This window comes from Antennarius striatus, chromosome 11, assembly GCF_040054535.1.
Source record: "Antennarius striatus isolate MH-2024 chromosome 11, ASM4005453v1, whole genome shotgun sequence".
Classification (NCBI taxonomy): domain Eukaryota; kingdom Metazoa; phylum Chordata; class Actinopteri; order Lophiiformes; family Antennariidae; genus Antennarius; species Antennarius striatus.
Genome location: NC_090786.1, coordinates 17,085,462 through 17,229,640, shown reverse-complemented (window position 1 = coordinate 17,229,640; position 144,179 = coordinate 17,085,462). Strand labels below are relative to the sequence as shown.

The window sequence follows — 144,179 nt, the reverse complement described above, 5'->3', positions numbered from 1 at the left end:
TTTCACTCAGCTCCTGATGGAGGAGGTTTTTCAGTTTAACTCTGTCACACTAGAGTCATCTACAGCTGAACCAACTGGGACCAATAGCTTCCAAGATTTCTCTGTCATATAGTGTCATTACTTTCAAGACTAAACTGATGACATCACTTTACATACATTTTTAGAAAGCAGAAACATTTTCAATGTTTTTGTACAAATGCTTCACTTATGAGACTGAATTTGCGCTAGAAATCAAAATATTAAAATAAAGGGTTGAAAGACTGAAGGGAGGTTAGATTGAAGAATAAAAGAATGAAGCTATTACAGCGTCACGGCAACAGTAACAAACAACCTTGTAACACGATAAATGTAAAACATATTGCACCATTTTGATAACATTTGTTTGATACTAAGTTTTTAAACAGCTTGTTGTTGGTTTCAGGTTGGTTTGCATTTAATTATACCAGCGTGCGGTTCAGAGCTCAGGCGGACTTCTAAACCGGTCATTCTAAGGTCATGAGTCATTAACAATACTAACTGAAAAGGCAAGATGCTATTCTGCTAGAATCTACACATACTGCTCATAAACATTTTGGAATAATTGGATTTTGGGTACAATTTAAGGAAAACAACAAGTTCACACTACAATGAAAGCAGGACATTTAAGTAGAAGTGAGTGAGTTCCTCTTCTCAAACAAGTTATTGGATCAAAAGCCAACAGTGGATGGCATACTGCAACAAAAACTTCACAAGTCAATCTATTATCTGCTGAGGGATGCATCCCACTCTTCTTGAAGGGTGGCCCTCAGGTCGTTGAATTATGGTGACTTAGCTGATCCCGTAAGTTTTCTATGGGATTCTGGTCTGGAGAAAGTTCAGGTGGAGCATAGTTGTTCATGAAGACGAAATTAGGCCTGTGTTGTTCCTGCAGAGGACTGATGACTGGATTAATGATGTCATAACTAGTATGTGTTAACTAGACACACCTGCCCACACTGTAACACCACCACCACTGGTGGCAACAGTAGTTGATGTGTATAGTTGATGTGCAGTGCAAGACATGTCTGGTGGTCCAGCACACAGACCATGTATAATCCATTTTAAATGGCGCCTGGAGTTCTTCAGTACACTGCTAACAAGGAAGAGCAGTCATTAGTGTGGGATGTGGCCAAAGGACATCACTTCTATGCCTTTCTGTGACTTTTAGTCAGGCTTTAGAAAGGCATAAACCAATCAGGTCGATTATCATAAACCTGATGTATTTCTGCATTTGTCGAGGAACTACAAATTAAAATAAGCTCTAAGCTATCTCTGGTCTGTGTAACACATTTGTTGTGCAAGGTCCCAGTTAAACAAACAAACAAACAAATAAATACATAAATATTCCAAAGTTTGGAGAAGGTCACATTAAGTTCACCTGTAAAGGTTAGAGTGCATTTTAGGTTCATTCTGAAATTTCACTTTAAAGCCGATTATCCCTAATATTTTGTGAATTGTGTACCTTTAATGTATATCTCTGTGGAGCATGTCTCTTCATTTATTTTTATTTGATTATTTATTTTTATTTGATATACTTTACTAATCCCTGTAGGGAAATTGTTAGTGCACTCTACACACACTGTGTTGATCGCATGCATATATATACATGTATAGAATGTACATGGCTTGCGTGACTATTATTTCTGAAGGATTTGTCCTTCTGTACATAAATATTTGTCACCAGCTCTACAGAGTGCAGTTTGAATCCAGAAATTTATTCCTGCGGAGGAGTGATCTTATCTTAAATCAGTTTTCTTTCTGCTTTACAGTTTCCCAACTTCCTGGTGTTGTGGCCGTGACGGTTCCACTAGCAACTTGCTTTCCAGTAACTATGTGTTACTGGACTTCCCCTGTGTATATCTCCACAACGACATGCTGCCTGACTCAACCACCATGGACTTTGGTAGTTTTTGATGATTGTCTTAACTGTTGTGCTCTGTATTTCTAACATCTATTGCACATTTGCCCATCTTTTGCCCCAACTAACTAGTTAACCAAATACAAGCTGACCTCATCAGACTCAAAGAAAACTGGTAATTGGTTATAGGTTCTTGACAAAAAAAACTTTTGCATTGAGCCTCATTGCTGAAGCAAGCAAGTGAAGTGGTTGTAAACACAAACAAACTTGCAGGCAATGTAGCGGGCATCTTTGCATTAAAATGAAATATAACCAGGGTCTCTACTCCTTTGGCTGGGACACAAAATAAGCAGTTTGTACAACCAACAGCTGAGCAACTCGCAAGCTCTGAGCGACAACATTGACACACTGCTACCTTACCGCTGGACACACCGAACTTCACGTCAGAGATGAATAAATTCTTATCTGGAGAGAGGGGATTGTTGTCATGCAGATGGGGCTATGTCAATCACTCCTGTCAATCACTCCTCTCGTTACATCGCGACAGGAGCTTGATTATAATCAGCTCACTTCTGGCCCTTCTCACGAGTTTGTGCGCTGTAAAGTCGATACAGGACCCGTTTGTTTGCCAGATTCTAGGGGTTGAGAGGATTAGGGAGAACAACAATATGTAGAGACTGCCATATTTAGAGAACAAAACAAAAAAAGTGTTTTCCATAATATGATCCCTGTAAGTTCTCCCTTTCAAGACCCTATCCCGGTCTTGAACACTTGAAAGAATACTGAGCTGAAAGCAAGTTTTAACATTTGAAAGACACATTTTAACCCAGTAATCCTTTCCAAATGTTTGAACAATATTTTGGAATCGTAAAACACATATTTCACATATTCAGAACCTTTTCTTCATCTTGTGAATCTTAGTTTTAATGTTTTAATCCGTGACAGTAATGTTCTGTAAAGCAAAGTCTCACTTTCAGCAGCTAAATACGTCTTGATGGACGAAGGTTGACTGATCTTGAGAAATCATCAGACAGGAATGAGCGTGGACTTGGGTAGATGCATTTGATAAATTATGCTTAAGCAGTGCTCTCCGAGTCATTCAGACATTCAATACAGCTCTTCACAACCTCAAGAAGATTTGGAGGATTAGAGGTTGTAAGCCTTGCAAGCTCGATATATTGATCTCCTCTTCACTGAGAGCTGCATTCAATTTCCTCACAATTAGATGCACCTGAAGGTTAATATGGTGCTTTGTTAATCTGTTGCTTTTGTGTTGTCTGAAACGGACTCTCCTCTTGTCTCTGTCCTGTTCCCCACTAAACAAAGCACGATGGTGACTTAAGTCCTGTTCATTCAGTTGCCTCAAGATAGAATTGTTTCACTCTTATTGCACCTAACTGTCCTCTATTTAATGCCAAAAAGGCATAATGGGTTTGCTGTTCTTCACAATGCTGAATTGACATCGATATAAAAGTGGTGAGCCAGTGAAATTGGAGGACAGGCCGGGGGTGTGATGTTTGACCATGTGTTATGTAAAGACCCCCAGCCAGGAAGCTAAAAACAGATAGCAGCTGGGAAAAAAATCAACCACACTTCATCAAACTGGGAAATCCACCATGCAACCAGGACTGTATAGAAGTGTTTTTGCCATGCCCTTTTGTTAAAGCCTAGAAACTGACATTAGTGTGTTTTATACCAGCGGTCCCCGACCTTTTTTGCGCCACGGACCGGTTTGATCTAAGACAATATTTTTCACGAACCGGTTTTCATTTGCTTGATAATCATTAATGACGCCAGGACAGCTGTAGTCTAATAATAAATCATCTGCAGTGGTTTCATGTAAAATGCAGACATCAACAGACAATAAAAAAAACTCTTTTTCATAAATTGATAATCAATATCTCTGTAAACAAAATAATAGTAAGAAATAATTGGATCAAAAACTCGATTGAAGTGACTGCACTGATCAGGTTTATTTTTAAATATAGCGACTTACAATCAGCTCATTCAATGTAGGAAAAATACTGATCATTTTCAATAAAAGGGTGAACAACTCAATCAAATAATAATAATTATTATTAACGGTAACGGGAGACAATGACACCTGAAGTGTGTTCTGGACGTCCGGTCTACTCCGCAGTTTATTTGTTTTACGGTCACTGCAGAAAATCCCGCTTCACAATGACAGGAGGTTGGAAATGGAAGCAGGGTTTTTGATACTTTTTGGACGATCTCAAGATAATCTACCTTGACTTTAATCCAGAACACTGGCGCAGTTGTGGGCGCTTAATAGTGTGTGCTGGTAACCTGTCATGTGACCGAGACCTGTCAAGCGGGACAGACTCATGCAGACTGAAATAAATAAAACTGAAGTAATGTAAATTATTTTTTCTTTCTGTGCTGCCCAGTACCAAATGATCCACGGATTGGTACCAGTCTGCGGCCCGAGGATTTGGGCACCACTGCTTTATACCATACAATTGTGCATGCTGACCTAAAACTACATTGTTTCTCTGAAGGTTTAGTAATTTAGAAATTTGGGGTTCAGTATCCTGCCCAAGGATGCTTCAGCATGTGCACTGCACGGCTGGGGATTGAACCACCAACCCCCAATAAGCAGACAACCGGTCTACCACTAAGCCACAGCCTCCCCTAATAAGCAGTGACATTATATTAGTGCAAAAGAGCCCAGCTTTTCTATCACTGCTAGTTAAGTGCTTGAGTCCGTTCTAAACAACGCTTCTAGTCCGGGTAAATTGGTTTGGTCCCCTCGACGACCTTGTCACCGCACTCACTCCTCCATGACCACAGTTTAATTTTCAATAGGCCTGCGTATTATACACGGTGGTGGTTTTGTTCCCATCCATGCTCGCACTCATCATATATACTCATTCATATTCTGAGAATGTTGCAGGACTTATGACTTAGTGAGAATGAAATTTCTCTTGTGGGATGTGGAGGATATTTCTCTGGTGTAGCATACATTTGGCTCCAAGTAGAAATGACGACATTACATGGTTGAAATGAAGCCACCATAATGTTATCCATTTTTATTCATAAGAAGCCACAGCATGCCTCTCATTGGTTTGTGTATGAATACAGAGCAGTGGAGGGTTTTTTTTGTCCCCATACACATTTACAGTATAAATCAGTGACATCTGAGAATTATGGGGTTAACAGAAACATAATGCAGCGATATATCCATCTACGTGTTGTGCACATAGTTCCATTTAAGACTCGTGTTCATTTAGACAACAACAGCTGCAGTCAGTCAGATGAATTCATAATGTCTAATCTCTGCCGAAAGTGAGCTGCAGAGCAAAGAAAGCGCTGGCACTGACCAGCAAGGATGGAGATTAGCTCCAGAGGTTTTTGCCACTGTCAGCTATTTTACGGGAGGAATAATGACCGCTGAAAAAGGAAACAATGAAGTATAAAGTAAAAGTAGCTGAAGCAAACATAGAGGAAAAATGTTGTTTAATCCATAGCTTTTCAGGTTAAAATGTAAGATAATGATTGTAGTTCCTGCCACAAATGATCTTCTCAGAATGCTGTGCTTCTTTCTGCGGATGTCTAATAACCACTAGGCCAAGGGCACCTAGCTTTTACATCAAAAACTCTTTTCATCAAAGCTAATATTTTAAGCAGTCAGAACAAAAAGAGTGGAATAATTGGCTGCTTTAAAACATTTAATCTCTGTTCAGGCACAGTGAAACGGTTTCACATAGCAGCTGAGCAGAGCCGACAGTCATCTAGAACTTTCTGCTCGTTGTATTGAGCTGCAAAAAAATGAAGAAATTGACACTAATTTAAAAAGTATGTGTTTTAATATCTTTTAGTTTGGCTGTGGTGTGGTATTCTCCAAATGCATGTCCTTTGGTCAACCACTGTGGATCGCTTACCCCTTGCAGAAATGACAGTACTGCTTAGCTGAGCTAGTATTCATTGTGTTTGTCCACCAGAACAACATTAACCTCCACTCTAATCAGCACGAATGGATGACAGGAAATCCGAGTCACTGCTCCACTCCCCCTGCCAAGTTTAAGTCATTTTCACCTTCACCATCCTCTCTCCTCCACCCCTGCAAACTGTCGCCTCATTACAGCTGATTCTGCAAAACTGAGAAATAAGATTGAGTGCAGGGGTGGTTTTATACCCTGGTGTGTGGCGAGGGCTGCGTGTGGCAATAATCTATAATGTGTGTGTTGCAATGAATGTCCAAATTTAAATGTGTCTAATCAGTCAACATTTTAATAAGATTGATAATACTCCTTTGCCATACAAAACCGGTGTCCTCTGTGATGAGTGATAATCCATAGGTAGTCAATGACTCGTACAGCAAAAGGGTGAGTCCTCCATGAATATGACATCCAAACGCTTCCCCAGGGTTACTGATTCAGAACATATCCTGCTTTAGTTGACATCACACAGTCACTTTTTTTGCAGAGCACAGCGTATGTTAGGAGTCCCCTGTGGGGAAATATGTAGTGTGGCATATGCTTGTCCATATGCATCAAGCCAGTAGTAAGAACACAGTTAAGGAAAAGTCACTGTGCAGTGTATACAGGAGAAAATTCATTGCAGCAATCCTCAATTTTTACATTATCCGATAAACTGTAAACCTTTAATTCAAACCAGCACTGATGTCAGAATCCTTCCATTTTCTCATCTCCTCACACAGCATCCTCCCCCTGTCTATTGGCAGAGAGAGAAGTAGTTGGGGGTACTGCCTCAGTAATTGGAGAAATCTTCAGAAAGATGCAGATGAAGCAGGGTGAGATGGCAAGGAGTGAAATGGAAAAGGAAAATGGACAACATTTTTAATTATCCACCCTTTTTCTCCCATTCCTTCCTCCTTGTTCTGACAGGGCTGGAGTCATACAGCGGAGACTCCATCTGTTTCTCATGTTGGCCTCGGCATAATTAGGCACAGTGTACAAGGATGAACAGGGATTGATGATTGCTCTAAGGCACACATGTCAAAGTCACGGCCCGCGGGACAGATCTGGCCCGTGATTAATTATTTATGGCCCGCCAGATGATTTTTAATTACTATTAGAACTGGTCCGCAAGCCACATCCGCCCGCTGATGTTTTGCACGCACCAACGCTACATTCCCCACAATGCAATGGTAGCAGAAGTAAATGCTATGCAGCGAGCATGCTTGGGTTTCATTGTTTATCAGCAGTGCGGCTCGGTGGCGCAGAGGGTCGCCGCACAGCAAGGCGGTTCTGAATTCGCCTCCCGCTCAGTGCGGAGATTGCATATTCTCCCTTGTGTCTGCGTGGGTTCTCTCCGGGTTCTCCAGCTTCCTCCCACCTCCAAAAAGCACACGCTTCAGGTTAATTGGCCGTTCCAAATTGCCCATGTGCGACCCGCCACAGCGGATAAAGCGGTGATTAGCAGATGGATGTTTATCAGCAGCCAGAGCGGAGGTTGAATTTAGCTGTTCCCCTCTTCTCAAAAATGGCTAAAAGAAAGGTGAATGCTGAGAGCAGGGGGTTTCTAGCCAAGTGGGAGTCAGAGTGTGTTCAGAGAGGTAAAAGGTAAACCTGCGTGCCTTCTGCTGAGTTTGCATGTTTCATCCCCGACGCAATGGCCCAGCTGCCCATCCAAGCTACTTGGGCGGTCTCTTTGTTTAGCCACACATTCATGTGTTGAACAATTGTTCTCTCTGATGAAGCTGAACAAAACATCACACAGGAGCCGTCTGACTGATGAACACCTTCACTCAATCCTGTGGATTCACGCATTAAAACTAGCGACTCCCCCTCAATGCAGATTTTTGGTAGGCAGTCACGTGATACCGTATGCGTATTCTATTGGCTGACGGCATCCGGAAGTGCGCTCCGTTGTGTCAGACACAAAAGTTATTTAAAAAGTCGATAACAGTATGGGACAGTGGACTCAGGGAAAATTGCAGTTAACAGTCATTAGAAAGAATGCGACTGATTTACATGTATTTATTTTTATTTTTTCATTTTACTATTTGAAAGGAGTGATTGGTAGGATCATAGAGCAGCACAGTAATGCCTTTTTTTAAGTTTAAACTTCATGCAATTTAATTGAAGCGTTTATCTTGATATTAATGTTTCTCCTTGAAGTTACTAACAGAGCCATAACACAATATTGCTTTATTCATTTTATCATTAAATAATATACACTGTTAGCTCTTGGTTCAATAGGCTATGTTCATTTCAATATGGTTTAATAAACATTGAACCAGTCCGGCCCTCGGCTTGTAGCAAACTTTGTTTTTTTGGCCCTCCCCTCTGTGTATTTGACTTTGACACCCCTATTCTAAGGTTTATTTGAGGAGGGGGTTCAGAGCAAAGCCGGGGCTTTGATGGGAGGGTTAGCAGCACCTTTAACACTTTCTTACACATGTAACAATGAAACACCTTCTCTCCTGACATACTACCTTAACCAGGACAAACAAATGCAATATGGTCTTTTTTTAAAAAGCATTTTTGTATCATGTAATTGAAGCAAGAATTAGTGCAGTTGTGATTTTTTAAAAGTTGGGGGTATAAAAGGCAGCCACAGAAAGTATGAAAACATAATATGACTGCTTTGCACTGAAACAAACCAATTTCAATGAGGTAACATTAATTTCCTTTCAGGTAGTGGGAGGAGGATGAGAGAGGCTGTCTGCTTTTTCATATACATATTACAGTGTCAGAGCCCCCGGTGGTACGCAGCAGAGCTAAGAACATGGAGATGCAGTTGTCGACTACATATTTCAAAGCACTGCACAGAAATGGTTGCTATTTGCATTAAACATACAGTACAAAGTGAATAAATATCACATTACTTGTGTGGTGACTGAGTCTCTGATTGTGTTTTTGTGGTTTAGGTACTTCTTTCAGTTATATACCAAGTGTGCTGATGTGTTTGCAAGTAAATGTTGCAAACACATCAGCATTTGTATAGGCTAGTTGTTTATATGCATTGCATATAAACAACTAGCCTATACAAATTGTTATGGCAGTATTCATATGACATGTTCAGCATTCAGCAAAGATATACCACATAATAATAACATGAAACCTCTGACTGGGAACTGTTATTGAATATGTTTTAATCCAAACCTTCATTTTTCAGTATGATATTGCATTTTTGAGGGAAAAAATGCTTTCAATTCTGTTTCATATTATGACTATATCCAGTATTTCATTATCTTAAAATTAAAATTTTTGTGAGGATGTTTGTTTTCTTCAGGAATTATGATTTAAATAAATATTGAGTTACATTTGTGAAGCCAATTCCCCACTGGAATGAGTTCTTTTGAGCTTTGCTCCTGTGTTTAAGCCACCTACCGCAGCTAAAGGAGACTCAGCGTCACACCTCTCTCACAGGGTGCTGGACTACTCTTATCGCCCACCGAGGCCGTAGAGGGCTAATAGGATTGTGGCTAACAGAGAAAGTGCCATGCTCACCAATCAGGGGAGGGCTGAGGCACAAGTGCAAAGAGCCTCAGCGGCTGCCCAGCATCATGAAAGCAGAGACTGGCAGGCAGGAAGGATGTGTTCTCCTCACTCCATAAATAACCCTTTAAATTGCAGGCTTTGGAGGGTCAGTGGGACACTGGTATTCCAGGGTATGTCTGGAGGACTGGATATAACCTGTAATCCCGCAGCCCGGAAAATGAACAGCACAGCAGTTACGGCAAAATGTATTTCCTGCAAAATGGTAACCGGGTTATTTATGAGCTTAGAGAGAGTGAAACCGAAAAAGAAAGGAGAGAGTGAGAGCGAGTCAAGGCAAGGTGTGGGTAATTTTATAGTTTGTAGTAGGTATTTGAGGGGTAGATGCCATCCTTGGCTGGCTTGGTGCAAGCAGCAGCACAGCATGCACTTTGTACTCAGAGCAGGAAGATGAAAGCAGTACTGAATCAAATAGGGATGGGAAGATGCAAAAGGGCTTTATTTGATAGACAGTCAGATAACTTTGGTTTTGGATGCTGGAAGGATTTGACTATGACCATTCAACAAGAAGTCTCACGGTTTAAACAACAGTCAATTATTAAATACTGACTTCAAATGTTGCACCGGTTCTGTGTTATGATTTGAAATCAGAAATAGGAGCACAACAAACATTCATTTTCCCATCCACCCCACAGAGTATGTTCTGGACTGCAGAAAAAACCATTCCACCTGATGGCAGTGAGATGACTAGGCATGTATTTCAGTAACATCAGGAAAGAACAGTATAGGCAACTGCAGGTGGCAAAAGGCCAAGATTACATTTCCTGCTGTTCTGAGTGGTCTGAGGTGTTGAGAAGCAGAGTGAAATCTATTGTTAATATTTAGGATTATGATTGACTGACAGGCACAATGTCCAAGATGAGATAGAAACTTTATATATAATATTGGTGAGATACAAGCAATCCCCTCCAGGACTGACTATTTTATCTGGAAGAACCACAAAACATATGAAACACATATGAGTATGGCAAGAACTATAGCCTCCGCTAACATTACAGAATCAATGCATCAAATGTTAGAGCATGCTGACAAGCATGTTGAGGTTGGAATTGGAATCGATTGGAAATGATGGCAAGAATGCAAATGTTGACATGCTGCTGCACATGCTTGGGCAAACATGCAAAGACAAAAACCCTTCAAATGTACATACTGTAAGTAGTTGCATTGTCTGCCTTATTTAGTTTGAGTGATTATGCCGTTCACAGCTTACGCTCATCAGGACAGTTTTATTTGTTCCACACATGCTGGATGATAACAGACAACCAGTTGAAGTAAAGTATATGTGTGCATATTCAGCTTTTTATTGATTAATTGTTTTTTTTTTGTTTGTTTGTTTGTTGGTTGGGGGGTAGTTCTGCAGAGCTGGAAACACAGCTGGAAGATGCACCATTGAAAGAGCATCAATAAACCTCTCATTTTCTTACTGAAGTCTGAAGGCTTACGCTACATGTACCACCTACAGGCTCTAAATCCATGTAAACAAGCAGAACGATCACCCTGACTCATAGATGTCAGTTTATTCCTTCATCGAAGAACGCCCAGGCCGAAGATCTATTTGAAATATAAAAACTGCAATAAATATCTGTTGTTCCACTGTCAAGTAATATCATACATACAATTTGATTTTCTGAATCTGCCATATTCAATGCAAATGCAACAATCAAAAGGAATGCAACCTAAACTTTGGTTTGGAGTTCCACCCTCATCCATTAAGCAATTTATCATGTCTGCTGACTTGCTAGCTCACTTCCTATATTGTAAACTGATTTCTTCCTTATATTGCTAAATGTCAGCCTTATCTGGAAAATAACATCTTCTAACCAAAACCTGTGAACTACTGTTAAATATGTTACTCATGGCCTCAGTTTCTAGACAATTAATGCTGTTTGAAATACTGTTGTGATTGTATGGAGATATATTCTACTTGAAATATTTTAAGTGATGCTGACACCGATTACACAGTGAAATGGTCTAATTCAGTTGTTGAGGCAGAGCTTCCACTCAATGATGAAGGGGATATAAAGTGTGGGTGTGATAAACTGAATTACATGGTAGTGGACATCTCATGTAGAGTGATAAAAAATATAAATGTTTGAGTAAGAAAACACAAAAGCTATTTTGTGATGACATATTCTTATAACCTTTCTTCCTCTTCGGTAAATGTCAATATCCTCACTATTGCCTGAGGCAGGGGTCTCCAAACTTTTTCCTGCAAGGTCCACATAACTTTTGCCTTCTCTGTTGGGGGGCCGGGGTCAGTGGGTAACAGAAACTGACGATTGCAAGGATGCCTAAATAAACACATTTATTGTCTTCCAGAAAGCCACACATAACCAAATATTAATGACCCTTTCTTAAGATGATCGTAACAGAAAAAAGGTCATGAAATAAATAACAATACTATTAATGAAATAACATTTTCTATGAAATTGATAACCAGAGTGCTTCTCTGATACTGTTCAGAGGGCCGTGCCAAATGTGGAGGCGGGCCGCATTTGGCCCACGGGCCATAGTTTGGGGACCACTGGCCTGATTTTCCTCAGGAGCTCAGTGAATTCCAGCATGGTACCTTGGTAGGATGCCAGCTGTGCAATACGTCCAGCTGGGAAATTTCCTTGCTTCTAAATATTCCAAAATTAATTGTTAGTAGCATATAACAATGTGAAAGTGATTGAAACAACATGTTCAAGCATGTTTAAGCATGCAAGGACATTTTGAAAGATTTTATGCTCCCAACTTTGTGGAAAGAGTCTGGAGGTAGCCCCTTCCTGTTCCATACACAAGTGAAAAAGTTCGCAAAGCAAAATCCTTTAAATATATGAGTCTGGTGTTGAAAAACTTGATTGGCCTGCGCAGGATCCTGACCTCAACCCAACAAAACAATTTGGGACCTCACCTTCTCACCCAACATCAGTGTCTCACTTCTCACATGCCCGTCTGGAAGAATGGTCAAAAATTCCCATAAACTTAAATCTTGTGAGTTGAAGCTCTAGAAGAGTTGAAGGAGTTATTGCTGCATATGGTGGATCGATATCATATTAAATCCTATGGTTTAGGAACGAGGTGCCATTCAAGTTTATATGCATGTGGTGGCAAGCTGAGAATAACTTTTGGCAAAATAGTGTATGATGAAGGTTACATAAAATTTTATTTATCCAAATAATACAATGGATGGAAACAATCTATCAATCAATTAATCAAGTTCATTTATAAAGCACTTAAAGTATAAATCACATCAACAGACATTCTAAAGCGCTTTAACAGGCAGAGAAACCCAACAGGACACTCCAGAGCAAGCATAAGCGACAGTGGCAGGGAAAAACTCTCTCTTTGAGGAATAAACTCTTTTGGGTGGCCATCCACCTTGACCGGAGCCATGAAGGCCGTGTTTATTATGTTAAATATCAGAATCCAAAGAATTTAAATACGTTTCCCACACAAAGTAATATCACAAACTACATCTTAGGACATGCAATATGTAGCGTAATACTCTTCCAACAAAGCCCATACCACACCTTCCTACCATTACTGCAATGGTCATAAACTGGAGCTGACCTCTCTCTATTCATGAACCTCTGATCTGACAGTTTCTTGTAGAATGGTTTGCCCCTGGTGTGTTTGTATAGTCTGATTTATGAAACATCAGTGTTTCAAGTAGGCTATACTATACAGTAAGCTTTACTGCTGCAGCACATTTCATAAAGCGTTTAGGTCGGCGATGAGCAAACTGTGACTGGTAGGCCACACAGGGTTTTAAAATTTGACAGGCGGGCCAGCTGAGCAGATGGTTGGAGGGTTGATTTGTACTAATTCAAATGGCATGTCATGGTTTGGCTTTACATATGCATGCTCACAAGTATATGTATCCAAGGCTTGTAAAAATTATTCTACAACTGCATTTATTTAAAAAAAGAAATTATATCAACAAGTTAAAAAAGTTTGGCGGGCTATAGTTTGCCTGTGCCTAATCTGAGCGATGCTTAAAGTATATTCATTCTGTAACTTTCATTAGATCATGTTTTGTGTTTTCTTTTGCCGCTTACCCATCTTCTCTTTTCAGACATCCGGATCTCTGCACTCTCTCCAGCAGTGATTGTCAGTCCCACCCTGATTGCTGTTACTTGTGTGTTGTTGTTCCTCCTTCACAGATGAGTCAGTGCTCTTTCCTCATCTGTGTGTGTGTGTGTGTGTGTGTGTGTGTGTGTGTGTGTGTGTGTGTGTGTGTGTGTGTGTGTGTGTGTGTGTGTGTGTGTGTGTGTGTGTGTGTGTGTGTGTTGCTCTGTCTTAGGACTCATGTTCCAGCCTTTGTCTTTATGTTAGACTTCTTAGGTATTTTTCTACCTCTCAAACCTCTAATGTGTTTGTTGCCTGATCCCTGTGATTACCAGTGTAATAAACCTGTTGTTTTATTAAAGACTATGTTTTTTTAGTTAAGCCTTGACATTTTTTAGTCTGTTTTCCTGTGTGGCTCCAGTCTTTATATGCTGCAATATGTTGCATCTGTTTGTTTTTGTATTTCTTAAGAGTAAAATCAATAGTTCAAGAATTTAAGGATAAATACTCTTTGGTATCACTGTTATAAAGAACTCCATCATTTTCCTTTTGATTAGAATCTTCTCTGTTGCAAATACAATTTGCAATTAAGCAAAAGTCATTATATTTAAAATATGTACTACAATCATAGATAGATAGATAGATAGATAGATAGATAGATAGATAGATAGATAGATAGATAGATAGATAGATAGATAGATAGATAGATAGATAGATAGATAGATAGATAGATAGATAGATAGATAGATAGATTGATAGGTAGATAGATAGATAGATAGATAGATAGATAGATAGATAGATAGATAGATAGATAGATAGATAGATAGATAGATAGATAGATAGATAGATAGATAGATAGATAGATAGATAGATCTAGATCATATAATGGAGTTTCATTTTGTAGTACTTACAAAAGCTCCTGCATTTTCTATGAATCCACAGCTGTGTGTCAAACTGGAGTCAATCTTAAATTGCACATGTATGAAATTATAGAGACGCTCATGGCTAAAAGTGTCAGCCAATGATCTGTCACACCAGATGCTCCTTCAGTTTTTTCTACATTTGCTGTATTCTAATTTATTTCTTGACAGTCTTGATGAGATAAAAGGATGAGCACTTGGGGAGAGCTGACAGAACCAGACATGGTCTTCTGTTATGGCTGATTTCTAGGGGCTATCAAGGCTCCTGATCTGGATGACAGCATGCCCAACACACCGAGGGTCAATAGCCATTGAACGGCAAAAAATAAGAAGATTGTTTTGTTCTGTGACTGCCGCTGATTCACCCCACATATCCTTCAGTTAAATATCTCAACTAGTAAAAAGCTTTCTGTCTGCCATTTAAAAAAAAAAAAAAAAGGTAAATAACAGGGGAGATATTATTTAGGTTTGGCTTCTGATAGTAGTGGAGGAGATAATATTTTTTTTAAAAAGCACTGAATATTTCAATGCAAATCCAGATGCAGCCCAACAGTCTATGTCCATGAGCACAGAAAACAGGAAATCTGATGCATTGCAAGCAGATAAAGAAACCCTATGTGTCACTGACAAATCTGCAATGCTTCTAGTGAAAGACTAAGATTCATGAAATTACAAGTAAATGTACAAAACTGTATATGATGTGTCAGTATGTTTACATGCATATATTTGGATAATAAATACATATGTCCTGTGAAAGTTACTATCAAATCATATCGTGATTACTAGACGACCTAAATGTTTTTGTCATTAAAGGATTCCACATTCTTTTTGCAATGGTTCTGTCTTCTCTGTTGTTATTCATAGATACATTTTTTATTTCATTTAAATTTTACGTTGTCTCAAAACTGTCACATAAAAGACTGTTATATCTTTCTCTTCTTCTAAGGTTTCTATCATCTAATATCTGGATGATCCACTGGTCTGATCCATGAAGTCACACCATGACTTTGATCGAGTTTGAACAGTGGCATTTCTGATTAGGATGTTTTCTTGATGTTTAGCATTTTATTTGCATTTCCCTCTTCTAATTATTTTTTTCTTATGTCTGGTACTCTTTTCTCTCTTGTGTGTGATTCATTGACACACTCTACTTTGTCACTGGTGAGTTTATGCTTCAGGACACACAATCCTGTTAGGAATTGGCACAGCTATGACCATTTGATGCCAGTGAGAATATTACAGTCTGTTCCCTGATATAATGAGCAGTATGCATATTGCAGCCCTTAATGAGGCTTATTTATACATCTACCAGGTGTAGTATGTATTAGATCAATGCTGCTGCATCGGAAAAGGAGCCATATCTGTTTACCTTGTTAGACAATTTTGAGTTATTGTGTGTGTGTGTGTGTGTGTGTGTGTGTGTGTGTGTGTGTGTGTGTGTGTGTGTGTGTGTGTGTGTGTGTGTGTGTGTGTGTGTGTGTGTGTGTGTGTGTGTGTGTGTGTGTGTGCATGACTGTCACTGTTTGAACCTCTACCGCAAGATGTGGATACTATCATGTCTAACTGACGGGCTTCACTAATGCGTGCCAACAGTCTGATCAGGATTCAGCAGGTGTTCTGCGTAGGGGAGAGTGACGTCTGCTTTGGACCATCCATCAGAGCTAAACGGCAGATGGTCTTCTCTGTAGCCAGGCAGGAAGTGCACTAACACAATCGCTGGAGAAAAGCAGGGTGCACTCTACCTGCTGATAATCCACTTACGCACAGACAAAGCTGCTTTAATCTGCCTGCTTCTTCCCTGTGCGCGCGCGCGCACGCGCACACACACACACACACACCACAGAACAAGACCAAGCTCCTTGCCGGACAATCCTCATTGATCCCTTCCATACAGGTGTGGTGCATAGACAGACAACGCTATACTGGATCTTTAATCACTCTGATGTATAGCAGGTGGATCTCAGACATATAAATACCTTAACCGATCAGTTTAATCCAACTTTAGGGTTTCTTACAAGTCAATATTTTTGTGAATATTCTCCATGAGCATCTTGTTAAAGTGACCCAGAGACAGGATGATGAAAAAGTAATTAAGGTTAGAGTAAATGATAGAATAAGGTTCATGGTATATTGAAAATACGATGCTCCGACATAAACAATTTATCCAGTGTTTTCATTTGACCTTTAAAAGTTTGTTTTTTTTCAATTGATTCAATAAAGATGCTTTCTTTTAATGCCCTTGGGGGAGTTTTTTATAATATGGCACTCATTCCAAGGAACTGGACTCCTATTGTCACACAATGAGTTCTTAGATAAGAGGATGAAATACAAGGGATCTTCCGACCTGTTGTCCCCACTGATGGCGATTTGTCGAACAACAAAGCCTTACTGAGGCTGAGCAGGAGAATGTTGTGCTTTTTGTTTTGGCATCACAGACATACGGTACGGTGCGTCTGCCATGCTGAAACTCTGCCCAGATCAATATCCCAGGGCACAAAGCTGTTACTGCTTATGAACTCATCTGTTTAACAGTTTGAATAATGAGTTGTCATCCTGTCTGAAGGATGCAGGGAGGAGGTGTCAGAGTGGAGTACGAGGGCGAGGAAGAATGAACAATAAGAGTGGAGTCGTGGTACAATTCCACAACGAGGCAGAGGTGGGGAGGGAGCTCTGAAAGAGGCCAGGTGCAGTATCGCATCCTTCCTGTCAGACGGCTTAAAAGGAGAACACAGGAAGAGCGTTTAGCTCCAAGGGACACCCGTGGAATGCTGACCACAGTTTGGAAGAATCGACTATTCAAAGTGCATCTCTTCCATGCGCCCTGTTGGGTCGGGGAGGTTTGTGCCAAGTAGAAATTGTTGCCAACATCATCTGAGGTGCTTGGAATACTGACAAGGAAAGTCAGGTCTGGAGAATGACAACTGACCTTGATCACAATTGTAAGACTTGCTGAGAGAAAATACTGCACAAAATCAGGACAAAACACCACCAGGGATACTTTCTGTAACTGGAAGGGGGAATAGCACACAAAAAGACATTGATATTCAAATCATGCAATTCTGTTATATTGATCTCTATGCAACAGTTTTTTTACCCTGATACTTTATCTGTACAGCATTTCATAAAATCAATACAAATTACATTTCTAGCATGTCAGCATACACTCTAAATGTTTTTTGATGTCACTCACTAGATGAGAAATGCAAGCGCTGTATGCCTGCCGCTACGTTCTGCCAAGTTTTACATCCAGCTCAGTCTTCCACTGCCAGACCTATTTCTGCACATTTGTATCCCTAAGGGAAGCTAAACCTTTGTGTTTCTTGTGCATTATATAACACATATATTGAATAGTTGTATAAGTTATTGTAGGAAAAATACTAAAAGTATTGCCTGACAATAACACAACCAACAGATACTGATACGTGAAAAACAGGATGATGAGAAGAGAGGATGTAGGGTAACGGACTACAACAGGCATGGATAAAGAGCTTTTCACAGCTGTCCAGCTGAGACGTGTCCTCATTCAGCTATTTGACTGCCTTCTGTTTGGTGGAAGAGTGTCTCTATTCATGAGGTTGTATAAAATTGTCCCTCCAAACCTGTTTGCTTTCATGCATCAACACTTTGTGATATGTGACAAATTATTTAAATGGAACAAAAAAACAAACAAACAAACAGAAAATATTGTCGTATAAATTGACCTGTCACGGCTCAAACAAGACTGGCAGAGAGAGCCCAAAAGCACGACAAAGTAGCAGGCAGGTCTAGAGTCTCAAAAAGTTTTAATACAACAGACAGGAATCAACTGCTGAATAACAGAGTTCCCAGGGCAGACGAATCCGATGAGACAGACGAGTAGACAGGATCCAGGAGTCAGGCAGGGTTATACACAACGGCAATCAAACCAGGCAGACAGATCTGACGAGGGGTTGGTGACAAGCAGGGTCCGGAGCACAGGCGGAATGAAACGGGATCAGAACGTCAGGCAGGATACTAAGGCTGGAGAGTCAGGATGAACACTAAACAGCCTGACAGGGGACAGATGGCTGAGCTGGGTAAATGAAGAGTTGAGGCTGATTGGGGAGTGACAACAGGTGGATAAGGAGCAGGCAGGCGAAGGGAATGAACTGATTACAAGTGGTGGATCAGGGTAGGGCAAGATCTGAAATTACATGTTAGATATGTTAGATAGTGATGTCTGAATGGTGCCCCATGGGGCTCCGAACTGTTTGCGACAATTGTGCCGAAAACTGTTTCATTATTCAGCGCCCCATTCATTGGGAACGTGGTTGCCCTCTTGGGCAGGGTGACTGTGCTGCACAAAGGTCGATAACACCAGGAAACAGCGCTTTGACGTTTCCTGTATTGCACATATTTTCTGAATAAAACCAATTATAATCTAATTTAATGTGTTAATCCTTGCTTGCTATATTGTAGCCATATAACATAGGAAATTGTTTTATGATCATTGGTCTTGCAGGGTTCGATAAAGCAATAAGAGATATAGATTACATGTCCATGCTTGTATATTTAATATAAGTATATACTTATGTGTTTGTGTGCATGACTTACATATTAGTGTCACTGGAAACAAACAAGGTCTATGTTGTGAGATAAAAGTCGGGATTCCGAGACTTCACCACAGCAGCACCGGCTTCATTCTCATGTCTGACTCGGTAATGCCTCATCATTGATGATGTGTTGTTATTGTATATCAGGTGCTGGGAACAAAGCAGACACTTTACCTGCAAATTAAAAATGGCGTTTGCGGTTTATTCTTTTCTACTGCATGAGCAACAGAGCCTGAAAATAAGTTTCTTAGAAAATAAAATCTGCTTTGTCTGGCGGCACCAGTTCTAAATGTTCCCAGACTGGAGATGTCTTTCTGGGTGATTCCACTGGACAGCAATCACGACGCAAACTGTCTGTCAGCAATCGATGCGCTAATCTGATCAATCCAAGGATATTGATACAGCAGGCAGCGCACCACTAAACTGTGCCACCTGGTGAATGGAGCGCCAGCGTGTCACCTGGGGAATGGAGTGCTTAGTGTTTCGGAGCACTTGAGTGTGCCAAACGTCATCAGTCACGTGGTTTTTCCATGTTTGAAGCAGGCTCCGGAGCAGTGGTTCACATGGGAACACCCACCTAGTCCGGGGCGTGTATCGGAGCGCCGGAACAAAGCGAACATCACTAATGTTAGAACAGACGTGTCAAACTGAAGGCCAGGGGGCCAAATAGATAGATACTTTATTAATCCCGGAGGAAAGTGTATAAATATGGCCCGCAACATCATTTTATGTGGCCCGCGAGACCATAAGTGGTCAGAATGTCTAAAAATAAATGTCAAAAATGTGCTTTAACCAAAAATTACACTTCCCACCATGCAGTAATTAAGCCCATTTTAACATTGACAAAAAAGTTATAAAAAGATTTTTAAAAAGATTTATGTTATAACAGAGTAATAAGCAAACTATAATGTTTGTAACTTGAATAAGTAATACATTTACAGTCATTTAAAAATTAAGGAGTAGTTACATTTATGTTACATTACATCGTGTTACATTTAGTTACATTTAAAAGTTACATCCGGCTCTTTGAGGACAGTCATTATGCTGACGTGGCCCTCTGTGAAAATGATTTGTCACCCTTCTTACAATAAACAGCTAAATTAAACGGGATACTTAATTGTCCGGGGACATGATGTCACCGATAAGTGGCTGAAAAACGAATGAACGGACGAATTAGAAAAGCAGTGACTACCCACCAGTAAACCTGACTTCAGCAGCCATTGCATTTTCAAGTAAAATCAACTAAATGTTCCAAACGTGGTAAATTTCTCCACTTTGCAAAGTCTATTTCTGTTCAATGTAATGGAGTTTTAATTTCTAACAGTCTTTCTCTTTCTACATAGCTTGTTCAAGGTGGAAATGTTGCTGTTTAATTGAGCCTCACTAATCAAAAGGTGTAATAGGAGTCACTGTTCTTATGTCTCTGAGCCCCCTGTAATTGCACCCAATCTAGGTTTGTAACATGGGAGTTGGTGAGGTGGTACAGCAGGATGGATGATGTGTGTTGTGTGTGATCCGTAACTGAAGTTTAAAAAGTAGTAAGCAGTAGCAGCAGCGAGATGAAGAAAATAAGTCAAAAACATCTTCTAACAACGCAGTCAGAGACTGCAACATCCCGTGACACCCCGAATTCGCACTTTTATCCTGACCTACTTTCATAGGTCAGGGTCATTTAATAAAACACCCATGATCCAACATGTAACTGGTACATTTCATTTGTCATGAGGTTTCAGAGATGTGTACCTAAAAAGGTATACAAGTGTGAACCTTGACCTAGTTTTTCAAGGTCAAGGTTGTGATCTAATTTTCCTCCCCTTGCCTCCCTTTTGTTTCGTCTTTCTAACTTATCCAGTTCCTGAGATATGTGCAAATATATCTCAGGATACAAAATATCTCGAACCATAGATCAAAGCTACTAGTTTGATCTACGGTCTTACTCACACTGGCCTTCTCCCTCTTCTTTCTACCTTATCCGGTTCCTGAGTGTACAAAAGTTGAAATTTGACCTTGACCTAGTTTTTTTCAAGGTCAAGGTCATCACCTCATTTTCATCCCCTTTGCGGCACGAGTAATGTGCTTTTTGTTTCATCTTTCTATCTGCAATGGCTGTGAAGATATTTGGTGGACTAACGGATGGACGGACAAACACATGAACACTGATAATTAGAGTACATTACCGTTTTGAAGCAGGATGTAACTAGAGAAACGTGAGTGCTGGGAGGATTTTGCCCTGTGAGCAGAGGACAACATCAGCTGCCATGTAACAGGAAGGTAAATGATGTTTATGCCACGTTATTTGTTTTTTTTATAAACCTCTAGACAACTGATGGGGATGCTACAATGCTATACGTCACTCATTTTGTGTTCGCAGAATGTTGGATTGCTATATAAAATCATTGTCTAGTTCAGTGTAAATAAATAGATACCACAGGGAAGGATCTAAATTGTGGTACTATTGCAACAGCGTTATGTATAAAAAAAACTTAGCCTTAAATGCTCCCCAGTCTTTTTTCCTTGGTGATTACCATGGAAACTTGTTGGGCTGGTTAAGTGGGTGTGTTAAATGTTTTCTTGAAAAGTCCTTCTGTTTCTCCCAAGGGCAGCAGGTGTCAAAAGCACCATGCTGCAACATCTTGATGCCAGGAGGACCACTTTAAGGTGCAATCATGCAGGCAATTTAAATATAAGGACACTTACATAATTTAGTGCTAGACAAGAACTCACAAAAGTCTGAGATGAGTTTAAAAAGGAAAGTCAAACTTATTTCCACTGATGTGTTTTATTGGTCTTAAGCTGGAAAAGGTTTTTCTGTTGAGTGACAACTGAGAATATTAGCCTTTCTCTCATTAGTGTGCCATAAAATGTCAGATATTTCTTTTCAGAGAAAAATACCAGGCTGTCCATGCTTAGTCCTTTTTGTGAAGCAAAGGAAAGTCCCTGCTGAGAATTATTCGAGTTTGACCATCATTGATTAGGTGGTCTTTTCAGATCTGGTAAGATCTGAACCTCCCAGTGTCCTTTTGCTTGTCAGAAGTGTTTCAAGCTCTGTCTTTCAATCTGTGCTGACATTTAAATCAATATCAATCAATTATTCACCCAGAGCAGACGGGTTAATAAGCAAGGACATTCTTTAAGACAGGCACCTCTTGTCAGTTACTAAATTAAAGACAAAAAAATTATGAACAAAAATTGGTGAAAATCCTTGTTCTTTCTACATAATGTCACAACAAAAAGCATAATGAGACATTTGTGGTGCCAAGTGAGAAATTGTTCTGACTCGCATAGCTGCCTATCCTCTTTCACACTCGGCTGTTCTATTGATCAGTTTGGACACCCTAACCAGTTCACCAATAGGGACTGACAAGTCAGAGGACATGTTCTCCTTTCAGTTAGTGAAGGACACTTGACTCTGAGCTCAATGTGTCTCATTAGTCGATTGTTTCGGTCACAAATGTGCTGTTTGTGACCGTTTGTGGCCAACCCTGTCTGTCAAGGACATTGTCTTCACATCGCTTCAAAAACTCACCACATTAAAAATGTTCAGATGAGATGGAATAGCTGTGGGCTAGTAAATCTCTGAGCAGGCCACACAGACTAATGGCCACACTGACTAAATGTGTCCTGATCTGGACTCTTGACAATTGCCCTCTAAACCTTGAAGAGTTCTTTGTCCAGGGAAGCAGAACATGGTCTGGACATAATGAGTAAAAGAGCAGGTATGTCGAGTCCAATTATGCAGTTGTAGTGAGTGAGTACAAAGATAATCCATGCTGGGTCTTCTATAGGTGGGACAAATGACTCAGTGAATTAACTGTTGCTCTGAAGCATGCCTCAACGACAGGCATTAAGTATTAAGGACTTTAGAATCACTGATGTATAAACTTCATCCTGCTAGAAGATCAAAAAACTGTACTGTCCATCAGAAACAGCTTGTGTGCAACAGATATGTTCTGTTCCACTTGGACCTTGATAACACGAGAAGCAAAACATAAGAGGCATTTTTTCAGCAACAATTGAGTTGTCCACAGATGTTCTTTTGGGTTGTCTAATAAATAAATGGCCAGGCAAATGCTCCGTGACACTAATACCTGCTGCCCAAAGTGAGATTAATCAATGCTGCTGAGGGGGATGATATTCTTTGTTTTGTTAATTCACAGTCTCTTTATGACCAAATCCCAAACCACAATATGCCTAACGTGCACATACACACACACACACACACACACACACACACACACACACACACACACACACACACACACACACACACACACACACACACACACAAATATATATTGAGGCTGATACAACATTGCATCAGAAAGTAAACCAAAACTGTTCATTTATTTACTCCTTATGTACACAGTAAAATTTGAATAATATTCATCTGTGTTAATGTCGTACAACATGCAGTAAACTGCAGTGCAAACTGGGAGTGATAATAGGTGGTCACCTGTTAACAGCAATGCAGTAGGTGACAAGTATAGTAATGAAAATAAGTACTGATAAAGACATCGTTAAGAAAGCCTCCATTGAGTAATTGGGGTAATAGTAACATTTTACTGTTAATCCAAACTTCACCAAAGTAGGTGTTTGTGGTTTTCTCTGTATACTGTACCTCACATCTTTTAATTACATCCCACTACAAAGCAGTGATGTTCGTCGTCCGTTTGTTCGTCCGTTTGTTCGTCCGTTTGTTTGTTGTCCACCAAATATCTTCGCAACTGTTGCAGATAGAAAGATGAAACAAAAAGCACATTACTTGGGCGGTAAAGGGGATGAAAAGGGGATGATGACCTTGACCTTGACCTAGAAAGACAAGGGAGAAGGCGAGTGTGGGTAAGACTGTAGATCAAAGCTAGTGCTTTTATCTATGACAGTAGGTCAGAGCACTAGCTTTGATCTTTGACCTATACAGTAGATCAGGGTAAAATTTTGAATTCAGAGGTGTCGCGGGATGTTACAGTCTGTGACTGCCTTGTTAGCATATTGTGAATATAATGAATGTTTAGATATACCTGTCTATTTTGTTCTTATATAACAAATAACCGCATCTGCTTTTCAAGAAACAATCTGTGAGTGGAAGAAGCTGTAAAAAACACAAGACTTTACATCAGATCGTTGCACAGAGTATCCCTTTAGATTGATAAATAACATACTGCAGAAAATACCGTTGAACTGAGATGGAAAGAGGCTGACATAATATGACAGAATAGAGATCGTATATGTGAAACACATGAATATAAGGAGAGACAGATTTGGTTAGGAGGCTAAGCAGAGGATCAAAGTGAAGAGCGACTTGTCTGAATCTGATCAGAGAACAGGACGGTCAAGCACAGCTCTCCCTGTAAGTCTGATGGAATAGCAAATAGTTCAAGGCAGATGGGACATATTTGGTATTTGTGGCCACAGGGCAACCAAGATTGACAGAAGAAAGTGTGTACTGAAATGTGTTGGTGCAGGCCAGGCATCCATATAGTATTTATAGCAAACAGTATGCACCATATATCAACTTACATATCCATAGCATATAAAACAGTTGCATTTATCTATGATGATAGTACAGAAAAGTGCTTTCTTGGCATTATAAGGCACCTGGGACGTTATGCAGTACTTTACCTAGTATACAAAGATTCCCTGTAGGCCCATTAAAGAGCTTCTGTTGAAAACACCCTTCCTCCTCTTGAAGGCAGATGATCCAGCACAATGTAACACAAAGCTATGTCATATCTGTCTGATTGGTTATGTATAATTTCATTGTCGCCCACACATTGCCAATTTTGTTTAACACAGAGCTTACATAATTCCACTGTGTTGTGCCAGACCATTAAATGCATTGTTTGTCTTCCAATAGTTTTAAAGGGCAGCATTCAGCACTGACGGCTGTGTGACCGGCTCTCTGAGGGGTCAAAACATGTAGTCTTAATATAGAGGAGACAAATCAAGAGTACCAAAACCCTCCCCTCCAGCCCTACTTTTTCAAGGTTATTATCAAAGATAGCACAAGTCTTGGTACAGTATGTGGGTTGGATTAGAAGTAAACCGTCACTAGAGACAAGATAGAGCCATGTGAAGTAGAAAGGAGAGGGCTGCAGAGGGGCTAGAAACAGGGGTCTAACTAATTTAATCCACCGGGAGGCCTGCAGGACCCTGGTGTTAGCCCTGGTGGAATAAACTTCTTTTTGTGTGGGGTGTCACACATTTAAAGCCAATGAGATTTAGACTGTCTGCATCATTGAGAAGCTATTGAGACAGTGGTACCGTGCTCTGCCAATGTGGACAAAACAAACTCATAATAATATCGCAATTACCACATTCCACAGCAAAGGATGATTGTGGGCTCCACAGAGACCTGATTGTTCATTTAGCCACAGATGTTGTAGTCATCCCTTTCTGCATTATATAGTATTTAAAGCTGGGGTCTTCTGCTTGTGGGATGAGTACCACTTTCAAAGCTTGGTGAATCCAAAGAGATTAATCAGTAGTGGTTGCATTACCACTCTGATGAGGAGGGTTTTATGTACTGTTCAGAATTTTTCAGACATATTTCTTAATAAAAGCTGGCCGATTCTTTTCCATCTGTTTTACACTCTCTACATGAAAACATTCAGACCCCTACTGTGTCCATTTTAGTGAGGAATCAGGCATTACAATATTAATGTCTAACCTATTTTTAGATTTACTGGGTCCGACCTGCTCACTTTTACCATGTCAAAAGTGCAGCAGTCTAACCAGCTGATGCTTCATTGCCAAATCCATTTGGCTTGTTAATGAAGAGAAGGCCCAAATCAATGGAAGTCCATACCACATTAGTAAACCAATTAACAAATCCTCTCATAGCATGGACACGTGAGCTCGTCACAATATCCAGATTCCAGCAGGTTTAACATCCAAAAAATAATTGTTGGTGATTAAAAGCATGTTAATTTCAGTTCTATTTATTGGTTTGGAGTTCAGTTGCCATGGTGCTGGCTTATGGTTTGTAGCTTCTGCTTTACAGGTTGTATGGATACTTCGAGTCTGACACCTCCATGGACTACAGCACAGTGCTACACCTGTACCAAAGTTATATAGTGGCGGGATGTAAACTATCATGATTAATTGTCTCTGCCTCCACGGCAGCACCTTGTCTTATTCTCAACAGTGAGACAGCAAACAAGATATACTTAAAATATAATTTGCGTCAAATGCAAAGACTAAAATCTATATTTTTAGATGAATGTCTGCAGATTGCTGAGACTAGAAGCCAGTTTGCCTCCATTAAGCCCATGGCAATGATTCTATGATGTGAATATACAGTATGAATGATTCATTCATAATGAATAATACATCTTTATACAGGATTGCTCCTATAAAGGTCTTCTAAAATACATTTTTCTTTACTAAAATAAGTCTGTTGCTTGTTTTGACTCTATCCCTTGAACTGGAATCAAGAAACAGTAACTATTGAAATACAAAGCAGAATTGGAACTGGAATCAGAATTGTTAAAATCCAAAAATGCCCAACTCTAGTCACGTGCGTTTCAATGCAGTCAATGGGTTGAGTGTGAAGTAATGTCTTCATTGAACTGTAGGTAGATATAAACATTTGGCGAATAGGAAACACATAGCTAGTTCTTATAGCTTCAAACTATGCCACTGGTGAATGGCACAGTTTGTAATGAAAGCTGACAGACAGTTGTTATAGCAATGCCTTGTCTCACAAAATAAACACATTCTATAATGTATTTACACTTAATAACTGTATGTAATACTTTTTAAGCAGTGCTGTGTCACTAAGACTCTGAGAGAACAGGCTGACAAAATGAAACAATCTATTCCAATATCAATCTAGTCTCAGTGATTTCAGTGTGGAAGTGAGTGAAAGATGACTGTAAATACATGGGGGGCTTTTGACAGTTGTGCTCTCTCACATATTCCCACCCACATTTTCAATGCTTTCTGCACCCATTTCTGCACCCATTCTAATATTGATTGATTTCATAGCACAGCATAATGAACTACATTTGGTGAAGACCTGTCACCCTGCATTACTATCTGACCACTCTGAATGAAAGTTATGATTTTTAAAGGCACTTTTAAATCCATCAGAGAGATGACTGTACGGCTGGACAGCAGACACTGTTTGCAAATGGACTGTATTCTTTCCTCTTTGCTTGATTCTCTTATATGATCAAGATCTAACATTTATCCTGCTCTATTCATTCCATTCATTCATGTACAGTACAAGGAGCTTTTTTGAGAGGTAAACAGAGACAAAGGAAATCACCTTAGGGTAAGACGCATAGCAATGTCCTGATGGACTATCCCTCATTTGAACACATGGTATTGCACTGCTGCTGTATTGTTGAATCTTGATTTATTTTTAAGTTATCACTGTTTTTTTTATTTTTATTTAATTTGTCTGCAAGAAAATGGATGGATGGATCTTTTAAGCATGGGCATCTTCTGCTTGTAACACAAGCATACATTTCAGAGGCACGATTAAGAATAGGCGTTTTACCAAAAAGATGTGAAAGTATCAAAACAGATGGTTCAATATTATGTGTGTCTGTGTGTGTGTCTGTGTGTGTATGTGGGGGGGGGGTGCATCTTCAGTTAAGCTGTTACATAACTCATGTATAAATAACAGAAGCAAACTACACAACACCAAGATTACAGCAGGGCAGCCTTCACAACTTCCCTGAGGTTGAGTTAAGAAATCACACAGATGGCCATTCTTGCTCTTTTTTCTCTCTCCCTCTCCTCCTCTTTTTCTCTTTTTACACTTCCTTGCTTGCTTCATCAAATTATGTTATAATGCATTGTGAATGGCAATGTAAGTTAAAATATTTGTGATGTGCAATAGGATAACGAATAGCACAAACCTTTTCTTTCACCACAAGGGCACTCAGAAAATGGATACCTCCATGGATGCTGCTGTTCCTGACACAAAATCGTTGTTAAGCTCTGTCCAAAAAAAGAAAGATTTAACGATGCTTGTCCTCTAATAAAATGTGACAGTAAGTCGTCTTTTTTTTTATTTTATCTTGGCATCCACAGCATAGTGCTCACTTTTGTAATGTAAATAAGCCCATATCTGTCTTTTGCCACAAAAAGTATGACAACCTAATTCCTTGATGTTGTAAGACTACTACAGATATTTTTTTTATAAATATTTTTATACAGTGGATCTGCCTCTATATTACATTCCCTTAAAGAGAATGTGAATCTGAATCTGGTTTATACAGGGAACAGTTGCAAATCCCCTCAGAATGTACGTTTTAATGTACCAGATTTAAATTTTGATCCAGATGTTAAAACTTAAAGAAGTTAAAAACTGATCCAAATCCTGTACCTTTAACTGGATTTGCATCAAAGTGTAGACTCCTCCAACAGTACTCTTTTCCTGAGAGCACCTATTAATCTTTGCCCATTAAAATACATATTCTTAAAAAACCTCCTCAGGAGTCGTTTCTTTGAGACCACCAGTTTAATTTCTGAAGTTGTTCCAAAACAAATTGGTCAGCTCTGACACTGGGAGCCAAGATCCATCAGCATGAGACACAGCTGAGTTTTATCAGCTGTGGCATGAAGGACTTCATAGAGCGTCAGGAGGGGTTTCAACCTTCTGTCACCTTTCAAATAAACCACCTGTGAGGGCAACTATACCAAGTACTGACTCAGCTGGGAACTACACCTCTGGTGGTGCCACCTGGTGATCTTCAAGAACACCTTGTTTCTTGCATCAGCAGAACTGGGAATACATTGCCATGAAGACCACATGAAGCGGAGGAGTTAAGGAGAGATGATGCTGTTTGGAGGACGGGTATTACTCCCACTGTGGACAACCGAGAGGCCTGTTCAGGTAGTTCATCAGCTATGAGGAGGGAACTGGTGAACTGGGCATGCAACACGCCTGTATGAACCTTTTGACAAATAACACAAACAATCCCTTTGTTGAACTTTGTAGATGAAGTGGTGTCACAGTGGATAAAACCAGATGTCAAGATGCTAAATGTTGTGAGTCTGGCACTTAATGGGTGTCCACATCACCATTTGTTTGTCCTCGTGTAATTCCACCCATCCATCCACGCTCACATCCCATCCAAGCTCAAAGGGTGCCATGTACATAATCAAGCAGAGGTTCTGGAGGCCATCCATGGAAAACGCAGTCTCCAGTATCTTACCGAAATTAGACTTTGCTTCAGGTCCAAATGGGCCTGATTCACCAGCTGCCTGTTCTATGTCAGCCGTGGCCCCACATCTCAATTAACTTTGTGACTGGAATGCCATCTTCAAGTGGTAACACAAACATCTAATGGTGGTTAACCATTTCTCTGAAATGGAACATTTAGTTTCCCTTGCAAAGTTAGTCCCCAGAGGTCATGATGAATCATGTCTGCAAGATCCACAGTTTCCCAAAATATACTGTCTCAGACAGAGGACGACAAATCATCTACTTTTTTTGGCAGGACCTCCTTGGTGATCATGTCAGCATGTCCCACTTATCTTCAAACCAAACACCTCACCTAAGAGCTTTAGACCTTGCCTCCAACGCACTGCCTCCCAGAACCAGGCCACATCTACCAGACACTGTCAACAGATTTGGATAGGAGCTAAACGGATACTCCCCACATCCATTACAGGAAGATGACTCCAACGTTTGTGAGTCTATTTCCCATATCATCAGTACGTTTAGAGTTCACGTCTGAGGTCATGTCTGAAGTCATTACAATCAAAAGCAAAGCAGATGATGTTATATCATAGATAATATAACACTCGGTCTGCCAGAATTTTGAAACTACTAGAACTACCATAGCAGTCATTTAGACTGCTCGGACTTAATTTTTATATAATTTGGATTGTCATTAAACATATCTAAGAATAAATTGGTGGAATAGGTAAAAACACATCAGGACACCAAATTAAAACTATGATTGAGTGTTTTATTTATTTAATTGACACAACGTAACTTCTCTGCAATTACACCTCCAAACATGAACTGTGAAGCAAAACCAAATGTAGTAGACCTTAACAATGAAAATTATTTACTATTATAAATGTTCCAAAATGCTGGTGTGTGTGTGTGTGTGTGTGCGTGCGTGCGTGCGTGCGTGCGTGCGTGCTTGTGTGTGTGTGTTTCAGGGGCCTGTACACACACATATGTACGCATGTTTAGCATATATGGTTTGAGTGTAAAGATAATTTCCCCCAAGGGGATAATTAAACTGAATTCTTCTTCTTGTTCTTCTTCTACACTGTAAAAGCTAACTGAACTCACTGAATTTAAACTAGAAGATGCAACATTGACAGGAATCGAATGGCAGCTTGGTGGATAAGACTGGTGCCTGCAGTACACTGGTGCTGGGCTTTACAAGCAGATGCTCTGGCTTCTTCAGGAGTAGGATAGAGTAAAAAAAAAATCATCATCCAAGCAAGTAATTGGGTGCTGTTTACATTGCCGTTGGCGTACCCCTCCTATCCTACTTGACACATCTGCAGTGTTCATTAGAGCTGAGCAACTCTGTGCCACACTGTGATATCAAATCTGCTTTCTCAGGCTGTTCCCTTTTCAAGTTCCAGTCAACAAATCAGTGCTCGTTGCTCAATGCTGGGAAAAATGTAAGTTAAATCAACCTAGAAATGCAACACTAACGTAAAGGCATTAATTTGTAGTGAGGAATTTTTGCACCTTCCTGAATGCATTTATTCAGATTTTAGAGCAGATATAAATATTTTGCTCCTTTTCTTTTTAATATGTCAGTGATTTGATTGTACAGCGCAGCTGCATTGGTAGCCTAGAGTTTGCATGTTTTGTTCATATTTTCTCCGAGTTCATGCAATATCAGTGAATTCGTGACTCAAAATTGCCCATAGGCATGAATGTGAGTGTGACTGGTTGTTTGCATTTCGTGCAGCCCTGCGATAAATTGACAACTTGTCCGAAGCATACCCTGCCTTCTGCCCCACACATACCATAAAACATAGTGGTACAGAAGTTATAAATGAATGAACTCATTCAAATCTACGTAGCAGTATTAGAAGAAAATAATAAGCAGCAGTCAAAACAAACAAAATATAAAATATTGATATACAGATGGATACCTCAGAAAAGAGGGAAGAACCAATTTGTAGAAGATGTTCAAATGCCAGATGAAGACGAGCCTAAAACGAGTCCAAAGAAAGAGGCTTGTAATCACCTCCAGTCTCAAAGCCCTCACTGACGTCAGATAAACAAAGTAGGAGGGTAGATGTAAATGCTAACAACAGCTTGTGAAAGGACAAATTAAAATTCAAAGTGATCTTACGGCAGAGTGATTTGAGTCTGAAATGGTTTAATAGATTTAATCACAGAATTATGTGCATGCCGACTTTTCTATTAATTACTGATTTCAGACCATATTAATGAAACAGGGCTGTCTATGCATGTGCAGTAATTTGAGGAGAAAGGAAGGAGTCCTCTTTATTATCTTCATTATGGAAGTTAGACTGCTGGGCAAATGCATCCTTTAATGAATTACAGTACGTACTTCACTGGGGGATTTATCACACTACATTTCACATTGCCTTTCTGGTAAAGCAGCATCGTGTACATTCTCACAGACATGGCAGTAATTTGCTTTTGAAGGGAAAAAGAGTTTATATTTGTAAATAACATTTGGGTGTTAAGCAAGTTTATTGTGGGCATCTTATTCTGAGGCATCATCATGCTCTTGAGCTCTATTTGCACTTAGATTTCCCACAACATGTTCTCAGGCTGCTCAGACTTAATTTTATTATCAGAATATATGTTGAAACTTCACATATATTATGGTTCATATGCAGGAGTAAACGTTGGACATAAGATAGATAATTTTTTTTATGAGAGACAAAAAATATCTGACTATAAAGTTTTTATCGCATAGTTACAGAGTGGCTAATGAGCCGTGTAAGGATGGTGTGTCTCCATTTTAAATCGTTTTTATGTTGTATGAGGTCACACTATGTAGCAATAATGATCATGATTCAGTGACTACATGCGTGCATGCACCATAAAACCTCAATAAATCAGAATGTGATAATTCAATTATGCTCTTTGAATGCTTTTCACAATATAAAATGAGACATATGTGTAACATTCATTGATTTGTGCAAATATGTAATTATTCTGCAATGTATGCCAGCAATATGTTGAAAAAAAGACTTAGAAAAGGGGAACAAAAGACTTGTAGGAATAAAAGTCATCTAATAGGTAGAGAAGTTCATTCGTGTTAGGCGATAGAATTACAACTGCGTGTGGACGGGCATCTTTAAATGGCTCAATCACTCACAAGCAAAGATGGTGAGAGTATCACTTCTTTGTGAACGTCTGCATGAACAAATAGTTCGACAGCTTAAGAAACATTTATCTCTTGGTACAACTGCAAGACTTTTAAGAATTTCACATGTGAAGCCCATTATATCATCAAAATACAGAGAGTCTGGAGATATTTCTGTGTCTAAGAATGAAAACTAACATTGAATTTAAGTATCCTTCAAACCCCCAGGAATCTGACATGATTCTATGAAGCATTTTTATCAACATGCAGGAACACTGCAGACTTAAGCAAGATCATAAAGCCACTACAGAGCAATAGATACTAGACTGGCCTCCTGCAGTCCAAAATTCACCCCTGTTGAAAATGTTTGGAGGATTATGAAGAGCCAAATACCACCATGGAGACCTTGGACTGCTGAGATACCAAAGTAAAAATGGTAAAAAAAAATGTGAAACTGATATTTCATGTCCTTCCTTCACAAATACCTGCGAAATGTGAGAAAATTTGAGCAGATTTTAACACACTGTACTGTATTAAGTTGTTTTTATTTTAAAGAATAAAAATATTTTCACATGTTTGTTTTAATTTGTTTATTTCATGTCAGTTTTCTGGACATTTTCTGCATGGGTCACATGTATGTCAAAGGTTTGCTGAACACAATGAACGTTTTTCCTACTAATGGAAAGACATTGGAAATTCCACTTTATGTTTTTTTTTCTAAAATTTAATGTTTTTTCAGTGTGATCTTATTTTTTTTATGCTTTGCTCTTTTTTAAACACATATTGTCAACCAGTCTTTGCCGCTGTATGCCATTATGGTGAACACACAGAAGACATGATGTAAACATTAAATTCTATTGTTTCAAAAGTATTACAAATCAGATTTGCTTTCTTAATTCTAATTACGTCAAGCCCGGAGTGTCCCCTGCCTCATGCCCCCAGTTGGTTGGGATAGGCTCCAGCACCCCACGACCAGCGACAGTGGAGAAAGCGGGTGTAGAAGATGAATGAATGAATGAATGAATGAATGATTGAATGAATGAATGAATGAATAAATGAATGAATGAATGAATGAATAAATGAATGAATAAATGAATGAATAAATGAACTATGAGTATAATGACACATGTCTGTGAATTTAAATCTCATCAGTAGGTTGCTGGAGCCACAACTGATCTCATTCTCTCAATGTTTCCCATCTCCAGCTTGTCTGGAATGGGTGAAACATTAAATACCATCCCTGAAAGTAAGTCTGAGTCTGGCCCCATCACAGCTATGTCAGGGTCCAGGCAGCCCTATTCAGGGACTTCTCACTCGTTCCATTGTGTTTCTGATTGCCATTGGAGATTAACTGACCTCAAGAACTGAGAGGAGTTTGTAGTACTCACCTTGACCATTGCCTCCCTGCTCTGCAGGTCTCCAATCAGAATTGATGCCAAGCCCTCTCTCCCCAGCAGCCACACTAAGAGACCATCATTCTCTGAAATATCTGCTTGTGACAAATAGATGCTGGGGGGTTTGCCCACAGAGAAATGTTGAGAGGGTCAGTGTGATGGAGAGAATGAAGAAATCATACACTTAGTGAGCAGGTCAGGCCAGCATGGTAAAGAGCCTTGAAACAAAGGAGCAGTTCTCCACCCAGTCCTTGTCCACCCAGACATTGTCAAATAAAATGGTAAAACACAAGATAAGATCATTAATCATTTTCGTTGTCAATGATTAATGTTAATTTGATTAGTTTAGTTTATTTAGTTTTATACATGCACATTTGTATCAGCAAGCACTGAAAACCTTTGGTCCAACCGCTTCACTGTGTTTAATCTCATATGAATCGCATACTCAGAATCGGTGTAATAGTCCTTTGTATTTGTGATTAGCATCTCCGATTCTGCCCTACCTTCAGAGAGCAAAACAGGGAGAGAGGCAGGCACAGAGGGGGAGGAAGCCCCCAAAGAATGTTAAACATGGGTGGGGGCTGTGCTTTGCTTACAGCCATACTTTAATTCTTAATTACCGAGCTCTCTGGAAGAAATACACAGATTCCGTTTATAGCTCCAACTCCTCTGGCCAACAATACAGGAGAAGAAAGAGAGGGAGAGGTGTCTAGATGTAAGGAGGCAAACCTAGCAGCCCCAAATAACTTGTGTTAACTATTTTAAATATTATGTCTATATATTTCAGTGAAGAGGTAATGAAACATTACCCACACTGCTAACATTAAGATCTTTTTTTTTCTCATGTTCTTTCATCCATTTATTGTAAGAACTGAGGTCAGGACTTCTATCACAGTGTGGAATAGTCTATAATGTGGGTATATCAGACGTGTGTGTGTGTGTGTGTGTGTGTGTGTGTGTGTGTGTGTGTGTGTGTGTGTGTGTGTGTGTGTGTGTGTGTGTGTGTGTGTGTGTGTGTGTGTGTGTGTGTGTGTGTGTGTGTGTGTGTGTGTGTGTGTTGCATAGAAAGCTAACTAGATGTCAAGAAAAGTTTTTGTCTGAAAAGTTTTGCACTTAAAATTCAGTCATCATCTCTACTCTGTGACACATGCTGTATGTTAGAATCAATATTATCTCTCTCCTTAACCATCAGAGTTAGGTATATCGAGCCGGACCAGGGAAACATTCCACTTTGGATAACTCGTCAAAGTGGGGAAGTAGAGGATCCATTTTTTAATATATCTGCTGAGGCCTTTAGTCATGCCTAGCCTCTTCCTGTGCCTCTCTGGTCTCCCCTGGAACAACTGTGACATAGCTATGAGGCTCAGAGGAAGAGTGTGGATTTACCGGTGCCTTTGAAGTGTCAGCAGCAGCGCGTTGCGGCACACCTCTGTCCCATATTGGAATGTGATGCAATGACGATAGGTAAAAGTGTAGAAGTGCCAGGGGCTAATTGAATCTGCTCTACCTGACTTCCAGGTTCTCAGTTCGCACCTTTAAATATAAGACTTGTGTTTGCAAATTCTAGGGTGGATGTGGGTATGTGGTTTTGTACAAACATGTTTAAGTTGTGCTGCATCCAGTGTAGATTTGCACATCTGTGTGCATTGAAAATAGTAAGTGCAAACTGTTCATTTGACCTTCTGAAAAATAAACTGTTGGAAATACAGGGAACACAGTATTTTCAAAAAACAACACCGCAGTCAAAATACACAACTCCATTAAATGGTGGAGAGCTAGAGGGTCAGGTCCCAGCAAACACAGCAGCAAGCAACAAATTTACTCACGGTCCGACCTTTTTGGTACTGCAGAGCTGTGCTAATCCAGAAGCAAGCAGCCTGTATCCTGGGAGAAGGTGGGCCTCATGGCCGGTGGAGCAGAGTGAGAGTGAGAGTGAGGGGGACGATGATTTTGCAGTCTGATCAAAGTCTGCGGAGGCGAGGGTTTAGAAGCTTTAACATGTATCCAATACATGTAATCCAAGAGCCCCAGAGTAGGACTGAGAGGCAGTAGGATTCTTTGCAGAGCTGCTATTTCGACAAGAACTAAAAAAATATTCATTATCATATCTGGTTGTTCATATTCAGCGTTGCATCAGTCAGTCCTCTTACTCTCTACAGTCTAACAGATGCTCATATTTATCTTTTAGCTTAGTAATAAGAGTCCTGGAGGTACTGTTCATCTGCTTAAAACTCAACCTATGATTCAAGCTCTTGTGATTCTTCAAACAAAATGAGCAGATTAAATAAAACATGTGGATATCCACTATCTGTGTATCCCCGGTGTACAGCTCTGCTTGGCACCCTCATCATCTAATCAACTTCAGAGGTAGAGGATTAGCAAATTCTTCATATCAGTAACCTGTTGAACAAAAACGATGAGGACATTGTGCTTATTTTGTACATTCTATGTTCTCTACTCAGCCTTTCCCTTGGATCATACCTCCCAAAGGGAGGGTGAGGAAATCACTCACCAGCACTAGTGCATTGTTCAAAGAAAAAGCAAAAGGTAAAAGGCTCTTTGCGGAACACTACAAATGTTGAGCATAAAAACAATGAGTCATTATGTTGTACGGGGCTGCTGCAAAAAAGACAAAACTGTTACTTAGTGGTGTAGCAAGAGTTTCTATGTCAGAAATCTGCGCTAGTATGAAGAAGTAGAGATACTCACATCAGAACTAACAATCACAGGTTGGAATTGGATTAAACACAATAAAATCAGTTTAACTCTGCATTTGGAAGAAATATAACTAACACAATCAACCCCATCTCTCCAAATGATGCATTACAAGCTCTGAACTGTGTCAAATTATAATTTATTTTAACTTTATTGTGTGAGAACAGGGTAACATGGTGGTATAGCACTGTCGCCTCACAGCATCAAGGTTCTGGGTTTGATTCCTTTTTGTGCATAGTTTGTAGATGAGAAGTATATAATTGTCTTGTCTACAAGAAGATGGATGGATGGAAAGCGAAAATAATAATAAACTGTAAATAAAATGCATTTCTTTAAGGTATCACACTTGTTGGGTTTGTCATGTAGACAAGAGTAAAACAGAATAAATAGAGAATTCTATCCTGTTAAAAGTGCAGTGGCGATAAATTTAAGGAAAATAAATCCATTGGGGCGGCACGGTGGCGCAGTGGGTAGCGCTGTCGCCTCACAACACGGAGGGTCCGGGTCTGAGTCCCACTCTGTACGGAGTTTGCATGCTCTCCCTGTGTCTGCGTGGGCTCTCTCCGGGTTCTCCGGCTTCCTCCCACCTCCAAAAAGCATGCGCTTCAGGTTGATTGGCCGGTCCCAAATTGCCCGTAGGCGTGAGTGTGGTTGTATGTCTTTGTGTGTGCCTCCGCAGTGCACTGGCGTCGTGCCCGGAGTGTCTCCCACATCACGTCCTATGCCAGTTGAGATTTTTTAAAAAAAATTTATATACTGATTATAATCCCCGCAGGGAAATTAGTGGCACACGCTAGTTAGTTCAAATCATGTATATATACTGTTTGTGTGTACAGGCCCTGAACACAAAAACACACACAAACACACACATGTACGCAAGCAGAGGAGGTAGAGTGGCGGGCAGCTCCTTTGTGGTGCACCCCAAATAAGCAACTTGTAAGGGGGATGGCACCTTGCTCAAGGGCGCCTTGGCAGTGCTCCGGAGGGGAGCTGAAACCTCCCACTGTCAGCTCACCTCCGGCTGTTCTTTTTGGGCGGGAGAGGGAATCGAACCGCCGTTCTTTCAAACATTGGACGACCCGCTCTGTCACGCGCTCTACCACTGAGTCACTGCCGCCCCAAGATAGGCTCCAGCTCCTGTGACCCGCTACGGCGGATTCAGCGGCAGAAAATGAATGAATGAATGAATAAATCCATTGCACATTCAAAAACAGGTCTTAACAATGAAAGCATTAAAAAGGCTACGCTGTGTACAAATGTGATGTTGTTGGTAGCATAACAGGATGGTTTTACTTGATGAGGAATGTTTGTTACATCAATATTAAAACAGTGAAATAAAACATTCTTACCCCCAAATTTGTGAATATTTCCAGAACACTGGAAAATGCTTCTATTACTGGAATTAGTCCATCTTTATTTCATATGTGTGGTTTAATATTGGCCTTTAATGACTAATCACCCACGTCATGACATACTGTGAGTGTGCCACTATTTATACAGCTATTGCATCTTGTAATCAGATACATACATGAGCTACTCAGGGCATTTTAATCTTCTCAGATGTCTTAAGAGGAAATCAACCCATGAGAATGTGAAAAAGTCAACACTGAAAATGACTTAGATCAGATCTGATAAAAAAAGACCACCATAATAACTGTAACATGCACTGTACTGTCACAACTGCATGCATGAACAATCAATCAAATTTATTCTTTATTGGAAAAGCAGAATCAAGACTGCGCATTCATAATGCTTTTGGAAAGTCGTATGTGTATGTGTGCTAATTCAGCTAAAAGAAGTTGCAGGGAATTAAGACAATACAGAACTTGAATTTTAAAATGTTTCTCATATGTCCTCGAAGCAAAAATAAATTCAGATTTGAATCAATCTGAGTCTTGATGTCACATTTCCTCTTATGCAAAAGTGATTCAGTACCATCCTTCTATTTTCTTTTACAGGAAACGATTGCAATCGTCTTGTCTATAGCAGCTTATCCACCTTACAGGTCATGGGTGTGCCGGAACCTATCCCAGCAGAATGCATGCTAAAGATGAGGAACACCCTAGACAGGATGCCAGCTTTCACAGGATTTAGGATCGATGTTTTGGTAATTACTGTACAAGTGAAGCTCTTTCCTCCTCAGTAACTCTCATTTTCCACAATCTGTGTTGCATTTGCAGCCCCTGCCTGACTGCCTTCAGACAACCTTTCTCATTTTGTTAGCTGTCTACTGTTTTTCTTTGAGCGATTGTCCTCATGCTTTAAGTTCATAATGTCCCCCTCTATGAGTAACCTCACTTGAACATGGATAGCTGCTCGGTGCTGGTGTGCAGAACTGACTCAATGGTGCTGCACTTCTCTGAAGTATGATTTTCAGCTGGTTTGAAGGTGTTAATTATATCTAGGTCACTGCTTTTGATGAGACCTACAGATGTGTAGCAAACAAAACAACTGAATTAAAGCTGAAAATACACAAGAGCACAGAAAAGAAAGTGTCAATGTGGAGAACACACACACACAAACAACACATAGTCTATCCAAAGATGCTATATTCAGAAGCCTCCAGAGTAGCTAAGCCACTGGATGGATGCCTGGAAACTGGGTCATCTAAAGCCTTAAACAGTCTTTCTTAAACTCCAAGTAATGCTTTTAATCTTCAATATCTTGCATTTGCATGTGCGTTTCAGTTAAATGCTAGAGAATATGTTGAGCTGTGTAAGCAAAGACTGTCTCAGATTTCAATCTGAGCAGAACTGTAGATTATGTTGTCTGGTGGAGAGGCTGCCTCTCCAACCAGCCACATGCAGTATTCCTTATGTCTGGTACGTCTGGGGACCCCCCCTCACCCAGCTGACGGATGATGTGAATAACTTTCTGAGATCGATGAGCCATGCTTGCACTGCTTTACAAGGCAATAAGAAAACCAGTGATGATGTACACCATGTGTCGTCATTCTGGCTGTCTCTGATCAACACTTGATTTTGAATGACCTTATTGTGGAAAACACTTCACTCAGGGAACAGCAGTTACAAGATAACCTACAGTTTACATTTTTAGAGTTCTGTCCACCCTGTTATACATGCTGAGGTAAAAAAACAAAAACAAAAATGTGACTTTGTGCTGTCCAATAATGATGGCTCTGAACCTACCATGAAGGGACACTTGAGTGAAACTGAAACCAGTAGCACCTGGACTTCATCAAAACTATCCAAGGATCCACCCGTCAGCTACTCAGTTCTTGAGATTTATTAAGGTGGTGCAGGAAGACACCCATACCTTCAGTTGAAAGCATGGCTGAATTGGGAGCCGCAGGTCTCTCTTTTTAATTCTCTTCTCTCTTACCATTAAACACAGGCAAAAACAAGTGGAATAGCCAAAAGATGCTTTGGGTCTCCTGGCGATGATTGGTCAACAGGTGTAAATAGGAACCAATGGGTTTCTCCACCCGGAAGCATAAACATTTTTTGACCATTGATTGTGTTTGATAGCGACCATTGAACGGCAAATATTGTGATGTTTCGATGTGAACTAGCTAACTATTGGACAAGTTAAATGGTGAATAAATGGAGCATTCATGTAAAGCTTGGCGTGTCAGATCTTGCTTCAGGAAACCTCAGTGGCTTCAAGCGTGGCTTAGTCTCTATAACAAGTAAAAGCCAATCTTTTGGCATTTTTTTCTTAATAATTCTTAAGACCTATAAAAAAACTAAAACCATCATTTCTGTATGGGTAGTTTCTATTAAATGTGGCAATTTAGAGACATGTATGGTCCTGCTGCTACACAATCATTGCACATAGTTTTCTAGTGAGTTCCTGATAGGTTTCTGCACTGGCATCTCCCAGAAAAGTTAACTATATTTCTAATGCTGAGCAAATAAATTCTTTTCTAATTAATAAATTAGAGCATTCATATGAGCATTCATCTGAAGAAATTCCATACTGGATCAGATGTGGCCCGAGTTAACAGCATCCACCACCTGTGCTGTTAACCTGCAGGGCATAGATGGAAATTCAGTTCCTGTGGGACAAAGATGAAGGAGAGGTGGACAGTGGATTCACACACAGAAAGGGAAGAGGGCAGGAAAGCCTCAAATCTGGAAATGGTGACGTTGAGTGTGGGAACTATGACAGGAAAAGCTAGGGAGTTGACATGATGATCAGGAGGAAGATAGTTTTACTGTGTGTGCAGAAGAGCAGGTGGAAAGACAGAAGCTTCCTAGAAGCTTAGGAGAATGATTGAAATTCATTTACTATGGTGTTGATTTTGAAAAGAGGGTTGGATAGAGTGATAAGGGTGAAATTGAGGGTGCTATGTCTACTATGATTTGTTGTTATGCTCCACAGTAGTATGTGAACTAGAGGAGAATGAAGAATTCAGGATGGAGGTTGAAGAAGTTAGTCAGGGCATTCTGGAAACAGAGAGACTTGTGGTTGGTGCAGATTTTAGTGCACATGTTGGTGGAAGAAATAAAGGGGATGACGAAGTGATAGGTAAATTTGGCATCCAGGAAAAGACCTTGGAGGGAAAGATTCTCTATAGAGAACTATGGCGAACCCCTTCTTCCACAAAAGGCAATAATATTTGGTAACCCACAAGAGCGGAGGTAGAAGTATGCAGGTGGATCACATTTTGTGAAGATGACATCATCTGGAGATCACTGACTGTAAGGTAGTGGTAGAGGGGAGTGTAAGCTAGACCAGTGGTTCTTAACCTTGTTGGAGGTAACGAACCCTGCCGGTTTCATATGCTCACTCACTGAACCCTTTTTTAGTAAAATAAATAAATAAAAAAAATTTAAGACATATGTATATGTTTTACTGGTGTATTTAATGAATTGTGCATTAATGTAAGTTTTTTTAAAGAACAAAACCAAGACAGTTCATGAACTCACATGAAATTACCTACCTGCAAATCAGTGTGACTTCTGCTGTTCTTCTGTTGTTATTGAGAGACCAGTTCAGATATACGTGGCTTCACCTTGACAAGTGCTACTCTGATGTCATTTTCACAGCAAAGTCTGTTTCTTTTGTTTTCCATGCAGCTTAAAGAAGTCTTCCTTTATGTTTTCCAGTGCGAGACTAGAGTTGCTCAACTTGACATTGCAAATCATGCAGAATGCTGACTCCCATCACGTTCCATTATACAGTACATGTAAATTCACGCTGCACATATTTGTCCGACCACTTTCTTTTTTTGCTCAACATAGTTACTATGAATTAAAATATTAAGAAAGCAATCAGATGACAGACCATCATGACAGTAGAGGTAAGATCTTAAGCCTGAGTCCAAGCCCAACCCGGCCCGAAATTCGGCCGGGTCGGGCTCAAAATGTCAATAATTACGTTCCGGCCAGGCTTTAATACCCTGTCTACATGACAGGCATACATCGACTACTGAGGGCACAAAATCCCATGTAGCACAGATAGGCTAATCGATGTAGAATGATCACCTGCAGCCAGTGATGGCTAAGGGGGGCGGGTCATCACAAATTGGCACGATGCGTCAAACGTACACCGTGATTCGTGCATGTTCGGCAAAAAACACCCGACACATCGTGCCGGGTGTTTTGTCTTGACCTCCGTCTCCGCCGAACCCCTGAGACCGACTCACCGAACCCCTAGAGTTCGATTGAACCCAGGTTAAGAACCACTGAGCTAGACAGTATAGAACAATGGTGTGTGAGATGAAACTGGTGGTGGGGAAGAAGATTAAGAAGACAAAGGAAGCAAAGAGGAGTGTCATGCAACTTTTAGTCAAGAGGTGAGACTGACCATTGGTGGACAGGAGAGGCTCCCAGAAGATTGGACCACTGCAGCCAAGTGATCAGATAAACAAGCAGGAGAGTAAAAGAATCCCCAGTGTATTCGTGCTTCAAGATGTGCAGCTTCACTAAATTGCAGATTTTTTGCGGGTGGTTACGTGATACCGTACACAGATGCCATTGGCTGACAGCATCCGCTGCATTCCGTGAGTCTCGGAATGCAGCGCATTCCAAATTGTTTAAACAGTCTATTCGAGTGTGGGAAAAGATAATACAGATGTAAGGAGGTTCAATATCAGTGTGGGGATGGTTCTAAATGTTTAAATTACCATAGATAATAAAATAAATATTTGGTCACTATATCGCAGAAATTAGTTTTTTGCGGGTGGTCCTGGAACGCATTAACCACAAGTATGAGGGATTTCTGTACTTGGGTTGTCTTCTGGTATTAGAGGGGAGAAAGAGAGTTGGTGGTAGAACCCTGAAGTACAGGAAACCATACAAGGAAAGAGGCTAACAAAGAAGAGGGGAGATACTGATAGAAGACTAGGAGAGGAGACTAGAATACATTGAGATGTGACCTAGAACCAAAGTAGAGGTGACAAAGGGCAAAAAAGATGCATGTATACACTGTGGAAGGAGATAAAGATCTATACAGGTTGGCCAGACAGAGTGATCAAGAAGGAGAGAATGTACAGCAAGGTTAGGGTGATAAAGGATAGAGATGGAAATGTGTTACTTGGTGCCAGCAGTGTACTGGGTAGATGGAAGGAATACTTTGAGCAGCTGATGAATAAGGAAAATGAAAGAAAAAGTGGTGTAGAAGATGCAAGTGTGGTAGACCAGGAAGTAGCAGTGGTTAGAAAGGGTGAAGTTAGAATCGCATTAAAGAGGATGAAGAACAGGAAGGCAGCTGGTATGTATGACATTCCTGTGGAGATATAGAAGCATTTAAGATAGATGGCTGTGGAATTTTAATCAAGTTGTTCAACCCAATTCAAGCAGGTAAGTAGATGCCCAAGGAATGAAGAGTGTGCTCGTTTCCATTTTTAAATACTAGGGTGATGTGCATAGTTGTAGGAACTATAGAGAGATAAAGTTGATCAGTCACAAAATGAGGTTGTTGGAATGACTGGTCGAGGCTACACCCAGGACAGAAGTGAGTATTTTTGAGCAACAATATGGTGTCATGCCTAGGAATGCCTGGAAACTACGGATGCATAATTTGCCTTGAGAATGTTGATGAAGAACTACTGAAAAGGTCAGACGGAGCTACAGTACATTTTGTTTTTCAAGTCTAGAACAAGACTTTGAGTACCCAGAACGGAACTGTGGTTCTGAATGAGGAAGTGTGGTGGCAAAGAAGTATGTTAGAATAGTGCAGGACATGTACGAGGGCGGCAGGACAGCTGAAGCAATGAGGTGTGCTTCAGGTGTGACAGAGGAGCTCAAAGTAGAGGTAGGACTGATCGGAGAACAGCTCTGAGCCACTTCCTGTTTGCAGTGGTGATGGATATGCTGGCAGATGAAGTACTGGAATCCCTATAGACGATGATGTTTGCAGATGACACTGATCTGCAGTTAAAGCAGGGAGCAGGTGGAGAAACATTTAGAAAGGTGGAGGTACACATTGGAGAGGAGAGGAATTAGATTAGAAGAAGTAAAACAAAATATCTGTGCATAAATAAGAGTGGATAAAAAAGAGTGAGGCTACAGGAAGAATAAATAGTGAAGATGGAGGACTTTATACTTAGGGTCAAAAGCCCAGGGTAATGGTGAGTGTGGTAAGGAGGTGAATAAACAGATCCAAGCAGGCTGGAACGGGTGGAGGAAAGTGTCAGGTGTCTGATGAGACAGAAGAGCCTCTAATAGAATGAAGGACAAAGTTTATAAGACAGTGTGAGGCCAGCCATGATGGACAGATTAGAGACAGTGCCACTGAAAAGAAGACAGGAAACCAAGCTGGACGTGGAGAAAATGACGAAGTTGAGGTTTTCTCTAGGAATGACCAGGTTGGTTAGGATCAGAAATGGGTTAGTCAGAGGTACAGCCAAGGTGAGATGTTTTGGAGATGAAGTTAGAGAGAGCAGACTTTGATGGTTTGGACATGTCCAGAGGAGAGATCATTAGTATGTTTTTAAATGGGTGTTGAGGATGGAGCTACAGTACCTGGTAGGAGGGCAACAGGAAGACCAAAATGAATGCAGACGGATGTAGTGAGGGAAGACTTAAGGGCGGTTGGTGTGAGAGGAGGATGAATACTTGTCTAAGTACAAGGTCTTGGACAAGTTTTTAGATAAGAGACCAATAACTAAAAGCTGTCCATGCAGGGAAAACTTTAAATACTGAAGTTAGCCAAAAGCAAGCTTGAAATGTCTTCTCAATATATAGCACAGCCTGAGAAGGCCAAGGAGCACATTTTCTGTCTACTTGAAAGTGCTTAACTGGAATGACCACAAGAGGCCAGTTAATTTGTAATGCAGACAATGATTTTATAGCCCTTACCCACAGTTAGAGCCAAAGAAAATGAACTAGAAGCAGGATTCAACCATTAGAGTACAGTTGCACACTCACTCGTCTCTCACAGGAACATCTCAGTATTTAACTTTACAATATCAGTGTTCCCAAATAGCAATCACCACCTTCAACAGCTGGAATATTATTATGCAGATGCTGCCCTGAATTCCATTCTGCCATTTTCAAAAGCACCCTGGAGTGTTGCATTATTAGGCTGCTGCTTTGATTTATTCACACCAATGCTGTAGATCATCTGAATGATGCCTTTCATTTCATGTTTATTTTGGAATGATGCATGTTAACACTCTTTAATTGAGATGTTCAGCCCCTCCCCAGTGTCCCCCTCCTGACATTTAGTGGGGATTCCGATGAAAAGGAGCATTTGCATATCAAACACTGGCAAACCTTTCTCCTGGGAAATATATTTTTTCCCATTAAACATAGTTATTTTCTTTGTTGTTTGTTTACCTATTGTTTTTTTCCACATGATTATGATTTGATTATACTCAAATGAATTTGTCAGTAATGTTTAAACCACAAAGGTAGGTGACAGCTGCACTTTTAAAAGTGATACTTGCAAACAATCTAAAAAAATTTAAATCGGCATCTTAACATTTACAAGTGTAGATTACAACCAGAATACTCAATTTTCACAAAACAGAACCATGCTTTTCAGCACATGGTTGTGTACTGGTCAAATTATTAACACACCAACAAATACATGTCCAATCACACGTGGCAACACCCGTCTCTTTTTTCCCATCACAACCACCAGGCTTCATAAATAATTAAAGATTTAATCTGTGATATTTTCAAAGGTCGGGCACAACAAAAAGACAGAAATGTCAGTCCTCCCCCTGCAGGAGCACATTTAGTAATCACTCTACACAGGGTTTATGTTTTTCACTGAAAGCTTTATCAAGTGGGCCAACAGATTTATGGTCGTGTGTGAATGCAGGGGTGTGAGGAAGAAGTGGCAGGGAGGTCACCATAACAAAACCACACCGAATTTGGCATTGTCAAATGGGTGTTGTGAATGTTTAATCCTTTTGTCTGGAACTGAGCAGGACTGTTTTCTAGGGGGCAGATCATCATGACCCTGAGACCTGAGCTACTGTCATCCAGGAGGACACACCCACTTATTCCAGAGCACAGGCCAGGAACACTTTTATACATAAATGTCTGCTTCATGCATTAAATAAATGCGGTCTCTGATGGATTCCCTCTCCTGATGCATTATCAATGAGACCCATTCTCTGCATCACAGCCCCAACCCAGACAAAAAAGGTTCCATCATCTATTTCCCCCTTCACTGCTTCTCCAAACTGAGAACCGATAGAAATTTAGAGAGATGCTTCTAGGTGAACTGAGGCATCATATAAGTGGTTAAAACCTCTATTGTGCTTTGAAAGTTGAAAATGATGAGAAACAATATTTGGTGCATATTGCTATTTGCATAATGGCTCAATACATCTGTTTTTAGATCATATGTGGCCTCCAAAAATAGTTCTCCTTTAATTGTTCCCTTTTACTTATTTATTGTGCTATAGCTGGACTCACTCAATATGAAGTAGCTTCAGGGAGACTTAATGAGAATATATATGGCATCAAATATGTCGATGTGGCCAATTATATTCTTGCGCTCTCCGTCAGATTTTAGCCCAGAGCTAAAGGTTTTATCTCGTCATACCACCATGGTGTTAAACGATTTCATCGACACAAAAAGCTTCCCTACATTTTGGTGGTATTGAAGGTTTGGTGGTCTTCACTTCTTTTTTTCTCACAAATACTCACACCGACAACTTCCATTCCCTTTGTTGTTTCCCCCTCCCCCCACCCCCCCCTCACCCTTGAAACTTGTAAAGGAGGATTTTGTCATGAGAACACATATTTACAGTATGTATATGAGAAGCTGAGTGTGAAGACAAAGAGCGTAACAGCTAATCCATCTGTGGAGGTTTTGAGATGTAGTGTTTTTCATCAGGCAGGTAATTAATGTCTGTAGACGTGTTCCACCTCTTCTCTTTACATTTTCAATCTCATCATATTCACTTTACACAAAAACTGAATCATAGATCCTTTATTATCTTTTTTTTTTAAACTGCTTCCTGCTGTTGTCTTCTTGTGTTTTTGTGTCAAGGGTCCTTGGGATTGGTAGTAAGTAAGATATACAGGAGGACAGAAAAGGAGTCAGGTGATGACTTTTATGGGGTAGACTGTAGAGATGTTGTTGCTATGACACCTCACCAGCAGGAAATCCTGTTGTTCCTCTTCTCTTTGAAGTGCCCCTCTCTCCTTCTCTACTCTGTCCACATCCTCTTTTGTTCGCTCTCTCTGAGCTGCCTGTTATTTATAAAAATACACTTATTGAGTGAAATCTGGCTGCATTTAATGTGGTAATATGGATTACAAAAGCAGGGCTGGATAGCTAATGTAGAGAGGCTGAATCTGAGGTGAAAATGTCAGTATGAGAAAGACACAAACCCAATTTACACAGCAATTTAAAAGCATGCTACTTTTATTCTGACATAACATTCTGTGTGACTGCAATGATGTGTAATGGGGTGTCTGTTTGTTCCAATGGAGGTGATAAAAGTGCCAAAATGGACATCTGTGAAATCTGGTCTCTAATATACACTGTTACATGCATACTGTAGCTTATGAATTTCAATATTGTAGAGTCTCAAATTGGATTCTGTTGAGGTGCGACATAAAAAGCAGCTGCAGCATTTGACTACCAACATCATACAATTTCTTGTATGTTAGTAGTCACCATCTTGGGACTGCTCTGTGAGGAGCTGGAGTGTTCTCCCCGTGTCTATGTGGGCTCTCTTTTTTTTCTCTCTGTTTGGCCCTTGTTTTAAAAGCTACATTTTGATGGAACTCCTCCCCATATGACACCATTTATTTAACCTACGTTAAGCAGCAGTGAATTTGTTGCGTGTTACAACTTCTGTAGCCTCAAAGTATCCAGATATACCTGGCTTATGTCGTTAAATAATTCCAGCAGATGTGATGTAAGTCAAAAAACGACATAAATAGAACTATATTGTCTCCAGGAAAACCAAAAATAACCATTCCAAGTACTGTACTTTATTTATGAATGCATTTTCAATAATATTTGGTTAATAAAAATCTTTTTTAGTTAGACAAACAATAAAAGTTGACTTTTTTTCATATTCTACAAAAAAAATGTTGCCCTCTCATACTTTGTCATGTCGTTTTCAGCTGCTTCTTCCACATGGCGGGTCACGGGGGCTGCTATGGGATAATAATATATTATGTGTTTTCATCCATATTTATTGTACAGTAACATGTGGGCTTTTAACGGTTTACTTGTGATTTGTGGTGCACAGACGTAAAGTGGAATAAATGACATTAAATGTATTTTTAATTTTTCCATGTATTTTTTCTGAAAACCAATGTACGTATAGCTAAGATGACTTAACTCAAAACAATGTTAGCTGAGGTATATTTGTACTGGCAGGGTAACACAAACTAAGAAAAAAACAAGAAAACGGTGAAGATGGCATTGTCCCAGCAACAAATTAATTATGCCTGTTGTGTTTCATATTGGATTATTAAAAAACAATTGTAACCCTTGCAACCATGTTTTTTTAAGGGTCAGTGTGGCGGAAAGGATGTGGCTGTTCAAGAAATTCATTTTGGAAAACAGCGTTTAGTAGTGTTATTGCACATATGGAAGTATGCACTCCAGGACTCAGCATTTGAAAGCATGCAGACGTTCGCAGCTAACTCGAATAAAATCTGCTGAAAAGGCTTGAATTGGGGGAAGAGCACAACGTTTGGGAGCTCATTATCTTATCAGAGGATGAGTTCAAAGGATTCTTCACAAAGCTCAGCTCGACGCTGATGTCAGATGTCACCTTAGACCATGATGCTACTGGGTTAAGCGTCACTTTGCTCACAGAATGGTGCTACTATTTAAAATCATACATTGTTAAAAACAAAGGCATTGTAGAGAACCGACTTTGTTGCCTGTGCTTTGTTTGAAAAAGTCTGAAGTGCAAAGATGTGTTTGTGTGACTGTGGAAGCTTGCCTTCAGTCTGATGCTCACCTTCTTTCTGTAGGTCCAGGCAGTGTTTACTTGTAAGGGGTTGAAACTGCTGTCCTTTGTTTAAACTCTACTTCTGCCTTTGAGTTAGTATGTTTCTGTCAGGCAGCAAACCCAACTTGGCAGGCCCAAAACAGGAAGTATTTCTATTAAGCATTCATGAACTGCAGTGCAGTGGCACCAAAGCAGAAAGGTCACTCAAGAATGATCGGTTTAGTCAAGTAGAGTTCCACGAATCAACACAAGGAACCATTATGAATAAATTCATTCCCCACAAGCATGCACCTGGTGGCCCATTCCTTTCATCATTGAAAAAGACAATCCCATTGTTGCGTAGTGTCACAGTTGAAATTCTATCAAAACAAATAATATGACAGGGCTGAATAAAAACCACTTGGTCCAATCCAACATACTGTATGTGGATTGTTGTCCAGGGAATCTGATCAGAGTCCAGGGAATCTGCTCCTTCATGTACTCCTCCTGCTCCAGCTCTACTGTTTAACATGCAGTTCAGTCAAAACACCAAAGAACTGGTTTGTTTCTCGTATGCAGATATGTAAGCAATCCATCGGCCTCGATAGTTATGATGTGATTTGACAGTTGCATTTGGTTTCAGTGGTAAATAAACATATTTGCAAATTTCAGTGTGTTTCCAAATGACAACACAATCAGAATACTGTACACTACTTTCTTCAGCTTCCACAGACTGCTGCAGGTAGGTTGATTTTACAAGTTCTCAGTTTTTGTAATTCTGAGTGAGTTCAGTGAAGCACTCAGGGTAACCATGTCATTGTTTTAGAAATGTGTTGTGATTTTAATTTAATTACATCTAATTCGGTGCTTTGAACAGAACAGGGCTCAAAGGGACAGAGCACCTTTGATTTACCAGAATCCTCCAAGGCAGATTGCTTCAGTTCGTCCAGCCAATGATGCTAGATGATGGCTTGAGGCATTTAACAAATAGCAAGGGAGGACTCTTACGGTGTAAATCGAATGGTCTTTGTGACACCTCTGAGCTCAGCTCTAACCTAATTGCGTTTCGCTTTGCTCACACAACTTTGCCTAACAGACACCATGATAGCTAAATATGAGCACAAATGGATGGGGCACCAGATGGAAATAAGACTGAACCAGAATCTGCTCTTTGGCTTTGCATCTGCTAAAAACTCCTCTTAGGGTTTAAGGACAGTTCTTTTGCAGCAGTGCTATAAAGACAGACTTAAGTGGTTGCTCATTTTGCAAAGTATCATGGCAGCTTTGACCTTATGATTTTATCTTTGAGAGTTGCTAGTTCTTAACAGACGTAGCTTACTGAGGTCAGTGGAGGGCCATCACAGAGCTTGAAGGGGCTGCTTGGAAAGCCAGCAAAAAATAAAAACAAAAATAAAGAAATACATTACAGCTTAATTAACACCGAGGAGGTCTTGGGGGTTAGGTTTCATTCCAAGCAAAGAAAAAAAACCCTCTACTACCACACCATCTGCTTGAAAATAATCCACATCCTGTACGTCAGATGGGATTGGAAGTGTGCTTTCATGCCATCAACATGAGGTAGTTACAGTACAGAACCGTGCCTCTCTACCCCCGTCACACTAGGTTAATTATGAAAGGCTGCATCTAGCTCAGAGGGCGGCGAGCTGATAAGTCCACCCTGCGGAGGGGCTGGTGTCCCCAACACAAGACAAGGACAGTCCCGAGGAGTGCGTACTGTGCAGCTCAGAACCAATTACCCACCTGCTGCATAACTGCAGCTCAGGGGTGTCACTTCATGCAAGCGCCAGACACGTAATTGATGTTGTTTTCCCAATTAGAGGGTTATAAAAATTACATCTTAGCAGGTTTTAAAAGCCACTCAAATTATGCCATATAACAGCTTCTTGAAATCATTACAATCAAGAGCAGGAATTACTGACAAAAAAAAAGGCAAACAGCGAGTATTAAACATTCACTGAAAAGAGACTGGGAATTTTGGGTGGAATATTAATCTAATTATATGGTAAATTAATCTTAATTGTGGCTTTTGAAACAGTTTTGAAGCTGCTGGAAAGCAGTCTTTAATTTGTCTCAGAAAAGTAAAATCCTCATCATCAAGTATGAGCTTTTAGTGTAATTATCAAGTAAAAGAGTTTCATTGCAAAACAGACTGGTAAATATACACAACAGCAAGATGACTTTTAACTATTTTATTAACCGTTTTGTCATCACTGTCATTACATATGTTTCACTGTATAGCTGAACAATGTTTCTGTCATTCATTCAACAGTTCCACAGGATGTTTCAAGTTGTTGTTTTTTTTGCTGTCTTGGGAAAAGAATGTCCCTGCAAGAAGGACTGAAGTCAAGGTCAGACTTGAACTTGATTATGAGCATAATGATAATCAATGAGACTGCAGGAGAGGAACGCTGTAAGGGATGTTGTACACGTGAAAGAAAATCAGGACAAGACTTATTCTCACTGGGCTGGGCTGGTGTGCAAATTAAATCTAATGTGATGTTTGAAATGTGTATAAGGATTTGTGTGTCTTGTGTGCACAAGTTTTATTTAAAAAAATGTTTTTAGTGGAAATGCATCCTTCATTCTGCTGCCCAGACTCTTGTGACTAACCGTTCAGCTCCATGCTTTGGCTGGCTTTTGCCTCCAAACATATTAGTGAAGATGATGATGAATGACAGGGACTTTTACATCTCGCCCCAATTAGCGAGCCACCCCTGCTACCCCTCAACAGTTGCTATCGGAGAAGCTTTGACACATGCCCATCAGTCACCCACCTCTCCTTTCCCCTTCTCTCTACCAGTGTCAACCCTCCCCCCTTTGCCTCCAGACAAACAGGCCTGTTGCCACCAGTGTCAGCCTGCCGCATCATCCTCCGTGTCTGTGCTTTTTTCATTTTTATTGTGCACTGATGCTCATCACTGAAAAATGAAGAGAGTTTAAAACTCAGATCACTCCAGAGTCTGATTATCAGCTTTCATTAATAGAAAATAGCTTTTTCAGCAGGTTGTTAATCTAATTGAATTTTCCCCTTCAAATTATTGACTAAGATCTTAATAGGACTCATCTTTAAGATATTTAATTTGTGTTGTTTCCTGTGATCCCAAATCTATACCTGTAACAAACTGAATAAAACCACGGAAAATGCATGAAATATTTCAGCCGACAATACTGGCCATTAGCAGCTTCATCCACAATATTCAAAAATTAGCCCCCAATGATGTCAGTTTGTTCTGTGCAGCTGTGACATGAATCACTGTTGACCACAGAGTGATGCAATCAGTTGAAGGATTATTGAGTGGGCAAGATCCATAGATGAGCAGATGCCTTGAAGAAATACTGCATCGTGCTGAAAGTTGCCAGATCCCAACCTGCTGCCTTAATTCCGCTGATAATACATTCATTCATGTGCAATGCTCCTCTCCTCGTTTCAAAAGTTGGAATAATTACTTGGTTGCAAGCTCGCACCCTCAGTTGGCATTAGCCCTTGCATTTACACCCAGTCAGAGGCATGGGTGTCAGACTCTCACCATGTGGTGCCTCACGCGAGTCAAGATAAAACCTGCTGTGAAGTGATGAGCAGTCAAAGCTCTGCATGGCTCAAGACTTATTAACATTCCTCTCCAGTTGAAGCTGGAAAAATAACAAGTATCAAATGTGACTTTTAAATATTGTAACTGTGATACTATTATTTAAGGAATGGCAGCATGTTGTAAATGGGAACAGCAGCTTGGCATAATGTGTATTGATACTCTCATAACCATGCTTAACTAAGTGGGTTTTGAAAAACCACTAGCTATCTATCTCTCTTTCAGTTTCTTTTTCAGTCCTCACACTAATGTAACTGTGATTGTACAACAGAACAGCTCCAAGCACAGCTGGTTTCACTTCTCATCTGGACTGACACATTGACAAGCATGGCTATACATCTTGAGTTGTGCTTTATCTCATTTTTGCATATAGCACACATTTTCAGTACTTTTATGTTGCAATTTTCTTCTGTTGAACCAACAATATGGTGTGTCAGAAAATGAAAAGCCATCTTCCAACTGGCTCCAATGGAAAGTGCTGATTATGTTACCACTGACTTGAGATGCCTTTAAATTATTTTTAGTCAATCACAGAAAGATAACATTTTAATGTTGGTCCCTTTTCCTATTACTTCCAAAAATACTGACGCAATGTTCTGCATGTGTTTTAAATTCTTGTCCTTTAAAAAGACCTTTCCAGAGTGAAGGAAGCCCAAAGCTCCAAACATCCTCAGAACAATAACATAAATATATGCTCCTACAATCCTAAGACAATGACTTTCTCTCAGAACCAACTAAAATGCTTGTTTTTTGAAAGAACTGTATACAAAGGAAAACTCCCACACACTCATTGATCATGGACATTATTGATTCTCTCAGCCCTCTATTCTGCATTGTTTCTATTTCTTACTTTTTCCAACGTTGCTCATGAATTACTCTGTCTGAAACTGTTTTGTCGCCATACTAATCATACCTTCCTTCCTTGCCAAGGAACCATTAATCTGACTAAATGTTTTATGTGTACCGTACCAGCACACACTACACACATGCCGAAGAACGATGCGGACATTTCTGTCCACATGTGCTCATTAATTCTTTCTGTACAGGAATAAAATGATTGTCTGTGCCATCTTATCAGCAGTTGTCTGTGGGATAACATTTTCTCTTCCCTATCCTGAACACGGAAAACTCCCATCTATCCTTGTGGACACATTTACCCAATGTGACAATGGCTACAGATTGGCCTGGAGTGGGAGCAGAGGCAATCCGTTAAAGTCAGCTCATGCGTCACCCGCCCTGCAGAAGAACTCCATTCTGGGAGGGAGCCTTTCCCTGGCTTTCCTGCTTCCTGTGATTGACGGACTGACATCAAGGAGGTGATAGTGAGTCTCATTGGGCTCAGTCGGGACAATCCAGGTGGGTAGCAAGTTGTAATTACAGCTGAGGGGAGGCTCACTGGGAGTCTGGAGCCCTGCAGAGATTTGATGTCATGAGAGCAATAGATTCTAGGTGCCTGCAACGAATAGTCTCTTCAGTTGTCAGGGAATAAAGAGATGAACAGATTTGGGGCAAATAAGCCTTAGTGGAAAAAACTCAAGACTTTGACTTCACTTTCTAACTTTCACATAAGCTATTCAACATTAATAACACTTAAGCAAAGTCTAATTTACTCCTGACACTATGCAAATAATCTCAGCAACCCATAATGCAGAATATTAATATTTCAAATCCTATTGTGTTAATAACAATTTGATTCAGGATCTGTATATCAAAGTGATGTTTGTAGAGCAAGGAAGGGCTGACAACTGGGAAAAAAATATAAATTCAGGTCATACCCTGAGAAAATATTTCTTCCAGCCCTGCAGTGAGTCATTCACAATATCTGCAGGACCTAATTAGACACCTCAGACAATAAATGGCCAACCTGACCCACAGAGGAAGATTAACAGCAGGGTCCCCACAGCCTCTGGTGGTATCTGTTGCAGCAGCCATTTCAACATCTCCCTCCCTCTCTTTGTTTTCCACCATCTTCTCATTGCACTCTACAGCGTCCACACATCTTCTTCTCTGTCATTCTGCCACTCCCTTCTTCTCACTCGCTCTATAAATATTTGTCTCTGAGTCTGCCTTTTGCCTTGCTTGTATTCACTTCTCAAGAGTCTTCCATCCCCTGTGGATGTGAACACCCACTCAAGGTTGGGAGCGCTGCAGCTGCAGGAGCCAACAGACCAGTGTTTCTGCTGTCACACAGGGTGAAATAATGGCATTTGGATTCCCAAAATACAAATACAAATTTACTTCTTACAAGAAAACAAAATTGAGTGTCATGAAAGTTCTTTAATAAAATGGGACTTCATCTCATTCAAAAGTATTTCAGTGATACACAATTACAGTATAGTTTTTACACCCTACTTAGACGAGTGAAAATCTTGCAGTATTTGTATGGAAGCAGAGACTGGAAGACATTGAATTCATTAGGCCTCAGTGTTTTCTCATTTCTCTTGGCTGATGGACGGAGTTCTTTACGGAGCTAGACATGTAAGCCAACATAGACAATGCTACTACATAGTATTATTACTACTACTACAAAAACCACTACTACTGCTACCACTACTACTGTTACTACTACTGCTAGTTGTAGTAGTAGTAGTAGTAGTAGTAATGGTAGTAGTGGTAGTAATAGTCCTAATATTAAGATAAGATAAGATGATAATCCTTTATTGTCCCACAGTGGGGAAATTTGTGCGACCGTGGCAGGGGGGGGGGGTGTCATACATAAATACTTAATATACATATTAACATATGCAACATATGAAATATACATATTCACAATATGGTAAATATATTAACATACAGTATATCATATTATTAAAAAATTACCGTTTATATATTTACACCGCAAAACTATACAATACAAACTAAAGAACTGCAGATTACATTGGTCATCCAGATTTCGACTGTTGTGAGCTTTGAGTTCTTTGAGTGGTCTGCTGGAAGGACTGCTGGTTATACTGTCTGACGGCCGTGGGCAGGAAGGACCTGCGATAGCGTTCCTTCACACATCTTGGGTGAAGCAACCTATCGCTGAAGGTGCTCTCCAGTGATCTTATTGTGCGCTGCAGAGGGTGGGAGTGGTTCTTCATCATCAATGACAGCTTGTAAAGGTTTCCAAAGGGACCAGGTGCAAGAGTCAAGGTGTCAATTAATCAAAAGCCTTTAATCAGTTCGTAGTCCAAAATCCAAGCGGGGGTCAAAACCAGAAAATCAGGGAAAAGACGGTACAAAAGAGGCAGGCAAAATCGTAATCCAACAGACAGGCAAAAGGTCATACATGGAGCATCAAAAGACAAAAATCGTGGTCAACAGGCAAAGGTCAGAATCCGGAAAAAACGCAGACAAGACAAAACTTGTGGTCATACGGAAGCGGTCTAGGATCAACAATAACGATCAGGCATACAAGAATCTCTGCTCAAAAGGAAACTGTGTTACACTGCGACAGACCTGAACTGAAGTGAAGTGTCTTAAATAGACAGACCAGGGTGCTGTGTAGTTGCAGGTGGAACTAATGATCATCTAATTGACTAGGGGAAGAACTAAACACGGATTGGTTAAACGAAACAATCAGGGGAAACAAACCAGGTGCAGTGAATCATGAATGCAGTGGTAACAGAAAACCAGAAAAGTACAATAAACCAATAAACAAAAGACAAAGTCAGGAAAAAATGAATATGACAAAACAGAACACGGTAGAGGTGGATCATCACACAGCTTGGCTGTCATCCTCCTCTCCACCACCACCTCCACTGAGTCCGGGGAGTATCCTAGGACAGAGCCCTCCCTCGTAATCAGCCTGTCCAGTCTCTTCTTGTCGGCCACAGTGATGCTGCTACCCCAGCAGACCACCCCATGAAAAATAGCTGAGGCTACTACTGTGTCATAGAAAGTCCTTAGGAGTGGCCCCCGCACTCCAAAAGACCTCAGCCTCCTGAGCAGATAGTCTGCTCTGACTCTTTTTGTTTATTGTTCAGGTGAACACCCAGATACTTGTACGAGGACACCACCTCGATATCCATACCCTGGATATTCACTGGGGTAACTGGGCAGAGTGCTCACCTGCGGAAATCCACCACCAGTTCCTTGGTTTTACCCACATTGATCTGGAGGTGGTTCCGCTGGCACCAGTCCTCAAAGTCCTGGGTCAGTTCTCTGTCGTCCCCATCAGTGATGAGGCCGACGATTGCAGAGTCGTCAGAGAACTTCTGCAGGTGACAAGTGGGGGAGTTGTAGGAAAAGTATGCAGTGTAGAGGGTGAACAGGAACAGAGCCAAAACCGTTCCCTGTGGTGCCCCTGTGCTGCAGACAACAGTGTTTGACACACAGTCCCGGGTCCTCACGAACTGCAGGCGATTGGTCAAGTAGTCCAATATCCAGTCCGTGAGGTGGTGGTCCAGCCCAGTGATCTCCAGTTTGTCCATCAGCAGTGCCAGTTGTATTGTATTGAAAGCACTGGAGAAATCAAAAAACATGACCCTCAAAGTGCTCCCCGGCTTCTCCAGGTGAGACAGAGCTCAATGTAGAAGGAAAATGACGGCGTCATCCACCCCGATGGCAGGCTGGTAAGCGAATTGAAGTAGATCCAGTGATGGGCTCACCAGGGGGCGGAGATGACAGAGGACCAGACGCTCCAGGGTCTTCATAAGGTGGGATGTTAGCACCACTGGCCTGTAGCTGTTTAGGTCCTTGAGATGCAGGGTCTTGGGCACGGGAACCAAGCAGGACTTTTTCCACAGCTGTGGAACCCTTCCTAGCTTCAGGCACATGTTGAACATGTTTAATTTAATTTAATTTAATATACTGTTTTGATCCCCAAAGGGAAATTAAGAATGCACACTCTAGCTAATGATTCAAACGCATGCATATATATATTAGTGTGTACAGGCCCCTGTAGCACACACACACATACACAAGGGGGCCTGTAGGCATGCAAGGGAGGTAGAGTGGCAGGCAGCTCCATCATGGTGCGCCTTAAATGAGCAATTTGTAAAGGGGACGGCACCTTGCTCAAGGGCGCCTCGGCAGTGCTCCAGAGGTGAGCTGACACCTCCCACTGTCAGCTCACCTCCGGATATTTTTTGGGCGGGAGCGGGAATCGAACCGCTGATCTTGAAATCATAGGACGACCCGCTCTACCGCCTGCTTTACCACTGAGCCACTGCCGCCCTGTGTCCAACAATCCTACACAGTTGGTCTGCGCAACATTTCAGGAGCCTGGAGCTGATACCGTCTGGATACCGTCTGGACCTTCCAGTAGCCTTCCTCGTCTTGATCCTCCGGAGCTGGTTTCTCACCTAGGATTCAGTGAGGTAAGGGTGGGGCAGGGGGACTGTGTGCTGGGGGGTGTGGGTGAGGGGGGTGGGTTGAAGAGGTGAACCGTAGGGGGTGGCTGTAACATGACCTGAGGAGTGGGGGGTGGCCGTGAGTTGATTGTTGTAGAAGGGGAGGGGGAGGGGATTTGGTGGTGCTGGAGAGGGGCAGGGGGAGGAGGGGGGGTGCTGCAGCATGAAGCGCTGGGCTGGGGGAGGGGTGAATGCCTGAACTGTTGAAGAATTCGTTCCGGTTACCTGCCCACTTCTGGTCCCCAGTGACCTGGCGGTCAGGTCCTTTATGGCCTGAGATGGTCTTCAGGCCTCTCCACACCTCGCTGACGTTGTTCTGCTGCAGCTGGTCCTCCATCTTCCTCCTGTACATGTTCTTCCCCTCTCTGATTTTCCTTTCTGATTTAGTAATAGTCCTAATATTAATACTACTAATACAGTTATTAATACTACATTGACATTTACCTGTTAGTGTCAATGTTACTACTAGTAGTAGTAGTAACAGTAGTACTATTAATACTCCTACTACTACCGTTACTAAATGTAGCCGCAAGAGGACACAAGCCAGTGTCTTATTGTGTGGGTTCCAAGCCCGGATAAATACAGAGGGTTGTGTCAGAAAGGACATCCAAAGTAAAACTTTTGCCAAATCAAACATAACAATCCAATCTATGACTTCCATACTGGATCGGTCAGGCCCGGGTTAACAACATCCGCCATCGGTGCTGTTCACCTACAGAGTGCCGTTGCAAATTGGACTACTGTTGGTCAAAGACGGAGAGGAAGAAAGCATGTTCATAGGAAGAGAGAGAAAAGGAACGTCAAGAGTATAGGACTGAGAGTAGGGACGTTGAATGTTGGAACTATGACAGGAATAGGTAGAGAGTTGGTTGACATGATGCAGAGGAGGAAGGTTGACCTACTGTGTGTCCAGGAGATCAGGTGAAAAGGTAGCAAGGTTAGAAGTTTAGGAACATGGTTCAAGTTGTTTTACCATGGTGTAGATAGGAAGAGAAATAGAGTAGGAGTTACCTTGAAGGAAGAGTTTGTTAGGAATTTCCTGGAGGTAAACAGTGTCAGATAGACTGATGAGTCTGAAGCTAGAAAATGAAGGTGTGGTGTTCAATGTTGTTAGTGGGTATGCTCCACATGTAGGATGTGAGCTGGAGGAGGAGAAATTCTGGTTGGACTTTGATGAAGTGATGCAGAGCATACCTAGAAGTTGTCATTGGTGCAGACTTCAATGGACATGTTGGTGCAGGAATCAGAGGTGATGTGGAGGTGATGGGCAGGTTTGATATCCAGGAGGAATGCAGAAGGACAGATGGTGGTTGACTTTGCAAAAAGGATGGAAATGGCTATAGTAAATAATTTCTTCCAGAAAATGCAGGAATATAGGGTGACCTATAAGATTGGAGTAGGAGCACACAGATAGATGTCATCTTGTGTGTAATCTGACAGAGATCAGTGACTGCAAAGTAGTGGTAGGCGAGAGTGTAGCCAAACAGCATAGGATGGTGGTGTGTAGGATGACTCTTGTGGTGAGGAAGATGAAGAGGGAAAAGGCAGAGCAGTGGACGAAATGGTGGAAGCTGAAAAAGGAAGAGTGTTGCATGACTTTTAGGGAGGAGTTAAGACATGACTGGACAACTGTAGCTAATGTGATCAGGGAGACAGGTAGGAGAATACTTGGTGTGTCATCTGGAAGGAAAGTAGATAAGGAGACTTGGTGGTGGAATGAGGAGGTACGGGAGTGTATCCAGAGAAAGAGGTTGGCTAAGAAGAAATGGGACACTGAGAGGACTGAGAAGAGTGGACAGGAGTACAGGGAGATGCAGCGTAAGGTGAAAGCAGAGGTAACAAAGGCCAAACAAGGGGCTTATGATGACTTGTATGCTAGATTGGACAGTAAGGAGGGAGAGACTGATCTATACAGGTTGGCAAGACAGAGAGACAGATGAGAAGGACGTGCAGCAGGTTAGGATGATTAAGGATAGGGATGGAAGTCTATTGACAGGTGCCAGTAGTGTGATGGAAGATGGAAAGAGTACTTTGAAGAGTTGATGAACATGGAAAATGAGAGAGAACAAAGACTAGAAGAGGTGACTGTTGTGAACCAGGAAGTAGCAAAGATTAGTGAGGATGAAGTGAGGAGGGCATTGAAGAGGATGAAGAGTGGAAAGGTACACAGTCCTAATGATATACCTGTAGAGGTATGGAAGTGTCTAAGAGAGGTGACAGTAAAGTTTCTGACTGGGTTGTTCAACAGGATCTTAGGTAGTGAGAAGATGCTTGAGGAATGAAGGAGAAGTGTGCAGGTGCCCATTTTTAAGAACAAGGGAGATGTGCATAGGTGCAGCAACTACAGAGGAATAAAGCTGATGAGCCATACAATGAAGTTATGGGAAAGAGTAGTTGAAACAAAACTAAGGGCAGAAGTGAGCCTTTGTGAGCAGCAGTATGGTTTCATGCAAAAAAAGTACTACAGATGCAGTATTTGCTTTGAGGATGTTGACAGAGAATTACAGAGAAGGCCAGAGGGAGCTGCATTGTGTTCTTGTAGATGTAGAGAAAGCTTATGACCGTGTGCCCAGAGAGGAACTGTGGTATTGTATGAGGAAGTCTGGAGTGGCAGGGAAGTATGTTAGAGCGGTGCAGGACATGCATGAGGACTGTAAGACAGTGGTGAGGTGTCCTGTAGGTGTGACAAAGGAGTTCAAGGTGGAGGTGGGACTGCATCAGGGATCAGCTCTGAGCCCCTTCTGATTCGCTATGGTGATGGACAGGCTGGCAGACGAGGTTAGACAGGAATCTCCATCCTGCATGTACATGCTTCTTCAGCTCTTTTCCACATTCCCTTTGTTTATTGGTGTTTAGTGTTTTTGAGTGTTTAGTGTTTTTGAAGTTTCATCTAACGAAAAATTGTAAATGTTCTAAATGTGATTGAAGTTTTTTTTGCAAAAAATCTTCTTCCAAAGCACTTTAGTGCTTCATCTAATGTAAAATTGCAAAATGTTTGAATGTGATTAAAGTGTTTTTGCAAAAAAAAAAAATCTTTTCCACATTCTCCATTGCTCTGGACTGTTGACCCTAAGTACTTAAAATCCTCCACCTTCTTGATCTCTTCTCCCTGAAACTTCACTCTTCCACTTGGGTCCCTCTCATTCACACACGTCTTCTGTCTTACTGCGGCTAACCTTCATTTCTCTCCTTTCCAGGACAAACCTCCACCTCTTTAGCTTCTCCTCCACCTGTTCCCTTCTCTCACTGCAGATCACAATGTCATCTGCAAACATCATAGTCCATGGAGATTCCTGTATAACCTTGTCTGTCAGCCTGCCCATCACCATAGCGAACAAGAAGGGGCTCAGAACTGATCCCTGATGCAGTCCCACCTCCACCTTGAACTCCTCTGTCAACTGTCTACTACTACTACTACTACTACTGCTACTACTACTACTACTACTACTACTACTACTACTACTACTACTACTAATAATAATAATAATAATAATAATAATAATAATAATAATAATAGTAATAATAATAGTAATAATAATATAATAATATGCTACTACACATAACAAAAATTTCTGCAAAAAGGCTTGAATACAAAATGTAAATGTTAGTTAAGAGAAAACTAAATATTCCTTTATTAGCATTTTCCTTAATGGTGTCTGATGTGCCTGTTAAAATTAGGTCAGCCAAGCCTGACGAAGAAATTAAATGATTTAATGGCACCCCGGGGGAAGTTTAAATATAGCTCTGCATTACAACTGTCCTCCAACAGAAGCACGGCAGTTCATCCATAAACACTTACATCCTTGATGGGTCTCACTACAAGCTGAAGTGTCACAGCGAGGAAATACTACATGTCAGTAAAGACCTGTCCATCTGCTTATGCAAATGTTTCTGCCTCTGCATCAGTAGAGAGGAGGCCGTGTGGCTGCAGGCTCATGTGTGCCCCTCGACCATTACTAAGTGGACAAAAACAATATTTCTTTATGAATATAACTTAAAACCTATTATTTAAATGAGCAATGTAGTGTTTTATACGGTAAGTGTGTGTACCTTTGTTTACAATTGAATAAAACTGCAAAGAAGTCATAATTCACAAGTTATATAAAAGGAAAATTAAATGATTATTCAAGCCAGCAAATTTGAGAGTAGGTTTGGATTGTTATTGGACATCTATTTAAGCAAAGGCTATTATATATGACAGATGAAAGTAGTGCACATGAGACATCTGACCAGGTACTAAGGGCAACATATTACCCACATAAACAGTATCCCTCTAGAGGAGGCTTCAAAATAATTTTTCCAATCACATCTTAAAAAGGAAAGGCGGCAGGGTGAAAAACACAAGGATCAATCTCATTAAGAAATTAAATCATCAATCAATATCAAAACGCAAGCAAGTTAAAAACCTGAAACAAGTTTGCTGAAGCAAAAAAATTGAGGATTTCCTCGAGGATGTGAGTTTAACTTGCGATCATCCTTCAAGACTGATCAACTTTTGTTAAACTCACAACTATGAGCTAAAGTATTACCAAAAGGTCAGTGCCAGAAGCAGCAAAGAATTTAATAAAATGGAAAAAAAAACTATATTCAAAATGAATAGTGCAATCCATGCTGGCACTGTTAATGAACCATAGATGATAGATGTGGGTTATATTTGGCCCCACTAGTAGAAAGCAATCCAGTAATGAAGGCAGGGAGGCACTAAGTGAGAGGAGCTGAGAGCTGCGGACACTTTTAATTTACTGACTGCAGTATGCCCGTCGTCATTCAAACATTGGTTCAGTAACAGCTGGATGTAGGTCGATTCATCCAGAATCACCATGTGTCCCCTCTGCTTTGCTTAAACTGCTGCACCCATGATCTCCCAGCTCTCTAATGTCAGATGGGGTTGACTCTGATGCAAATATCAACCTGTGTCTCCTACTCCCTGCCTGGCAAGTTTCTTGAGTTATTACAAACCCTCATCAGCCACTGCAAAATGAGGTGAGGACAGCTAGTAAAGCAAGTGAAGCTTGTTATTCCAGTGTTTTTAGACAAAACATCAAACAGCACTGAAACAAGGCTAATTCTACCAGCCTTACCGTTCAAATGAAGGCACCAAAACAAAAGCATGAATTATGACTGTTGCAACCTTGGAGAGTAGGAAATGACATCTGTCAAATGATGAATGGTTGTGAAAGAAAGATTATCATACCTATTGCGTTAGTTGATACATGTAAAAAAAAAAAGACACAGTGAGGAAAGACTTCAGACTGTCCCCTCCCTGTCTGAACCCTTACCACCATAAAGCAATGAGAGTGTCGAGCTGATATTCATTCAGACACTTCCTGATCTTGTATCATAATGTTTAGGCATGTACTTGCATTCCAAACACTTCCCTTCTCTCACCTCACCCATCCCATGCTCTACTGCTTGTGCCCGCCCACTGAAACACAAACTGTCCAAAACACTAACAGGTCAATGTCAATGTATACACAGCATAATAAAATCCTCATTACACTTAAGGTCACAATATGCAATACTGTGCATATTCTGAGTTACTGCGCACTGTAAGACCGACATGTTGACGCTGACCTTTGCTAACAAAACAATCTCTTTGTCTTTGACTGGAAGAGAAAATGTGAACGATGCAAAGTAGCACCAGATTGTCGACATCCTGTAAACAGAAGCCAGTTTACAAGGCTGTTTTGATTTGACCTATGTCAGGAATAGCATGACGCATTGGTAAATTATCAACTAGAAAGAGTACCTGCTGACTAATTGTAGCACCGGCTGCTGCTCAGAAACAGCTCTAAAACAACCCCACAGTGGATGTGTGGAGTGGAGTGTGTATCATTAGACTGAACTGGACTGTCACACAATACTACAAGCTGTAAACTGAAATTTAATTCCACAGAAGCATGCAATCAAAGAAATCATCATACTACCCTCTGCACAGATGAAGGACCATAGGACTGAACCCTCAGACCTGTGACTGCATGTTGTCCATTCATTAAATTGCTCAAATGGCAGCAATCTTACGTCCAATGATGTGCATGTAGTCTTTATTTAAGACATTTAAACTATGTAATCAATGCAGACAACCTATAATAATGCTGTGAGCATCTAACCCGGAACACTGCTGCTCATGCGTTTAAGTGTGCAGCACTACAACTAAAGCCATCTGGAAACAAACCCATGAGGTTTCCTGCACTAACAGACCATTAGCTACCTGCTAAACAAACAACAGTGTGAATCCTTATTCAAGTAAAGTACAACTTTTCATCTTATGGTGTTCTAAATGTTGTCTGTGAAAATAGAGAAGTGGCATTTGATATATGTGCTTCATGTAAATTGTAAAATGTAAAAAATTTATTAATTTATTAACCTTTATTTATCCACGTGAGTCCCATTGAGATTACAGATCTCTTTTGCTTCCTTTCTTCCTCCATGCCGCCATACAGTCATCCACGCAGCTGTAATTGTGCCTTGACTTTAGCAATGGGAAACATAACTTTAACCATATTGACACTGTCTCTATCTGGTCTATCTGCCACTCTCTCTCTGTCTCTCTTTCTTTTTCCCTGTTCTTATCTTCCTTTGATTTCTTTTCCACCCAACCGGTCAGGGCGGATGGCCGCCCAAAAGAGTCTGGGTCCTGCCCGGAGTTTCTTCCTCATCGAGGGAGTTTTTCCTCGCCACTGTCGCTTATGCTTGCTCTGGAGGGTTCAGTTGGGTTTCTCTGTCTGTTAAAGCGCTTTGAAATGTCTTTTGCTATGATTAAGCGCTATATAAATAAAACTTGATTGATTGATTGATTGATTGATTGATTGATTGATTGATTGATTGATTGATTGATTGATTGATTGATTGATTGATTGATACAAACATACAGTGGTCTTGCAGGCAGGTGGCTCCTATATGGTAAGGTTTACAGTCAGAAACAGAAATCATTGTAAAGTATTGATCTGTTGGGTAAAAATGGTTCATGTTACAATTACTTTCATTCTGAAGTGTATATTAAAGAAAACAATGGGCATTTTGAAAATATGTCCATCACACTACAATAAAGAACATCAACGTAAAAATCAGGGCTTTGAAACGGTTCATGGAACAAAAACGAAAACCAGTAACTAAACTTTTTTCTATGTTTGGGAACATGATCGGTTATTCAAAATAATAGTAACCGGTTAATACCTTTTTTTTTGTTCTTGAAAAAAATATCTGACCTCATGTTTCTCAACCTGTCACTCACTCAATGTTCAATGCACTCACTCAAAGTGATGAGAGTGGAGAGAAGTTGAGACATATCACCAGCAGTCTAGGAAAAGGAGGCTCCTAGTCTCTCATAACAGGTAAACACTGCAGTCTGTCAATCTTAAAACTAGAACCAAGGCTGACTGCAAAATCCCACGACAACCCTGAATTGAAAATTTTACCCTGACCTATTTTTTTTCATAGGTCAGGGTAAATCAAAGCATTGGTAGATCAAAGCACTAGCTTTGATCTATGGTCTTACTCACACTGGCCATCTCCCTCACCTTTCTATCTTATCCAGTTCCTGAGTGTACAAAAGTTTAAATTTGACCTTGACCTAGTTTTCTCAAAGTCAAGGTCATCATCTCATTTTCATCCCTTTTGCCGCCCGAGTAATGTGCTTTTCTCCCCCATCCTTCTATCTGCAGCGGTTGCGAAGAAATGTGGTGGACTAACGGACCGATCGACCAACGGACGAACGGACGGACAGACGGACGAACACACAGACACTGACTATTACAATACATCCCGTTTGCGAGATGTAAAAATGTTTGACGTAGACATTAACTCATTGGCTGCAGCCATTTTCAAAGCAGAGTTTGCTGGACTCTGCTCTGAAACGTTGAAGCTTTGAAACTTTCAAAATTTGAAGCTTTGAAACTTTGAAAATTTGTTGCATCATAAAGCTGCCACAACTTCTTTGTCGTCCCCTGATTCTCCATCCTCAGTTCTGTAAGTGGATCAGTACTGCTGTCCTGTTTACTGTAGCGACATATCTACACTATGCCAAATAACTGCCTCAATTGCCAGTTTAAAATTCCTGAAGCTACCTACCTGTTTATATTTACAAGGAATGTTATTAACCGTTTTGGGAACTATATTTTTTTGTTCTAACCGGTTCAGGTATGTCAATGCATGGGTGGAACGTAAAGCTGGAAACATTATAATACTGTTTCTGTTTGGAATGAACTGATGGGCAAAAAATTCTGTTTCAAAGCCCTGGTATACATTGGTTTACTGTATTTACGTTGGTTTGCTAGGAAGAATGCAGTCGATGGAAGTTTTTAAAGTAGGACTGAGAAACACAGTTGTCACACAGTTTCAGAGCAGTGCTATTTTACTCTTGGCACACATGTTGAGTCACTACGGAACAAATACAACAGAGGGAGGGCTCGTCCAGGAATCGAACACTGGACCTCTCGTTCCCGAAGTGAGAATCAAACCTCTAGACCAAGCCACAAAAACCTTGGAGAGAGAAACTTGTTCCTGTATCTTTAAAAGGTATATTTACATGAAATTAACCAAAATGTGCCATTCCTTTTTAGGGGTACAGTACGCGGTTAGATGAGTAGGTTTTGTTATGTTGAGTTGTTTAGGTGGTGTCAACAGACTTCACAACAGATTGGGGGCATTTTGTTTCACACATGCAAAACAATTTCAAAACACAGGGTTCAATGTGGTAATTTAAAGAAAGACCTCTTGTACCTGATGCGAGAATTACACACTCCTAAAAAATCAGACACGATGCGGTTTTATGTGTGGTAATCTCACAATTCAAATGGAATAAATAGGCAGTGAGCCGGGCTTGTCCAGAAAGTGAACCTGGGACCTCTCGCACCCATAGCGAGAATCATACCTCTAGTCTAGATCAACGAGCCACTAAAAGTACCCCACGAAAGATTTGCACTGAATTACTAAGTGAAAGAAATTCCATAAACTCGTGGATCATCTGGAATAGAAGTGCAGAACTGACCCTTTTATAGGGGCTGAGTTTCCTCAGTGAAACCCACGTTTTGATGTACAAGGACCTAGTCCCAATACTATAAATTTCCTCAAAACATTTTGGACCTTGCATAGTACAGACCGCAGCGCTCATAACTGATATCAAATGGCTTAATCTCAGAGAGTCAAGGGCTCATCCAGGATTTGAACCCAAGACCTCTCGCACCCTAAGTGAGAGTTATACTCCTAGACCAACGAGCCACAATTTGCCAGTCATAGAGCTGTTGTTTCTGAGTATATTATTGATATGTTTACCTTCAATGTCTATGTCATTGATGAAAGTCAAGTGATTGGCTGTTAGTAGGTGGCATGGTGGCGCCGCTCAGATAAGCGGTTCCGGGTTTAAGTCCCGCTGTGTGGGGAGTTTGCATGTTCTCCCCATGTCTGCGTGGGTTCTCTCCAGGTCCTCCCACCTCCAAAAACATGCACTATGTGTGGTTCTGTGGTGTACTGGCGTCACGCCCGGAGTTTCCCCCGCCTCACACCCTCAACCAGCTAGGATAGGCTCCAGCTTTCCATAACCCTCGACAGCGGATGAAGCGGTCATGACAATGGCTGGATAAAGTATAGCGAAATATCTAATTATTAAGAATTATTTTCATGTGCCATGTTTATGTTAGACTATACCAAACTTACACAGTTTACAAAACTGTTCAGAAGTTAGACAACAATGAATCATGAATCAATATAATCACATAAGTACATTATTGATAAAACAGAAAACTAATTTGCAAATTATCAAATAAGAAGATCGATTTGTTTAATGTTTAAAACTGAGTACAATGTTTGTAAATGAATAGTTGTAAATGTTGAAAGTATGGAGCAGTGACTCCTAGTACATAAGCAGTGCTGCATGGATGAAACAGATGAAACTTCGAACCGTCATTAGTAACTTGTGTTGTAATCAGACACATAGAGAAGAAAACCTTGAAACAACAAGTTGTGACATGTGTAATTTTTTTTCTTCTTCTCATCTCTGTGAAGTTTCATTTACGGAAAAACGGGAACAGAAAGTTGGCGCATCGACACGCAACCAGCGCGTCAAGTGAAGTGTGATGTTCAGACGCACCGCGGGAGGCTGAACCACCGCTGCAGGACGAGGAAGTCACCTGAGCCAACTTCAGCTGTCAGCTGACAGTCAGACGCGGACGCTCTTTACGCACTGGAACATGGCGAGAACTGCGGCCAACGGCAAGCTGAAAGTAAATTTCAATCAGAATGGACCGAAACCCGAGGATATGACTAAATGCACTCCCAACAACGGAGAGGTATGTCTGTCAGAGGATGGATTATTCTGTAGAAGTATTTGTTCACCAAATGATTGGAATGTACGTGCTTTAATGTTCCCGATTCAGGTGTTTCTATTTTTCTTTAAATGTGTTTCAATCGGAGCGCGTAATCCCAAACTACCTGTGTGACGTAAGCAGACTCGCTGTTTACCTGTTGCGAGCCATAAGTATGCAAAAAAGAAATGCTTCGTAAAAGCTTGTTTGTTTTGCTTTCGTGCGTAGTTTCCTCCTTGAAGAACAGTGTTAACTCAAACAGATGAACCCAGCGACCCCACCCTAAAACGTTCCCTTCATTCTGAAGCAGGGCTTCGGGCTTCAGGTTAGGTGAGGAGGGCGCTGTCACTGCGGAAATGTTCCGCGGAAATTCGATTATAACTCCAGATGCCAAGTGCGGAAATACTTGGAAGTCTTAAAGTAGGTGACAGATTATCAGGTGACATAACGTGTGTCCAAATATATTACGTGTAGAAGACTCACCAGACAGCAATATGGGCCAACATCCTCCTCTGGGACATTTCTGTGAGTCTGTCTAAAAATGACTGCAGTTAAACATCTAATACACATGATAATAAGAATAATAATAATCAGAAGAAGAATTGTTTCTTCAATAAAAACACGTTCATTTAGTTATTTATTGCAGTGTTGTAATAGTTATCTCTTTTACTCTGTCAGGTCACCTTCTTGTGACAGAACACGTTTTAGGTTGAGACTCAAGAGCAGAAAGAAGGTCGGGAGGAAGATTGTTGAGTCTGTGGAATCAAAAGTTGGTCAAGACCTGCTTGCTGGGGTCACTTTTGTTTTGATTTGGTGCTGCGAAGTAAAATTGCTTGAATTTAGATTCAAACATTTATATTTAAACTTTAAAATATCTGAGTTTATTGCTTTTAGAAAAATGTGAATTATTTTGAGTGCCTCGTCCTCATCAAGTACAAAGGTATCATTTGTGATGTTACTGTTGAAATTACGCTTTTAGGTAAAGAATTGCGCAGTGGAACATATCCCCTCATTCTTATTCACGTATAAAACAACAAAAATCATTGCATTTCTCTTAATTGGTGTTTTAACTAAAACCCTTTATTTGAATTCAAACCAAATTGTCTTGCCTTTAAATAAGACCATTCATTCTGGCTCTTACAGAAAACTGGCCCTCGGACCAATGTGCCCTCCAGGCAGCCCAGGCAGGAGTCCTTTGAACAGGCGCCCATGTATGTGGCTGTATTAACATACCTGGGTTTTGGCATTGTCACCCTGTTTGGCTACTTCAGAGATTTCCTCCGAGCCGTGGGCTTAGAGAAATGCCACCTTGCCCAGGAAAGACAGGAACAGAAGGTAGGTAAAATATGCAGTCAGCACAAACATGGGCTTATTACATGCACAGATATACCATCGACACGCATGCATGCAGGCCGTTAGAACATAGGAGCATTACCTAAGGCGTCCCCTCATTCTTTTCCTTCCTAATTATTTCAATTTTTGCTCTTAAGCATTCTCTCTGTTTTCTCTCTTCATGCTCCTCTGCACCATAATGTTGCCATGGGTGAGACAGAACACCACAGAGAACATTTGTTGAAGACCTAATTAAATCTCTTAGGAGTCACATTTCTTTGTTAGTGTGCTTTAGATTTTAGACAAGGCTTGAGCAGTACTGCATTAGAACCGTCATGATTTGATATCATGAATCCAAAACTCACTGTTAAGATTTGTTGTAGTGTTTTGTTTTTTTCTTCTGATGCTTACATTTAAAAAAAAAGAAGAGGCTAGGATGATATTATGTTGTTATCTTTGCGAGGCTGCATGTCCACAGGCAGACACAATAAAAAGTGTCTAGGAGGAATACCCACGCAGGTTGCTCCTCCTCCATAAAGGGAAGAGGAGGCTCGCTGTCTGTGTGCTCTGTGGCGATGATGGTTTCATTGGATCACAGATGGGTGTAATGAACAGAGAGGTCCAAATAATTTTGGTAAATAGGTTTGTCAGGGGACACCTGCATGGTGCATGTGGGCAACAGCATCAAACTGAATCATAAGTTGTACTGTAGGTAAAGCATGGAGCCTCATAAACATCACTTATAACCCAGTACAAGTATATTTTTATCACATTCTTGACATTCTTGGATTTATTTCTCACTTCTCATGTGTAATCAGAATTTGGGAAGTTGCTTTCACTGCTTGTATTGCTCCACGTCTCTGGGACATCCTGATACATTTTTCTGTCTGGTTACTTGATGTGTTTGTCTTTGTTTTCAGGCTTTTGTTCCACTTTATCAAGACTTTGAGAACTTTTATACACGAAATCTGTACATGAGGGTACGAGACAACTGGAACCGTCCCGTGTGCAGCCTGCCCGGACCTGTCTTTGACCTGATGGAGAGGGTTTCTGATGACTACAACTGGACATTCAGGTGCTGCAATCCAGTTGTGTAAAAACACATGGCAGTAGGCTCACCATCAAATATAGATTTCAAGACCTCAAATGTGTTCCAGGCTACAACGGAGCAGTGAGCACTTTCCAACATGCTCTTTTTTTCCTCTGGAGTTAGAAAGTGCACAGCAGAGAGTTTTAATGTGTCTTTTTTGTTACAGTACATCAAAAAGTAAATAAAAGACAAACATACTGCTTACAAAAGCAGTCACTCCCTTTTTTATTACCTTAAACTGATTGTTATTCAATGATATGTAATGTGAGGACATGAAGCTAATGCTTTATTCGTCTCTGTAAATATTTGTCGTCTGTGGTCTAGCCCAGAAACCATTCATTATGTTTTCACTGCACAATATCTACACGTCGAACAGGAATAATGCATTGTCATGATTTGTATTTTTTGCATTTCTGTGGCAGCGCACGTCCTCACGAGTGGGTAAGGCTTGTTTTCGGAGCGTATCTTGTCGACTATGCATTCTCCCTTCATTACTCATTACATTTTTGTGTAGTTTTCATCATCACATATCTCATATTTGGTTCTAACTGACTGCTAAACTGAAAGAGCTTGTATTCATGCAAATCCATTCTGGGGAGGGCGGGGGGGAGGATGAGGATTGGGGTTCTGTCATCTCCTGATGGCTCTTGTTGTAATAATTACTTGTCATGAACAGCACTCCGCTCATGATAAACAAGCTTATGATTAACAATTACTTTTACCTGGCTGTTGATTAGTCTCTACCTCACCAAGGAGGTTGTGTTTTGATTTGTTTGCTTGTTTGTTTGTACACAAGTAATACACTCTTTGATTGCTTAAGATTAGTTGTTACACTGCTTGCTTTTACTGTTAGACGAACAGTGAAATGATCTAACTCTAACCCTGCGTTACCGTGATTCAGCAGATGTATGTAACCGAGATACAAAGCTGCTCTTCACGACTTACTGCATGTTATGACAGATACATCATACATGTGATCATGCCTCTTCCTTTCCCTTTTTTTTTCTATTGAGAGTCAAACACACGTGTGCTGTGTTGTTTGGCCTTGGCAGAGGTATGCACCCTACTGAGTGTTGCTCTAGTTATAATCGCTAATAGCATAATGATTCATTGTTTAAGACTGTATGTGCGAGAACAAGGGATTCCTAATGATGTTTACATGCATGCAGGTTAACGGGAAGGACGATACACAATGTCATCAACATGGGCTCCTACAACTATCTGGGTTTTGCAGAGAATAATGCCGATTTCTTGAAAACTGTGGCAGACAAAACTCTCCAGTACGGGGTTGGAGTTTGCAGCACAAGACAGGAAATAGGTGAGTTTGTGGGCAGTGTGTGAACAAATGTGACACAAAAATATTCACTCTTCAAGCATTAAGTGGGTGCACCGGTGTCTCTTTTACTTGCACTAGAAGAACTTTACTTGCACTAGAAGAACTGTTCAGTATAACCCTGATTATACTGAACAGTTTCCTTATCAACCTGAAGTAAAAAGATTTCTAGTCCCCTTTCATCATATGCCATATGCCATTGTCTTTTTTTCATGAATTATACTGCCTTCATGTTTTATTATCTTTTAGTGGCAGCACTGTCATATGAATTATTCAATGTATGTTGAATTATGTACCTTTTGGGCATACGCGGAGATCATTACATACTGGTCCACACTGTAGAGTGAGATGATATTACAGTGGGATGTAATATTATGAAACACCCTGGACATTGGGCAGAATGTAAAAGGAATATATGTCATGGAAGCGCCAGAGCGTCAAGGATCAGAAAGTTGGATCTGTGGCTTCAGATGAATTTTAAATGTTTTTTTTATCCTCTGAACTTCAAGTCTTCTTCTGATGATGTTCAAGTGGCTGCATGTGCAAGACTGCTGGTTCTGGCATATCAATGACGCCACAATGAAATCTGACAGCTTTCCTTTAGCTGTGTGCTTATTGGTCAAAACCATAAACGTGGCATTCATTGAAGAGACATATTTGGTCGTAGTTCTTATTCTTGTCATCCGTTGCTGTCACCTGTGACACCTCTGTGTTGTACTAACAGAATGTGAGCTACCATAAAACATCAGAGCAGGATGAGTCTGCATGATAATAACAGATTCACGAGAATCGAACCAGATTAAAGGGTGTGTGGTCGTTAGATGCATGTATATCAAAGTACATGTAGAAGCGTCTCCTAAACACACACACACACACACACACACACACACACACACACACACACACACACACATCATCATCATCATCACACTCTGCATCATCCATTATTCATTCATGGGAATTATATGTTGATTTCTCTTTCTAAATGTGACTGCTTATCCCTGAATTTGCAATCAGAGCAGTTTAGGCAATAACAAGCAATTTTCCAACAGGCATCAATTTTTAAAGACTGAGGTACTGCTGTAGTCGCACTTAATTACATAATCTTATTCACATTTTCAAAATACATTTTTGTTATTGAATTTATCAGCAATCTAATTATTTTTTAAAAATATGATATCAAATACATTTTGACACATTCAGATGAGTTGAGATCAGAAGTTGCCAAGACTGACGATGCATTCTCCTACAAATGTGATGAAGGACATACAAGTGTGAAATTTAATCTCTGTTTTTATTGATATGAATGCAGATCCAAAGGCCACCGACTGCACGCCCTATGAATCAACAGCCGTGTCAAACATTTATGGATTTGTCTTAATGGATAGCTGACTGTTCCTTCCTCTCTTTCAATCATTAACGTAGAGTAAATTAGATAATGGCATTCAAATGGATGGAAAATAACCAGGAAATTCTAACTGCAGCTACCAAACCCACAGGAGTTGGTATTTCACCGTAATGTGTGGACTAATATAAGGTAATAAAGCTATTCCTGCACTTATCTGTTGACAGTCCAGTCAAAGCTGAGGATAGAAAAGATTAACTCCTCAAGGCTGGGTTTTTTCTTGTCTTGTTGTTAAGGCTTTGAAGAAATACTTGAGTCATGGGTTTGCAGTGAAATACATGGATTTTGGTTGGATCTTTGTTGTGACTTTTCAGCAATACTCTGCAACCTTTGCAATGTTTATAGACCTTTTGTTGCTATGAGCTTTGGAAGGAAGGTGAAGGTGGTAATTCAGAGGACAGGTGACTGAGCTTAATGGGATGCAAGAAGAGTTTAGGTATTGTTCAGCCAACTCGGGTGAATAAAATGAGTGAGGTTTAATGAGGAGCATGTCTCTCTGTGACTGCGAGAGTGTCTGGATCTAGAGCAGCGTTATCAGGCCAGTATATCAATATAAATTGAGGTATTTTTTGGAAACCATTGATAAATGCAACATTCTATTTGGAGTCAAGATGTCAATACAGTATGATCAAAAATTATGGACATGCCAGCAGGAGCTTTGAGTCAAATGGTTGAGGAAATGTGTGAATTGATCTGACTGGGCACAAGGCCTGATGAAAAGCAACATGTAGGAGTCACCAGAAAGACTGAACTGCTTAACAGTATTACAGATTTATGAAGTCAATATTTATTTTCCATTTCATCCTGAAACATTCAATCTGTCATTCAAATTCTTAAAAGGATTGCTTTAAATGTAACGTCTGTCAACCAGGCCAGCATTTTGTTAACATTAATGAAGTTATTCATTTCTATTGCTCAGTAAATATGTTAAGGAAATGTCTATTCATCGATCAACGCGTGCTATCTTTATAGTCTCAAAAGTATGAAAAGTGGTTTGTTGATGTACTGAATTGTTAAAGGACTCATTAGCAGGATGTAGTGTTTGTGTTTGAGTTGTGTTTGTGGAATAGATTTAATTCAGCAGTGTAATAACAAGTGTCTCTTTTAATCAGATTCTTTCTGTACTGCTTTAACTACTGCAGTAGCTTTGCATTAAGTGTAGAGTTTGATAAATGCAGTAATGTATAACAGAACCAGCAGGGACAAAATACTGTGAGCCTTTCTCTGCTTGGTGCTCACATTATAGTGGTAATGCTCTCTATATCAGGTGAACACAAGGGCAGCAGTGAGAGAACCCCAATCCAAAATCCCACTTTTATTGCACGAAATAGAAAACACCGTGTCAGGTGAAAGATTACAATCTGATCAATTTTCTAAGTGAATTCTGGCCTCAACCTCTCACACTGATTTATAACCTCTGTTCCAGTGTAGTGTGCAGTAGAAACGCATCAGACCGGGGGGGGAGGGGGGGTTAGGTTAGGTTATCCATATCACAAATACACCACATCTTGAATTTGGAGCCTTAGAGGAGCTGATACTGTGTGCCATCAAAATGTGTGATTAGAGGTTAGAAACGAGAAAAAAAACAACAAAAAAAACCTCAGGGACAAAAGGAGTATAAGATCAGCCAGCTCGATCAGGGATCTTGTCAGGTGAACTATTATCCAGTGATCTCTGTCTTGCAGGTAACCTAAGTATTCATGAAGACCTGGAGCTACTTGTGGCTGAATTCCTCGGAGTTGAGTCCTCCATGACTTATGGGATGGGTTTTGCTACCAACTCAATGAACATTCCAGCACTTGTTGGCAAGGTTTGTGTTTTTAAATGCTAAATAACACACACTCTAGGAAATCCTGCTGTACATGGGTGTCATTTTCATAGTGCAACAGACATTAATCGTAGCAACCCTGGCCTTTGTTGCATATGGCCTAAATTAATGAGTAACAGTCAACTAAACTTAGTTGCCAACACATTCTGACCATCTCCTATTAATTAAGATCATAATTAAACATAACGGCAGTGAGGAGGAGGAGGCCCTGGGCATAGCGTCTTATCAGATGATTAGACAAGGACAGGCAGGTTTTGTTAAGAGCGCTGCTCTAGGGTGTGATTACCCACATCCTGTCCTGTCAGCTCACTCAGACAGTCACAGAGCAACCCACAGCATGAATATATGTGATAGGGCTGGACAGGAGAAAGAGAAGGCTTGCGGCTTCAGTGAGGACAGGGCCGTTTATGCGGGCCAGGAGGTGCAGGAGCCCCTTAGACTTTGGCTCCCACAGTGACCCTTCAGGCCTTGAGGTCAACCCACTCTGCTAACTCTATCCTGCAGGGACAGGCTGCACCAGAACAGGCCTACCTCTGCAAGCAGAGCTTCATTGGAGTGACAGCGACTGGTAGTCCAGGGACCAAACCGAGGGTATCTGTCACTGAGATGGTGTCAACATACCCTCTCTGCAAGGACTCGTTCTAGCCAGTACACTCTTATATGCTAATGTATTGGAGAGAAGTTTGAGGAATGGCCAAATTCATTTGCATACTCATCTGTGAGGAATAGGAAGTACCAGACATAAATAAAGTTGTGACGTGTATGTTGGTCAAAATTCCATCAGACATAAAGGAAGTGATAAATTACTTGAAGTTCTTGCAGCTACTGGCACAAACCAACGCCCTTGATGGAGAGGATTATGATTGAGGCGTGGATGGAGGTGGGGCAAGACAAGCTGACCGACATGTAATTGGTTTGTTTGTCCTCCAAGGACACGGTCCTAGGAAATCTGTTAAAATATAAAAACAATACAAACGTCATTGTAGAAAATGAATCCATACAGTTGGGTACCACATGCTGAAATGATTTCATCCATCAGGTTTCACTGATGATGATTTATTGATGTAAAGCTATTGAAGTACTTTGTTACCCTGGTGTAGACCTCTTCATCCAACACACCATCATAGTCATCTCTGAAAGGGTGTCCAAAAATGAAATTTCCAATAAATGGACTGTAATATGTAATCTGTCATTGGTTTTAATGCTGATGATTATTTCATTTACTAAGTGAAAGAAGATGTGTTACGCTGCGATGAAGGAAATTTAAATGAAATCTGTTCTCCCTGGTGATTTCCAGGGTTGTTTGATCCTGAGCGATGAGCTCAATCACACGTCTCTCATCCTGGGAGCGAGACTGTCGGGAGCAACCATCCGGGTGTTCAAACACAACAGTAAGTCTAGCAGCTCATGTGGCAGTTATAGCTGGATTACAACACACAGCCTTGTTTAATCTGGAAGCAATGAGGTCTGTGCTGTTTCAGTTTTCCATTTTTGGTGCTTAAAGTTCGTTGTTCCTGTCAATCAAAAATCATTGATTGCTCTGTGGTGTGTTTGCTTTGCAACCACTGCTAAATTATTAAATGATTGCTTATATAGCTCAGCCAAAAAATGCTGTACGGGGGGTGCTCTTGTCATCCAACAACTGTCCAGATTTCCTTGGACACAGATCTTTTTTTTTTTTTCTTAAATATTTGAATGTAGGCAATTTTCATGTCAATTTGCTCACATTCATCGATAATACTGGATTTTCTTTCATCCACATCAGCACAAATTGAGTTTTTCCTGTCGTAGGGGGATCTGTGTCCTTCAACACAAGTTTTCTAGTTCTTGTAATCATTCCAAACTGTTGTTGCTTTGAGAAACATGTTCGTTTTTGCGCGGCACAGGATTTGCCCTTGGAAAAACCTACTTAACATTCTATGTTTAGAGCAGCAAATAAAAACGCTTTAATGAGATGGACTCAGTTTACAGTCACAACTGTGTTTTATCCATCGGCAGCAGAGCAGCAGTTTATTGGTATGAAAATGTCATCTGACTTAAACTGTTTGTTCTCTATTATGTTGTGAAATTACAAACTGCCAATACATGACAAAGGAGAAAGATAAATGCAACATTCCCTTTGTGTGCACTGGACACACCTAGCGCTCTATCAGGAGATGGGACACCAGTCCTCTGGCAAAAAAATGTGTTCTGACAGGTACAACCAGAGTCAGTTATGGGAGCTCCAAGCTGATCCCACAGGTCTGTCTGAAGGCAAAGCCTCCCCAGGCATTTGTGGCCCCCAGCACTGGATACACTCTTTTATCAGTATGAGGCCAGTAGTCATGAAGAAGGTCACGTCAGTCATCTTAGCCATAACAGCAGATGAACACAACGTTGTTAATTTCGTTGCATTTCGTTGGTGTAGCCTTGGCTTGGGAAGTAGGGGGTGACAGGTTCTATTCCAGTGTTGACCACAGTATGGAGTGTCAACTGGAAGCTGGAGAGGTGTTAGTTCACCTCCAGCGCACTGCAGATGTGCGCCCCTCCCAAGGCGTTGCCACATGTCTGCCCATCACACAACCTTCTCCATTTGTTGCACGTCTATGGATCCTTTGTGTGCGTGTGCCTGTGTGTAATGCATATATAGAATGAAGAAAGAATTGGTATCTGACATCTTTGTTTTGTGAACCTTTAGCAGACACTGAATTCTTCTGGGAGATCAGAATAACTGGTTTGTCCAGTCTGGCGTTATTTTTTCAGAATACTTCACATAGTCACAGTCAGTGTGGCGCGGTGGGGAGCACTGCCGTCTCACAACAAGAAAGTTCCAGGTTTGATTCCTTCTTGTGTGGAGTCTGCATGTCTGTGTGGGTTCTCTGCAGGTTCTCCGGCTTCCTCCCACCTCACATGCAACTGAGGTGAATTGGTCACACCATATTGTCTGTAGGTGTGTGTGTGTGTGTGTGTGAGTGATGTCTGTCTTTCGTGTGGTCCCGTAATACGCTGGCGATGCATCCGGGGTGTACCCCTGCCTCTCGGCTGTAGTCAGCTGAGATGCTGCAACACCCGTGAACCACAAGACAGAAAAGAGGCTGGAGAGGATTACAGTCATCTCATCTTCAAGAAGATGGATGGATGGGTGGATGGATGGATATAGCTTTTTGTATTCCTTCAGATAACATTTATTTGTACAACCAAAGGGTGAGAAGATAAAGCAGTGTGAATATTCACCATTGTAGGTCTGTAGCTCTGTTGCAGAGGCAAACAGGACCTTCCTCCTCCTGATATTTCTGATATTTCATACCAGACTTTGGCTTGTCCTAAGTCACCACTTCATGTCCACGCACACAGCAGGGGATTGCTTCTTCACTGCCTGATTCCGTCCGTATCCTCACTGCTAACTTTACATGTGGTCTGCTCTAAGTTAATTTATCAGAAGTGCACCCAATGCCTCTAAGTAAACCTGTGTTTGTGACATTATTTAGGGTATTTACATCATTAACAGATAGAGGAGAGGAGAGCATTCCTCATCCATCACAGCTATCCAATACTGCCATCTGCTGGTGAGCACTGGACGATTGCTGCTACTAACCACTGCCAGCTGAGAAGTAAAGAAGTTATTGGGATTATTTTACTGACACTAAAATTGTAATCAAAGTTTTAAAACAACCAGTCATGCAGAGTGAGCTGTGGAGGTGTTTTACATATCCACGTGCAGCTTAGTCAGTAATGGTCAGAAGGATTTCTTCTGTGTAGTAGGTTCCGTCAGGGAGATTAAGGTGTTTCTTGAAGATGAAGTAGTGCTTTGTGTTTTCTGGGAACGGCTCTGCCCCATAGAGATTATTACTCTATTTTGTGCTTGGAGTTGGTGCGTCATAATTTCAGTATTTCATCACATTATCCGAGTTAAGAATTTATTTAGAGATTTCGTTTCACTTCAAGGATTAGTTCTTACTGATGTTGCTGATGTGCTGCTACAATGACCCAGCCTCAGATCCTCAGCCAGGATCTGTTGGCTGCTGCAGAGTCCCAGCTCAGGACAAAAGTTGACCGGGCATATGCAGTTAAAAGCCACACACACACACACACACACACACACACACACTGAAGCTCCCATCCAGAGAATCTGAGGTACACAGAATTAGTAACAGCTTGTTATTACTTTTTCTGATCATTTAAATCAAAAATATTCTGAAGAATAAATATTTACGGCCTGCAGTGCTTATTTGTTTTATTATTTATTTTAATTTTTTGTTTCTTGGCTTCTTCCTTTCATGTTTAATCTGCTTCTAATTGTGCACAATTCTTTTCAACTCTGTTTTGAAGACTGCTATATAAATAAAGTTTAACATAATTAAAATTACTATTGGAATATTTATGCACGTCTATTTCTTTGTACTTTGTTCTTCTTGTGCTCTTGCCTTGATAAGGTTTTAATTTAGATTAAGTTGTGGAGTTTTTTTGTCAGACATGCAGAGTCTGGAGAAGATGCTAAGAGAAGCGGTTAGCTCGGGGCAGCCTCGGACCCACAGGCCATGGAAGAAAATCCTCATCATGGTAGAAGGCATCTACAGGTCAGCTGTCATTGTACATCACACACAGACACTCATTAGCGCAGCGTAGGCACATGTATCTCAGGTTGTATAGGCCCCTGTTTGAGCATCCAGGAGGTCAGTCTCTACAATCTTTCATTTGTAACCCAAAGAGAGCTTCCAGCCTGTTTTTAGTCGTTTCTGTAACAGTGTCTTTGTGCATATGTGTGTGTGTGTGTGTGTGTGTGTGTGTGTGTGTGTGTGTGTGTGTGTGTGTGTGTGTGTGTGTGTGTGTGTGTGCGCTCACGTGTTTGTGGTTGGGTAGCGTTTGATTACTGGAAAAAGGAGAAAGGTATTGTGTGTCTCTCCCAGCAGTGAGCTATTCGAGTCTCAGTGACCCCGTCCATCTGCTCATTAGCTCCAAATCAAGGCCAAATGGAGCCACAGAGATTGACTTGGCTACACACCCAGCTCCAACTGTTTATCGTGGCTATTTTCATTTCTCCTTTCTCCCTCTGTCTGCCAGTCTTACCCTCCTTCTCAGTCCATTATAATTAAACCATGCCATTTTGATTTTAGTCAGCATGTTATTTTTTCAGTTAGCTGTTTGACGGCAGGTCTGTCGACAAACAAAGAGCAATACCAGAGTATCACCACCTGTTGGTATTAATTATCTATAAGTTCCTTATCAATGTTGGTAATTTGAAAGACAGCTTAATTACACATCACTGGACTGCTTTTATTGCTACCCTGTAACATAAAGAGCGAGTAAAGAGGACTGAGACATCCGTAATGGTCCTTCTGAAACACTGCCTTATGGTAATCAGGCTGCAGACGTTGTCAGCCTCAGCTGATAGGAGGTCCGGGATTGCTCTATTCCCCAGCCGCACACTCACTCATGCCTTTGCAGCCTTAAAAGGCTCATATTGGGGGGGGTGGTAAAGAGAAAGAGGCCGGCAAAAAGATTCTTGGAAGACTGGGGTGTGGACATTATGTAATACTCATTTACAGATGCGCATATGCTCTGCAGTGGATAAAGTGAGGTTGGGGTCAGACTCTTTTCCGTTTGATCTGCAAGAGTTTGGTTTGTAATTGATTAAATGTGTGTGTCCTTATTGTAAGTGTATTCTTTGTGTGATTCTTTGTTATTAGCATGGAGGGCTCTGTGGTGCGACTTCCTGAGATCATCGCTCTGAAGAAGAAGTACAAAGCGTATCTTTACCTGGACGAAGCCCACAGCATCGGAGCCGTGGGGCCGACAGGGAGGGGTGTGACCGAACTGTTTGACCTGAACCCAGCTGATGTGGACGTGATGATGGGCACCTTCACCAAGAGTTTTGGGGCAGCTGGAGGATATATCGCAGGGAAAAAGGTTTCTGTGGATTTTATATAATATTCATATATACCTGTGTGTATTTCCCTGGGAAACAGGTAGGCCTCATCCGAGCACTGTCAGTCATGGCTTTCTGCCTTTTTTAGATAGCGTCTTAACTGATGTTTCATCAGGGCAATTCAGAGGTGATTATTTTATTTTGGTTGGTTTTGGAGCAAAATTCAAAAGCTACTGAATATATGACGAAATGGAGCAATATGAAGTCAGTGGAGCTACAATTCAAGCTTGGCAAGACAAACGTGTACAGACACAGCAAGGAAGACAAAAGCGAAGAAACTATCAGGTCTTGATCAGCACTGAGTTCATCATGACCGACATACCATATCTGTTTCACTAGGTATATGCGGTATACATTAGCCTTTCGACTGCTTCCTAGAGAGGATCTCAAGTACTCCAAATTTTTCCACAAAACTTTCTGCACACAGTGATTGGAGCCGGTGATCCTCTAATGCTATGTGTAGGAGGAATTGTGAACTTCAAGAACTTTGGTCTTTATCCAAGTAGAGGCGTCCATTGCAGTAGTGCCTGAGTATTTTACACGTTTTGCAAGTTAACAGTCACATAGAAGTGGAAGAGTAATGGTGACATCAGGATATGAACAAATTAATTTCATAATAAGAGGTACAGACAATGAAAAGGCATAATATTTTTAGCTTTAATTGATAAAAAGGAATTATAGCTGCTGAGGTTTCATCCTAGAAGGAGATTTCTGGGGTAGTTCTAGGATGAAGGACAATTACTTTCTTGGACAATCCAGAATTACGGGAAGCAGTAACCCTTCCTGTCGTAGCATAATGGATAAAAGACAAGATAATATATATATTTTACCTATATTTTTAAGCCAAAACAACAGAGTAGTTACGTGTATTAAAAACACTATTTTTGAATTCTAGCCTGATCTCGTCATCACTATTTCAACTTCCCTCCATATCACAGCTACATAAGCTCTCCTATAAAAGGCTGATCTTGTAAAAGCTGCACTCGACCTGTTGATTATCCGTCAGGTAGAGACTAGTTTGTTGCTACAGTATGTAAAGCTAAGCTTTGTGAATCAAAACAGCATCACCTTAAATTTCAAAACTTGTTCAATGAAACTATTCCAATTGGGCTTAGTTAAGTATAAGAAAATACATGAGATGATGTTATGAATGTTTCTTATATATGCATCAACAATACTGTAAGTCATCTGGATCCAAAGCAAGTGTGCCCAAATGAGCGCACCATGAATGGGTGTGTGTGTTTGTGTGTTCAGGGCCTGTACACACATATATACATGATTCATTCCACTAACTAGAGTGTGCCACTAATTTCCCATTCGGGGAATAAATCAGTATATATATATATTTTTTTCTAAAATTCAAATACTATTTTTGGTTCTTGCAGATGAATGAGTCAATCATACACTCCATCACACCCTCGTAGCTCTCATGTGCCCAACAAATGTTCAGCAGGCCGTGACTCTGGGCCTTTGTAATTCCTTTTTACTTCATTAAAATGTACACTTTAGTACATAACCACACCGCTTTTGTAGGAGTTGATTAGAAAGCAGCAGAGGAAATGTCCATGTTGCTTGAATTAGGTATTCGGAGAGGGATCCTTCCTGCCGCTGCCTCATGTTGGCTCAGCCCTGCACAGCCATAATAAGAAGTTAACCCTGGCAGAGGGCCAGCCTCTTCTTGTGGCAGGCGTCGGAACTGCGCTCCAGATTTAACAAGATGACTTTTAACAAGCATGATGATGTTTGATGTATGAACACTCTGCCTTGTTTGACAGCTGTTTGTAGTAAACTCCTGAAAGAAACAGGCAAGGAAAGAGAGAGAAAGCCCTTAGATTTGGTGCATTTGTTGTTGTGGTGAAATCCCCCAAATCCTTCATTAAGTGGATTAGGGTCAACTGATAAAAGACCTTGCAGATGTGTTCTGGAAAACATTCATGTTGTAGCTATTTTATGAGAGCACCAAAAATAAATGCCCTGACAAATACACCCCAAGCCTCCTGATTCACTTCAGCATGAAGGGGGCATTATTTATTATTTATGCTGGAGACCTTGACAGAAATTAGTGTAAATACATACGTCTTTCTGGCACCAAGCCTGCTCTCTGGCACTGTGGATGTATATCAGCGAATCAATGTTGTGGCCACCTTGTGGCTGAGGAAACACCTAAAGCTGTCAGTCCACACCACAGATGTGAGATGGATTTCAGACATGTTCTTTTAACTGGTTTATCTTGGTTGCACTAAAATCCTGCGGGGCCCTAAAATGGTGAAAATCCTCCACCTTAAACAAAAACAGATGCCATGTTCTTATCCTGCGTTTTAGCATTTCCCTTAAAATCCCTTTCTCTCATGTGCGTGAGGAAGCCGCAGCCACCGCCCTAAAGGGACAGATGGCTGTGAGTGGGGTTGGCGGCCAGACGGCATCTCCGGCTTCCGTGTCATCACCCTGCACCCACTGGCCACCACATAGCCACCGAGCAGCAACCCATCACCACTTACACATCCACGGTCTGGAGACTCATGATTGAATCAGTTTCCTGTAATCCTGCTGTTCTTCTGCAAACACGAGCCAAATTGAACTCCTGCTGACATGGGCACGACAGTCCTCATTCTGGCACATTTTGATGTTGGTTCTCCCTCAAATTATCTCTGCGGCGCTCTCACCAGACAGCAAAAATGGATCCAGACCTGCTTGACAGTCAATGCCCAGGTGGCTGTGTTGACAAAGAAATTAATCGATGTGTTATCATTGTTTCTCTCATATTGACGGATTTTGAGTTTGCTCCAGAGGTGCTAAATTAAAAATGCAGGACCGCATCTCATCTCTTTCAGTTCTTGTAAACATGACAGATTTTAAGGAAATAAAAATGGTTGCTAAACGTAGCGTGTTTCTGCATCCCCAATGACTGTTTTTTTTTGCCACATACATTGCAGGAGCTGGTGGACTACCTGCGGATCCATTCTCACAGCGCAGTATACGCCTCTGCAATGTCCCCTCCTGTCACAGAGCAGATTATACGTGCAATGAAGTGCATCATGGGAAAAGATGGGAGTACAGAGGGTGAGTGCCTGAGCACAGTGCGGCTCCTTCCAGTGAATGTCGCCCTCAATCTCAGTCTTATTATCCGAACACATCTGCATCTTACACGGACAAATATTATGTCTGGCTTATAAAAATCTTAACACCGTTTATATAATTCCTATGGAAACAATAGCAAACCAAACCAAGAGGGCAAGACCAATGTTAACATTAGGAGTAAGTCCAGACCTGCAGGGAAAGACAAACAGCTGCTCGGTCTGAAAATGTGGTAGCAATTAAAGGGGTCTGTGGTGGTGGAGAGAAGCAGGAGGACGTGCAGTCCAGAGCACACGTGACCTTAACATGGAGGAAATCATTTTCATATGTGTGTTGTGAGGAATGCTATACCTCTGAAAGGTTTCTGCTCTAATGGCATCTGACACAAGGGGCAGGGAAGTAGTCATTACCAAACCAGTTGCAATGCTGCCGGAGCAATTCTTCTTGAGTTATTGGAGTTGTAGCGCTCCATCTGTAGTGGCAATAGAAGAGTTAGTTAGAAGTTGGGACAGGCATTGCTGGCGGTAATGGTGGTACAGTAAGTAGAAGACTCACATAAAAAAGGCAAAAATAATAACATTTCGTCTTGTATGGCACACAAGGACACACACCTCTGCTGTAGATAGCTCTAGCAGGTTAATCAAGGTCTTTGAGCCTGGAGTCTGATCGTTGAGGTGAATTGCAGTTTCACGCAGCGATGAGTGAGTTTCCCATCAGATTCTGAAACAGACATGCTTTGCTTCTGACGTAGATCAGAGTAAATGCTTTTGTAGAGTAATCAGTTTTGAACTGCATAGAAATTGAAGCAATGCTGCAAACAGGAGTAAGATCAGCTCTAGCATCTGTCACAACACCATAAAAGCCCACAGTGACAAGTCATGTCACAAACTCTTCACACGTACGCCAAAGAAGATTTCATACCCCTTTCTCTCAGTTTTCTTCTGGTCTTCTCATCTTAGTCATGCATATTGAATATCTCAAACTGGTTGCAGCTCTGATATAGGAAAAAAAAAAACATCTACACATTCCCATTTACCCATTTTATCCCAGGGATTGGCAGCACGTTTTCTGACTTCTAAGTCCTCAATCACAGTGGAGAGGAACAATTTACAAAATGGGTTTCGCGCATTTTGGCAGATGTCCGAATGTTTTTTTCCCTTGATTTTCTTTCTTACTTCCCCTCTCTCTTTTTATTTCTTTCTTTCTCTCTCTCTCCCTCTCCCTCTCTCTCTCTCTCTCTCCCTCTCTCCCTCTCTCTCCCTCTCCCTCCCTCTCTCTCTCTCTCTCTCTCTCTCTCTCTACTTCTCTATCTCTACCTCTCTATCTTCCTCTCTCACTCTCTCCCTCTGCTGAGATAAGAGGATTTAAAGTGCTCTCTTATATCCCATGAAAGATCTGCCAATCTGTTCCCAGGTACTCAGAGGGAAACAGAGCTGTTTTCCAAGTCCGGTTCATGCCAAACTCTGCTGCAGCCTCGGAGCACCAGGCTCCCCAGTGATTCACATTTGAAAACAGAATGGGTTAGCAGTGCAGGTTCCTCTGAGGCCTTTGATTTGTTTTGTGAAGTATACGTGATTCTTGTGAATTTTTGCACAGAATCCATCATATTCAATTTGCAAGCCTTTCTTTTGTCAACATGGAAGCATGTAAGCCAAAGCTTAACCACATGCTGCTGCAGCTGTGTTGTTAACACTTTCAAAAGGGTGACTAGAATGGCCCAGATGGAGGTGTAGAGCTTGATTTGTGATGATACTGCAGAGAGCTTGCACTGCATCAGCTACTGCTGGCAGGTGACATTCGTCACTATGGGGTACGGTGGAACATCGAGTACTAAATCTGATGAGTTGATGTTTTACCCACGTCTCACATCTGAGGGTTGTTTGTTTGACTTGTAGGTATTAGACGAGTCAGACAGCTGGCAGAGAACACCAGATACTTCAGGGCAAGGCTTAAAGAGATGGGCTTCATCATCTATGGCAACAATGACTCACCTGTGGTTCCAATCCTGCTCTACATGCCCGGGAAAGTGGTGTAAGTACACACTTTCACTGGAAGGATGGATGGATGGATGGATGGATGGATGGATGGATGGATGGATGGATGGATGGAGCATCTTGTAGATGAATGAATAATAATGAAATCATTATTATAATAACACATAAGCAGTAAATCAGATCAGATACAAAAAATAAATCAATAAAATTAGATTGCTCAGGTCAGCTCTCAGGGTGGACATCTTTCACCACCTAGTAGGAAACACTAGGATCATTTGTGAAGCTATGGTAAAATCTCCTACAAACCTGAAGCCAGTCCAGTTGACTCCGTTGGATGTTGTCACTATTATTGATACCATAAGAAGCTGGTGTTAAAAGCTCCACTGTAGTAGCTTCAGTTTTGTGTTAACTTGTTGTCTGGTACTGCTCTGCATTCAGTTGTATGGAACTGGTGCAAATACCTGGTAATTCAAATATTCTTACAGTTATTGTGAGGTTGTTTTGACATGTTGTTTGTTTTTATTTTTGATATCCAGAAAATTTTGATTTTGAATTTGCTGACAGGAACAATATTTCTTTATGCAACACAAAATAGATAAAACTTGTAAAGCAACTAAAATACTCACTTTAGGTGGGATTTCTTACTCCCTGCAGTTATTTCGGAAAAACTTGATGTTGTCTCCGGTTTTTATTGTTGATCAGGGCTTTCGCTCGAGAGATGCTGCGGAGAAAAATTGGTGTAGTGGTTGTTGGCTTTCCAGCAACGCCAATTACCGAAGCCCGAGCTCGCTTCTGTCTGTCTGCAGGACATACGAGGGCGATGCTGAACCAGGTACACAGCAACACACAGCCATTACCTCTGCTGCTTCACACGCTGTTCCTCATGAGTCACACATATTCTGAACCTGTTTGTTTGTCCTCAGGTGCTGCACCACCTGAACGAGGTGGGAGACGCTCTCTGCCTGAAGTTCTCGCGACAGAAGTTTTCCTCTCGGCCAGACCTTTTCGATGAGACAGACTTCGAGCTGCACAGCTGATACAACTCTCAACATCTTCCTTTCAGTGTCAAACTTGAGTTCAAGCAGCAGAAGAATGCCAACTGCTTGGCAGGTGATACTGTACTTTTGATATGTTTGTACAGCACATTTATCTGTGTTTATTACGCTAACTTTGAAATATTGGATGCTTTTGTTTGTAAATAGAAAAATAAAATGATTCCAAAATAATCTATTGAATCAATGTAAAGCTTGAGTTTTACTCTGAACAAAACCCTCTTCAGTTGTTTAAGCTCGGTTGAGGTGTGTGAAAGGGATCAGGATGTTTTACTGAACAAAACTGAAAGCAAAAAATATATTTTTTTGTCCGTTTCTGAATCTACTAATTAACCACAGTGATTTTTCAAAGAAAAGTTGAAAAGTTCTACAAATATCTTTTAACTTAATGTCAGCTTCTAAAAATGCTGATAGTATGTTTTTATGTAAAAGAGTGTTGAAGCTCCATTTGAGCGCAAAATGATTCATCCTCCATTATATATGGAGTCTCTTTGCTAAATCTAATATTTATCAGTTGTCTGCAAGAACAAAATCAGACACAAAGATTTTTACAAATTTGAACTTTTTCCACATTCAAGACAAAAAGATTGCTGACTACTTCGGTCTGGATATTATTGAACACCTTGAATAATTTTGCTACCAATGATATAAATAATGGAAATTAGATAAATAGATAGATACTTTAATAATCCCGGAGGAAATTGCACATATCCACTGATTTGTTCTTTTAAGTGTTCCCATTTACTCTGTATCTTTGTTGCTGAATTTATTGGTCCTCAGGTTTTTATTTTATTGAATTTTTTATATCCAAAATATGTTGCTCATGAACACTTCCTGTGTGTGTTTCGGAGGGAAAAACTCGGTTGATTCTCCAAATGGCAGATTTCCCTTCATCCCGGGCTTTTCCCTTTTGGAGCTGTCACGTCTTGACATATGATTATTTACACTGTTTATGGCTTAGCTGATTGAGCTAAACATTACTCAGTCGTGTTCAGTGTGTTCCAAAGGGAACTTTTAATTATATTTAATGATATAAATGTTTTGAGTACAACATCTCCTTCATCTCCAAAGTAAATGATAATCTTCCTATAGGTATTACATCACGCTGCATTATGTCTTTGATATGCAGTTAAATAAAAAATTTTAAAAAGGTGTTTGGGCTTGTTTTGTGGTGAAGCTGCTCATAGTCACCAAGTCATAACAGCATAATTGTTGATGTATTAAAGACCCGATGGGCTCTTTCACACACAGACTGCGTAAGAGCTGTGAAGGTAAGCATGCAAAGTATGCAGCACCTGAGCCAACAGAAATCTAACCTAGCAATTAGAGCTGAACTCTAAATTCTCGTGGTATGGGGTAATCATTTGATTAACACAAGAGGGATTATAGATGGATGATGATGAATGTGTTTTCACAATGTGCCGGAGTGGGTCTCGTCGACACTTGTTTGGCCTCTGCTCAAGCGTGTTTGTGTATTTTCCTTCCCCATAAACAACATAATGACAACATATGACTAAATGGAATTAAATTATAAAAATGCAGTCTATGTGGAAGGCATACAAGGTTCACCACAAACACAGATGTTAGAGGTAAAGGGTTGAAAACGTTATGATTGACTGTATGGATATTTGTGTATCTGAACAACTTTTGTATGAAAGCATAAAAAAGCAGATGTCTGCCAGTCTGAAATGCTGTTTTCTTTATCAATTAAAAATTTATGATTAATATTTACAGTTGCTGCGGCAACAGCCATCACATTGTGGGTATCGATAATGCAAAAACACATTTTGTCCTTCATGGTGAAAACATTGAACCCAACATGTGCACACATCTCGATCCACTCAAGGTTTGTCCTTTATCCATTATCCGAAATGGACTGTGAAGAATCGCATTGAAATCTGCTCTGAAATCTGGATGATTCTGATAATTTGCTCAGTCCACTAGGTTTTGGACTGGGGACCAAAAGTCACCAGTTTGACAAGGTGGGCCAAAACTCTTGGAGTGTGAGCTGCAGGATGGAGGTGTCAGCTCACCTCCTGAGCACTGCCGAGGTGCCAACCCCCTCCCCAAACACACACACACACACCTACACACACACAAACACACACACACACACACACAAGCTGCTCATTCGGGGCCCACCTCAAAGTCGCTGTTAGTCACCCTGCCTCCCAATGTATCAATTTGCATGCTTACAGGTCACAGGTGTGTGTGTGTGTGTGTGTGTGTGTGTGTGTGTGTGTGTGTGTGTGTGTGTGTGTGTGTGTGTGTGTGTGTGTGTGTGTGTGTGTGTGTGTGTGTGTGTGTGTGTGTGTGTGCGTGCGTGTGTGTGCGGTGTACTGTATGTGTTTATTTCAGGGGCCTGTACACACATATATACGCATATATATAGTTAAGAGTGTAAAGCTAATTTCGTTTGACAACAACACTGAAATTCATTGTTTCAATAAAGTAGACAATGATGTCACTCGTGTTAAGAAGAAAATACATGAGGTTCACTACAAACACAATTTAGCAAAGGTAAAATTTTGTTTTCCCTTGCTAAATTTTGTTTGGCAAGGTAAAACCAAATTTGATCTTTTGGCCTCAAGGCCCACCATATGTTGTTCTTCAATATAATAATCTGGCTTCTGTAACCAGGAACTATAAAATCAGTTTTACATGTGTGATGTAATAATTTAATGTTTCATAAAGATCTGGAGATGGGAAAGGTAGCGTCAAATGTATCTGGCTTCGCTGTCTTCCTTAGGTTCTCAGTTATTAATGTGTGTTCACTCTCACTTCCCTTTCTATTCTAAATGTGAACATTGTTAAATGCATGGTGGGTTTATAGCAGAAGACAGATGTGCGTAAAAGAGAAACCAATAGCTTGAAGTCATTCTCAAACATAACTCATAGCAGGCAGAATTCTCAGCTCCTTTTTGATCACGCATAGAGGTGAAGTCTGAACATGAGTGAGATTTAACAGAAACAGTTTTGAACAGCTGCATATTCTATGGAACTCATATTTGAAAATATGAAAACGAAATTTAGTTTGAGGATGACATCATGTTGGTGACTTATTCAAAGAGGGACTATACCTCTGATGGAGGTTGTGCATAATGTCTGTTGATATAAGTCCAATATGATTTTGAACAGACAGCATTTAAGTTTAAAAAAAAAGTTAATCTCTCTTACATATGATCTAATTTGGATGGGTTTTATATTTTCATTATCATTCTGCTGGGAAATTATACAAATGACTATCATCTAAATCTGCTTGGATTATTTACTAAATTAAGTAACACTGACTGCCAGGGATTGTGGGAAGCACAAGTGTTTCCAAGCTTTCCTCTAGTCACTCCTAGCTGCCCCTTGCTTAAACAGAAATGAACTGCTGGCATTCAAAACATCTGTGCAACTAGACTACTGGTGGCAAGGCCCCAGAGCCCCGCCGGCTTCTCTGCACCAGCCTCTTTTGAACTGCTGATCCAAATACACTGCACTTACAGGAATGGCATGTGGCTGCTATTCTGAATGGGGATCCTCTGCTACGCCTTTGATGGCTACCACTGTGTCCAATACAGGCAGGACATTTCTCCACTCTTCATTAAAATATAGATTTTTGGACGGTGGATGAGGATTTTTTTTTTTTTAAGAAACAGCCAGAGAACAGACTTACACGTTTTAGACAGTTCTGTTCTGGCGCTAGTGAGGCTGTAATTGGAGACTGCAATGAGGTTGGATTAGTTACGAACTCAGATGACGGAGGGCCCTGTGGTGTGTTTGAGTGTTGACGGGTCCGATGAGCAATTAGTTTTGTATTTCTGTTTGATTCAGATATTCACTCAACCCAGCAGGTGTCTGTGATATATAGCTTTATTTGGTATATCTAGATATAAATGACTAATTACACTGGGTAATAGCAGCCATCCAAGGTGTTGTAATTTTCATAATGAAACAAATTATTTGCTTAAGACCTTACCTGCCCTTTATAAAATACCGTAGTATGAAATGGGAACGTTAGAGCTGGCTCAACTGAATAGATGAAAAGTTACACACCAATGAAAGCTTTTAAAGACAAAGAACTTGTAACACACTTCAAAATTAAAAGTTTTGTGCGTTCTCTGGCTTTTTTTTTTTTTTTTTTTTTTTTTTAAACGTGATGCCGAAACAATAAGCTAAACTAAAACAAGGTATTATAACAGCACACAGTTTTGATATTTAAAGTGACTGATTGTTAAATGTTAATCGCCTCTTTAATGACGTGCGTAAAGCCCCTTTTGGTCACAACAAATGGGCGCACGACCGAATGGTTAAGTGTTTGCTCTGAAGACAATTATAACTGATTTGTTTCGAACTTCCACAAATAAGTTAATTACATCTTGCTAATCGTCAACAGCCGCATTGTTGTTCCAAATGTACCCAAACAGACGTCAAAGGTGACAGAAGACATCCCCGCTCCGGTGCGTAATTTGGCAGCAGCGCGTCCTTGGAAGTGTACCATTTGTCTTTCCTAGGTGAAAAGTTAGGGCACCTTCCGCAGCAGCGGTTGAATCTGAGACAGGACTACTGCTGTGGCATGTCAACAAAAGGGGCCACACTACCTGAAAAGTACCTTCAGGATTTTTCCTCTGCACCGCGGTGCTTCCACGGGGACCACAGGAACAGATCGCATTTAATAGTCTTTAATGTTTCTGTGTTGTGGCATAATCATTGAATAATAAAGTATGTAAGATTAGTGTGTCAGTTGTTTAATTCCGATCGAAATATAGATATCTTATTAAAAAAATCTACTATAATGTTATCTTTTGAAAGATATTTTCTCATTTTTAAGGTTAAAATGTTTGATTCTGTTTGTGAAAATAACTCTTATTTGTATGAACTACGACTGGAAACTGAGATGATATAACGATAGGAAAAAATCACAAAGTTCCACATGTTTGGTGCCAGACCCGACCGGATACCAGTTTGGGAAGGACTGATAGAGGGATGAAAGAGTTAACCAGGGGGAGGGCGCCTGCACATGGGCGGACAGTGGGCTATAAAGTCACCTCAAGAGCGCACAACAGGAGCAGCGTGTGTCACATCGAGCCGTACTTGAGTGACTTTGGTTTGTTTCATTCAGCAGGTCGAGGTTGAGATGATCGCGTCTTCTCAGTGACTCCACGACCCGCAGCAAAATGGATGAAAGCTGTTTCTGAGAGAAATCACTGTGAACTTTTAACTGGGGAGAGAAATATTTTTTAACTGGCCACACTTTTTCCCCCAAAAGGTACTGTCGTCGAAATTTACAACGGTGAATTCAGAATGAGGACACAAAAAACAGTGCGTAAAGCGGCTAAAGTGGAAGTGAGGTAAACTAAAGTGTAAAGCGGACAATGTGGCGGGCACACCGCGAAACAACTTTCCCGAGCTTGGAGAACTGACGAGGACGCAAAAGGAGCGGAAAAGTTTTAATGCTGTGCGCTGGATCGAGCCTGCGCTCTTCCATCGGATACACTGTGTTGACTGGATGATCAGCGCATCGAAATCGAATCATATGAGCAGCTATTAAAAGAGGGGAGCTCTTAATTCACGACACCCTACTGTTTGCAAAGAAAACCAACTGGATCTAAATTAACGTTAATTTTCACAAATTACATTTCCCAAAATTACTTTTCCCTCCGATCCCTTTTTCCCTTCTTTTTTGCAATTCTGGTTCCCGAAGTGGCTCCGAAGTGGTGTTGCGGCTCCTCGTCCCCGGCGGATCCGGAGATTGGAGTCTCTGCACCGGGAGGAGGCGGAGTCGGCGCTCCGGCCACAACTCAGACTCCCAAGAGCGGCCGCGTCAAAAGGATGGTGCGACTGGCGGCGGAACTGCTGCTGCTCTTGGGACTTCTTCTCCTTACCTTGCATATCACGGTGCTGCGGAGCAGTCCGCTACCTCAGGGAAATGTCACTCTGAGCTTGGATCAGGACGCAGCGCTGAGAGAGGTAAGTGAGGAGAGGTGTTTTTAGTGGGGAAACTTGATGCAAACGGTGAAATCTAAGGGATCTCCTCTGGTCACAGATGGGTTTGATAAACTGCTCATGAGACAATGGCTCAGGTAAAGTGATGCCTCCTTTCCCTGGGAACCCTGGGGTTTGTTGACATACACACGGATGTGGAATCCCTTGGCTGTCTCCCCGGGGAATGTATGGAGCAGGCAGAAGGAAGGGAGTTGAGGCAGGGTCAGAGAGACACCTATACCAGACGCACCTCCCTATTATTGGAGGTTAAATGTTTGCTGCAGGCGCTTCTCTGTCATCATGGGCTCATCACTGTCATCCAAGTATTCAGATGAGGCACAGGGTCATAGTTGAACCCCTGATTCCCCCCTCCTCCCCCAAACCTACCCCCTTAACAGTACTTGATGCAGTGTACTGAAGTCAGTATAAAATTTGGATTTTGATCATCAAGACAAAGACTAGTAATAGATTAGAGAAACAGGAATTTAGTCTCATTTTAGAAATCTCGATGTTCCATAGTTTTAACTGTAACTCCCTTTGAGACTGTGGTCCGTTTTACAGTTTACAACATGCTTCAACTAAATTTCAAAAGGGAGACATTTGTCAACATGACACCACTTAAGACAGGTTTCACAGTTTAACTACTCATTTTAATGTCAGCATAAGGCACACAGACTCCAGTCGAGCCTCAAATCCTAACTCTGGGTTAAGGGATCAGCAGACAGTGTCAAACATCCTTCAGCTGCTTTCTGATGTATATTTAGCATGCTACTGAAATACTTAAAAGTTCCTCTGATAAATGGCTATTTGGGCCGACTAGTGTCTCTTCAGAAATCCTTAATTGTGACCTGTAGGAGATGAACTGGAAGAAAAAGTTTTTTTTTTTTAAATCTCATCACTGTTTTCCAGCCTGTGCATATGAGCTACTTGGATTTAGTTGGATATTTGGGCATGTAAAGCTTAGGAAGTATTCCAAGAATTTATCAAATATTTGTCACACAGCCAAAATGCTGGATTGGTTGAGCTGGTATGGGGACCAGAAGGGAGTTTCTCCTGAGGAATTGAGGTAAAAATACTCAACACATGCCGCCCATTCCATCTCTTTTGTCACTTGTCCAAGGGTTTGGCTTGTGATGAAAGAGCCCAACATTGTCAGTCATAGCACATGTTAAGAATAGCACAAAATGTTTTGTTTTTTCCCTCATGAATAATCAACTTCAAACGGACAAGCTTCACTGGTTCACCACCGAGGACGGGGATGTCATCTTTTGGTCAGGCTTGTCACAGCCCAAAGGCTGTATTGTCACACAAGGTGTCATTATTAAAATCCCATTTATAGAAACACAAATGAGAGGATGCAACTCCATGCATAGTGGAGAAACGTCTCTTTGGTCCAAAGTAAATTAACCTCACTGGCCCATCCAATCCAGTGTGGCAGTGTAAAGTTAAAGTGATTATATTTGCCATTTGAGAATGTGTGCTGTAATAAATACTACTTATTGCATAGTGACTTGTTAATTTCAAGAAGTCATAATTCCCTCAAAGCATGCGTCCTTTCTGTCACATCCCAGTGAATAGAAATGCACCCACCACGAAGCATGTGACAGGAAGGATGGATACAACTTCAACCTACATAAGTGATGTACTGAAAAGCATCTGGCACAATGTGAACTGCCTTCATTTCCTGCCAGCCCCCCTGGGGGAAGGTACCCTGAGTTGCTCCCAATTGAAAATGGAGTCATGCCCCTTTAAGCAGCCCTCACAAAGTGAAAAAGGGGGAAGCGGGAAAAGAAGAAGAGATACTGTGAAGAGAGAGGGGGTGACTTGTGTGTGCAAGTGTTCATTCATGGCTTTTCAGAGAGGGGGGTGACATCCTGGGAGGCCTCAGATGAATTGAAGAATGGTGTGTCACTTTTGATCTCCAAATTAAAGCTTGTTCCTCATTGGGGAAGATGTGAGATGAGTGATAGGGACTGTAAAGCTGCTCCACCATCAAAAGGAGCACTTCTGTTTTCACATTTAAGTGATTTACTCTCATGCAGGATAACGGTGTACTGCTCTGAAGTCATAGGGGAAAACATCATGCTATCCTCATTAGAGTGGGTAGAAAATTGGATGACTGAGATAAGTGTTTCTGTACATAGTGACATATTTGACACAACTGACACACAGCTGTCATTCCTTTCCTGTGAGTAATTGTCATGTGCATTCTTTCCATTATTTTCAACAGCGCTGAATCTCGTATAATTGTTCTGCTGTAATGCTGTGACAGTAAAATTTGTTATTAGGACTTGACAAATTTCATGGTTTGTCTGTCACACTGCAATGTTTCCAGCAGGAATTCAGATTTAGTGAAATCCCTGTACCTTAGGGTGAAGGAAGCTTACTGTAAATGTCCCTGTTTCTGTTCAAGTATCAACTGTTTTTCTGCTTGTCTGTCTCAGTTTCCCTTCTACAATAGGCTTGAAGCTTGAACAGTCAGCATTACAGTATATTAATGTTTGGGAGTTATTTCCCATCAGCATCCATTGTCACTGGTACCAACAGATTCTAAACTGAATATCAATACACTGAAAACACAACACTGTAGTAGCATCTGTTTTGTAATGTTTGACTTGTCAAAGCTATAAAATCTATTACATTAAATATTGTTTTGTCAACCTTCACTTATACTTCACAGATCATTAAGAAGTCATTTATAATGGGATAAAGTCAATCACATAACAAATTAAAGAACTAAAAACAATGGATTCTAACTTTTTTGCATTTTTTAAATAAAATATAATTTAAATGTTCAATGAAATGTGCAGTATGTAAATCAGTTATATTTTAATAATAACATTGCAGTTAGTAGGAGATGGATAGGAATCATGTCTGAACACATCACTGTAAAGACATAAAAACTATCTGAATGACCCTTTGAAATGAAATGATGACTTTGTATCAGTGGAAATAGCAGTGACACTATGTTTTGCCATGAAAGGCAATCTTGAAACTTTCGAATACATCGACTCTGCAGCAGCGTACAGGACTGTGTCATCTGCATATAGATGAGTGCAGTTGTCCATGGTTCTTGATGCTGACTTAAATCTCAAAACAATGCTCAATATTGTCTGAGCGATAGGATAGTCAAAAAATTTTGAACTCACTGAAATATAGTTATCCTTAGCATTTCTGTGGCCTGGAAGGATAAGAAAAGGTAAAAATGTACATTTTTTAAGGGACAGCTTGCGTTGTCAATTTCTTCATATCTGTAGTCATTTTTCAATTTCTGGAGACTTTGTAAATGTCCAAATTGTCCAAGACTCATTTGCAAATGATCACAGAGAAAACAAACCGCACAGTATTTCTTTAACAAATCTGTTAATCATGGCAACACAGATTTGTAGAATGGAACAAAATGTAGCACATGTGACACAAGTGAAGATTTATATGGGATTAGGCTGGAGAGTGGAGCATTAATCTGCCTGCAAAGACTCCAGCTATTTATTTTTTTTGGAACATCTGACGTGCTAACTACAACTACCAATCACGGAGAATACATAAGTAGAAGAAGTTCTTTACAACTAAGTAAATTGATGTTTTTCTCCTCAATCAGTTGAGTGAGTATTTCTGTATCTTTCTTTTAATGATAGTTATTATGAATTTTAAAAAAAAACATCTCATCCTTATGCTGCCAAAAAACAAGTGGTTATGAAATATGTGGTTGCTGAACTCGTTCTGGTTTAAATGATTGCTTGTGTCATCAGAATCATAAAACTGTATTGTCTGAACTGAAGAGCGGCTTGTGTGGTCTGCAGTTAGACACTTGTATAGTCCACAACAATACAATTTACTGAGAAGAGATCAAGCACGCTTGTTGTCTGTAACCGTAGTAACCGTATTTTGTATGTATTCTCATTGTGACTGAAACCTTGTGTGTTGTGCTGCCTTCTCCCTCAGTGGAGCTCAATTACATCCACTGAGTGACTTCTAAAGGCTGGAACTTGAAAGAAAGGTTATCACATGGGCATCTCAAAGCCCAAGTAATTGTGATAAAACGAAAGCGATTCCTGTGATGTTCACATAAAACGTTGATCCCTGGTGCACATATTACACTGCTGAAATAACCTTTTTTCCATACTGAACCCATCGCCATTACTGACTGGTTACAGAGGAGACATTTGTGACTAAGACAATTGATTAGAATCTGCTTCTTCATCTGCATTTCTGCAAACTGTAGGATTTTGAAAACAATTTCTCATAAAAACTCATCTTGTATAAAATAAAGCCTGCTTTTATTTTGTGGACCGAGGCGAAATTAAGATCACCCGGCTCTCCTCAAAATGATGTGTAATTACATAAAAATTGTAATTATGATGTTAAAATATATAAAGCAAACTTTTTAAAACTCTTTGAAATGTATCAGTCAATTCTGGAGTGAGTTAACAAGAGGAATGCTAAATGGATATGGGCAGCTAATGTAGCCCCAAGAGGGCACAAGCCAGTGCCTTATTGTGCTGGTCCCAAACCCGGATAAATACAAAGGGTTGTGTCAGGAAGGGCATCTGACATAAAACATTTGCCAAATCAAACATGTGAATCAAATCTATAACTTCCATACCAGATTGGTCGAGGCCCAGGTTACAAACAACCACCCTCGATGCTGTTCACCTACAGGGTGCTGGTGGAAATTGGATATGGGCAGCTGCTGTCCCATTTGCAGGTGAAGTTAAACTTCATGTACGTTTATAATGCTTCCTCCCTTGCTGTGTAGATCCATTTACATCAAGTGCACTGTCCAAGAGTGCACCTTGGCTGGACACAAACAGCTCTACTGGGGGCTTTTGTGCTCACCACAATGTGGCTGAGCTGACACTTTGTCTGTGACTGGCCACCGCAACTGCATAGCACTGTTGCCATATTCTCAGGCATCAGCGTGGCCACAAAAACACTAGGGAGGAAGAAATGGGACATGAAAAAAAAGGAACATGATTGATGGCTTTCTTTGATCTTATTTTCTGCCACCCCAGAATGGATGATTGCTGACTACTTATAGCTGTCTGTCCAACTGGGGAATAATTGTTCCGTCTTCGTATACCTGACAGGAGATACACACTTTAACTGCCCTTTTGGGACAAATTTATAACCCCTGCTGTCAGAAAACCAAATGTTTCTTTTCTGTCTTCAGGGAGGCAGATGTAATTATTTTGCAATGTTTGCTTAGGTTTCTCTGTATAGCCCTAGAGCAGAAAAACCTTACATCGCTCTTTTCTCCCAGCCAAACACCAGAACATGCTAAAAATGTCCATATTATATTACTATGGTAAAGCAACAACATACTCTGTAAGTTAAAAATGGAAAAAAATATACAGTCTAACCATGACACTGGCTCTAAATGCAGGTTCTCTAGACAGATTACAGTATATTTTAGTGGAAGCAGACAAACACAGAGATGTTTGTCCCACTGGTTCAGCCGCTCCTGCTTCCTGAGCTCCGAGTAGTCAAGTAGTCTTTCCACAGGATTAATGACAGAGGTCATGGCCACATGAACCTCTGTCAGCAAGAGAGCTCAATCTAATGTTGTTTAGTGTCCAGCCACTTGACTTGTCAAGTGACACACAGGGCCCATAGTCTAAAGATTTGCTTGAAAAACTAGAGGGAAACAAGAAAAAGAAACATCTAGTATTGTGAATTCATAAACCATGAACTAATTATGGTTATGTCCCCTGCTTTCCTTTTCCCTGCAGAACAAAATAAATGCAAAAAGAAGCTCCTCGACTGAACTGGCTCGCAGAGACCGGAGACCTGGTCAAGAACACCGGTTAACCCACCGGCCTGCCACCCTCCCGTGGGCACAAGGCAGCAATGTACACAGGGATGGCCCCGGAGCGTTCCTCCTCGATCTGCACAACTTCCCCGACCTCTCCAAAGCAGACATCAATGGACAGAATCCCAACATACAGGTGATGCCGTGTGTCTGTGCACCTGCTAGTGAGCTTTGATGCTTTCATTCACATGTAAGACATGGCTACTCAAGCACACAGGACAGGAAGAGCTAACAGGAAGAAAGAGAATAGTTTGGTGCACATCACCACGCCTCCCTTTTCTTTCTCCCCCTCCTTCATTCTGCCCCAACCCCTTTCATACTGCTTGGCTCATAGTGAAGCTTAAGATCGATATTGAGGTCCCGTGTCCTTCTTGATGGCAGCTGAAAGGCAGGCACTAAGCAGCAATGCTGCTAACACATGTGCAGGAAGACAGACAGCAGCTTATGTAAATATGTGGTGAGCTCTTGCCCATAAGTCCTTCAGTGGTGCAGATGGCTGAGTAACCACTGCCATGTTTAAATGATTCCCCTGTCTAATCCAGCAAGGGGGTCTTTCCATTTCTGACAGCATCACTGCTAAATCCGAGCATGAACAAAGTGTATTACTATCTCTAGATGTGGGAACAGAGCAGAGCAACCAATTGAGCAAGGGCGTGAGGCTGTGGGAGAAGGCGAGGGGGAGGAGGGGAGTGTCTTTTGATCCTGGGATTCATCTGGCTTTCATGGTCTGGAGGAGGCAGAGTAGCCCTTTGAACTTTGTGTTTAGGTGGAGAGAGCCCAAGAGGTGGGAGGGCGACTGTGGGGCAGGGGTGATGGTCCCCCCTCATCTGGGAGGCACATGTGTTAGGACAAAAAGGGAAAAGGGGTGGGGGTGGGGGGTTATATTGTTTTTAGGGGTATCGCAATATGTCACGTTTTGGCAAATATTGACACATTCTGCTCAAAAATGTTCATGTGTCTTCTGTGACTGTCAACACCTTTAATCTGTGGACTTCTCTTCTATAATGCAGGTGACCATCGAAGTGGTTGATGGACTAGAGAGCCACGAGCCAGAAAAAGGCCTTCGAAAGGAAAGCAAACCCAACTGGGCTTCTCCCAACTGGAGGAACTGGTGGCCCCAGTCTTCATCATCTTCGTCTTCCACCACTCATCAAACAGAGGAGTATGATCGCTCCTACGGGAGCAATAGTGAGGATAGCAACTTCCTCCGGCCGTCACAAGAATGGGAGAGGAGGGGAGGCGCAGGAGGAGGAGGCAAAGCTCAAAGCGAATACGGTGAGGATGACCGGAGTGTTTTCGATGCACTATGCAACATATTGAGGCGGGCTCACAGGCTCTTATTGGAGCTCTGATCTCTGATGTTTTCACAGAAGGACCGAGTCTCATGTGGAAACTGTAATTTGCAGATTTGCCGATTTAAACTGTCACCATAATAAGTGCAGTCAGTCAAAGCATGCCTTTGGGAGCCTCTGATTGAAGCCTTTAACACTCTTTTTTTATGAGGAGGATTTTTCTGTGGTGCAGAGCTCGCTATGTGACACGGTTTAAACGCCTCTGTACATCAAATTTGAACAGCAGGAGTGGGGCCAGAAGCTTCACTGCCCCATCATTCTCACAACACTCTCCAAAAGCAAACCCACAGATAAATCTGCCGTGGAAGAATTTACACACAGAGTCATACAGTATGCATCCAGCCCGTGTTGTAGCATGCCCAAACCAACATGGTCGAACAAGAATGCATGTGCTGTGGTTAATGTCCTTTTATCCACTTGCATTATACAGGAGTTAAAAAGGAGATTTTATAATCTCTTTTCCCCAAAGCATAGCCCATTTTTATGTTTCTGGCTTGTTGCTGTGGTCAGCTGTCATCTGTATTTCATGCACCACTGATGGACAAGGAAAAGTTTTATTACTATTACTTTGCTGGATTTAAACCTGGTATTCATACATGTGGACAGGCAGCAAGGGTCATCTTCACAGCCTGTTATTGGATAATACTGTTAGTAGGCTAATGGCAGCTTGTTACAAAGGGTTCTGAGCTGCAGCCAGCCGATGGGTTGCAGTGAACTGTGGATGAAGGAAGAGAGCGGCGCTAGATGTCTATCTGGCTTGTATTCATACAAAATGCTCATAATGAGGGGCAGATGGTAGCAGAGGGGTGTATAGAAGGCTTGGGCTCCCGCCAGAAATGCTTCCACCCCAACATGCCCACATTCATTCTCATTGATGGAGTACTGCTTTCAAGATGTTTGTGTGTGGTAGTGATGGTGGCAGTGGGCTGAGGCAGTTGCACTGCCTGGTGTAACTGTTTCTATGTATACCCATTACATCTTCTCAACAGTAATAGGAGTTAGAGAGGATTTCTTGCTATTTCACTTTCCATTTTCAAACCCATTAATCACAGACAGTGCATTTGAATGTTGTCTAGCACTATTATGTAAGTGAATACTTCTATTTACAATGTCCCCTGCTGGATCCCCTGTAGGTTTATTGGATTTTGCGAAGATCTTTGTGGGACGTGTTGGGAGGCTTGCGGGAAACCTGACCTGAGCATCTCTCTCTTTATCTCTCTTTCACCCAGACTATATGGACGGAGAAGGTGACTGGAGTAACTGGTCGGTATGCAGTGTGACCTGTGGAAATGGAAATCAAAAGAGAACTAGGTCATGTGGTTATGCCTGCACAGCCACAGAGTCCAGAACATGTGATATGCCCCACTGCCCAGGTAAAGAGCAAAAAATTGTGTTCCAATTAAGATAGCCTTAATGGACAGGTTGTAAATGTGTGTGTTGGCTTCATCTTTCACTGCATTCATTTCTCTAAAGGTATTGAAGATGCCTTCAAGACAGCAGCTACTGAGGTCAGCCTGTTAGCGGGAACAGATGAGTTCAATGCCACAGAGCTCTTTGGTGTTGGTAAGATTTTCCTGTCTCTTCTGTAGCAGCATGGGAAAAACACACTTTAATGCTAGATATTACACCTAGTCACACTTGGTTTCTTCTTCTTCTGTTGGGGAGAGCTGAGGAGATGTAACACTATCTGCATTTTTATTTCTGGCAGACACAGACAGCTGTGAGCGATGGATGAACTGCAAGAGTGACTTCTTGAAGAAGTACATGACTAAGGTGGCAAATGACCTTCCCAGCTGCCCTTGCTCCTACCCCACTGAGGTGGCATACAGCACGGCGGACGTACATGACGCTCTCACGCGCAGAGATTTTCGTTGGAAAGATGCCAGTGGACCGAAAGAGAAGCTGGAAATCTATAAGCCCACAGCTCGTTACTGCATCCGCTCCATGTTGACGCTGGAGTCCACCACACTGGCAGCACAGCACTGCTGCTATGATGACCACATGAAGCTAATCACTCGTGGAAAAGGGGCCGGAACGCCCAACCTCATCAGCACGGAATTTTCAGCCGACCTGCACTACAAGGTGGACATCCTACCCTGGATCATCTGCAAAGGAGACTGGAGTCGCTATAACCAGGCCAGGCCACCAAACAATGGGCAGAAGTGCTCCGATAATCCTCAGGATGAGGACTACTACAAACAGTTTGAAGAAGCAAGGGAATTCTAGCCCACTCTTTAGTGAAAGGGGAAAAAACACACTGCTTAAATATTCAGCTAAACCTAAAAAATGTTGCCAAAACCATTTTTAAATTCTCTTTTAGGTCAAGTAGAACATGAACATTTAGGCTCTGAGGAATAGGAATTACTGCTTATTTGACCCGAGAGGAATAAAATCCAGCAAAGGCAGAATGTTTTCTCGACTTTCCTGGTACAAAATATTGCTTTATTTTCTAATAATTTCGTAATTTCTCATTCCCCCCCCCCCTCTCTCAAACTAAGATTTGATCACTAAAGGGAGAACTAAGTTTAAACTCTTAAAAGGGAAAATTATTATAATACGAATCTTGTTTAGATTGTGTACATGTTCATCTCCATTGTCTGTTTATTTGTGGTAAATCTGTTTATTTGTGTGGGAGCAGAATAATGAGATCCTTCAGGAATGCGTGAGTTTGGATGGAGATGGGGGGGTTATTGAGCAGGGCTATCCAGTTTTCTCCCATTATACCATCCTCATGTGAATTTACTGTATTTAGCATGCACATTTCATCTTATTTTCACAGTTAATTTACAATATGTCCTTTGTGTCTCTGAGGCAGAACGTCACTGTAAAAAGCCTGCATTATTTTTGTAAAGTATTTATTAAGTTGTAGCTGCGTCTGAGTCGGGTGTCTATGACTGTGGTTTCTGATTCACATTTGGATGAATGCGAACTTGAGATTTGTCTCGAGCTCAAACTTGCAACCAATGTGCTTCTCCGTCTCAAATTAGGATTAAACCATAATAGAGTGTAAAGTATGTGTGAATTCAATTGTACGTAAAGTTGTTGTTGTTTTTTTTGAGATATAAATCTAAGAATAAATTTTCTTAAAGCCTATGAATGTCTTACTAGAAATAAAACATTTGCATCTCTCACATAAGACAAGTGTGTTACAAGGGTGTAAATGAATAAGGTCTCATCAGTTTGTTTTTTTCTCTTGTCAACTCAACTCCAACAAGAGCTAGTGCACAAGACTTCTATTAGTTCCATCCACCTTGGCTCTCAGGCAGGCCTTCTGATGAGATTGTGATATTTCTTCAGAGGAGGCGGGAGGGTAAGGTTCCATTGAATGTGACTCAGATTCTTTCTCGTTGGCATGTATCCTCACATTCCTGAGTAATTTCTCAGTGTACTCTCTCCCTCTCTCTCTCTCTCTCTCTCTCTCTCTCTCTCTCACACACACACACACACACACACACACACACACACACACACTACCCATCCATAGCGAGGACCTCTGACCATCCCCTCTCCTTGCTGAGTGCTGCAGTCATTGTCACACAGAGGAAGCCATTCATGGCGCTTTCATTCCTGCAGTCTCGTGCACGGCACAGCTGGCCGGGCGCAGGCCTCTTCTGTCTAATGCAGCAGGCCCCAGCACGTTCCACATCATCAAGGCTCGACTCGCAACCGCCTACTTTCTTCACTATTCATACAAAATTCCACTACGACCTATTTATCCCAAACACAGTCTATTACCAACAGCCCACCCACAAATATTTGCTCTAAATCACAGATACATTCATTGGAGCTGCAGACAGTTATTCCATATTGTGTAAAGCTTTTTTTTCCCCTCTCATTTGTCCTTGTCCTCAGTTAAAACATGGTTTGAAGCTAAGATTACAGTAACTGGCATAGATGGTTATCTCAGCAGACCGTCTGCTGAACCAGGCATGAAGATCAAAGTGAGGTGTTGTTCTGTATTTTGAGAGGCAAGCTGAGATTGATGACATGCCTCCACCCTCCACCACTCTGCCCTAGTATCTCTTCCCCAGACAGGCTCCACGTGTCTCGAAGCAGGCAATTACTCTTACATTCTCATTTCTTCTCCCCTTCCCTGCAAACAAGAGCACAACTTGTTTCCTGAACTGAGGTACAGGTAGGACTGCAAATTCAGAGTTAAATGAGTTTAAAATGGAGACCTACTGTACTACAGGGAAAACATGTGTTGGCTGTGGGGCGTCAGTAAGGCCTCGCTTATGTGTTACTATTTCCAGGACTCTGCTCTGGTATGTTTCAAAGGATGCAAAGCACCATATTAGTGGTATATTGTCAAGGATCTGAAAGGGTTCATTAAGCATCACCAAGATATGATTGTTAGTATTTAGCCTCTATTTTTGTTATGAGAAGAAAATTATGTGCAACACACTTACACTGTTTTAGATGGAGACTGACAGGACTGACTTCTTAAAAGATCTGCAGACAAGACCTAACAGTGGGAATAAGAAACCGACCAGTTAAAAAAGATGGGAGAAGCCAAGACCTGGACGAGTGGACATTGCACTAAATGAAGAGAAAGCTCACTTTCCTGAGGAAACATTTCACATCAAACCAAGTCCAAGCGGTTTGTCATCCATGTTGACAGACTTTTAGTTAGTAAACAAAAGCAGTGCATGCCGGCAATCAGGCATCTTTTTGTTTTGTGGTACAGTGCAGATGTGGCAGAGCCATTTTTAGCTTCTCTCCCTTGCGTTCTTTCACTGACTCCCTTGTGCTGCTACTTTATGGGTGGTGTGGCACAATGCAGGAAGTGTCTGGGCCACAATACCGCAAGGCCCTAACGGCACAACAAACCTAATTAAAAGGTTTTTCTTTGGTCTACTAATCTGCAATAGCTGATCTGGACAAGGAAGTTGCTCATAGCAGCTCTGCCCCTCCCTCTAGACCTCCAGTTCCAACGCAATGTCACACTGGGGAGGAGCCACTAGCACATTCCCTGCTATAGGATTGAATGTTTGGCGCTTTGGCACCACAGTTTAGGAGGGAGGGTGTAAAGCTGAACAAACAGGTCATGAAACTGTGCTATGAGCTGAGCATGAGTGCTTTACTTAACCTGCTGCAGGGATCTGAATCACACAATCTACTGCAGAAAAATGGCAAAGCACTAATTAAACACTCTAATTAACTTGGATGTATTATATCATCATGCAATATGCATAATCATGTTAGGAGGTGCAAAGTGGTTTAAGTGGCATCTGCCTCTGGCTTATGTCTTGAGCACCAGCTCAGATGAAAGTTAGAATAACATGGAGCTGCTCATAGATTTACAAACAAAAGCTGTTTGACAAGTGCAGAAAACACAGGGATAATCCACTTTGCTCCATTAAAAAAGCTTTACTCTATTCACTCACTTTTTAATGAACTAATGACTAATGCACCACCACACTTTATATGCTTTGCTAGCAATGCATAATTTTAGAAGCAATGCCAATGGGGTTTTACGGAGATAGATTATTTCTGAAATCCAAAGGACCATTGTCTAGACCTAGAATATCCTTTTCTGAATCACCGTGCACTCATTCAAGGTGATTGGTTGTATTATGTGTAAGAAAACAAAAGAAGGCTCAATGGAAATTATCCACGGTATCCAGAGAGGTCAGAGTGACTACATAAGTCATGATAATACCACTCATATTCTCAACCGTCTGTGCCCAGACAGTGAGCATGATGTCAGAGGATCCTCAAGTGCATAAAGGTGAGAGTCGTCTGGCTCCTCTGAGTCAATTCTGGCTCAGTCTGACAAAGGTAACCCCATTGGCTGTCTGGTTTTAACCCCATTTCTGAGTGTTGATGTGAGATACTGGCACAGAGGGGCTATGAGTGTTGAGGGGATTGGTTGCCCGAAGGTGGTGAGGGAGGGGGTTCAGTGTGAGCACGGAAGCTGCATAGCCGTGATTCACGGTGACAGCACTGCCTGGCATGTGAGGACAGCAGGCCAGGCAGGCAAGGCTGCTGCCTTTGATCTTTATTTGCTCCACCGTCTGTTTTGCATTTAAGAGCCTTGCTGAGCACAAGGCATTGGATACACCTTGAATGGCTCAGGGTCCAGTCCTCATTTTAAAGACCCAGGATCCTCTTTCAAAGCTAAAGGGATCCAGGACAGACAGGGATGATGTTTGATGGGGAAACGTCTGTGCTGAGTTGGGGCAAAGGTCTTCCAGCAACACAGATTATGTCTGATGGAAATAAGTGCACCATAAAAACACATGATCAAGGTAATGAACAATGGTGTGTGGATAAGGGGCAATGTAGCACATATTTCATTTAGACGGACCCTCAAGATCAAACCAGCATCAGGAAACAAAAACAAACAGGCAGAGCACCTCTTTAAGCTCCCCCTGACCTGTCAAATGAGTTTTACACTTTAATAAGGTCAAAAAAAACTGTGGCGTCTTACACTTGAGAGGCCAACCTCCTGGATACCGTCCAAATGTGGCCCTTGATGCGCTGGTAGGGATCCATCTTCCTCTTGGTAGTGAATATATTGATCCTGACAACTCTGTTGCCCATTCCTGTGTCTACAATCCACAGCCAGCAGCTGCAGTCGTGCTTGAGAGGAATTAAAATTTTGGCCAATGCATTCTCAAATATGAGTTTTGTAATGTAAAAATATGACAAAGGCTCTAGCTCCCCACGACGGCGGATTAAGTGGGTCGGAAGATGAATGTTTACACAATTATTAAGAAACGCTGGAGCATTACAAAAAATGGTCATATAATCAATATGTTTTAAATGTGAAGAAAAACAAAGTGGGAAAGTGGGAAAGAATGTGCACATTCGGTATGCGGGAGACTAAATTAATTTCCTTCAATTACCATTCAATGAACTTCCAGACATATATTTCTGGCTTCCACAGTAGATGATGATAGTACTGATACACTGATACAAGAAGCTCAAAAGAGTAATGACAGAGGCAAAAATGTAACATAGATTTTATTTACCTTTTAAGCACTGTGGAGAGCTGTGCACATATTACCATTTCAATAGCTTATACCATTTTATATTAGATGCATTTCAAGTAAAGAGGAAACAAGCTCTATAGTTTGTTGAAACAGTAATTTCTAATATCAACTGAGTTAAATAGCAAAAACCAGAAATCCCAACAGAAGTATCAATTAAGTCTTATTCCTTTCAAGTACAGATCTCAAAAGCACCATTTCAAGGGTTTGATGCATATGCATGAGTTTTTCACGGTCCTCTTCTTTTAACAAGAAAATATGTGTCTCTTTCAAAGTCAATGTAGAAATATAAACTGTATCAGCATCAGTCTGGAAGTGCATAGCTGTCTGATTTATGATTAACTCTGTCAGAAAACAAGTAGTTTACTGTAGCAGATTTTGTACATGCAAAATCTATGCATTCACATTAAAACAATAAAAGCAAAGCATTCTATGGATGACTTGATTATATGGTCATAACTGATCTACGATGCACCTTGTGCTACATCATACAGGGTGATAGAGAATTAATTACAGTAGGGGTGTACTGAATGAAGCTGCTTATATTTGTTAATGATGTATATAGTGTATATACCATTCAGTTCTCATAGCAATAAAGAACTCATTTGTAACAATTCTCTTGAATAACAGGCATCTCACAAGGTGCAATCCAAAATGGTTTTAAACTTGAAATAATTCAAGAACAAAATAAGGTTTTACATTTGAAATTATTAAATGTTTGAATCTTCACTTTTGTTACGCGATACAAATCACCATGAACATCCACCCTGTTTTTCCTATGTCATAGGTTATTTACAAAAGGAAGGGTGCCACTTTTAGTTGGAAAAAGGTACAAAGGAAAAAGGCAATGGTGTATGAAGTCAAATCCCGGTGACAATGGAGGACTGTGGGGTAGAGCACATGCTGGAGGCAGACCGTGGCAAAGGGAAGTTCTCTAAGTGCACTAAGTAGAAGTTAACACCTCTTCTTCCTTCCTGGGCACCTGTTAAAACAGCTAAAGCTTATTACTTCTGGCATCCCAAAGCTGGTGTGTATGGTGAGTGTGAGCGTGTGTGTGTGTGTTTGTCTGTCACTGCGTTGAAGGGTTTGTGTTAAGAGTATTGCTGAAGCAGAAGGACAGATGCAGCTCATTCCACTACGCTCATCAGTCGACACACACCTCCCTCAATGGCCAAACACTGTCCAGGAAGACTCCCGGGTGGTAATCTAGATATGTGAGTCTGCAAGCAACAAAAGAAGAGACATGCACAAAGTCAAGTCATAGTCATCAACACTCACCTGCAACATGATGCTTGTTTTGAATGTGCATAACAAAATACAGTATATGAACTGAAAAAATGATGGATATGAGGAAAATGCAAGTGTCAGAATAAAATATGTTATCAAAATGCTTACATAAAATTTGAATTAAAAGGCCATGAGTTCATTCCATTTTCCAGCAAAATTTCAAAATCAGTCCTTTACAGTAAATTAAAGCTGTCAGTTAAATCCCACTCTTCTGTTTCAATTTTTGAAAACACTTTTTCAGTTTGAAGTCTGTGGGGTACCAACTTACACAATGTCCACTATGTGGCACTGGAGGCCACCATTAATTATGCGTTCTTAATGAAGTGATAAACATTTCATAAAAATCTTACATGAATCAAATGCTATTTTTCACAGCGGTCTTACTTCCTTTTGCCGTCAGGAGGCACTATCATTGTAATTGTATACTGGCAAATAGATATTGTCATGCCACAATTTTTACACTTCTTTGGGCCTGACTGGACCATGGACAGTGGACTTACAACAATTTCCTGTTTGCCATGCTTGCGGTGCCACAGCAATGCACACAACGATATTAGAAAATCTTTGATAAGTTTCCATCCTTGTACCATATTTCAAGTCAACTGAGTTAAATCTCCAAGCAAAGTTGTTCAAGTGCATAACCAAAAAATTTAGAAAAATAATTAAGTAAAAATGTCAAACTTCCCGTCCAGTTTGGGTCATGGCCTGTGGACACTCCACATGGTCCACATACAGCATGCACCAAAATGTGCACATTTAGGTGAATGCAAGGTGGGTACTAGTGGGCACTATGGGTTGGTTTTTTTTTCACAACCAACCATGACAACCATATAAGTGTGCCACATGATGAGTGAACCAATTTCCTATCCTTAATATATTGAAAAAATTCAATCTACAAAACTATTTGTACCAAAACTGTACTGAAAACAATTTTTCAGCCGTCACTTAAACTCAATCTACTACAGTTCGTATCAAAGCTCTGTACACAGTATTTTAATGGTGTTTTGGAGCCACACATGGACAGACAAAATCTGTTCCAAAATCCCCCTCCACATCATTGCAGGGAATACGAAAATAATTTAGGGAAAGATATGCACAATGAGGCAGCTTTACATGGGGTGAAGAAAAGACCAACAGCGCGGCTCATCTCCTGAAGTTTTGCCATATGTCTGGGTTTTACATTATAAGTACAGCAACTGCTAAAAGACTAACGATTTTGTTAACAAAAAAACAACATGTAAAAGTATTGTAGCAGTGATGGACACTTTAATCTCCCAATGCATTGTGCAGCTGAATAACAATGTCTTGCATTATAGCAAAAACCAAGTCATATTTAACTATTTTACTACATCCCGCATTTATTGCCAGAAGGCTGGTGACTGCTAACTTAGTGTTAGTGGTCGCTCTGAAATGACCTCTGAAATGAATGAAAAGCTGTTTTTATACTGCAGTTCTTATTTTGGCTTAACAGCTTTTCCTCTACTAATGTGTGTAAGAAAAAAAATCAATGCGTATGTCATTAGATTATTTGAATGACTATGTAAGAAACTAATTAAACAACCTCAGTGGGTAGCTAAGGTTGAAATGCATTTTCTGGACCCATGACGCAACACCAACTGGTAAACTACAGAAAATAAGGTCTGCTGCCAAATAAGGTCTGTGATGAAGGAAGCTTTTCAGTTTTATAAGTTAAAATTTAGAATTCACAGTTGTTTTAACTCTCATGGTACAACTGCCACGTCATGAGCATGTATCACTGCAGTTCGAAGACATCGTGTGGGCACTTATGGAGAGATGGATGAAAGAAACAGTCTAGTGTTTTTTGTCTGAGCAGAGAAATAGAGGAGGAAAGTGGCAACCACAGCTGTGAAGACAGCAGCGATACTTCAACCATGGGATCAAAGGTGACTGACTCTCCCTGTGCCAATAACAGCTGTCATCCTTCTTCCTCTCTGGCTCCAGCCTCAGGGGAAGAGTCCATCCACTTATTGACCGTGCCGCTGAATAGGTCTGACATCACTCCTCCAGTTACAGGAGCCTTCATGTCTACTGGACGTCTTTTTGTGCAGGCTTGGCCCCTGGCACCCTAAGGGCAACTGTCGCTTCAATGGGACAACAACCAGAGAAGGCCATGCACACATGGCAACACTCTCAGGGGCTATTATGACTTCAGGACCCCTCTCTGGGTTTGTCTTCTCCCCTTCATCTTCTAGAGATGAGGTTAAATAGAGGCCTGCTTAAACTGTTTTGAGTGAAGGTCCATAGCTGAGTCTTAATCAACTAATGGTGACATGTTAAATGTCTTCCTTTTGAAGTTTTCATGTCAGAGGAAAAGAGCTTTTCAACGTTCTTTTAAATTCCTACCACTTTGACAACACAGCTGACAATGCTCAACTGGGCACAATTAGTGGCTATCTGTACGATTTCATATATTTTGTGAGAAAACCGTATCTGACAATGACGGCAACGAGCCTAGACTTTTGCCCCAAATTACAATCTTGAGCCATATGCTAAGGCTTTAATTTTTAATCTGACAAGGTAAACATAAAGATTCAAAGTCTTCTTCAAGCAAACTACTGAGTAAAGTAATTATATCACCATTTAGAGAATAGACTTTCAAAAACTTCACAGCTACATCTCAAGTCCAGCCCTCAGGGGCACAGTAATGAGGATGAGTAGGGCTCCATTCCCAGAAGTAACGCAGAGAGATGTGTCCACACTAAATTATTATTTTCATATTTCCAATAATCTTGAGCTCAACCACTATGTACTTCACACATTTTTTTTTGATGATTTATGTCACTTTTTTCAGCAAAGTACAGCAGTCGAATCTTCTTCTCCTTTCGGCTTTTCCCTTCAGGGGTTGGCACAGCGAATCAGTTGCCTCCATCTAACCCTGTCTTCTGCATCCTCTTCTCTCACACCAACTACCTTCATGTCCTCTTTCACTACATCCAGAAACCTCCTCTTTGGTCTTCCTCTAGGCCTCCTGCCTGGCAGTTTAAAACTCAGCATCCTTCTACCAATATATTCTCTATCTCTCCTCTGGAAATGTCCAAACCATCTCAGTCTGGCCTCTCTGACTTTGTCTCCCAAAACCCTAACATGTTCTGTCCCTCTGATGTTCTCATTCCTGATCCTATCCTTCCTGGTCACTCTCAAAGAGAACCTCAGCATCTTTATCTCTGCCACCTCCAGCTCTGTCTCCTTTCTTTCCTCGGTGACACTGTCTCTCGACCAAACAAGATCGCTGGTCTCACCAGTTTTGTACACCTTTCCTTTCATTTTAGCTGAAACTCTTCTATCACACATCACACCTGACGCTTTTCTCCACCCGTTCCATCCTCCCTGTAAACGCATCTTCACCTCTTTTCCACACTCTCCATTGGTCAAGCCTCCACCTCTCTAGCTTCTCCTCACCTGCTCCCTGCTCCCTGCTCTCACTGCAGATCATAATGTCATCTGCAAACATCATAGTCCATGGAGATTCCTGTCTAACCTTGTCCGTCAGCCTGTCCATCACCACAGCGAACAAGAAGGGGCTCAGAGCTGATCCCTGATGCAGTCCCACCTCCACCTTGAACTCCTCTGTCACACCTACAGCACACCTCACCACTGTCTTACAGTCCTCATACATGTCCTGCACCACTCTAACATACTTCTCTGCCACTCCTGATTTCCTCATACAATACCACATTTCCTCTCTGTGCACTCTGTCATAAGCTTTTTCAAGATCTACAAAAACACAGTGCAGCTCCCTCTGGCCTTCTCTATCAACATCACTGTGGATGTTGACACTGGCGTTTTGCAGGTACTATTTAATGAAGCTGCCAGTTGAGTGCCTGTGAGGCGTCTTATTTCTCAAACTACAGACTCTAACGTACTTATCTTCTTGCTCAGTTGTGCAGCGGGGCATCCCACTTATCTTTCTACTCTGGTTAGAGCCTGTTTGTGCTGTTCTCTGAAGGGAGTAGTACACACTGTTGTAAGAAATTCACATGAAAGTTTTCTTTTTCTGACCATTTTGAGCATTTAATCGACCCCACAAATTTGATGCTCCAGATACTCAACCTGCTCAAAGGAAGGTCAGTTTTATAGTTTCTCTAACCACCTAAACTGTTTTCGGCTGTGCTAACACGATTGCACAAGGGTTTTCTAATCATCTATTAGCCTTCTCATGTAATGAGCAAACACATTGTACCGTTAGAACACTGGAGTAATAGTTGTTGGAAATGGGCGTCTATACACCAATGTAGATATTGCACCAAAAAACAGACATTTGCAGCTAGAATAGTCTTTTACCACATTAGCAATGTATAAAGTGTATTTCTGATTAGTTTAAAGTTATCTTCATTGAAAAAAACAGTGCTTTTCACTATAGCCGTTTCCTCCTCATCACCTCTGTTTCCTACACCAACATGTCCATTGAAGTCTGCACCAATGACAACTCTCTCACTTCTAGGTATGCTCTGCATCACTTGATCAAAGTCAAACCAGAATTTCTCCTACTCCAGCTCACATTCCACCTGCGGAGCATAGCCATTAATAACATTGAACATCACACCTTCGATTTCTAGCTTCAGACTCATCACTCTATCTGACACTCTTTTTACCTCCAGGACATTCCTAACAAACTTATCCTTCAAGATAACTCCTACTCAATTTCTTTTCCTATCTACACCATGATAGAACAACTTGAACCCTACTCCTAAACTTGTAGCCTTGCTAATTTTCCACCTGGTTTCCTGGACACACAGTATGTCTACCTTCCTCCTCTGTATCATGTCAACCAACTCTCTACCTTTTCCTGTCATAGTTCCAACATTCAAAGTCCCTACTCTCAGTCCTACACTCTTGGCGTTCTTTTTCTCTCTCTTCCAACGAACACACTTTCCTCCTCTCCTTCTTCGACTGACAGTAGTCCAATTTTCACCGGCACCCTATAGGTGACAGCACCGATGGCGGTCGCTGTTAACCCGAGCCTCGACCGATCCGGTATGGAAGTCATAGATATGATTCTTATGTTTGATTTGGCAAAAGTTTTATGTCGGATGCCCTTCCTGACACAACCCTCTATATTTATCAGGGCTTAGGACCGGCACAATTATTACACTGGCTTGTGCTCTCTTGTGGCTACATTAAAGTACAGCAAATATTTTGATTAAAACCATGTTTTGTTGGCCTTGACGCAAGGGCAGTTATTCCAAAAGGATTTTATTGGGTTTTATATGTCCATCTCAACCTCTCCATCATGATGTTTCACACATTGGAGTTGTATCATAACTCCATTTAAATATCTCAATATGTTTGTTTGATATGTTTCTGTAGTGGAGGCCATGTTTACAGTCGCAGTAAAGGGTCTTGTGGGATTTAAAGAGGAGCAAACAAACTGAAAATCAAATAAGGGCTTGGACAAATAGAAAAAGGAATAAAGACAACTCTACAGGGAGCATGTTGTCAGCTTGATACCCACTGACTGAAGTGACAACATGACAGAACCACAAAAGAGTCACAGCACAATGTGACAAAACACAGTTCTATTGTATATATGGAAGAATAACAACATTCTTCGGTGATATGTATAAAGAGCTTGAGAAGCCATGCAGTTACACCAGTATGAGTCAAAGGATAGATTTAACTCAATGCCGCTATTTCTGTATTGTGGTTTTCATATTTTTTCTTCAAAAAGTACTCTTCATGCAAGATGGATAATAAAATCGAAATATACCATACTAAAAGATATTAGTCTTGTAATAGGCAGACAGGACAATAACCAGGAGGTCTGAATTGCATGCCATTTAATTTTCTTTGGCCATAAACTATCTAAGCAGCAAAGCTTTAAAGTGGTAATGATGTCCAGGATAAGGGAACTGAGCCATGGCAGTGGTGCTGCAGATCATGCACTGCTCTTTCATCTGTCCAATCATGAGAAACAATAGTCTAACTGTTTCAGAAGTGCCGTTGCTGGCCTGTCCATGCAGCTTTGTAAAATGTGACTTGATGCTCTGATGTCCTATCCAGTGCAAATACAGGTGAGGGTTCAAATAAAACCAGATGGTCTACCTCTGGATCACTGCTGCTTTACAGCCATTTTACAATCTAATATTAAAAGAGCTACGAAACAGATTCAACTTTCTCCAAAAATAATATCTGATTGAAACGTTAAAAAACAAAAACAAAGAGCAGCTGCCAGCGGTGTCTGAAAACCTGGCCTGAAATCTAAGACATTTTGCTTTGAGCTATACTATGCTTTAGAGTTCTCATGGGTTCATGAAACTGTCATTTGGGTTAGGGTTAGGGTTAGTACATACATTCAAATCTGAGAAATAAAACATTGTGAAAGAGAAGTAGACATGCTACCATATAAATCTGGTTTGAACTCTGTCCTAAATACTCCCATTACTCTGAATCCCTTTCATGTTCTTATCACAGTAAAGCAGCGGACAATGGACTCTCACTGACAAGTAACAACGCCCATTCAGATGCAACTAGGAATGGGAGGAATGTCTGTACAATAATTGTTGGGACTATGGATGGCTCAGGCTCTTAACACAACTTGGTGGGCTAAAAATTTGCATGTGCTTAAGTCAGGGTGAAATGTTCAGGTATTATTTGTATTACTAGAAAAACATATTAACAAGGTTTCAGCAAATATTTGAGATCAGGACAAAGGAAGAGTTTTTGATGAGGTTCATGTTCTGCTGCAGCTCAGAATGAAGTATCAACCATCATCTTCAGCGTTGGCTTTGCTACGGTGCATAAGACAAAAGCACACCGATGTGTTTTTTTCCACTAGTTTATCTCTGCAGAGTTCACACTGGTTTTTTTTTTTTCACTTCACCAATAAGGTTAAAAGTTCCCATAAATTTGATGCTCGCCATCTAGGCTATGAATATGCAGAGGCGATCTTCTCAGCCTTTTGGACAGACCATGTTCTGGAAAAGGGTTAGATGAAACAGACATTATGACTAGAACCTGGTCTTGTTTTTAGAAGCTTACTAGATAGGAGATTAAACTGTGTCTGTGACATCCACTCAATGGATGACTTATAGGCACAGATGCTAAGCAATGGGCAAAACCTTATTTTGTATCCAGTGTGAGGCCAGAAAGGTCATAGACCTCTCTGGAATGATGATGGTGAGAACTATAGAAGCACACGGAAGCTTCTCATGGTAGGCCAGTGTGAGGTTTGGTGGTGTAGCTTTGTGTTTTGCTGCACACTCCCTTTTGCACCAGTGCCTCATCAAGTGCGAGTAGAAACCAGTTCCAAGAAGATCCAGAGACATACACATACTGACATTAGTTTTACAAAGGTTTCATTACTACATCAGTAAAACAATGCTGGGTGAGTGAGTCATTGAAGGCATCATATTTTAAAGAGTTAAATAAAAGTAGGGATAATTCAGGAAAATTTATCTCATTGTCATGTGCTCCACCATGACATTCTACACAAGGTAGAATGTTATTCCAACTCTGTGATGATGCACATTTGTATCAACATGTAGTAGAAAGGCTGGATGGGCATGGTATTTTGTGATGACTATGTGTGCGAACTTAAACAGTGACTAGTAGTGAGCAGCTATCTGAAAGAAGTTGAAGATATAAAAAAAAAATATATATATATATTTTTTTTTAAACTGGACAGACAATACGGGGTCTGGATGCTGGGGTCAGCTAACAAGTGTTGCATCCAAAGTATAAGAACAGCATTCATTTTCATCTGTGAAAGTAACTATCAGTTGCACCCACAGCTAAAATCAATTGAGAGAACAGGCACAAATGATTTTGGTTGCCATAGGCATCTTGATAAAGGACTTTGAAAAAACAGAACAATTAAAGAAATGAAATGACTACCCCTTTACATCTTTGTTAAACAACAAAAAAGAGCAATGGCAATTAATGTTCACTGTTATGCTCACTTTTCCACATGGGCACATGTGTGAAAGGGCAGCTTTCATGTCCACATTCCACCACAAAGCCCAATATACAGAGTGCATCTGAGAAATATGCAGATTGATACTGATATCCCCAGCGCTGTATGACTCTTAGTAAACTTCATGGTACTCTGGGATGGGGATGGGGGGGTCGGAGGGCAAACACTTTGAAATCCGAGCCAAGCTCGAACAACAGTGCCCTCTCCGTATACAGAGTGACACAGATACACTAGCCAAACAAATCAGTCTTAGCTGGGACTCAATTAAGAGCTATGAGACTATATAACAGATAACAGAGTCAAGTGTTTTTTAATGTGGCCATCTCCTACCCAACAAATTATGAATGTAATGTTTACTTAAATGATTTAAAGTATAAATGCTGATTTCTAGGGCTGTCGCTGCACGGCGCGGTGGTTCCAAAATTGAGTCCCACTCTGTGTTGAGTTTGTACGTTCTCCCCATGTCAAAAGGTAATACAGCATCTTCTTCAATCACATATCAAATGTGCACTGCATCAGTTTGATACTTGAAGGACAGATGAGCAGAGAATGTGTCTCCAACCCTAATACAACAAAATTGGGAAGAATTGTATTTTACTGCACTAGCGGAGTTTAGGAATCCACATACAATACAGTATATACATACAATACAGTATATACATGTATAATCAAGTTAATTTGACAATCTCACCTTTGCTCTGCTGTCTTGGGCAGACATGTATCCAACACACATGCTCTCTGTGGTGTGACTCCATAGGAATTCCACTGTGAAAATACAGCACACAGCTAATTTCTGTCAATGTTAAGACACATCCACAGAAAGCACAAGAGATCATTTGAATAGAGCAAGGAAGCAGTTTAAACAGCAGCATTTAAACATGTAATTTCATGAAATGAACAATCATCAGTGGTTTTCTGGCCCCCACATTAACATGCATGCAGGTCCTTCAGACACTAAACTGCAGTAAAAAGGATTATGAAAATATATGACCTTCAGTTGTGACAAAACTACAGAGGAAGGTATGCCTTGTGGTGGTTGGTTGAAAGTAGAAACTAAGTTATAAGATGACGTGATTGACCGCTTGTTCTTCTAAACAAACACGAAGCATTTTGCAGCCCTGCAAAAGGTCAGGTGCTATAGTCAACAGAAAACTTTAAACAAAGGCTGCAAACTGATGAATAAGAATATTTCAGTATTCGGCTGGATATTACATGTCACTAGTCTTTTACCATTATAATTCATTTGAAATCAAGATATCCCATTCACTGGAGAAATATTTGCTCTGCTTTGAAGATTTGATACACAACTTCAGCCTAAATGGCAAATGGGATCATTGAAACCCAGCATGAAGTCATAAGGATCTAAAGCCTTGGTTTCAAATGAAGTCAGTTTCCATGATGTAAACTCTGCCAAAGGATCAGAAGGTAGAAAAAAGATCCACTTGTACAATCAGCCGAGCTGAGCAGAATTCAGAGAGTCTCCACTTGTCTGAAGATTAAATGATAATTTGATAATGGGAGGTCTCTGCTTGAATATGAGATGAAGAGAAACTGAATCCTGACGACACAAGTTAAAACACTGACCACCTGCTAGGAAAATGACTCTATCTCGATGTTCTTAATGTAATCTTACTGTGTGCTGCATACTGTAAGCTATGATGTTCAAGTTGAGTCACACTACACATTATTAACGTCTTACCCAGTAAACCCTGAATATTTTGAGATGGTGGAGCTTCCAGACATCTGCAGCAGCGCAAGACAATTACACCTCCCAAAACACGATCTTCATTGGCCAGAAAGGGTGAGCCTGGACACACAGAGACAACACCATACTTGAGGTGATTCAATGAGGCATAATCATGATAAAAAGCACAGGCTCCCCCCCCAACTGATAGTTTATTATATTATTTTAATACTCAACCCAGGACAACATGAGACTAAAAAAGGGTCTTTTCTTAGGCTTCTGTGTTCTCTGAGTAAAACAAAAAACATCTTAACAAGCTGTTTGCTCCTTGTGTCTGGTCAGCTCATCATTTTTAACTCTCTGCACTGTACATGCCATTGTAATACAATAATTAATCAAAAGAAAAATATTTCTCAAAGAGCTATGAGTTGTGAAAACCAACAGAAAAGTCTCAAGTGTGGTAGAACACCCCCTCTCACTTATTCACTGAACAAAATTGAGAATGACCAAATGTGAATGAGGTCTTGTGTATGAAAAAAACTTGGATGGCTGATTAATGTGAGGCAATAAAGGAACAAAGACTTAGTTAGGAAAAGAGCAAACCATAAACAGTTTCAGCATGCCTTGAATTGTCTCATAGCAATAAGGAAAAGAACACAACCAAACAGTGCATGGATAAAAATTTAGTTTCATCTGCATAACATCATTTCATTGCTGATTTCCTTGTCAGTTTTAGTTCCATGTTGGGGTGTTTTCTTTACTATATAAAACACTTTTATATACAGTAGTTTTATTTTACTGTAGCTTGGATGATCATTCATAGCAAATACCTGTATTTATGTTACACATTGAACAGCCTTGTTTTTTTACATTCCATATTAATATGAGAGTTGTTCATGCCTTGGTAATGTACATCCTTATGATAGCAGTAACATCAAGAGCAGATTATTTACATCAGTCTATACTGGATGTGTGCATGTGTGTGTGGTCATTGTTCCTCTTGCTATGGCAGGAATTATGTTTCTACATGCATCTTGAAAGGAAACAACTACAACTACTGTGCAAATATCTTGTTACAGATGACAAAACCAAACTGGGACAGACTTCTAAAGGAGGCCAAAACAAGGCAGAAAGTGCCACATGTGTTCCCACATGTTCCCATTTTCCTCGTTCTCTGTGCTAGTGGTCATTCATAGGGGCACTAAATGCACTTATTTCATTCTAAAACTGACCACTTCTGATACAGCCAAAAACATCTTACATATTCACATGAACTTCAACAAAACATCCATGCCAAAATTGTTTGTGGCTGTAGTTATGATGTCTGGAGGGCCTGTTTAAACAGCGAAAACAGTCTATAAATCTGGCTGTTCTGGGTCTACTTTTCCCCAAATATTTCCAGTTTTTAGCTTGCTCTTTTGTTTTGCAACGTCGGTTTGATGAATTATTTTTCCTTATGCATAACTGTGTTTTTTGCAAACATTGTTGGCTGAAATTACTGTGAATGGAAAAGAGCTGGAATGAATCTCAAGGACTTACTAATGAACTTGTTTTGCATAGCCTCCAGCAGTGCTTGGTGGGCATCTTCAGACTGCATGGCAGCAGAGCATTCCCGTGCCAGCATGGTGCGAATCAGATGCTCTCCACAGCCTGGCAAAAGATGCACAGACACATATGAAACTGTATGACAAGCATGTGTGAACTCATTTCAATCTGAATTACACAAGGAGTCCATTGAATTAATTTTAAGAGAGTGGTGGCGTAGGCGGTTTAAATCACTCATGCTCACTCAAGACTTCAAGGTACAACGAGAAATCAGACTTCTTAAACTGCAGTTTATGGAATTGATCACATCTTGCTGTTTGAATTTTTTTTTCTTTCTTTTTTTCAGTTTAGCCAAAGCTGAATGAGTAAAATTTTCTTTTGTATGTTTTTAAAGCCTTAAAAATGTATTTTTACTAACATATCTTAAATAACAAAACTAGATGACTGGACTTTTCATCGATGACAAAGGATTGAAAGCTGCTGCAGTCACTTCAGGATCTTTAAGAATTAATATTTCAGGTTAAAATGAGACGCCAAGTCCTTTGCCTTTCTCAAGGGCACACTGACAATAATTTCTGAAGTGGGGTTTGTATTTCTCTTTCAGCTTCCCATGCCCAGATTCCCAGCTGGTCTTGGAATTTGAAACAGCAACCACCCAGTATTAATTTCACTTCTGTTCCCGCTGCCTGTCCATAACTGCAGAATATGAATGCATACTTGCAACAAGTATCACTCTTATACATCGAAGCACTAATTTCACATTAACAACTTTGAGATTTGCGGGTCAAAATTTTATTTGTATTTTTAAAAAGACACATTTCCCATTGAAGCATAAACTGTCAAACATCAAACATACTTTTTATTGAAAAGTAGTGGGATAAAAAGTAGACAGTATTTTTAAGAGACCACTAAAAGACAGCTGTTTTGTTGTATATGTGTGACTTCATGTTAAACGCAAAAGTGGCAGTTTTATCCTTGACACAGTTTTCTTATAGTTCACAAAAACAAAACTACAGTTCAAAAGTTCTGTATTAAAAATGTGTGCAAACCTTGTATTCCCACTAATGTCCTGTATTCAGTCTAATAAAATAAGTAACAGCAGAGTGTGCTCCAGCTGGAATCAATTCAATTAGCACCTGAATGCTGTCTGATGATCTTCATTTATATGGAATGCAGTGTATAGGAAATTCCAGGGATAGAAGCAGGCTCATTTTAGCAAACAAACAAAAAAAAAAACATTCAAGGTTTACTTTTGCTGCATGTTAGAAATAACATATAGAGTATAAGCTACTTAGTATGTAAATGCTAATAATAAAACCTATACTGATGTGGTTAGCAGCAAGATTACAAGATAATTTTTCTGAAGTGTGAAGTCCATCCTTATGGAGGAACAAAAAAAATCTAAAAGTGAAAATACAACACATCTGGCAAAAGCGCATGTGAAACTCATAAAGCCTTAGGAATATAGCCTCGTTGTTTCTGTAAACACAAATGAAGGCCCCATAAAATATCAGGTAACTACAACAAAACTGAATGCAGGTCGGTAACTGTGGAGACCAGATGTCTGGAGCAATTGGTAGTTCTGTTTAACTAGAGCAAGGATTGGGGCAGGTAGTGTGCCTTTTGTAATGTGGTTACTATAAACTACTCTCTCCCAGAGGACAAGAATATCATAGCGGGAGAAACTGCAGGGAGGAGGCCACAGCAGCAAATCAACATATGAGAAATTAAAAGAGGGCATGAATGTGGAATGTGACAGCCAACAGCAGAAAGGGTAAAAATCAACTTGTGAGCTGTTCCCTTGTTGGCCACAGCAAAAACCTAGGCCAGGGAAACACATAAATACGTATAATAATGCTAAAAAAAAAAAGCAACATGAGATGTGGATTACACAACACACTTTCATGGAGGGGCAGATGGGCAAAATGGTGGCACGGTGAAGAGTAGAAGGAGTGACAGAGGGTGAGGATCATGCTCCCTCTGAGAGACTGAAAATGACTGTTCTTTTGATGGGAATGCCTTTTATGTTGAGAAATTAAAACCAGGTGTTGTACTGGAACACACATTATGTGCTCCATACCCAAAAGGAAAGCTTTTCTTTTCTTCATTACATCAAACGCAAAGCCATAATACACCAAAGCAGGATGAGGTGAAAATACATAAGAGCACAAACATTTCCACTTCAGCTACCGGGCTAAGTGATGAACAGCAGGCTGCTACCAACATGTTAAATGTAACAAATGTACCATAGATCAGCTGAAATGGGTCAGATTACTGATCGCCTTAAATCAACAGCTGACAACTAAGCCACAGACCTTTACTACCGAACTGGCCTCTTGTGCGAATCATAGATGCACAACTCCCTATTTATTTCAGTTTGTGCTGCATAGAAAAGTCTTTTTTGTGCTTTGTGCAAACTCAGATTGCACACTGGTGTAGAACATGTCCGTCCGGCATTTGCACCATGGAAATCAAATCTTGCACTTTAGCAGTACTAAAAAAATATGCAATTCAAACATCGAACAATTCAACATCTTTACATTGAACTCAGTTCTTACTTTTAATAATTCATACTGGCAGAAGTAATAAAAATGATAAGATTATCTATTAAAATGGTGAATTTTAGGTTTCAATGAAATACAGGAGGGAATTTTAAAATCATCAGATGAGATATAGCTGTCTTTGGGCCTTGTAGATAATAGATTCTGCAGCATATTACGTCATTCAGACCTGTGGTTATGATTACAACACAGGGTTCCAGGAATTACAGACATAAAACAGGGTCGGTATAACTGTTTTTGTTACGCTGTCCAGAATTTCTCACTGAATTACAGCCCCACATATTCTGACCAGCTTAAGGGGGTGCAAAATGCTGGCTATCGCAGCAGCCCAACTGCATCTGTCTCAAGACTCAGCCTGTCCGACCTCATCAGTTCATCTGCACTGACATGCAATTGACTACAGATCCACATCAAAAGGTTTTAATGTTCCCCAGAAGCCATGTCAAAGATGTCTACACATCTTAAAGTAGTAATACTCTCTTCCCGGCTTATATTCAGAACTATTCAGCTCACAACAGGCAATATAGCTTTCAGCTAAAAGAGGCATGTACTTTCAATTTTTTGAAAAAGTAAGGCATGGATGTATACATTATAGAAATGTGTTCAACTAGAAGGCAACTTGTTTTGAGATGGCAGATTGATCTCCAAAGGGAATGCTGCTTTTGTCCAATATTTATGAATTCATTCGAGTGCTTGAGGAGATAATCTGTGTCTGAGCTGACAGACGATGCGCAAAAGCAGAAATGTGACAGATGTTCTTCTACATGCAAACTTGTAAAGAGAGATGCAGTTTTAATCAGAAAACTCACAAGGTTCTTGGTGGCAGCAATTGCGAGAAAATTTATCCAGACTAGAGTAATAGAAGCTAGGGTTAAGTCCACACGCGATCACACAAGAGAGTCAAATTCAAGACACAAACTTTCTTGCAGGCCAAATAGATTTTATATTTATTGTATCTGCAATATTTTTACCTGAAGATTACAAATTGAAAACATTGCACATGTGGTTTAGTCCATACAAACATAATGAACTCCACCTCTAGTCTGGTATAAAGCAGCACAAAGCACAGAACAAGTGCAGTTCCTTATTTCCAATCAACACAATCATCAATTTACGCCCAGTGTTCCTCTTCTTCTTCCTCATCGCCTTCCTGCTTTATAAAATAAAAGTTGTAGTTTACCTTGCAATACAGAAAAGTCTTCTTTGTGCAAACTCACATTGCACACTGGTGTAGAACATGTCCGTTAGGCATTTGCACCATGGGAATCAAATCTACTAAAAATGATCGGGGCATTACTGAAAATGATATGCAATTCAAACATTACATAACAGGTGCTCTTTACATCGATTAATTAATTATTCATACTGGTAGAATTATGGCGGCTGCAATAGTTATAGTAAGCCAAATAATACTGGTAAAGATACAGTCTGAGTCGAGTCATTTACACTTTAAGTCGCACATTTACCATCTTTCCACTGCAATCCAGCAGCTTTCTTCATCACATCTACAGCAGGTGTCTCATGTCAAATGTCACTGCAAATCCACAGAGCTTTGCAATGCACCTGGCATGGAGCTGACGAACAAAGAGGGGAGGATGATGACTCAACCAGCAGAGGAAGTAAAGAATGAGAATCACACGGCAGAAAGTGTTGGAAGCCATCGGAAAGTATGACCAGGCTTAGTGTAGAGTTACTCACTGCAGCTAAATATGCTGTTCATTCACGGCAAATATCTGTTTTTGATTCATACCATCGCTAAAACAAAAGGCATGATAGTTGTAAAAATGCAGGGAAAGTTGTATACGCACAAACAAAACTATGAGGTAGGCAGTGGAGAGTCGCTGTGGTATACCTGAGGTACTCACTGCTGTAGAGTAAGGGTTCATATTACAGGCATTTTCTGCCCAGCAGCCACATCCATAATGAGCAGCCTGAGAAGGGAAAGGGGAGAAGAGGACATTCAATATGCAAAAACAAGTTCACTTCTCTTTTTGTGCAAAAAATTCTTTTTGGGAAGTATTGACAAATATCCCAACAACACTCGCTTTGAGTTCAGGGCAGAATAAAATGATTAATTTACACCACAGACTGGACCATCTGATCCTAATTTACAATTCCACATCATTAACCAGACATGAACTGCATGCCACACTCACGACAATATAGCAATAATGAAGTCATGTCAGTAATCCTACTGATTCATTCAGTCTGTTCAGCCCCAATACGTAATGACCCCCACAGTATTTGGATGTTAAGTTGCTGTTGATACAAAAACCGATGACTTCCTGTTGCAGCCTCAAAGTAAAAGGCTTTAATCACAGAAATGTTTCACTGAGATTTTCTGTTTGAATTTAGAAATAAGGCACAAGAGATGAGGATGATCATCGCAGCAGATTCTTATCTATGTGCATTTAAAAGTTGGAGCTTCATTTAGTAAAGATTCTCTGCTAGCAACTCTCATCAGATTATTTAAGGAACTGTTGTTGAGAGATTTTCAGGCATCAGAGACGTGAAACTCTAAAACACGGTGTCATGGCACTTGATTTCCTGGTGAGTTATTTGTGGTTAATGTGTTGGTGAGTAACTGACTGTTCACACATTCAGTAGACTTATCAACACGATCTGTAGTAGATGATGGCAAACACCCAATTTTGCCATGGGCTTATAGGTTTAACATTACCAACATGTGTGAGGGGAGGAAAAATAAAACCAATAAACCTGCTGAGATAAAATTATTTTTGTTATGATATTCTGCTGTCAGTCATGCTGCAGACAGATCTGGCAACCTGCTGTTCTCTCAGCTGACAGACAGGAATCTGGCTTTGAGGACAGAGACAGTCTTGCAGAGGTCACAGTCAAATATACACCATAACACTCATATGCTACGCACATTTTCATGTGGATATCCAATAAGTTCGACACATGATGGAAAGAATTCTTTTGTTTTGGGTTTCATCAACAAACTAACAAAACTGTTGATTGCAGCTGCTGGACACTCCACTCTGCATGAGCGCTTCAGTAACTTTCGGATCATTGTCTGATGATGGGCAAACAGAACACTATTGGTTAGTCACCCATGACTATCTGGAATTATATTTTGTTCATTCAGACAACAGATTTCATGAACAGCGTGTCGACAACATTGAGAAACGACAAGCTAAACAAAACTAAAAAGCTGTAGTGTAAAATGAACTCTCTCTGAGTACAGTAATCATTCAATGCAGAATTCATTCTTTTTAATACTAATATTTTAACAAAGCAGATGTCCTGTGATTTAGGACACAGCTAGAAAAAGAAGAAGAAATGTGTTTATGAATACCTGGCCAACCCTGCCCGGATGTTTCATGGCCAGGCCTCCACTGGACACTGCTGCAGCTACGTTCCCTTCCAGGTCGACCACAACAGCTCCCACTGTGTCAAGGCACCCTGAACCATTTTCCTATATCACAGTGAGAAGAGGGTTTAGATTAAAAGAACAAAAAAAATTGGATATTTTAACATCATATTCTGAGAGATTTGGGGTATTTTCAGCGAGGAAAAATCCAAAATGTTCACACTCTGATGGAGAGACATAATCTGTGCTTGGATTTATGAAACAGCCGTTCATATTTCATTAAAATGCATGGTCGTGATTCCATTCAGCACTGATTGCAGTTTGCTTTGGAAGTGGCTTGTTTGTGAATCATCATGACTCAGACTGGATGATAAATAGAGTCTTATAGAGAAATATTATGTGTCATTATGATACTGTATGTGATCACAACTGTACGTCTACCAGAAACATAAGCTCTTCACTGAACCCTTGACTGAGAATTTAGGTAAAAAAACAAAAACCTTGGCTCTCGTCTGTCTTATGCTCAGTCAGTCTCCTCTCCAGGCTGTGGAGACCAGAACTCAAGCCAACTATTATTCAAATGCTACAAAAACCATCCTGTCATTTCTTATCAGCATCCCTAAAACAAAAGACAGTAAATCCCTGAAACATACGAGTGCATCTGGAATAGTGCTGACAAGCTAAAGAAAGAACAACACAAACATACGCCATCCTGACACAGGTGCATATATTGATCCAAAAAAGAAAGTTAATATTTTATTGCTTGGCCAAAGGACAGGAATAAAAACACTGGAAATCAAAACCAGACTTGCTGGAATAACTCATTTTGTTGGACCCACTGCTCTCTAAAATCCATTCTTGAAACGAAATAAGTTATTTTCTGTTAACTGACTTTCTAGTCACATTGGTAGATTAAAAGTTCAAGTCCAGCAAAATACCATAAAACTTCAATTATAGTTTGAATATCAGTATGTGATTATATGATGTAATTATTTCCAAATCAGTGGTCGCTGCACTGCAGCAATGATCACATATTAATCTTTAACAAGCAAAGTGGTTTGTGTTAACATGTGACAGATAAGAACAGAGGCCAACTCTAATCAAACTTTCATTAAACTACATAACTGGCCAATACAACAATCAATCATTTAATCATTTATCACTTGCCTCACTCAACAACCAGTCCTCCTTAGTTGTTAGAGGTTATTTTTCTGGATATATCATTAATATTAAAGATTAATGTGCCTGAACTAAATCAACAGTAACGTGGTTCTAAAAGAGTCCCACTGAAGGGTATCAGGGCTGAGAGAAGTTCACAAGTTTCACAGCATTTAACAGGATTTGAATTCAAGATAAACTTTCTCCGTCCTCTGTGCTGCTGCCATTGCTAGCGGAGCAGAATGAGTCTGCTCTTAACTGGGCTCATTATCAGACCATTCTCTAGCTGCGCCGCTCAGGGCACTGAAACAATACACCAGTTCTTGTCAACGCTTTAATCGTTTCTTGGAATCCTTAGCACAATCTGGTAATGTCATTGCCTTTGGTAACTATGTGATTGTGAAATCATAACTGGCAGAAAATATCTTAGTTCAGGAATTGTTAAATTCCTTGTAGAGATAAAAGAACAGGTTCTACTCGATGTTTCTCGTTCTTTTTACATTCATTGTGAACCCCATACGACCATGCAAAGCTGCTGGTGCAGGGCTGCAAACAAGGGAAAACAAACTTTTGTTTTGTTGTTGATTATAAGTTTGAAGACACTGACTTTTATATCTGTTGCTGTGGGAGATATTTCATCTCTATTGGCTTGTCAGATTGTTGCTGTGAGAAAAACACAATCTTGTCATTTCTATTCAAGAGATACAAATAATTCGAATCTAAAATTATGGATGAAATTAATGGTGTACATCAGGAATCAGTGCAGTTGAATGACATCACTCTATTCTCCATTTACATTTCTATTGATTGTTATATGGTAAAATCATACACTTGTGAACTTGTGTTCATTTGTTTATCAGCAACAGAGTTCTGCATCATGTTTTCATGTTGTCTAATCAGAAAATGTTTTAGATTTTATTCCAAGTGCAAGATATTTATAAAAGACACGATTTGGATTGAGGGCCGTTATTCGCTTATCACCACTAAAAACAAATTTATGTAGCACAAATGATGCCCCAGGTCAGATGATGAGATTTGAAGCCCTAATAGCATCTGCTGGATGAAGATGAAACAGGATGTTTGCTCTGAGGAGTGCGGCTACAAAATCAGCACGAAGAGGCAGATCCATTTTGACTTAAGTGATGCCATCTGTCATCGTAATTGATGACAAAGTACTTACATTTTCACTTGATTGTCGTCTTTTCTTTCCCTGATTGTGCCCTGTGTCCATTTTTTCTGCCAGTTCCATCTTTCGCTTGTTCCTCTTGTACGCAGATAAACTGAACTCTGTGTGTAAAAGAAATAATCTCAGGCCAGCAGGAACTGATGCATAAGAACAGTTGTTTTGGTTCATCTACAAGTATGTCAGATGAAGTATATAACTAAAGCAGTGCAAAAACACTCACTGGTGGCCATTTTCTCTGAAGGGCATGGTGATATCCCATGGTTGACTGCCCAGTCTTGTGCCCCACGCCCTACTAGAAAGCTGACACACAAAAAAATAAAATAGATACATAAGAGTGGATATAATGACATGAATGGAATAGTAATGATTAACCATCATAATCACCAGGGGGGTATTCTCCCGGCTGATAGTTTCCCTCTCTGTGCTTCACTCAGCAGACGATTTGCAACCAAAACAGGGTTCTTAATACCTGAAGGAGAAGTCAAGGATGTTTAAAGCTAGCATTCTCCCTTTGTGAGTTTTGAAATACAAGTGATCTGCAAATGATTATGATTTCTGCTCGTGTCTGTTGTCTTTATCAGATCAGACACCATACCCGTAGTGTTAATGAGTAGCTACAGTATGTGGATTTCCTCACTTTTAACATTACAAAAGTACATATGCTCAAAGCATAATAAAGTACATCTTCCTGGACTCTGACACCTTTAGGAAAACAAAGCTTGGCACATTTGCGTTTTACATTGAAGCCAATAATGTCTCATTCATTGTGTAGAAATTAAAGAGCTGAATGTTGTGTGATGCAGATGTGCTAATTGAAACAATATGTTTTTTGAAGTGCATGCCAGTTTTCACCCCTCCTCTGTTTGGAATAAATCATGAAGTCTCGCAAATAAATTCCGAAAAGTGCTCTGCGGGTTTGCTGATGTGCACATATTGGCATCATCTCTTGTTTTGTTTTTTTTCAGGTTAAAAGTGGGTGGTCCCCTCTTTGTTTACGATGCCAATAATGTTGAGTAATTTCAAAAAGAAGAGAAACTCAGATTGGTGGAACACATGAGTAAGAGAGGCATTATTCACTTCATTTGAGGTGGCTAAACTTACATTTTAACGCAACATTATCACATAAATATCAACATGTGGAGAACATACCACTAATTGCCCCTACGGCGCCATAATGCAGTGACTTCCCATCCATGATACTTGCATCACATTCAATTTCCCCTGCGAGATTAAGGTTAGAGCCCATCCCAGCATTTGTAAAAGGAGAGTCCTGAAAAAATACGAGACATAATAGTCTAAAAATCCACATTTCTGGTTGACTATACTTTCAGCACATTGACGTGAAATGTTAGAGTCCTAATAATGATTAATACAATACTTTGACACACAACTTCAATATCGTCACCATATAAAAATCAAACTCACAGAGAAGATAACGGTGTTTCAAAAAAGTTTCCTTATCATCGCATTGCAGCTGGTGAACGACTCTAATAGCACAATATCATCCAGCAACAGCTGTGGGACAGCAATATTGATGATAGTTCCTTGAGTTTTTACTTTATTTGTCATCAAATTATGCTGTAGTATGAACTCTTTTAGCTTAAATTTAGCTGATAAAAATTGTAGATTGAAATAATGGATTTGGCTTCGTTTAATTTTTACTGAGTAGAAGTGCCCTTACCTCTGCAGCCTGTGAATACCTCTCAGTTTCCTGATGAGTTTTATTTCTAGTAACCTAACGATAACTTTCTGGATTTAAACTGTCAATAATTTTGAAAAAGTCCAAAGGCATAACAGTAAGGAAAACACACTTAAACTTCTGCACGGAGTGTTAGCCTTCTTCTTCTTTCATTTCCTTTCGGCTTTTCCTTCAGGGTCCATCCATAAACCTCCTCTTTGGTCTTCCTCAAGGCCTCCTGCCTGGCAGTTCAAAACTCAGCATCCTTCTCCCAATATATTCACTGTCTCTCCTCTGGACATGTCCAAACCATCTCAGTCTGGCCTCTCTTACTTTATCTCCAAAACCTCTAACATGTGCTGTCCCTCTGATGTACTCATTCCTGATCCTATCCATCCTGGTCACTCCCAAAGAGAACCTCAGCATCTTCATCTCTGCTACCTCCAGCTCTGACTCCTGTCTTTTCCTCAGTGACACTGTCTCTAGACCAAACAACATTGCTGGCTTTTCTTTAAAAACATGAATACTGTACTTGTGCACTCTGCTTCTCTTTTTTATTACACCCATAAAAAGTTCAATAGAAATATTCAGATAAAATCAGCACTTACATCATCGAACAGGATGTATGTTCATTAAAAAACATCAGAGCATAGCTAAGCTGTTTTAGATAAATCCTACTTAAATCATTTATAATACTGCTAAACACAATTGCATCAAGATCCCCATCAACAAACCTCAAGTTCAATCAGTGCTGCAGCCACTGCTTCCACCGCGAGAGCCCCAGCTTTGAGCTGATCCACAGCCTGGAAACAAACCGAGACACAATTTAGCATAGCATAGCCTTCAAGTAAAAACTCCAAAATGATGTCCTATAAAGAGCTGTTGTAGAGTATTTTAGCAGTTAGTTAAGAAAACAGAATATACGGCAAGAAATGTAATTAATATTATAGAAATGAACTGTTTTATCCCCCATAGGGGAAATTATCTTTCTCTTCTAGCACACTGGTGATTCTTAGTCACTCACATACATACTGTATATATGAGTACAGGTTCATAATGCACACACACACACACACACACACACACACACACACACACACACACACACACACACACACACACACACACACACACACACACACACACACACACACACACACACACACACACACACACACACACACACACACACACACACACACAAAATGTGTAGGTAAAAAACAAGTTTTTTTAATCAAATGTGTTTATTTGTGTGTTAGTTTGTATCACCAGCCATGAACCTCACAGCACATCACTGGTTCTAGTTAGAACTGTTAGTCAATCATATGTTATGTACACACACACACACACACACACACACACACACACACACACACACACACACACACACACACACACACACACACACACACACACACACACACACACACACACACACACACACACACACACACACCTCTAGGCATGCAAATGATAGGGAAGTAGAATGGCAAGCAGCTACTTCTTGGTGCACCCAATGAGTGCTCAGGAAGTGAACTGGTTTACACTGTGAACTGATAGTGGACTGAGCTACCGCCATCCTTAAATATTGTTGACCCATGGACTGGGATTTGAACCAGAGATTCAAAAACTTGAGAGCGCTGCTCATACAGATGAGTTGCAGGAATACTGGTACTTAATGAATTGAGAGCTCCTTATAGCTCTTATTTTTTTCTAGTATAATTCAACACAATTACTGGTTTATCTATATACAACCTAGGGAGGACAAACAAAATGTAATTATCCGGTACAATGTTAAATTATTTTGTTTCAATCAAAATCACAGGAGGAGATAAACCAGGAATATAAACAACTGGAAAAGCAGCATGTTGCAGAGTTACATCATAATACATAAATAACTACTTGCATGGAAGCAAGAACCATCTGGAAATGATGTTTGCCCTTAACTTTAAACTAAAAACCTACAGTCAGGAGAACTTGTATGTACAGTAGGTCATTACTGACATTTCCCATCAGAGAGCCAGGGTGATTAACTGATGACCACTGCCAGTCTGTTCTGTCAATCTGCATTTTGACATTGATTAAATACGTTGAGGTGAAAACCTATACAGTTCAAAGTGAAATATTGGCAGAAAATCTATCTAGAACGTGCTCAAAGGGTATAGGTATGTACTGCTTGTTTTTCCACACATAAATACATTTTATATGGCATCAGGTTAACTTACCCGCTGGCAGGCTCGTTTGCACACAAGCTTGTACTCCTTGGCTTTAGATTCAGAATGATATCCTGCTCCTGACGACAAAAAAGAATCATTTATAAAGCAATGAAGAGGCAAACTAGGTCATATGATGTAATTCTACAGTAATGCACTTACCTGCATGCACCAAAACAAAGCCACCACCAAGTTTTGGCTTTGGGCTCTTGCTTGATTCCTTTTTTTTGGACCATGGGTTAGTCAGAGGAGAGGAGGGTTGCTGCTTATCGGCAGAATATATTAAATCTTCCATAACCACTGCATAACTTTACAAGCTGATCACTGGCTATTTGACAGCAGTATGGAAATCATCCTTTTGGTATACCTAGGCCACAAAACAAACAGAATTTCTGTTCAGGAACCGAAAATAAGACATGGTGATTTGGAGCTGGAAGCAAAATTATATTCAACTCTTATTACAGTATACAGATTTCTTTGGGATTCAACACAGTGAAATGTGATGGTTTCTTGCATATAAAGCCATCACCTTCATTCTTCCTCCTCCAGAAATGACATCGGCAACTATGGGTACACTTTTGTTGCATTGCTCAACACAAAAGCATTGTGAAATATCTTATCTGGATGGTTTTGAGCCAGTGGAGCTGAAGTTTCTAGTGTTGAATGTCTTGAAGTGCAGACATTTATTATCAAGCAAATTTACATATTAAACTTAATCAAATAAAACTCTTGTGACTGCAGTGTTTCTTAAAAGTATCTTTTTGTATTGAATGTGGAAAGAAATTCTGTAGAGCCACTTAAATTATTCCTGTTTGATCTGATTATGCAAACAGCTCGTAATTAGTAGGGCTTGACAAAAAGTAATAAATACCTTCGTTAATGCATGTTTCTTCATGGTAGACAGTGATGTGACAGAAGCAACGCGGCTCTTGTAATGACTTTATATTTACTCACCCAAGCATCACTGACACTACAAACACACAGGGACGACGGCAGGATGTTAACTAGCACAACGACAGCGGCTGATTTCATGTCAACATATTCTAAATGATCATCTGCATAGACTTTATGGTGAATACACCAATCACCGTTGTCAGTAGTGTGTGAAAAATCCCGCAGTTATAAAAAGAATACAGTATTATTCTATACAGTGAGACTGTAGTGCTAAAAGGTGCCATCAAACCACCTTTTAAAAGTATGCGATGATAAAACAACACAACTAAACATGACTTGCATCGTCTTTCCTGAAACTTTCCAAACAATTAATGTTATTCATGTACCATTCATTTGACACGTCAAGTTGGCATTTGTATAACTCGGATGGGGTTGCATAGATTGCTTTGTGTTTGTGTTTTTAATAAATAAAGACAGTGACCACGCGAAAGACGACTAAGTTATTTCAAAATCAAGCTAATTTCCATTAGCTTGTTAGCTCGCTAACACGCTATGCAAAACAATGTCAACTTACTATTTTCCCTCCTGTCCTACCAACGAAAGAGCTCCCTACAAACCACGACGTTCCCTGACAAACATTTAACACACGGCAGTCATAACTGGACTTATAAATGTAGCTGGACAAACTTTGCTGCCACACATTCACACTGTTCTCTGCTAACCGCAGCTGGGCAGAGAGCGCACGCAGTAGTACTTCCTGGTTCAGATACACGTTGCTAAGGAAGTACATTCAGCGCAAACATCACGACACGCATCCGTCGCTACACGTGGGTGAGCCGCACGAAACTAACAGTCCTGGTTGAGAATTTTTTTTCCCTTGCGGATTTGTATAAACGAAATACTTTCAGAAAAATTTAAATATATTGGATGTTCAAATGTACACAAGCATGAATGTCTCATGAAGGAGAACTACTATGTTAAAGAAAGTCAATACCATAAAATCAATAATAAAATGAAAGATCAAATAAAGATGGGTCCATTCCATAGCATCCTGTGGATGCAGAAATCGTAATTAAGTATAATCTCTTCAGGGTTTATAAATAATCCCTGAAGGGAAATTAGTAGCACGTTCTAGTCAGTGACGTGTGATCAGCGTGCCATCAAAAAAAAAAGGAAAATGGAAGAAATAAATTACATGGCTACATTTATCCAGTGATATCACCAATTTTACAGTATTTTTACTCAAAATCGCTGAATTTTCACATTTACCCGTGAAATACTGAGAAGAGACCTGCGGTGAGGCACCAGGCACCTGAGCCTCCATGGATTGCGCAATGGGACGGCTCGTTAGCTGGCATGCTATACAGTGAGACTGTAATGCTATCTCTCTATATGTTGCTATTACAATGTTCAAACACGTTTAGTCTATGAACTAAATTTGCACAATTTAGCTAATGTATATGATGCACAGTGTTTTTTGTCAACAACTGTATGTGTGTAAGGTCTTTCTTGAGTTGAGCGATCCTGAAATGACTGAGAAGAGGCAAGAAGTGAGGCACACAGTTCTCGTGCATCATGGAAGGGGGCGCCGGTGATCCCAGGGATTCCGTGGAGGATTCCTCTTCCTCGGCCGTAGATGAAGTGACAGCAAACTACAATCTATACACAGCGAGTCAAGTGCAGTCATTCATTTGTTTTCCGCTCGCCTTGCCTTACTATAAAAATGGAGGATTACATGTCTCAACTAAAATATTTTTCGATGCTTTTGTTGAGAAGAAGCTGCGCATGGACTTCATTTATAAAGAAACGTCTCCCTACCTATATGTTTGAATAAGCTCAGTTGAAAACCTCACGCTGTCACGTTTTAGCTCCACCCATTACCTGTTAATCAAGCACCCAACCAACCACGGTGCATCGGCCAGAAGGAATCACGTAAACAAGAGCTCCTGAGAGCATCGTGGAATTCAATAAAAAGCTGTCACCACAAAAAATACTCTATTTTCTGTTTAATGTCCATTGACATATAATGCAAAAACACTGCACACAAGAAAACGTTTGTTTTCTTGTGTGCAGTTTTGGCCGGTGTCTACCAGATAGTGAAGACCGGAGTTAGCTCTGGTCTTCACATACGTCCATGTCTCTCACTAACAGAGCCGTTTTGGCTTTGTCAAACATAGCAGTTTATATTCTTTGATTGTGACGGACCTCACAAAATCTGATATTATTGTTTTATCATGGAATTTCCACGGGTTCCCGCCAGTAACATATAAAAAAATGTGTAGGTAAAAACATAAGTTTTTTTAATCAAATGTGTTTATTTGTGTGTTAGTTTGTATCACCAGCCATGAACCTCACAGCACATCACTGGTTCTAGTTAGCACTGTTAGTCAATCATATGTTATGTACACACACACACACACACACACACACACACACACACACACACACACACACACACACACACACACACACACACACACACACACACACACACACACACACACACACAAAAGTGGCCTGTAAGCATGCAGTGGGAAGTGGAGTGGCGGGCAGCTCCTTCTTCGTGTGCCCACATGAGCAACTTGTAAAGGGAGATGGCACCTTGCTCAAGGGCGCCTCGGCAGTGCTCAGGAGTAGAGCTGACACCTCCCACTGTCAGTTCACACTCCGTGTGGCTGGGCGGGAGAGGGACTCGAATCGCCAATGTTGTGATCATTGGACGACCCGCTCTACCACTGAGCCACTGCTTCCTATGAAAATAGTTTAAATATAATTTTTATTCTGCCAGTCATATGACAAAATGCCACCACTTTTACCAGCCCCACTGTTGAAATAATATATAAGTTAAAAGTCAGAAAAGCAGCCTATTTCAAGAAGAAGATATTAAAAAAGGTTAAAAAAAACTTTTTTTTAAATATAACATGAGAGCTGTGTATTGCTGGGCATTGTTGGAAAAAATATATTGTGAGAAGGTTGGACAGCAGACAGTTTTGTATGAGAGGCCATCATACACACTTTAAAGGTGTTATTTTGTTGCACGTTTTGTCCACCAACTCCAAATAAAGGACACAATAATCACTGTGCTGTCTGCAGAACAATAGTGTGGAGGCAGTGAAAAGAACTGAAGTGTTTTTGTCAAGATACGGCAGCTGATAATTAAACCTTCAAGAACCCTTCAGTTGTTCACCCAGTATTAGAAGCACACGCAGAAGCTATATCATCCCACAATATACAAGGCACACTGTAATGAAATTTATTCTCTGCACTTTAGCCACCCCTGAGGATCAGTAGGTAGCCCTCATGATGATACAGATTTTGCTCTTAATTAATAAAATCAAATTCTTTTAAGAGTTCCTAACCTATTCAAAACATTACCAAAATGCAGAATTACTATTTCAATATATTACCTACAGTATATTGTGATGCATTTAGACACAGTACAAAACAAAATACAACACACTTGCATAAGGAAATACATTCTGCTCATAATGTGTGTCTAAATTCAACATTATATGATAAGTACTGTAGTCGTCTGTATCTATTTGTTGGAATGTTAGTTAGTCGGTCTGATTGTTAGCAAAATAGCACAAACTACTGAACAGACTTATGTAAAGTGGCAGATCTGTTGTGACGGTTGAGGTCCTGTATACTGTATGTTCACTGTATGTTCTACTCGCTGATTTGAGACAGGTTCATTGTCTGCGCAGAAGTTATATGGGTGTAGCTCCATGAGCACCTTCTTTAATCATAGAATTGTCAGCCATTTTGTCGAAATGTATTCAGATGAGATCTATCGTGATTCCTTGGTTGCTTGGTTGTTTTGTTCATCAAGAAAAACCTTGTCAACCTTCTTACCTGCCGCCAGAAAACCAGCAAAACCTGTAGCCTTCTGACCCTGCCACCACTGCATGCATTGTGAATTATACATGATTAACGTACAGCAGGTGAAAATTAAAAACCACGCTGACATTTTTCTAATGTGGTCAAGCAGCACTTAAAAAAATTATGTTATAATTAAGTGAAATGAACATATATTAACATATTCATATTATTGGGTTACAAATAATACACAAAATTATTTCACAGGTTCGAATTTACCTTTTTTTTTGTAATAAATCGATCAATCCATTTTAACTGCTGATGTGTGTGCTATGGTGATGTTATAAGGGCCACCAGCACATTGGGTACTATTGGAGTGTCTAGTGTAAGCTAATCTCACAAGAGGACTCTTCGCAGAATCAAAATTGTGCTGCTATTGTTATTTTATAAATTGACAAGGCATAAGATCTAACATTTTTAGTTTTTGTTCAATTCTGAATATGTAGATTGTTGGTGTTAGTGCTTATTTAGTGTTCTGACTAGCTTGCGGTCCTGTCATATTCAGCTTTTTTGAATGTGATAAAGCATTTAAGAAATCTATTCGAAGTGCCAGCTTTTTTAAGAAGCTTCTTAAAAAAGCACTTGTTTTAAATCACGTCAAGAGAGATGAAAGCGTGCCTTGAAGTAATTAACAGGAGACAGCTGAGGCCAGGTTTCAAAGTGCTGAAGAAGGACTATAGCCTTGAGCAAGTGGCTTTGACATTGAATGCCTTCAAATCTGTGTGTAAATGTCTTGCTTCTCTTTGTTGTGAAAAAGATCTATTTCAACTTTTAGGTCAGTTGTAATAGATTTGTTAAGTCACAACCATGCCAAATACATGGTCTTTTCAACTTCTTCACCATGTTGAGACAAATTCAAATGCATTCAAAGTTTTTGTTTGCCAATGTGACCAATTCTAAATATTTAATAATGCTCCACCCGATAGCCAAATACCTTAACATCATAATTTCCAACAGTTACAACAGAGGGGTAGGAGTTAGGTCAAGTATGCAATGACTTCTTGAGGGTAAGTTGCATATTTTCTGTATGGGATTATTGTCTAAATTCATCACCCTTGAAATATGCTGTGTTGTCAACATCGTAGATACTCATATGGATGAGTAATTCCGTACTGTAAATTTGTGCTTAATCTGAGAGACTGTGATTGATCATAGAAAACTGCAGATCAAAAGAATTAGCTAAATTCTTGTTTATTGTTTAGTCTTTCGTATTGCTTTTAAGAAAAAAAAAAAGGTAAGAACAACAGACTTCTAAAATAAATGAATTATTGTGCTGAGGGGATAAAGGGAGATGTACACCAACAAACTGTGAGCAAAATTACTCTGGAAAGAAACCTGTTGGTATGTAGACGCCTTAACAGTTTGGATGACTTTTATGTGTATGCTTTGAACATCTGAACCTGCTAAACATCTATCCACACTAAACTATTCAGTTTAAGTTCAACCAGCGATCAAGAAGGAATCTTGGCTGTTTTGAGCATGCAGAGATCAGGCACGCTCTAGTGTGAAGAGACATGCTGGAAGGGGGCTTTATTAAATACAGTAAAATAAACAGAGGAAGCTGCTGCAACACATTTTGCCAAAGCTACAAGCCACAGGAATCCAACAGGAAAAGCATATTCAGTGTGATGTTTTTTAATCCAACCTCAAACCTGTTCTTTGGATATAGACTAAACAAAATACCACTTAGTAAACCGCTATTTGCTTTAGTACATTACACTGCATGTCATGACAAATTGCTCTTACAGTTGAATTACAGACAACAGGTGAGTGACTATGACCTACAATAAAAATATTTGGAATCATGGATTAGACAGATGTCAAAGCAAAAAGAAAGACTATAATATTTAATTCTAAAATTTCTGACCATGGCCTGCACAGCTGAAAGATTGCCGCGCAAAGGTTTCAGGAAAATGGCCATGCTCTCAAAATTAATCAAGCCAGAAACTGGACTTGAGTTTATTTAATTTTTAAGGTATGCAATGAAATTTCCATCAAATTTATTTAATATATTAAAATCACATTTGGAATAGTAGTCATCCTGTTAGGTCGTGTGAACAAATTAAATATCATGAGTTTGATTTATTACAGCAGACAGAAGAGCTAAGGCTGAAATGCATCAATAATATGTATAGATTTCCACATACAGTAGATGGATTTACCTGTCAGATTCATGTCAGAATGTAATAATTAATTAAACATGAAATATTTATGTATGTGTTTGCACTTCCTAAATATGATCATATGAAGTAACATAATTTCTGCACATTAAATTGAAGTCATATAAAACAGGAAGTGATACATTGGATTAAAACACTTTATCACACATTATTTCAAGGACCTGGTCTCGAATGCTGTCACATTATAGGATCCATCATGTGTAAAACTGAAATCTTTCTTACATGTAAATATTTCTTCAATTTTATTATATTAAGGAGATTTTTTTTAAAATGAAACTTGATATGACTAAAATTTGAACATCTTCCCATACTAGAACATGTAAAAACATACAGTATTTCTTCCCAACTAAGCCTGACCAAGATTTTCATGGTCAGACATGATTATCATACAAAGTAGATATCAAACACAAACAAAAGCATCATGGATGCAAAGGTAATATTTATCAGAATTAGCTGTCTTTGCACATGTGAGCCATTCTCTACAGCAGTGCTTTCTAAAGAGTTCTTTTGTCTAAATAACAAGCCGCTGCTCACATCTGTGGTGCAGATGAACATAATACAATACAGGACATAAAGGATGATGCAGGCAGAGAGCTGTTGAAAAGAACCCACACAAACCAGAAAACTCTAGTGACTTCAAGGTCAAGATACGCATATTGTCAAAGACTCTGGAAATGTGCAGTATTGTTGTTTGACAAAATATTGCGTCCTTAAAATTAACCAAAAAAATGTATTTGAATTTATAATTTTCAGGACCAGTTTTTTTTTCTGATATAAATGACCTTCACTTACACATTTCAGGTTCCGACATGTACTCTAAGGAATAACTCATTAGTGACTTTCTGCAAGAGATGTTTCCCTTGACATTTTTATTGCCTTTAAAAAGATATACGATACATTAAATAACTTACAGCTTTCTTAAACCCAGATTTTTACCTGTGATCCCTAGATAGCAGTATTTGTTCTCATCTGTAGGTTTGAGTAATGCCTGTGAAACCATTAATAAACTAATAGTTTTTTTTCATTACAACGATTAAAAACAGACATAATAATAAAGTCCTTTCACAGGCACTTAACAAACCAAGTGTTCACAAAAGAAATGCATAAGGGTTCAAAGGTGTTGACATGAGAATGAATATTAATGACTTTTATACTGCTATATGTTGTGAATATTTTTTCCATTAGATATTTCCATTACTTGCTGTATTTATTTCATTATTTCATCTTAGATATAAAAAAACACATCCATCTAAAAACACATTATACTTTTACTGTTTGGGACTATGAGGGAAGGTACAGCTATTGATATGATCTGTGGTCTACACAGTCTTACATACAGTAAATAGATCCTCATCTGTTTGGAAGACTGAGATTGACCGGAAAAATCAGCTCTGCACAGCAAACAGATTCTTATTGGATGTGGTAAGATATCCTTAAGATACCCTGTACAATGCCAGAGCTAAGATGGAGACTAAGTAGAACAACTTAGTGGAAAATTTTCAGACGGGCTGGGCTATTTCAGAAACTGCATTGACTGCATTGCTAGCATCTACAGAAAATGGTCCAAAAAACAAACAAACAAACAAACAAACAAAAAATAAACCATGCATGGATAAAAATACCTTGTTGATGTGATCAGAGGAGAATTGGCAGACAGGTTTGAAATGATAGAAAGGCAACAGTCACTCAAATAACCACTTGCTATAACCAATGAATGTAATAATATCTCAAACAACATTTACATAATGTTTCAAATAGATAAAGAAAAATTAAACCAAGTATTTGTGATTATGCTGGATTATTGTAATTCGTTGTCATCAGGCTGTCACCATGAGTCTCTATGGACTCTCCATCTGATCCAGAATAATGCTGTATGTGTTCTGACCACAATTAGTATGAAAGCGCATAAAGCTCCCATTTTTGTTTCTCTACATTAAAATCCATAGAATAATTTAAAATCTTTTATGTACAAGGTCTTAAATGGTAAGGCACCAACACAACTCATCGAGAACATTACATCCCCAGGGTGAAGAGTTACTGGTTATCCTGAGAGTCTTTAAAAGATAAATCACCTGAAAAAAAAGTCTCTCATGTTCAAAGAAATGTCTGTTGTAATGTTAATCAGGTTAATACAGTGCTTTTCAATTATTTTCTGTTGCAACCCCCCAGCAAGCAGAAAACAATTCGCGCCCCCCACTCTCTGCCTCGACTATAAATATCAATTGTCTATAAAATTGTTAAGTACACCTCTGCATAAAATTGAATCCTTACTAACATTAAAGAAAACAAAAAAAGGAAAAAAGGAATATAGTTCAATTCATAGCAAAGAATAATTTAATTAACATTACTGTATTTTTAGTCTGTAACAGAAAGGTTTAAAAGTGCATCTATTTGCCTGAAACAAAAAAAAAAACTTGCTTAAAGTGTAAACATTTTGACCAACTTGTTGCACCATTTGATACTGAAAAATAAATTCAAATAAAATCAATAACTAATAAAAAAAATCAAATTCAGTTCAGAAACATTAACTGAGTAGCACAGCACCTCAACCTACAAAACAAAAATGAATAAAACAATTTGTGGTGATTTTTTTTTTTTTAAATTCAAAATGAGGAAGTCAGGATTAGTGGCTACAATGAGCTCGTTTTGGCAGTGCACAACTTTTAGGGTTTGAAGCATAAAACTGAGCTCTCAGCTCCTGCTCAATGTTTCAGCTCCTCTGCTGTTCTTTTTTTTTGGTTGCACTAAGCAGTTTTGTACTCCACCTTATATGATGCTATCATTTACTGAAGTAGCATTTACAAATCGGGGTGATTTCTGGCAATAATCTGGGACGTTTTCGCTGAAAAAAATAAAATAAAATAAAATAAACAACCCAGCGGTTTATCAGCGTGATTAGGGTATAATGTCTTCAAGTTCCGCCTTAAGGCTTCATGCTGTCCGCTGCAAGCATTTTCAGACACAGTGAACACACCAGCCTCTCACAGCGAAGCCCAGCGCGACAGAAGCTTATTCATAGTTCCTCCGGCTAACCCTAACCCTGCGAGCGCCCCTGCTGACTACTGTAGTGGAAATAAAAGGACGTTCCCCAGGATCTCACGCCCCCCACCCCCACACCCCGAATCGCACCGCGCGCTTCTAGGGGAGCGCGCCACACTGTGAGAAACGCTGGGTTAATAGAACTTTTTAGAGACTTTTCAATTCTCCTTAAGAAACAGTGACATCTAGTGGTATGCTCTGATTAGTACATAGAGAAAACTTGATTACGATTTAAACAAGGCAGTCAGAAACACCCCTGAATTAAAATTTTTACCCTGACCTACACGTTTTTGTGCCTCTGGCTTCCTGAAAATGTTTTTTTGTTTGTTTTGTGCTTATATCTCATCAGGTTTCAGAGATGTGTGCCTAAAAAGGTATAAAAGTGAAAATTTGACCTTGACCTAGTTTTTCAAGGACAAGATTGTAATCTAATTGTCAACCCCTTGCCTCCTCGAATATAACACCTTTTGTTTTGTCTTTCTATCTTATCCGGTTCCTGAGATACGTGCAAATTTTTTTTTTTACAAAAGTTGAAATCTGACCCTGACCTAGTTTTCTCAATGTCAATGTCATCATCTCATTTTCATCCCCTTTGCCACCCTAGTAATGTGCTTTTTCTTTAATCTTTCTATCTGCAACGGTTGTGAAGATATTTGGTGGACGGGTGGACATACAGTACACACAAACACTGACAATTACAATAATAATAATAATAATAATAATAATAATAATAATAATAATAATAATAGTCCTTTACTGTTGTCCCACAGTGGGGAAATTTTTGCGATCGTGGCAGCGGGGTGTGTGTTTCATACATACTTAAATAATATACATACATATTAACATATGCAACATATGAAATATACATATTCACATATGGTAAACATATATCATATTATCAAAAATTTACATTTTCTATTTACACTGCAAGACTATACACTTCAAACGACAGAACTGCAGATTCATTCAATACATCAACGCTTTGCGGGATGTAACGAAATGTTATCTTTGTTTATAGATTGTCATTATCATCATTAAGAAGTTCTGCTAGTGTACCACTGTGGTTTTGGATAATACCTGTACCTGACACATTTTTAAAACTTTTTTTACAAATCTGTAATAGGCTTGTCATTGGTAGAGTGGACATCAAATTAATATTACAATAAGAAAAATTGCAAATTAATGTGCCAGATATGTGGGACAATTATCTTAACTTCCCTGTAAAGGAAACAGCTCATTGAGACATCCGGTGAGCACCGAGAATTTGCTTCAGTTACTCCTGGGAAACATAAATACTTCTAAGATTGTGATTAATGTTTTGGCTGTAGCATGTGAAAATAGAAAGGAAACATAATTTAAATATATTTATATATTATGTATATATAAATCCACACATCTATGCCCAACCTAGAATTGCAAATTTTTTATATGTATGAACTGATGTAAAACTCTGGTTCTAGAAAAACATGGTGTCCACTCTAGGATAACGTCAGTGGTTTCAGGAGCAGATGGGTCTGGACTAAAGCCGAGCTAACACACCAGATGACAGACAGCGGTCCCTCATATAAGATGACCAAACCGATTTGATCTGCCTTACACATCCTGCCCTCTGACATTTGTTTATTTGTGTATTTTGAGACAATTCTTATGGCCATGCAGTATTGATTGTGGCGGATAATATAGACAAAATCAGCACCACAATTGTCCTTAGACCGGATAATAACACATGAATTATAGGCCAAGGTCACAGCACAATTGAAACCATATTATGAGCAATTACTCCATCATGAAAATTTAAGTTATCTGAAATTTAGAAATGAAAGTTTAGTTGTTTGTCAAAAAGGATATCCAAAGCCAATAAGGAAAAAAAAGTTGCATCCTTTATCGGATTTGATATAAGAAGTTCAAAAGATACGAGTTGGAGAGTAGATTGTACGGAGGATATTACAGTATTATAAAATGACATAATTGCAATGTGATCAAACAGTACTCATAACATGAATAAATTTTGTAATTAACAGTCACATTTGGAATTACAATGTAGAAATAAAAAAAAAAACTCATCTTAAAATTACACTTTTTGTATATGGAGATTAGTTGCAGTCAGTTTACATCCGGCGTCCCTCTTCACTAAACTGGAGGCTGACCCGGTACGAACAACCTACTAGACGAAGACCACATATGATTGACGCAAAATTTTGACCAATCAAGTGGCAATAATACCTTTCACAACAGCCAATCGTTTAGCTAGGATTCGTACACAATAATTACGGCGCAATCACTGTAGGTTGAGCTAACAGAGGTTCATAGAAATTTGACAGCTTCACAGGTGAGACAACCGTCCAGAGGCTGTTTCACTTTATATTTCAGCTTTTTCCCGGAACACTATTCACTGTGAGCCTGGGGTTGACACAGTCAAAAAACAACCATTCGAAGTCAAACCATTCCGGCAGTATGAGCAAAAAGAAAAAGGACTGGAAGACTGAAAAAGGTAAGGCTTGTTTGGGGGTATGGGGCTATCATCATCTCTATGGCAGACAGCATGGATTCATATCTTGTCAGAAGACTGACACTCTTTTTTTTTTTTGTATTTTCTGTC

At 40.3% G+C, this 144,179-nt stretch overlaps 4 protein-coding genes across 15 annotated transcripts in view; 3 read left to right on the top strand and 1 right to left on the bottom strand.

The window, feature by feature from the left end:
- The first annotated feature begins 67,648 nt into the window (after positions 1-67,648).
- Positions 67,649-88,035, top strand: sptlc3 (serine palmitoyltransferase, long chain base subunit 3). 4 transcript variants are annotated; one of them, XM_068327013.1, is made up of 13 exons: positions 67,649-67,854; positions 69,013-69,204; positions 70,122-70,276; positions 71,461-71,609; positions 74,715-74,839; positions 75,362-75,448; positions 76,155-76,248; positions 79,308-79,413; positions 80,524-80,743; positions 83,696-83,822; positions 85,733-85,868; positions 86,534-86,663; positions 86,755-88,035. In XM_068327013.1, exons 1-13 carry the CDS (start codon positions 67,756-67,758, stop codon positions 86,866-86,868), a joined length of 1,734 nt encoding a protein of 577 aa, XP_068183114.1. In that variant the 5' UTR covers positions 67,649-67,755; the 3' UTR covers positions 86,869-88,035. The 4 variants fall into 4 exon arrangements, with proteins under 4 accessions (XP_068183114.1, XP_068183115.1, XP_068183118.1 ...); XM_068327014.1 differs by lacking the exon at positions 75,362-75,448 and having other exon boundaries at positions 67,670-67,854; XM_068327017.1 differs by lacking the exons at positions 67,649-67,854; positions 69,013-69,204 and having other exon boundaries at positions 70,126-70,289.
- Positions 88,036-91,942: 3,907 nt separating this feature from the next.
- Positions 91,943-103,107, top strand: ism1 (isthmin 1). Its single transcript, XM_068327313.1, has 6 exons — positions 91,943-92,838; positions 98,583-98,798; positions 99,673-99,937; positions 101,244-101,387; positions 101,488-101,577; positions 101,723-103,107. Exons 1-6 carry the CDS (start codon positions 92,701-92,703, stop codon positions 102,238-102,240), a joined length of 1,371 nt encoding a protein of 456 aa, XP_068183414.1. The 5' UTR covers positions 91,943-92,700; the 3' UTR covers positions 102,241-103,107.
- Positions 103,108-106,977: 3,870 nt separating this feature from the next.
- On the bottom strand, positions 106,978-133,218 carry tasp1 (taspase, threonine aspartase, 1). 7 transcript variants are annotated; one of them, XM_068327766.1, is made up of 16 exons: positions 133,057-133,218; positions 132,460-132,558; positions 131,751-131,955; positions 131,601-131,668; positions 130,110-130,178; positions 128,847-128,967; positions 128,082-128,166; positions 127,918-127,997; positions 127,692-127,798; positions 125,339-125,458; positions 124,910-125,056; positions 123,872-123,950; positions 119,453-119,563; positions 117,929-118,036; positions 116,921-116,994; positions 106,978-108,229 (listed from the first exon to the last, which is right to left on the bottom strand). In XM_068327766.1, the coding sequence occupies exons 3-16, from the start codon at positions 131,881-131,883 to the stop codon at positions 108,137-108,139; spliced, it is 1,395 nt and encodes a 464-aa protein (XP_068183867.1). In that variant the 5' UTR covers positions 131,884-131,955; positions 132,460-132,558; positions 133,057-133,218; the 3' UTR covers positions 106,978-108,136. The 7 variants fall into 7 exon arrangements, 5 of the variants coding, with proteins under 5 accessions (XP_068183867.1, XP_068183870.1, XP_068183868.1 ...); XM_068327768.1 differs by lacking the exon at positions 106,978-108,229 and adding an exon at positions 115,954-116,792; XM_068327769.1 differs by lacking the exon at positions 124,910-125,056.
- Positions 133,219-143,888: 10,670 nt separating this feature from the next.
- macrod2 (mono-ADP ribosylhydrolase 2) overlaps positions 143,889-144,179 on the top strand; it is a 471,756-nt gene continuing 471,465 nt past the window's right edge. For all 3 annotated transcript variants that reach the window (XM_068327322.1, XM_068327321.1, XM_068327320.1), the window contains exon 1: positions 143,889-144,071. In XM_068327322.1, coding sequence (XP_068183423.1) covers positions 144,035-144,071 — 37 coding nt within the window. In that variant the 5' untranslated portion in view covers positions 143,889-144,034. The remainder of the gene's footprint in view (positions 144,072-144,179) is intronic.

Bases quoted from the DNA above. Each gene is read 5' to 3' on its own strand.
- sptlc3 (XM_068327013.1), top strand. From the start codon at position 67,756: ATGGCGAGAACTGCGGCCAACGGCAAGCTGAAAGTAAATTTCAATCAG. The intron at 80,744-83,695 runs GTTTCTGTGGAT...CATACATTGCAG, and splicing joins GATATATCGCAGGGAAAAAG to GAGCTGGTGGACTACCTGCG. The intron at 83,823-85,732 runs GTGAGTGCCTGA...TTTGACTTGTAG, and splicing joins AAAAGATGGGAGTACAGAGG to GTATTAGACGAGTCAGACAG.
- ism1 (XM_068327313.1), top strand. From the start codon at position 92,701: ATGGTGCGACTGGCGGCGGAACTGCTGCTGCTCTTGGGACTTCTTCTC. The intron at 92,839-98,582 runs GTAAGTGAGGAG...TTTTCCCTGCAG, and splicing joins AGGACGCAGCGCTGAGAGAG to AACAAAATAAATGCAAAAAG. The intron at 101,388-101,487 runs GTAAAGAGCAAA...ATTTCTCTAAAG, and splicing joins TGATATGCCCCACTGCCCAG to GTATTGAAGATGCCTTCAAG.
- tasp1 (XM_068327766.1), bottom strand. From the start codon at position 131,883: ATGGAAGATTTAATATATTCTGCCGATAAGCAGCAACCCTCCTCTCCT. The intron at 127,998-128,081 runs GTGATTATGATG...TTTGTGTGTCAG, and splicing joins GCCGGGAGAATACCCCCCTG to CTTTCTAGTAGGGCGTGGGG. The intron at 125,459-127,691 runs GTAAGTACTTTG...ACTGTGATATAG, and splicing joins GACGACAATCAAGTGAAAAT to GAAAATGGTTCAGGGTGCCT.